The sequence below is a fragment of the Haliotis asinina genome, chromosome 16 (genome assembly GCF_037392515.1).
Source record: "Haliotis asinina isolate JCU_RB_2024 chromosome 16, JCU_Hal_asi_v2, whole genome shotgun sequence".
In the NCBI taxonomy this organism is placed as follows: Eukaryota; Metazoa; Mollusca; class Gastropoda; order Lepetellida; family Haliotidae; genus Haliotis; species Haliotis asinina.
In genome coordinates this window covers 2,974,856-3,119,034 of record NC_090295.1, presented here as the reverse complement: position 1 = coordinate 3,119,034, position 144,179 = coordinate 2,974,856, and the positions used below count along the sequence as shown (strand labels likewise).

At 41.0% G+C, this 144,179-nt stretch overlaps 3 protein-coding genes and 1 pseudogene across 4 annotated transcripts in view; all 4 read left to right on the top strand.

Moving 5' to 3' along the window:
- LOC137268416 (uncharacterized) overlaps positions 1–24,776 on the top strand; it is a 71,606-nt gene extending 46,830 nt beyond the window's left edge. The window contains exons 4-12 of the mRNA XM_067802983.1: positions 3,010–3,144; positions 5,308–5,433; positions 6,104–6,203; positions 8,515–8,603; positions 9,191–9,233; positions 9,461–9,573; positions 18,895–19,059; positions 21,276–21,320; positions 22,667–24,776. Of these exons, the coding sequence (XP_067659084.1) occupies positions 3,010–3,144; positions 5,308–5,433; positions 6,104–6,203; positions 8,515–8,603; positions 9,191–9,233; positions 9,461–9,573; positions 18,895–19,059; positions 21,276–21,320; positions 22,667–23,040 (1,190 nt within the window). The 3' untranslated portion in view covers positions 23,041–24,776. The remainder of the gene's footprint in view (positions 1–3,009; positions 3,145–5,307; positions 5,434–6,103; positions 6,204–8,514; positions 8,604–9,190; positions 9,234–9,460; positions 9,574–18,894; positions 19,060–21,275; positions 21,321–22,666) is intronic.
- A 15,769-nt stretch (positions 24,777–40,545) lies between these two features.
- On the top strand, positions 40,546–64,871 carry LOC137268694 (uncharacterized). Of its 2 annotated transcripts, none has more exons than XM_067803296.1 (13): positions 40,546–40,606; positions 43,112–43,245; positions 46,971–47,019; positions 47,879–48,022; positions 49,044–49,190; positions 49,459–49,558; positions 50,624–50,706; positions 52,218–52,257; positions 53,776–53,909; positions 54,433–54,516; positions 58,373–58,876; positions 60,038–60,178; positions 61,710–64,871. In XM_067803296.1, exons 2-13 carry the CDS (start codon positions 43,165–43,167, stop codon positions 62,081–62,083), a joined length of 1,881 nt encoding a protein of 626 aa, XP_067659397.1. In that variant the 5' UTR covers positions 40,546–40,606; positions 43,112–43,164; the 3' UTR covers positions 62,084–64,871. The 2 variants fall into 2 exon arrangements, with proteins under 2 accessions (XP_067659397.1, XP_067659398.1); XM_067803297.1 differs by having other exon boundaries at positions 40,579–40,631.
- Positions 64,872–73,232: 8,361 nt separating this feature from the next.
- On the top strand, positions 73,233–119,357 carry LOC137268757 (collagen alpha-2(I) chain-like). Its single transcript, XM_067803337.1, has 11 exons — positions 73,233–73,445; positions 107,620–107,739; positions 109,751–109,814; positions 110,323–110,466; positions 110,891–111,034; positions 112,008–112,098; positions 113,658–113,743; positions 114,978–115,046; positions 115,180–115,221; positions 117,759–118,364; positions 119,092–119,357. Exons 2-11 carry the CDS (start codon positions 107,677–107,679, stop codon positions 119,355–119,357), a joined length of 1,575 nt encoding a protein of 524 aa, XP_067659438.1. The 5' UTR covers positions 73,233–73,445; positions 107,620–107,676.
- A 9,700-nt stretch (positions 119,358–129,057) lies between these two features.
- On the top strand, positions 129,058–134,734 carry LOC137268755 (uncharacterized; annotated as a pseudogene).
- The last annotated feature ends 9,445 nt before the right edge of the window (positions 134,735–144,179 follow it).

Genomic DNA, 144,179 nt, shown 5'->3' with positions numbered 1-144,179 from the left:
TCGCTAAATAGCATTCAGAATCGTTCGGGTACGAACCTTTTCGAGATAAAAAGTTCATAAGGGATGTGGGAATGTGCACTTTCGCGATTTGGTAAGATGTGTTCTGACTGGTCAATCTCAAAGGTTACCTGACGCGACCTCCCATAAGGTTTTGTTAGACTCTGGTGGATTGTAACGAAACGTACTGAGGATAAGTTTACTTAGACTGCACGCACGTCCTAGTGCATGTTGTCTATCTGTGTCATTACATTTCTCGACGAAAACAATGATTCTGTTGAATGCCACCACAACTTAATAAAAACAAAATGCAAATATTAAAATTAAAACAAATTAAAGTTATAGGAGCAATGTCAGACTATTACCTTTTTCGAGGAATGCATCCATCAATATCCTCAAAACCAAGTGATATACCATTCATCTGAAGATTTCCCAAGTGATGTGTCTTTTAATAGTCGAATATACGAAAAAGTGATGTATCGTTTCAGGTTATTCATATCGGTGTATAGTCTCATTGGTCCCCCAGGATAGCACACCTGGCAACTAATTGCAAAATGTCCATCATTCTTTGACAATGTAATTTAGTTAGCCAGTAATGAGCAATCAATCAATGTATTGGTGGTTAATCCTTTGAAAGAAATGTGTTGTTTTTACACAGACACAACAGAGTATTCAGTATAGATTAGTAAATTTACATACATAAACACTACCTTTTGACAAATCCCCCATTCAAATCAGCATAAAAGTAATTAATCAATCAGCATGTCATTGGTTAATCCTTTGATGGATCCAGACACAAGAAATGCCAAATGGGGACCTTTGTCGGGTAATCTAAGTGGCGTTACCACTAATTATACCTGTTATAAATTCATTAACTGAGCATCAAATGCATGATAACAAATAATGTGTAGGTTTATACCACCTAACACGGATTACACCCTAGCAGCACCAAGTAATTTTGACAGAATCATCTATGAAAACAAGGGTTGTAACTCGAAACCTAGGCAAAGCAGGAGACAAAACTAAATGATAGTAGATTGTGAGAACATACACCTTTCATATTTCAGAACAGCTGTCGCGATTTCATGTTTGTACAAACCTGTAAATGAAATAGTTCACCCCCTGAAATGTAGATGAATTCTGATAGGCACTCATATCCATATCTCATTACGTCACGGAGATGCACCGCTCTGTTTGGTTGAGATTTCGTTCGTGGCTGAGAATTGTGCACTGTTGTCAAAAAGGTTGGTCAGTTTATGGTAATTAAAGATCGAAAGGAGAAATTTAATGACAGGACTTCATTTATGACGATCCCAATGAGTGATTTATCTATTTTGACCTCCTAGAGCATGCGTGATCTTTAATACTTTCCTTTTTTCATCAACAGCTTTGAGTTTGAGTAGCGGTGTTGTACAAATTCTGAGAACGAAGAAAGAAACACTTCCATGAGGTGGTGTTCCCTTATTTGTTTCCTTCAGTATAAACATCTCAAACAATGTTACACATCCAAACTTACTCACCATACACTTTATGACTCTGAGTGATCATACTCCACACAGGGCCAAGTTATCTAAACCGTGGAGATCTTGGTTAGAATTGGTCTTGAGCAACTTATGTTTGACGTAAGAGGCCACTAAGGTATCAGGTGATCAGTAGGGCTGCACTAATTTGGATTGATTCATTTGATGTCGATAACCGTTATCATTATTTTGAGTCACAATTTTTTATTTGAATGGAATACCAATTCAAATTTTGACTCCAATTCAAGCAGTTTTGAGCGCTGAAATAATGTGAAATGTGATTAGTTCATGCCAGGTTAATTATCTAATTTGAATTGTTGTTCGTCGACATTGCCAGTTTGACAGTTGATTTCATGCTGAAAAATGTCGGAATGTGATGTTTTTCCTTGTGTAGTAAAACTTAAGTAGAAGTCCCTTGCAGGTTCTTTAGCAAGATACTGGACATTTTCATGCACCTTTTGTTTTTATTGCGGTGCATTACATTTACTGCAGAATCCAGTCAAAGTGGTTTAGCATCAGTTTTAGCACTGTTTGCAGCATTTGTGAGATGTCCCTCATTGTTTTGTAGCAGTGAAATACATTTACTGGAGAATCTCATTGAGATGGCATCAGATGTGACTCAGTATCTTGCATATGTGAGATGTTGCCCCACACTGTAGCAGTGCTTTACATTTACTGCAGAACCAAGTCAATTTGGCACCAAATGTGAGAAGTTCATATTAACTCTTTACACTGTGACCTTTTTGTGCTCGCTGTGAACGTACGTTAGTACTCAAACAATCAAAACTCTGTCTTTCCAGAATGGTATGATTGTGTGAAGCATTATTTTGTCACACATGCGTTTAATTTATGTTTTGTTATCAGAATAAATATTCTTTGTTAAACTATATTGTCATTTATCCCACAGCAAAAGGAACCTGGGCCAGTAGGAGGAGTGTAGCCATTAAAGATTCATTATAACATCTTCTAAAAATGCATAACACGAAAATCTAATGTAATTGAGGTCTGAGTCAATTGTTGCAGCTATAGTGGTCAGACTCGCTGAGTGTGGTGACATATGTCATTGTATTCTGCTGCCTAGAAGGATGCTGATACTAATATTTACATGATTGTCTGGTACTAACTTGACTATTTACAGACCGCTGTGATATCGCTCGAACATTGCTGAGTGTGACACTAAACGACAAATAAAAACCAAGTTGTCTAACGTACTACAGTCTGATGTAGAAGTTGCTTTGCTTGAACATGTCATAAACGTATGAAAGAAGGTTCAGTTCCAAGATTTTGTCGAATATATTTGTAGGATTGTGAACACTATGTTTGTAAGTCTCAACCTGGCAGTAAATGTCGGAAAATGTTTCCGGCTTTCGTGCCTCATGAAACTGAGAGGCAGTGATATTATTGGAATACCCTTCATCAATTCTTCAAAATCAAGTCTGTTGCTTACTCTCATACTCCATACTTTTTTTGTGTATACTTTGGTGAATTTTAGATTTTAGAGTTCAGAGATGTATAAAAGATGGTGAACCTGATACCTGTGTTAAGTGTAAACATGGACTGGTGAAGTTCTCCAACTCTACCTCCGAATCCGAAGAGGATCGCTGCTACCGTCAAGTTTGTCCTGAAGGTAGGATCCTAGTGGTACCACTATCTCAGTAAACTCAGCGCTATGTGGCTCAGTAGGTAAGTGTTTTTAAGACTCATGTTCAATTCCTGTGTTTTCTATTTCGCTTTCTATCATCACATCCACTATTTTTAAAGCTGTATGACATCATCAATGCAGGGATAAACCTAGGATGTGTCAAAATATGGATGGCCACTAACAGACATTTTGGTTGCCTCCTGAAACCACAGAAATGGAACAGCTAGCCATGTTTGGGGAACATCTCAAAATCTATTCCAGGAGACCTGTTGGTTCCTCGTCTCTCATAGTGTCATAGTCACGACTTAAAGGGATGTCAAGTGGTGCCATAGTTGCCATAGTTGCCATAGTTACAAGAGTATTAAGTGAACCAGTTTTTATCCGCATGCAGTAATATTATTGACTGGTTGTTGTAGTAAGCTCAGCCAACAAAAGTGTGTTTCTAAAAATCTTTCATTTGGTATTTTTCGGTTTTGGTTTTCGTTCATGATCATGAGTGATCAAGCCTCAGAAAAAAATTATGAGCTTATGAACACAATTTATTTACTGACAAATTAAGAATAAACATTTGGCTGAAAACTTTAAACACCCACCTAAACTTAACCTGGTGGGGCACTTTGACCCACCTATCAAGAATTGGTCCACCCAAATTTAACCAGGTGGGGCACTTTGACCCACCTATCAAGAATTGGTCCACCCAAATTTAACCTGGTGGGGCACTTTGACCCACCTATCAAGAATTGGTCCACCCAAATTTAACCTGGTGGGGCACTTTGACCCACCTATCAAGAATTGGTCCACCCAAATTTAACCTGGTGGGGCACTTTGACCCACCTATCAAGAATTGGTCCACCCAAATTTAACCAGGTGTGGCATTGGCCCACCTATCAAGAATTGGTCCACCCAAATTTAACCAGGTGGGGCACTTTGACCCACCTATCAAGAATTGGTCCACCCAAATTTAACCTGGTGGGGCACTTTGACCCACCTATCAAGAATTGGTCCACCCAAATTTAACCTGGTGGGGCACTTTGACCCACCTATCAAGAATTGGTCCACCCAAATTTAACCTGGTGGGGCACTTTGACCCACCTATCAAGAATTGGTCCACCCAAATTTAACCAGGTGTGGCATTGGCCCACCTATCAAGAATTGGTCCACCCAAATTTAACCTGGTGGGGCACTTTGACCCACCTATCAAGAATTGGTCCACCCAAATTTAACCAGGTGTGGCATTGGCCCACCTATCAAGAATTGGTCCACCCAAATTTAACCAGGTGGGGCACTTTGACCCACCTATCAAGAATTGGTCCACCCAAATTTAACCTGGTGGGGCACTTTGACCCACCTATCAAGAATTGGTCCACCCAAATTTAACCTGGTGGGGCACTTTGACCCACCTATCAAGAATTGGTCCACCCAAATTTAACCAGGTGGGGCACTTTGACCCACCTATCAAGAATTGGTCCACCCAAATTTAACCTGGTGGGGCATTGGCCCACAAAAACATTTACTTATCCCTGTGAATGTAGTACAAACATTGGGTAAAAAAGTGCAAAATTTGATTGTTTTATGTACTAGGCCTGCCTGACAAGATCATTGAGATCATACAGATCAGTAGCGATGGATGATTGTTTATTGGCTATCAATGTTATGAATAAATATCAGAAAAGTAACTTTGATGTAACCAGTGCCGAAACATAGTGTAAGAATAAATATATTTCACCTCAACGGTGAGTGATGATATGTCTTTGCATGGATTATTAACAAAGCATGTGTCCTGAACATAACTGAGAGGCAGACCATGAATATAGACCTAAATTTGTATACTGTGTGGGGAAAAATGAAAAGTTTTTATGTCACAAGAGCTAATGAATGATACCAATGACACAATTTTCATATCAATAATCATAATACTTTCCTATCAATGATGCTTTTACATATCAATCATTATCTTAGCCTTTACACTCCTGGATAGTGATGAAGTTAGTAGTGTCAGATTTTAATGTTGGGTCCTAAAGATGTTAAAAAATTATTGGAGGAGGTACACATTTACTCACATTTCTTTGCATCAGTTGTAAAAGGAAAAGCTTCAATGAACTGGGTCTTTTTTCAAAAAGCTCATGGAAGCCACCTGTGACATTTCAGAAGCAATTCCATCGTTGTCCAAGATTGGTCAGTGTGAATGTGATCAGTCACGCTGTTACTATGGAGACCAATACGCCTGTACGCTTTTCCCTTCAAAATGCGAAGAAAACACATATCACAAGAACGGTGAGTTATTAATAGTGGTGACTATTGAGGAGGAACGCCTATTGTGATGGCGATAGTGTAGTGCAACATACTGTTGCCATAGTGCGTGCTTGAATGTGTTGTATTCTCCATCAGAAAGGATAAATATTTCAGTGTAAGGACAGTGAAGGATCTATTTACAAATGTTAATCTTCATTTAATTATTGTTTTTATGGACTGTTTGGAGGCGTCTAGACCTGGTGTACCCATGTGGTCCTGAATCACCATTCTCTATACTACTAGTGAGTAGACAAGTGAGAGAAGTGAGTGTGAAGAGCGTGTGAATTGACCGAGCGAGGTGTGGGTGAGTGAGAGTGAAGGAGCAAATAAAGGTAATGGAATTCATTCAGAAAATATACGTGTTTTATAGGGTAAATGTGTGCATCTCATGTTTTGATTTTGAATTTCTACAATGAATTTTAACCTTTACTATTTCAGGAATATTTTTGTAAGGAAAGTTACTATCTTACATTTATGTCTGTCTGCTCTCAATCATTTTTCGGATACTTTTCACATGCAGAAATTAGACTACTGTGTTCAGGAGAGGGTTGAGTGAAAGGATTGAAAAAACAAAAACATATTTGAGTTTTTCATGTATTACTGCTTTGGTAAATTACAACAAAGTGTTACTAATCATTTTTTATGGTGATAGGTGCCTGTGTTCCTTGTCCAGAGGGTACCCACCGTCCAGGTATTGGATGTGGGCCATGTAAGGCAATGTCCTCACTTACAAGTTTAGTCAACAATATCAGGTAAGTCCTCACTCAATTCACAACCACCCATTCGCTTTGAACTCACATCACCCACTCACTCACTTTGAACCCACCAATTCGCTTATGCTCCCTCAATTCAAACTCACGCTCTTAAAGCTTATTCACTTCAAACTTAAAAATGGCAATAGATAACAGAGATGCTGGCTGCTGACTTGCATTCTGAGTTTGCCAGAAGCCAGTAAAAATATGTAAATTGAAATAAAGGGAGGTAATTTGCGAGTGTATGGGAATGCCAAGGATGGTAACTGTTGCAAGTGCTTCCTTTGTCATACAAGGGGTGGTCTTGGGGTTGGGGTTCAAGGTCGTTTCCTTTTCGTGACATGTACAGTATTTTGTTCAATACCAGGCATAGCAATCGACACAGACCTTGAAGCAAATGTATCAATGCAGCCCATGCAAGTCTGCAAAATGATGCAAGTCTAGATTACTTTTCTAAAAAATGATAAAGATAGTTTTGGACCCCTTCATATTTATTTTATGAAGATAGTTTAGGAACTGCTTGTATATGTAAAATATGTTTATTTCAGAGACTGGATGTTAGCCAACAGTCAAAGATATTGGTGTTTGATTTTACATGTCATTTCCAACTATTTATTCCCGTCTTTTTTGTAGTTAAATCATTCACAAGCCATGCCGATTTCGATTCCCCACATGGGCACAAACCGTGGAGCTTATTTCTAGTATCTGCCAATAAATATATATATATTGCTATATTGAACTACAAAAAAGACGGGAATAAATAGTTGGAAATGACATGTAAAATCAAACACCAATATCTTTGACTGTTGGCTAACATCCAGTCTCTGAAATAAACATATTATATATATTGCTATATATATATTTATTGGCAGACACTAGAAATAAGCTCCACGGTTTGTGCCCATGTGGGGAATCGAAATCGGCATGGCTTGTGAATGATTTAACTACAAAAAAGATGGGAATAAATAGTTGGAAATGACATGTAAAATCAAACACCAATATCTTTGACTGTTGGCTAACATCCAGTCTCTGAAATATATATACATACAATATATATACATCTCAAGAACTATGGTCGCAGAGCATTCAGCTTCGCAGCTCCTTCACTTTGGAACAGTCTTCCCATAGTCATCAAAACAGCAACCTCCCTTCACGCTTTCAAATCCCTACTGAAGACCCATCTTTTCATGAAATATTATGAATAACAGCTACTGGATCAAACAAGCAAAACATGCATATAAAGTAAAAGCAATGAAATTTCATGTACGTATATCAATAAATCAACAGTCAGTAGTAATAACACTGAATCATCCTAACATATAAGTGTACTGATAATACATGGAAGGCGGAACACAGGTTACCATTTGCCTGGTTGTCTCGGACGTAATCATGTAGCGTGTGGAGCTTCAGGTGGTAAGTTAGATGAAAAACGTAAATCGATGCTCAGAAGTCTCTATTTTGCAATTGAATACTTTTTTTAAAATTTAATTGCCCTAAAAACATATGTCATTGCGTCGAACTTATGCTGTCTGCAGAAAGTAAATTTCCGGATGGGATCACATGACTTAGATCATGTGGCAAGCTATTTTTAACTTAGGGGTTGATTTATAAGTGTTATGTACAGTACAATTACCGTGTAGTTTACCGTAATCCTACTTAGCATGTGTTTTCGTTACTGATGAGATGTCCTCACAAATCCTAATTAACAACCCAAGTGACACACGTCCCTAGTGTTTTGATGGCTAATTAATCAATTCACATCAGATGCCTTCCCATAGATTAAGAATGAAATCACATAGTCATGCGGTAAATAGTATTGACATGACGCATACACATGCACATTGCACAGATCTTTCCATCTGGATAGCTGGATCATTTTTTCAATGGAAACGTATGGGAATGATTTGAAAATTTGTTGTCCTGGTCTGGAAGAGTGGGGTCCGGTTAAGCGAGTACATTTAATGAACGTAAATCGTCCGGAAGGCAGGGTTTCCGGATATTTGGGATCCGAGTAAACGGGGTTCGACTGTACTGAAGAACTGAACTTCAGTAACCTATACTTGTCATAACAGTCGACAAATGGGATCAGATGGTCAGGTTCACTGAGTCGGCCGACACATTGTGTAGGTCGATGCTCATGCTGTTGATCAATGGATTGTCTGATCCAGACCCAATTATTTGCAGACTGCCACCATATGGCTAGAATATTGCTGAAAGTGGCATAAAACCAAACTCAGTCAGTCATACCTGTCTCAGGTGTTAGGTCTCTGCCTTGGTTATTCTTGTGCTTAAACTGGTTTTACATTTTCAGTGTGCCCAATCCAAACTCAGCCACTTCTCCAACAAATGTGCCAACTGAAGTGCCAACAAAACCCCCCATGTCTGGTTCAACCATTAGGGGTAAGTGAGAAATGGTGAATTGTCCATGATGGTACATTGTACGTTTGTGAGTTGATGAGTGCTAGCATCATGTCACATGTAAACAATTTGGACCAGAACATCATGACATGACTCAATAGTTCATTTAATAGTCGCCTGTGTGTCTGGCAAATGATAACAATATTTATTGCATAGTATTTGCTTTTATTTCCCACATGGTCAACGTATGTGTAGGTGCATACTAATCTTGTACGTCACATGAGTGTCATATTGGATTGACCTCTGTCATTACGACTTAAGCTAAGATTCTAACGATTTGATTGCATAACCGATACATTTCTATTCATATCAAGCACGGTGGGGGCGGAAACCTGGGTCTGAAGACCTGGGTTCGATTCTCCACAGGGATGCAGTGTGTGAAACCCATTTCTCTTGTCCTGCCTTTGATATTGCTGGAATATTGCTAAAGCACCATAAAACCATACTCACTTACTATTTCCTTATTACCATTTTAACAAACTCCCAATCATTTAACTGGTCTGAAATAACGTGCAAGAAATAATGGCTGTTTCCACAACCTATTAACAAACATTGTTTGTAATTTACAGAAAAAGCTAATGTTCCCAACATAGATGAAGCAGTTGATCCAAGGTGAGCAAAAAACAATTGAATAAATCTCATATCGTCCTCCATGATCAAGTTTTATGATGTTTCAGTTCTGTTGCAATAAATAACGGGAGTTTCACTCCCTTTAACCTGACCATGATCAGAACAAGTATTGATTTCAGTGTTGATTGAAACTTTCTTGTTTGTGTTGCTGAATAGGAAACTCTGTGACAGTTTGATTATCTGTATGACTGGAATCTCATGTATTTCAGGACGCTATCTCAATTCCCAGTTTGGGCAAGCATCCTCATAGCGCTTGTTACCCTGATCTTGATTTTACTGATCATTTTCGTAATTGGATGGTTCAGAAAGAGGAACTGTGAAGGTAGGTAACAGATGAATAAACTTCGATAGCAGTGTCCTTTGGCAGTGTATGAAATAGTGTCTGCATGGCGGCCCAAGTGCTTGCTAGTTACATGGCGGGCTTACTATTTTATTTATTTTTCCTTATCCTGACTCATGCTTATTGCTTATCTCCTCCTCCCTGGTGAAGGTAGTGGAATACCTGAAATCCCTTGAGGTTCCCTTCTAAAAGAAGCGAACGTTAAATACACTCACCTACAAGTAGCCTCCCTTTTCCCTCGCAAATAGTCAGCTGACCGACCATGCTCTTTACTCTCTACCTATCGCCCGACGAGGGCGGCTGGAGGCACATAGGGTCCCGGTTACGGCGATAAGTCTTTCAATCATTTTGGTCCTTTAACTAACATTATGTTGTATGCGGTTTTTGGCTTATTTGTATGCATTGTAATTTGTCAATTTTGTGCTAATTGCCTGTTTATTTAGTACGTATTTCACGATTTGAAATCATGTCTACCGTGTAGATTACGGCTGTCAGTCTTTGAAGTGCATTTAGTTTGTCTGGCGTGGAAGTCCATATGTTCTGCTATTCGTTGTAAATATTGCAGAAATTTATCTGATTCAGAATTTACTTTGTAAATTCGGTCTGTTCACAGACATGTGAGGGACAGGCAACGTTGGCTTGCATTAGTCATGTCTGAATCAAGTGATATAAATTTGGGTAACCGTTTATCCGTTTCTTCTGAGATTCATTCCAGTGACAAGTCTGGCGTTTCTCCGGGGCTAGGTCTGGGGTCCAGCGAGTTGACCCCAAAACCGCAGAAGAGATCTTCTACAGAGACAGGGCCATCGCAGTCTAAGAAGTCTAAAGTCCTCTTCATCGAAGTCATCACAGAATCATCATGCTTCAACGAAGAAATCCTTTGGGGAAGAGATTGTCCCTCTACAGGAACGACACATCTTCGACGAGCCACCGTTGATTCTACGCAGTGAACAGAATATCAACCAACATAGTCCACGTGGTTCATCACCTACATCGACCCCCACTGCATCATCAGACAACACAGACTTCATCAGCAGCCTTGGTCATTGCAGCAGACAACTCTACAACTCGGCCGTCACTACACTCAACACAGCCATTTGACACAAACGCCTTCATATAGCAGTTCACCATGCATATGATGAGCTTGATGGAGCAGCGTTTTGAAGAAGAATGAAGACTGCAATCTTCCACAACATTGACTGTGGCTCAGTGTGAGCACTCAGCTAGATCTGCACTCACACCAGAAGATGAAGAGGAGGCATATGCACACAGCCGCTTGAGATCATCACCGTCGTCCCTGTCATCTCCAGAGAGAGATCCAGTTAAGTCGAGTGAGTGCACTCACATGAGTTATTACGCTCGCAAAAGTATCGATGCTGTCTCACATGAGTGCACTCACATGTCTAGTCGTCAATGCAGGCTCCCCAGCTCGTCAAAGGCGTTATCAGCACTTGTCGTCCCCTTCAGACCTTGACTCACATAAGCATGATCGTCGGCATCCATCGAATGCGTCGCACTCACGGAGAGGTGAAGATAAGATACTACCAAGCATTGTCGCCGGAAGGAGTCCTCTTCTCAGACTCTGAAGACATATCGTGGATCATGAATGGCCTGGACTTAGTCTCACCATCCAAGGACTCCAATGAAGTTAACACTTACAAGATGAAGAATGACAACATCGATACGCCGTGGGATTTTATTGCGAAGAATCAACTGCCAGGTCAGCCAGATAGACCATTCCACATGCCGGCTTTATCTTCTATCCTAGGACCTCATGATATTCAAGACCTATCATTATGTCCAGTCAGAGCACTGGAGATATATCTCACACTTACCAAGTCTAGAAGACAACGTTTCAAGCGCCTATTTATCCCTATATCTCCTTAGACACCTACGGAAGTATCCTGCAACACTGTCTCAGTATGGATCCGAGCTGTTATATTGAGAAGCATCAGGATTGGATCCTCCATGAGCCTCCAACCCACACGAAGTCAGAGCCTTGGCCTCTACACTAACACTACATGGAAATTGCTGGCTATCAACTATGATGGAGGGCTGCTCTTGGAAGGCAAACACGGTGTTTGCTAACCACTCTCTATGAGACATGGACGGAGGACGTCACTGGCATTCATCAGTTTGGGCCTCTTGTCACTGCGCACCAACTAACAGTTCCCCGAGTTCACTCACCCGTTTCATCAAGTGTGTAGCACGATGTGGAACAGTCCATTTCATGATAAGGGTGTTTTGTCTTCCACCCTTCTTATCGTTTTGTTGTTTTGATTTTTTACAGCTGTTGTGCATGAGATTTGTAGAGGTTTGAAGTCCCGCAAGGACCAGCACCCCTTGCTCCCTGCTACAACAGTGTGCAGCGTGCTCGGACCTGTCGATTCAAGACTTCAAGGCGCACTTGGAAGTAGTAAGGAAGAGAAAGACCCAGCAGCTATGTAAGATGTCACGATCTCCAGCTTTGTCATCGGCTTCCAGATTATCTCTTCCGTGTACTCAGGAGAATCAAAGTTCAACAGGGATTCCAGTAACGGCGGTGGTGACTACTACTCAGGTGGAGACGCCCTTGAGCCTATAGCACTCAGCACTTCAGAGAGCAGCGCCGACGCCAACGCCTATGCTGCTTCCGATGCCAGACGGGAGGATAGGTGGACTTGGCGAGGCCGGACGCCCTTACGCACCCGGAGGTGCAGCGGATTTTGAGAGTTCTTCTGATACCAGCCCCAGCGATGGCACCAGCGACGCCTCATGAGTATGTGACGCCTCTGACTGGAGCACCTCCGGATTTTGCAGAGACGTCACAAAGGAAGGAGCACGACCGTGCGCCAATGCTGACGCCTACCTGCGCACCCCAGACTATGTGTACGTTTGGTAGAGCAACGCCAGGATCGGACACACTAGCATTCGGAGTACCGGGAGGCGCCGGAACTGTGACTAGTGACAGAAGGAGAACTGGACATATGGGTGTTAGGAGATCACAATTGAGGAGCCCTCAGAGCAGCTCATCAAGTGCTTGCCGACGCTCACCATCTAGATCGCCAGTTCGCAGAGGCAGATCCCTCCACCGTAGACGTAGGGATAGGCGGTCCAGGTCTCGAGCTGTGTCCCCACAGGCCAGACAGTCGACGCGTAGAATACAGATGCCAGAGCGCAAGTCCACTGTTTCGTGGATGGCTGATCAGGAGCAAAGTTTTTCTCCAGATTATGAGGAAGACCCCACTCAGTTGGATGAAGATGAGGGGTCATACCTGCCATTATCAGCGATGTATGACTGGATTGCAGATAGGCTTCAGGATTGCCCCTCCCCGGCATCGGGAGTGGTTGCGACAGAACCATTAGAATTGAACCAGAGCTGATGATACCACCTCACCCTATAGTGGCAGATGCCATTTCCTCTCTGAACGAGGACTTTGCTAAACTATCTCTGAACGCTACTATCAGAGCACCCAAGGCCAAGAAGCAGGAATAAAGGTTCACAGTTTGGACTTCACAGATTGAGGGGCTGTGCTAGACGAAGCCATCAAGAGGCTGTCCTCTTCCACTTTGTAAAAGGTTCAGTATTCGAGACTGCAGGCAATTGATACAGTTACGGCACATTTTGAAACCGGTATCAGCATTGGTGTCAGCCATGTCCGCAGTGGCAGCGGATTTGACAGAGCATAATGAGTCAAGGCTGGAGCACTTGTCATCGCTTTTCATCTGGCAAGACAGGGTGTTGCATGACCTATTGGGACACATTAGGACAGCGCTGACAATGATGACGGTCGTCCACAGAATGAGTCTTCTGGATGCATGCTCTTGACAGGAGGAGTTTAAGCAGAAGTTGATCAGGACACCCTTCTCTTCACAAGCTCTCTTCGGGAATACCATCCCTGAGGTATACAAGGAGCATGCCGATCTGAGGAATACTGAGGTGTCTTTGTGGGCGTTTGAAGCACTATGATCTGCCTTTCGTGGCAAATCGGGGACACAAGATAGAGGCAAAAGATGCTACATTCCTAGGAGAGAATCCGTCAGGTCGGCATTCACCAGAGATTCGCATTGACTGAGCGGCGCAAGCCAGCAGATACAAGCAGGGACGCCTCCGCCACCCCTGGCAGAGGGAGGGGGAAGCGCCTCTACTCTAGACATTGAGGGTGTCACCTGTCACGACTGGGACCTCCTGCCTCCAGCCGTGCCAGTGTTCCCTACACCAATAGGTGGTAGACTATGTATCTTCTGGAAGAATTGGCTCATCCTTGAAGATCCTTATGTTACCGGAATTCTGAAAAGAGGCTACAGACTACCGATTATTCAACCTCCACCTTTAACGTCACATCCGGAAACACAGGCGAACTCGGAGTCAAAATGCCAGCTGTTGGAGGACAACATCACAGTGCTGCTGGGAAAACGTGCCACCGAGGAGGTACCCGACCCACTCCTCTCACCAGGGTTTCACTCCGGTCTTCCTTATTCCCAAGAAGGATTCAAACAAGCTTTGGATGATCCACAACAACGCAGCATTCAACGAGCGGTACCTGATTGAGCCTCCTCGTTTCAAGATGGTGTCCTTAGAACAGTTACGCCTCAAGTTGACGCCGGGTACATGGCTGTGCAGTCTCGACATTCATGATGCCTATCTACATGTCCCAATTTATGCAGGAAATTCCTGAGGTTTGCATTCGAGGGTCGGCATTACCAGTGGCAAGTCCTGCCGTTTGGCATTTCCACGGCCCCATGGCTATTCACCAGAATTACGACACCCATCACTCGTTTTCTTCTCCTCAGGCAGATAGAATTCGACTCTTATATAGACGATTGTCTACTCAACCAGTTCGAGCCTCAGTTGCTACGCAGACAGCTAGACTTCACCATCCATCTCCTGGAGCAGCTAGGGGGGTTGATCAACCAAGAGAAGTCACACTCACAGCCCACGCAGGAATTGGTGTTCATCAGAGGCATGTTCCAGACACAGTTTGATAGAGTGAGGATTCCGCTCGACTGGTGAGGGAAGATCTCCCAGTTTGTGGCAAGGGGATTGTCGGAACCATTACTCCTCAGAGAGTGGCAGGTGTTGGTCCTTTTGACATCAGCACAAGATTTAACACACAGGGGTCACCTGATGTTACGGGCGTTGCAGAGGTTCCTGCTCCCGTACATGCAGACAGACGATGTCAAGATGTGCTTGCTGCTTCCGATACATCTGCACAAATACCTGGACTGGTGGACGGTCGAATTGAACGTCTGCGAAGGAGTTTGTTTGAGCAAGTTCGTGCAGGACCATGAACTATTTGTCGACGCGTCACTCCAGGGATGGGGTGCGCAGCTCAATGATCGAACTACCTCAGGGCTTTGGTCCGACACAGGGGCAAGTTGGCACATGAACAGTCTGGAGCTGGAAGCTGTGATTTGGGCTGTAAGTCATTGGGCGTCGCTACTACGCCACTCCAACCTACTGATAGTGTCAGACAACGCAACAGTGGTGTGGTTGATGTTGAGACAAGAGACAACCAGATCCAAGTCCTTACTGGATCAGACGTTTCACCTAGCCAGCATTTTAGATGCAAACAACATCGAGGCAAGAGCTCGTCACGTTCCAGGGTGCAGAAATGTATTAGACAATGCACTCTTGCAACCAGGGAAGCCGTCTCCAACCGAGTGGATGCTCCACTCGGAGATATTTCGAATGTTATGCCAGGATCACGGATGTCTGCTGATAGACCTGTTCGCCACGAAGTTCAACACTCAACTTCCGGTTTACATGTCTCCAATACTAGACCCAGCAGCTTGGGCGACCAACGCTCTGTCAATATCTTGGGAAGGACTAGACGTGTAGACTTTGCACCTCCGGTGCTAGTTAGTTCCTGGCAAAACTCAGGCTCACAGGGAGGATCTGTTTGGTTCTGGTCGCGCCTTGGTGGCCAGCGAGAATGTGGTTCCCAGAGTTATGCCATCTTGCAGGAAGAAGTCCGCTCCAGCTTCCAGAGTGGGAGCAGCTGCTGCGCCATCCCCACAGTCAGACGTTGCACCTGGACCCGGCAAAACTGCATCTATGCACCTGGACCTTCTACAAAGGACTTTGCGGGCCAAAGGTTACTCGTCGCAAGTGGTGAAGATTATTGCCAGGGTGCACAGAGCTTCCACCCGATCACTCTACAATGACAAGTGGGCTACTTTCGAGAAATTCTGTGCCCAGAAGTCGCAAGACCCGTTATCAGTATCGCCCCAGTTCCTGGCGGAGTTTTTGCTTTATTTGCGCTGCTTAGAGGGAGTACTATTGGAGCCTATTTGTCAGCTTTGAATACAGTATTGGCTGTCAGGGGTGAGAGGAAGGTCTCTAAGATCCCCAAATTGATCGCTATGCTGAAGGCGTTTAAACTAGAGAACCAGAAGGTGAAGTTCTGGCCACCTGTGTGGGACCTGAATGTTGTGCTTCTGCACATGAGGGGTCGTCCTTACGAAACACTGGACAGGACTTCATTTGACCGTTTAACCAGATAAACAGTGTTTTTACTGGCATTAGCGACAGCAGCGAGAGCGAGCGATAATCACGCACTTGACCAGGATCTGCTCCGAACAGATCAGACATGGTGCGGCACATCTAGGCCTCCCTTGGGATTTCCTGGCAAAGAATCAGCTGCCAGGCCAACCAGATTATTTACCATCCCACCTCTTTCGACAGTCATCAGACCAGAGGATAGAGAGGAGCAGTTATTGTGTCCGGTTCAGGCTCCTAGGTTGTACATCAAGAAATCCGCTCCTTGTCGAGGAACCAGGAAGAGATTGTTCCTGCCCTTTTCCATGACAGCAAAAGGGGGAAGTCACTAGGAACACTATAGCTTTATGCCTGAAGCAGACCATCTTGGCGGCGAATGATGCACAGGATCTTCCTCATCCATCGGCTAACAACCGACATGAGATTCGGGCGTTAGCCTCAACGATGGCCTTACACAGGAATTGCTCTGTTCCAGACATTATGGTCCGGTGTTTCTGGAGGTCTTCAACAGTCTTTGCCAGTCACTATTTGCGGGACTTAGCAGTAGAGGATGTGGAGGGGCTGCAGTCTTTCGGACCATTAGTAGTTGCGCAGCAACTTACTCGTCCTGCCGCCCTTTAAGGCACGATGTTACCATGGTCTATAGGGGTCCTGTACTTATGTATTAAGATACCGTACCCCTCCGGTGGTTAGTACTTGACCTGCTATTCTGATTCTGGTTCCCCGAGGCACATGTGGGATTGGTTTTATACGCCGACGGTCCTGTGGAATCCTTCACCACCATCCAGTCTGTTATATCCATATCCTATAGACCTATGGTAAGGTTAGTAAAAAAATTGTTAAAATCCAAATATTTTAGATATTTAAATACTTACCTTACCATAGGGCGGTAACTCCCTCCCGAAGTAAAAGTGAAGTTTTTCTTGGAGTCTGCACGCATGCGCAGTGGTGAGTTCCAGATACTTCTGTATCCTGACAGTTGTAGATTATGAGGTAGCCATGCAAGATTAAATGCAATTCAACTCCGTCTGATCACCTACTAAGCGAAACTTGAGGTAATATGCTATAGACCTATGGTAAGATAAGTATTTAAATATCTAAAATATTTAGATTTTAACAATTCTCATTTTGAGTGATTTATAAGGAGAGAGTAACAAGCATGGTCGGTCACCAGACTATTTGCGTAGGAAAAGGGTAGCTACTCGTGGGTGAGTGTATTTTACATCTGCTTCTTTTGGAAGGGAACTCCGAGGGATTTCAGGTATTCAAATACCTTTGCCAGTCAAGAGGAGATAAGCAATTAAGCATGAGTGAGGATAAGTATAAAATAATAATTTTATTCAGAAAATTACATTATGAACCGGCCCTGTGCATCAACACATTTTCCAAGGGTATATATTTGACCATGTCATTAACTATGAGAAATATTTCGAAAAGAATTTACAATTATGGTAGCTAGGTGATGTCTGTATAGTTCATGATCAATCAAACTGTAACTTCCACAGATCAACCCACCCATTTATCTAACACTAAATGTGACTGACCCAGAGAATTTTTCAGCCATTGAAGAATGTCTTTTTTTTCTGATGGCAGCGACACTAAATGAAGTAACAGTGACCACCAAGTCAGAAATTTATCAACTTCACTTTTGCACATGTTAAAGTTTACCTCATTGCAAGTAATTCATTACTTACTTTCTTTTAACGCTATATCTCAGTTTCCTATATTTAATACAGGGCTGGTTACATGTTAACAGGGCCGGCAACATTTTTTAGTTATCAGCCCTGTGGGCTTCCTGTTTTTTTTGTAGGAGTTTCATACACTGCCTTTGGGTTTACGAACACCAGACCCTCTACCTGTGCTTGTGGGTTTCACCTGGTACTATACCTGTACTTGTGAGCTTCACCTGGCTATATCTCTGCCTGTGGGTTTCACCTGGTGCTATACCTGTGCTTATGGGTTCACCAGGCTTGTGGGTTTCACCAGTCCCTCTACCTGTGCTTATGGGTTTCACCTGGTGTTATACCTGTGCTTATTGGTTCACCAGGCTTGTGGGTTTCACCAGTCACTCTGCCTGTGCTTGTAAGTTTCACCAGTCACTCTACCTGTGCTTGTACGGTTTGTCAGGCACTACACCTGTGTCTGTGGGGTTCACCAGTCACTCTACCTGTGCTTGTACGGTTTGTCAGGCACTACACCTGTGCTTGTACGGTTTGTCAGGCACTACACCTGTGCTTGTACAGTTTGTCAGGCACTACACCTGTGTCTGTGGGGTTCACCTGGCATTCTACCTGTGCTTGTACGGTTTGTCAGGCACTACACCTGTGTTTGTACGGTTTGTCAGGCACTACACCTGTGTCTGTGGGGTTCACCAGTCACTCTGCCTGTGCTTGTACGGTTTGTCAGGCACTACACCTGTGCTTGTACGATTTGTCAGGCACTACACCTGTGCTTGTACAGTTTGTCAGGCACTACACCTGTGTCTGTGGGGTTCACCTGGCATTCTACCTGTCCTGGGTATATCCTGACAATATGTCTATGCCTGTTGGTTTCACATGACACTTTTGGGTGTCGCCAGTAGCATACTTGAAATCATTGCCGAACTGTTGAAATGTGAGTGACTTCTCAAGTTGAATCTTCTACTGTGAATATCCCAGTTTCAGGATCAACCTGACTCCTGCCTCTCAGACTGAAATTGAAATTCTGTGAAATTGATGGTTAGTTAGTCAAGTTCAGACTAGCAGCCTAAAGCTGTTATGGAAAAGGTTACATCCTCATGTTATGTTATTGTCTTAACTGAATAAAACTCTTTGCATAAACAGATCTTACACGGGTGCCCTCCAATTCCTCCACTGCTCATGACAGTACAGACAGTGGTGGTGACCATCCTCCTCATCTACCACCTTCCTACTCACAGTCAGAGATCAACCAAACCAATCAGACACATGGGGGTCAAGATCATCCCTGTCAGATCAACCAGAACTCAGGTAGGTCACCTCATCCCTGTCAGATCAACCAGAACTCAGGTAGGTCACCTCATCCGTGTCACATCAACCAGACATCCATGAAGGTCCCGGGGTAGAATAGGCCTTCAGCAACCCATGCTTGCCACAAACGGCGACTGTGCTTGTCGTAAGAGGCGACTAAAGGGATTAGGTGGTCAGGCTCGCTGACTTGGTTGACACATGTCATCGGTTCCCAATTACACAGATCGATGCTTATGTTGTCACTGGATTGTTTTTTCCAGACTTGATTATTTACAGACTGCCGCCATATAGCTGGAATATTGCTGAGTGTGGCGTAAAACTAAACTCACTCACTCACTCAGATCTACAAGAACTCAAGTCACATCATCCCTTTCAGATTAACCAGACCACAGATAGGCCACCTCATACCTGTCACATCAAAGAGAACTCACATAGGTCACATATCCCTGTCACATCAAACAGAACTACTCACGTAGGTCACATCATCCCTTTCACATCAACCAAAACTCATGTAGGTCGCATCATCCCTGTCAGATTAACCAGACCACAGGTAGGCCACCTCATCCCTGTCACATCAAACAGAACTCGCGTAGGTCACTTCATCCCTGTCAGATCAACCAGACCTCAGATAGGTCACCTCATCCGTGTCAGATCAACCAGAACTCATGTAGGTCGCATCATCCCTGTCAGATTAACCAGACCACAGGTAGGCCACCTCATCCCTGTCACATCAAACAGAACTCGCGTAGGTCACTTCATCCCTGTCAGATCAACCAGAACTCAGATGGGTCACCTCATCCGTGTCAGATCAACCAGAACTCATGTAGGTCGCATCATCCCTGTCAGATTAACCAGAACTCATGTAGGTCACATCATCCCTGTCAGATTAACCAGAACTCAGATGGGTCACCTCATCCGTGTCAGATCAACCAGAACTCATGTAGGTCGCATCATCCCTGTCAGATTAACCAGACCACAGGTAAGCCTCTTCATCTCCGTCACATCAACCAGAACTCAAGTAGGTCACATCATCCCTGTCAGATCAACCAGAACTCATGTAGGTCACATCATCCCTGTCAGATCAACCAGAACAGAGGTAGGTCACCTCATCCCTGTCAGACCAACCAGAACTGAGGTACGCCACCTCTATTTTGCCACCAGAAAAATTGCTCATGAGGGTGTACCTTATATGTGAGTCAACCTTTTCCTCCAGAATACTTTTTTTCTGATCCTCAAAATTAAGCTTATTTATAATTTAGTAATGGACATTTCACATTACCCGCTGTAGTATTTTGACACCTTGCTTGTCATTATGAGTTGTTGGTTGGTCAAGCTTGGTTGATGTCAGTGTATCATTATCACATCTTGTTAAATCCTTGCTTTTGTCACCCAGCAGAAAATGGGTACCTGGTGGGATGTCATGTGACTGTTAACCGTCTAGCACCTCACAGGCAGCTTGGGTTATATGGGGTGATAATAATAATCTCTCCTAGACATTGTGATGAGTGTTGAAAAGCTTCAAGATTGAGACCAAGCTAACTATTCTCGAATCTTTCGTAGCGCTACAAACTTCTTAAGCCCATTCTTAACACATTTGCTATGATCAAAGTTAGAAATTCTTAGGGCTACAAACTCTTCGAGAATAAGGTGCCACAGACATCCATTATCATCATTGTCCATGACTGGACGGGTGGCCTAGTGGTTAAAGCGTTTGCTTGTCACGCTGAAGACCCAGTTTGAATTTCCCTAATGGGTATAAAAATCCATCAATGGATAATCATAGTCATGGTCTTAATGAAACACTTCTTGGTTTTGTCAACATTTGAACTATTGCAAGGTTTCATCTAGTTTGGCTGCTTGTTTTCATAATAGATGTTGAACATTCCTCTTTTATAAGATGTGTAGTTGTGTCAGAATACTGACCTTTGAAATCAGTATCAGAATGATATGTTTCACACATAAACCCCAGCGATTGGGTCCTATTCAGGGTCACAAGGCCACTGTCAGTTGTCTGGTAACAGCATCCTCTAAACATTTTATTGACCCCTTATGTGGGAACCTGTATTTGTTTTCTCCTTTATATCATAACAATCACTTATGAACAAGAAGATGGTAATTTTACTCAAAGTTTTAGAAGTGAATGTGTATTTTAACTGCAGTGAAATCGTATGCCCCTCTGGAATTTTTGATTAAATGAAGACTTCCTCTGTCAACAGGGTATTGCAATGGTGGCACCCCTGATAGGTGCAACAATCAAACAGGTATGTATGTCAAGTGGAACAGGACTCTCGGGGAGTGCACACTTCATTTTGAAGAGAGATTCAATGGTCATTTAATTAACTTCCAGGACAAAAGCCAGAGATGGGCAGTATTAACGAACTAAAACCTTTGCACCCCCTCCTCTGGATCCGCCATGATGTTTCATTTTAAAACTAATTTTCAGTAGATGAGAAATGTGTCCCACTCCCAGTGTACCATGTTTGATACAGTCACTGTTGTTATTCAGGTCAAAGACCTAGGTTCGATTCTCCACATGGGTATGGTGTTTGAAGCCCATGTATCCCATGTCCCTCCTCCATGTCCCCCCTCCTCCATGTCCTCCCTCCATGATACTGTGTCAATATTGCTAAAAGTGGTACTTTCAGTGTCACTCACTCACTTACTATTTACAGATCGCAGCCATATAGCTAGAATATTGCTGAATAAGGTGTAAAACTATCACTCATTCACTCATCCATTGATCACTGGATTGTCTGGACCAGACTTGTTTATTTACATAGAACTGCCATATGGCTGGAGTATTGGTGTGTGTGGTGTAAAGCTAAACTCACTCACTCACTCATCCATTGATCACTGGATTGTCTGGACCAGACTTGTTTATTTACATAGAACTGCCATATGGCTGGAGTATTGGTGTGTGTGGTGTAAAGCTAAACTCACTCACTCACTCATCCATTGATCACTGGATTGTCTGGACCAGACTTGTTTATTTACATAGAACTGCCATATGGCTGGAGTATTGGTGTGTGTGGTGTAAAGCTAAACTCACTCACTCACTCATCCGTTGATCACTGGATTGTCTGGACCAGACTTGTTTATTTACATAGAACTGCCATATGGCTGGAGTATTGGTGTGTGTGGTGTAAAGCTAAACTCACTCACTCACTCATCCGTTGATCACTGGATTGTCTGGACCAGACATGTTTATTTACAGACAACTATCATATAGCTGGAATATTGCTGAGTGCATCAATAAGGAAACAATCGCCCAACCCTCTCTCAACAAGTGAGGACATGTTTCCATTTACCAATAACTCCCCAATATAATATGTCCGTGTACATGTAGAATTTAACCCTACTGGACCAAAGGAGTGATTATTTTGGATTGTACCTATGAATTGGTGTCAGTCCATTGAACTGCTAAGTATACTGCTCTATGAAACACTGTGATGTTCATAGTAAATATGGGAGATGAATAAACAAACTCAACAAATTTTTAAAATGCTGTTGAACTATAAAACTCTGTGATATCAAATATATAAATGCATATTTATTAAAGTTTCTTTTTGTTATGAGATTACTTTTTTCATTTTTTTCTTTTTCTCAGCGAAGCCATTTCAAAATAGTCGCTACGGCACTAATTCAGAACACCCCATCAATGATGCCAGTCAGTCACATCGAGCTGATCAACCATCATCGTCATCCCCTTCCTTTTATCTGTCACCTACCGGGTTCAGCTCCGGATCATCTGGACCATTGGACCGTGTCAGCACATCTGGAGAGACTCCTGATCAAACATACTTGAAAGTTGCAGCAGGTGTCCGAGAGACCATCGGAGAGCAGCAGAGAGTGTTGTTGAAGCCCCCATTGGGTGTTGTACCGGCTGATGATGATGATGATGATGATGATGATGGTGATGGTCCACTGTTGAGACCTGCACCCAGCCTTGACCCTGACAGCATCCAGCAGGACAGTCAATAGAGACTGCAGAGTGTATTGATGTGAGGTGTACTGTGATGTGTATTGAGATGTGTCAGTTCAGAAGTGAAATACAAATGTCTCAGTTTTAAACAATGTAACAGTCACAAGTGATTTTAAAAGTATGATTTCAACACAGTCTAGGTAAGCATAGACTCCATATTATTCGTTACACTGTTTATGCAGATTCTCACAAACCCTATAAGGTTGTGTCAGCAAACCTTTTCAATTGACCAATCAGAACACAGCTTACCAAATTACAAAGTTGATATTCAAACATACGGTTTGAACTTTTAGCTCGAAAAGGTTTGTACCTGATTCCCAATGGTATTTTGCATAAGATCGCTTCTGTGTGATGCACATGGAGGATGCTGTAACTGGCAGTAAACAGTTGCTGAAAATAGTGTTTTTGTCAGTATTCAAGGGTGTCAGCTAGCCAAATTCTCAGCTAATGGCATCTCATCAAAATATGCTAAGTGTATATACTGCAGGTTCAATATCCGTGTTTTATGTGGAGTTTCATTTGTTGAGAGATCAGTGTCAGTGAGTGGGGTATTTTGTAGGTCCTGCCAAACCCTAAACTGTTGCCTTTGTCTTGGTTAAATCTGTTCGTCTGTCTTGCATTTGACTGGACAGTCATAGGATGTTCAAAGATTAGCTGATGTAACCTTCTACTAGGGTTTATCAAACTCAGTATAGCAGGGTAAGCCTTTATATAGACTGTTTTAAAGCACACCTGGACAGATGTTTCATGTTGTTGTTGATTCTCAAAACTGATTGTTTTTTCGCAAGTTGTGTTTATGAAGTCATATCCAATTCTAAGTCAACTGTTTTTTTTGTTTATGTTTGGGAGATTGTTGTTGATGGTTGTTGGAAATTTCACTATGTATCTGCTGTCTCTGTACAATAGTCCTGTGTAGTTGCAGGATGCCAGCTATTTGTACTTACTTGGTGCACCTATATTGGTGCAAATTTATAATGTGACACATGTTTGTACATATTTGGCAATAATTAATTACAAAATTTTACTATTTTCATTGAAAGTGATGTCAAACATTCTCAAATCAAAGTATTGAAACTTCCAGAATTCAAAAAGAGGCTTCCTTGGCTCTGCACATTGCATTGTATCTTTGCATATGGAACTGTAATATGAATTGCTGCAAGGAGCTCGTTTAGCTCTACGAAGAGAGACTTGATGTATGAAATTTATCTTCAGATGTTTTCCCTGTCAAAATATCAAAGATGGATATCAGAATTTTTACGGCTGGCAATGGGCCCACATTTTCTGAAGCTATGGTCAACTGGGCCCCGTCCAAGGAAATCCTGGTTGCTGCATGTCTACAGATGCAGAGCTTCGGGCAGCCCTAGGGGCATGTCAGAACGACCTTTTGTGAAGTTTGCCCATCTAATGGAATCACTGACAAGTTCAGAACTGGTGACTTCTAATCTAGATTACACTTGACAAAATGTAGATTGAAATTCTCGAAACTGAATTGAAGAATATTATGTATATGTGGCTGAGATTCTGTAGCAAAACTTCTCAAGGACTATTCACGTTGACAATGATGGAATCGGTCATACAGCCCTAATCTGTCACTCACAATACCAGTTTTATCTTTCTGAGACTGCATGATTAGAAGCATCACTCTGACTGTCACTTTGTGATCTGGTGTATGATGCTCTTGTTGGCTGGATTAAAGGTTGTTTGGTAAGAGTTCTTCCTGTTCCCCCATCCCAAATAATATATAAAAGTTGATATAGTATAGAGTCATTAACAAAACTTAACAATTACTAGAGGTCTCACAAAAATAACTTAAAGTCCCCAAGTTGAGTCCTATATATAGGATTGAACTAATTAGTATTACCTCTGTTAATCAGTGGAAGAAAGAATATGAGGTAAATGGAAGGAACTCTGCCCAGTCGTTTTGACTTATTGAGAGATGTCCTCAGGTCTTCGTTTAGTAGAATCTAGGAGTGGGAGGGAGCTTTAATGAGATTTATCTATCTGCATCTTTCATCAACTACTGTTCCAGTAAGGAGCTTTGTACCAAAGTGACTTCCAAACTCTTTTCAATGCTATTTAGCATTTGACATTACACATGAGGTCAGTGACCTCCTGATCATGTAGTGAGAGAAACAAGTAAAGGATCAGAGGAAAATTCAAGCGTTATTTTGATTTTTTCCAGTTTTCATCACCAGCTTTGAGTAGCGCTTTGGTGATGAAAACTGGAAAATAATAAAGGAACGCTTGAATTTTTCTGTGATACTCTTTGGGTTCTCTTAGTGTGTATATATTTTTGCATAATCATGTCATTTCATTTATTATTTGTACGGACACTGTTGAATGTGATGTATGTGTGTTGAATCTGTACTGATAGGTGCTTCCCTAATTGTTCCTTCCAGTAATATTTCATTGATCATGATACACTTGAAATTAGACCTGGCCTTCAGGATTGATACTCAGAAATATTGTCAATAGGAAAAGTTATTAATCATTATCAGTATGTAAACTGTGTCATTGAAGTATCATTTATTGTCCCTTGTGACAATGCATAGCAGGGGACTATGTATTCAGCGGCGTCCGAACGTACCGATTCTTGTTAGTGCGATATCCCATAAACTATTGTACCCAATATCTTCAAATTTGGTGGCAACCTACATTAGGAGATCACGCAGACACCAGTCAGTTTTGGTGACCTCGACCTTATTTTCAAGGTCGCCATGATTTTTTTTACCACTTTCAGATTCTCGTAACGTTTGCACCAAATCCGTGGGGAAGTATGTATTCATCAGCGTCTGTATGTACATATGCACGTCTGATTCGTGTTAACGGGATATCTCATGAACTGTTGTTCCCAAGATCTTCAAAATTGATAACAACCTACATTAGGAGATTACACAAACACCTCTCAGTTTTGGTGACCTTGACCTTATTTCCAAGGTCAATGTTGTCAGCATTTCATTGTTCTTTACGGGCAGAGGACATTGCCATATTTGTGGCAGACACTTGTTAACTTTTGTGATAGAAAAACCTTATATTTCTCTCACACAATGTACAAATTTAGGTCTTTGTTCATGGTCTGCCTCAATATTATGTTCAGGAGCCTGTTTTGCAAATAATCCATGCAAAAACAGGTCACCACTCTCCAATGATGTGAAATATATTCATTTATTCCAGACATTTTTGGCATTGACAAGACTCTTTTATGAATAAATCGTCTTTCATTTCTTTGACACACAATGTTTCAGGGTCATTTCGGACCCAGTCATCAGATGAACTGACAGTTAATGCCATGATGTCCAATGTCATAACTGTCCAATGATGTCACAATGCATGTGACATCACAGTCACCGGGAAGGGTATACCATAAGTGTAGTTTACAAACTTGATCTGTTACTTACATGATGATGATGAATTTATGCTACAGTAGAAAGTTAATACAAGGTGATGATGAATTTATGCTACAGTAGAAAGTTAATACAGGGTGATGATGAATTTATGCTACAGTAGAAAGTTAATACAGGGTGATGATGAATTTATGCTACAGTAGAAAGATAATACAGGGTGATGATGAATTTATGCTACAGTAGAAAGTTAATACAGGGTGATGATGAATTTATGCTACAGTAGAAAGTTAATACAGGGTGATGATGAATTTATGCTACAGTAGAAAGTTAATACAGGGTGATGATGAATTTATGCTACAGTAGAAAGTTAATACAGGGTGATGATGAATTTATGCTACAGTAGAAAGATAATACAGGGTGATGATGAATTTATGCTACAGTAGAAAGTTAATACAGGGTGATGATGAATTTATGCTACAGTAGAAAGTTAATACAGGGTGATGATGAATTTATGCTACAGTAGAAAGTTAATACAGGGTGATGATGAATTTATGCTACAGTAGAAAGTTAATACAGGGTGATGATGAATTAATGCTACAGTAGAAAGTTAATACAGGGTGATGATGAATTTATGCTACAGTAGAAAGTTAATACAGGGTGATGATGAATTTATGCTACAGTAGAAAGTTAATACAGGGTGATGATGAATTTATGCTACAGTAGAAAGTTAATACACGGTGATGATGAATTTATGCTACAGTAGAAAGTTAATACACGGTGATGATGAATTTATGCTACAGTAGAAAGTTAATACAAGGTGATGATGAATTTATACCAGATTTTAACTCGAAAATTAATACATTGTGATTGCTAATTATGAAATGATTGTTAGTTACTTCTCTGAATGAATAGATAAGTGACTTCACGCATATCAAACATCCATGAGGAGATAATTTATTAATTAATAGGTCTGGCAGGCTTGACTTGATGTACTCATTCTTCACTCATTCAAATTGTCTTCCTATTTATTTCGGATGTAAACTTGTACTTCTGAGAGTGCTTGATACTACTATCATGTTGTTGGTTATGTTAAAAGAAGTTTGGACCAGGCCTAAACATTGACTGTAGAAGTAATACATTGTACATAGTACATACTTATGGCTGGTCACACACCTCATACATGCACCTTATGCAACTTTCAAGTTCTTGAAAGGTATTTAGAAGTTGATGAAGAAGAAAGAATTGGCGCCGAAAGAATATATAGAAGTCCATTAAAAGTGTTGTGTATTAAAATTATATGCTCGTTACCATGGTTACTGATGATATTGTTTAGTCAGCATTGTGGAAGTCGGTTAGTCAATGCTGAAACATACGACTTTATGGATAACAACGTCTTGTTTAGAGCAACAATTTGGTGTGGATTCTTACACTGCTTTAGCTTGATGTCACTCTGTGCAATAAACATGATATTGTTGCCCATTAAGACATATTCTTCAGTACTCTTGATGTGTTTAAGTTTCTTGAATATTGCCATTAGTGAAATGCCTTGTACATGTTAGAAGTCGGTTATTATTCTGCGTGGATTTGGCTGTAAGATAGCTCAATATATGCCAGTGCAACTTGTGAAAAACAAAACGTGATGTTCACATTTACTTGCCCCAAGCACATGACAAGAAATCAAAAGTGTCTGATGAAATGTCACATTCACAACACATCATTCTTAGAACATCGTGAATAGACTGATAGCTTTTTGTGTCATTATCTGCACTTTAAGTGCAGTATCCATGTATGGGGGAAAAGCAATTCAGATCCTTTATCATAGTCGACGCCTCATCCGTCCACCGTCCGTAATCATTTTGTTTAACTCAGAAACCGTTCAATATTTTGAGACCAAACTTGATAGACATAGTAATCTCAGCCTATGGTTGTGCCTTTTGCTATTTACAGAGTTTAGGCATTTATATTTTTTTTGTTTTTCCATGGAACAGTTTGGTGTTAGCTTTATGGTGGGGTGGGCTCCGTTTCTGGAACAAAACTCAAAAACCATTCAATATTTTCCTGCAAAACTTGGTAGATATATCAGTCTGAACCTATAGTGGTGCCTTTTGGTATTTACAGGTTTTTGTGATGTATTATTTTCTCGGTTTCCATGGAAATGTTTCAGACATAGTCTCAAAAGTGAGAGATGTGTTTTGTTTCCAGAGCAGAACTCCAGAAACGTTCAGTATTTTTCTGCTAAATTAGGTAGATATATCAGTCAGAACCTGAAGTGGTTCCTTTTGGTATTTACAGGTTTTTGTGATTTATTATTTTCTCAGGTTCTGTGGAAATGTTTTTGACTTAATCTCAAAAGTGAGAGGTGTGTTTCGTTTCCGGAGCAGAAACTTCTTACTATCTGTTGGTAAAACTTGGCAGATATGTGTGGCAGACCCCAAAATGGTGCCTTTTTGGTATTTAAAGGTTTTTGTGAAGTATTATTTTCTTGGTTTCCATGGAAACATTTCGGACTTAGTCTCAAAATGGAGGGATGGGCTTCGTTCTCAGAGCACAACTCGAAAACCATTTCACATCTTTCAACAGATCTTGGCAGATATATGAGACAGATCTTGAAATTGTGACTTTGCTGATTACAGATATATGGCGTTTATAATTTTCATGAATTCCATGGAAACAATTCAAACTTAGTCTAAAAAAACAATGAGTAACTGTGAGATGACTTGTCCTTTCAAACATGTTGGGGCCGGGGGGATATGTCATCTTCTGATGACTCTTGTTGTTATTTGTTAAGTGCAACTTATTACGGTTTTAGGGTATTTGTATATGCAAATGTTACTTCTGTGTTTTAAAGTAAATGTGTTGTTCCTATGTCATGTCACTTCCAAGGATTTAAGATGACTTTTGTATTTTCTGCATGTGCAAATGTTACTTCTGTGTTTTAAAGTAAATGTGTTGTTCCTATGTCATGTCACTTCCAAGGATTTAAGATGACTTTTGTATTTTCTGCATGTGCAAATGTTACTTCTGTGTTTTAAAGTAAATGTGTTGTTCCTATGTCATGTCACTTCCAAGGATTTAAGATGACTTTTGTATTTTCTACATGTGCTGGTGATGAACATGTCAGCTTGCTTGTAACTTTTTTATCAATATAATGTTTTGGAATTGTATTTCTGTAAATCAAATAGTTCATTTTACAATTTCGGAGCCAAGAGTTTCAAACTGTACTTGTGCCTTGAACATATTCGGCAGTTTGTATATGTAGCATGAAGGGATTGTCTACTTTGTATTTGTTTTAAAAGGATTTTCCAGTTCAGATGTTTGTTTTGAAAGAAATGTCTAGTTTGTGAAAGGATTGTCCAGTTTGTACATAATTCTTGACAGGCATTTAGAAGGTGGACAAACATGAATTCATCAGACATTTTATGGATAGCAGCTTCATGTCATTCTTTGCACAGTGTTTCAGAGCAAATTCTTCCTCCTTCATCAGGTGAATGAGCAAGAAATATCCCTGAAATACCACATAATATATAGAAAGAAGTCGTTACCTATGAAACATTTCATGTTTTCAGTTTGTACATGTGTCTTGACATGAGTGGCCAGTTGACCTTGGTGGCATTTCATTTAATGATTGTCAGTGTTGTACATGCTGTGTTTGTAAGTGAATGGACCAATATCGGTGAGGACGTAAGGGGAGTTCAGTCAGCAACCAGATGTTATATAATATAGTGCTTGTAGCTTAAAACAAATGGCTAGCCAGTATCTTCAGTATCTCCCAGCATCCACCCTCCCTAATGCCCCGTTGTTTTGGTTGAAGAAATTTTGCCAAGGCCTAATCCATGAGGGAGCAGATACCGACCAGCTCGAATGCATTTTGGTTTCATATTTCAACTTTTGGTGAGAAAGATCAATCTCTCTGGATCAGTGCCTCTTTGACAACATTCAGTGTACACAAAGCCTTTTAATGCATGGAAGTACCCAAAATAGCTTGAGAAACAACTGAACGTTCAGTATGTGCAGTTTTTAGTGATAGGTTTGAAGACCATTAATTCATGACAGACTAAATATATTTTTTTCTGTGAAAGCAAATCTTGTTTCTTCAGCAACTATAGTACGCTGGATTAAGAGCAACAAACTGCTGATGGGGAACTGCTACTGACTCAGCTGAAACGGCTGTGAAAATAACAGTTATAGCTTGTGAAGTTCTTGAATTGTTGGCTAGGTTCTGTAAACTCCCTGGATTATGAACTCCGGAATCTTCTACATATCTTGAACCTTTCAGATCCAGTGAGTTTACTGTACTTGTATGAACATTTTTGCATTGCTGTAGAAGTTAGAAGGCATGTGTATGAGCTTATGCACATGTGACAGGATATCCATTGCAAATAATATTCAAGCCTACAAATCTGACAAGTGTTGTTTGTAACAAATGTCCATTTTTCTGACTTAAAGCAGCTTCAAGGCAACAAGATACTGTAATTAGGCTGAAGAAATTTGCTTGCATTTTAAAGTAGGTTAACAAATAAATGGAAAACTATTATGACTGTGAAAAATGAATTACGATTCAGTCATAAATCAAAGGTATATAGTCCCATGTAACATATTTTTGTACCTGAGGTGTATTCAGAGATGCCAGCCTCTACGATTTTGTCGTCACTACGAATTTTAACTTCAAACTACGCCAATACGATTTCACTAGAAATCCTATGAAATTTGAATAAAATTCATTAAAATGTGGATATATAGACAAAAACATATATTTTCAACGATGAAATACATTTTTGGAGTTCACATACCTTCCATTCATCAAATTTAATGAAATATTTGAACTGCAATGATTGCAAGTAACAAATATCATTTCAGTGAAGCTGATTTCAGTACCTTTGTGATTTGGCACATTAGTTCTGGCTCAAATAATTGATTCACATGACCGTAATATCATTATTTTTTTCTCAGAATCCAACATGATTTTGTTTATTTAGTTGACTACTAATTTTATGGTCAAACTACTAATTTTTAACGTCGAAACTACTATTTGCAACACTTTGGGGTTGGCATCTCTGTATATTTTCTCCTATTGTAGGGTTTTATAATGAAATTACAATTCACAGTTATAAATTAAAGGTATATAGCCCCATGTACCTGAAATGTATTTTCTTCTATGGTAGTTTTGAAAAATGAAATTACAATTCATAGTCACAAATTAAAGGTATATAGTCCCATGTAACATACTTTTGTACCTGAAATGTATTTTCTTCTATTGTAGGGTTGAAAAGTGAAATTACAATTCATAGTCACAAATTAAAGGTATATAGTCCCATGTAACATACTTTTGTACCTGAAATGTATTTTCTTCTATTGTAGGGTTGAAAAGTGAAATTACAATTCACAGTCATAAATAAAGGTATATAGTCCCATGTAACATATTTTTGTACCTGAAGTGTATTTTCTTCTATTGTTAGTTGAAAAGTGAAATTACAGTTCACAGTCATAAATCAAAGGTATATAGTCCCATGTAACATACTTTTGTACCAGAAATGTATTTTCTTCTGTTGTAGGGTTGAAAAATGAAATTACAATTCACAGAAATAAATTAAAGATATATGGTCCCAAGTAACATATTTTTGTACCTGAGGTGTATTTTTTTCTATTGTTAGTTGAAAATGAAATTACAATTCACAGTCATAAATTAAAGGTATATAGTCCCATGTAACATATCTATGTACCTGAGGTGTATTTTCTATTGTAGGGGTGAAAAATGAAATTACAATGCACAGTCATAAATAACAGATATGTAGTCCAAAGTAATATATTTATGTGCCTGAAGTGTTGGATGGAGGCTATTTGGTGTAGTGTCAGAGACAGTAGGTGTTTGTAATACAATCTCGTGGAAATACATCTTGGTACTTTCTACAACACAATTTGTTTAATGGTAGGGAAAAAAAGATTTCATTTGAATGTGATTGTGTTTATATAATCTGTGTACTTTTTGTACCCTCTGGGCTGTGCCAATTTTCTGTCATCTGAGAGCTACACAAAGTGTGGATCTGGTCTACCAGTCTTCAGTATTTGTGAATACCATGATGGATGAGTAGGTTAAATCTCTGGCTTTTTTTCGGAGATTTGCCTGTGGGTTTGAATTCCATATGGGAGTCAACCCAAAAATGTATTAGACTCTGAACCATGCTGAGAAACTGTAATCCAAAATATAACAGGTGATTGAATGAGATATCACTTTGAACGTCTTTTAAGTATAATCTTTTATACAATACACAAGCAGTTCTATCATTTAAATGCGCAATATTTGTATCATATTTTGTGCAAGTTTCAAATGAACAGAGGAATTAAGTCCATTATATTGCTTCAGTGTTTCAGTTGTGGTAGAATTGGTCGTCTTTTGTGCAGTAATTTTTATATACCATTTAATGTTATATATGTACTGTGTAAATCATGACACCTTAGTTCAACATTTCTATGGAACATAGATGATTTGCTTTGGCTTTCAATATACATGTTTTGTGGAAAATAGTATTCATATATAATTTTATCCAGGTTTTTTAACCCATGATGCAATATGATGAGGTTGCTCCTCTCTAAAGTAGCTTTTACTCAGTCATGGACGTTTGTGTATTTGTGCAAACGTGTCTGGTCAAACTGCTTTCTATTTATATAATTTCTATGCAAGCAGTGTGTATAATCTTATCTATTTTGTTGATGTTTGATGTACAGCTGTAAAGATGTATGTCACTTTCGTATATGTCCTGACTCAAGACCTTTGAAGATCCTGATTAGAATTGATCTTCAGCATGCCGTGATATTCATTAGAGGCGACTAATGGAATTGGATGACTTGGTTGATGCATGTCATCGTTTCCCAAATGTGTTGATTGATGCTCATGCTGTCAATCACTGGATTGTCTAGCGGAGACTTGACTATTCACTGACTGCAGTCATATGACTGGAAATTTACTGGCTGATGTGTTAAGCAAACACGTATATACAAAACATCTTATCACTTGCTTGTTTTAAGAGGCTTCTAAATTGGATCACACTCATGATTGAATTAAATTGAATGTTGTCATAATATTAATCACTGCTTTTTTGGAACCAAAATTTAATCATTTGCTGTGGCCATGAGCACACAAATAGTCAGTATCATATCAACTAGTCATATTTTCATATTCCTGGTAAATCATGACACTGTCTTTTTCCAAATTGTTTTTATTCATTTCACTTCAGTAGGTGTACAGAGGGTTCCATTTTTATGTAATAGCATTCAGCGTGTTTCATATAAAAAGACACGCTCCTAGAATGGACACGACAAATGTATGTATACGTCATAATATGTTGCAAGGGTTTCCATTTTCAATGAAATATAGGCATGGCATTGTTTTTAGATGCAATAATTCTTTCAACTTTGTACACATCCTTGGCGATATTACCAAAACAATGGACAGTTCATTCTATTTTATGCTTGAAGTATGAAAATATTTTGTGGCCAGCAGGATGATGTGTGTTTGTACCTTTGATGCAGAAAATCTTTTTTATATCATTAAAAGACAGAAAACCATTTTCACCCTATATATCTCTTATTGGTATGGATACCTTTGTTGAACAAACCTTCCATCAACAGATCACTATTTGTAAACTAGTGATTCAACCACAAATGTTCAGCCAAGATTTATTCTGGTTGACAAATATTTATTTTATGCTGTAGTTTATAGTATTTACTCCAGATATCTAAAATATCACACCAAAATGGGTTATCAATCATTACCTGATGCTGAAAACGTGCACCCAGAAGAAATATTTTGGTGAATGGGTGAGTGAGTTTAGTTTGATGCCGCACTCAGCAATATTCCAGCTATATGGAGTTGGTCTGTAAATAATCGCATTCATATCTACCACATTCGGTTGCCCAAGTGTCTCCAACCAAATATGGTACATAATAAAGTGAGGCAATACAGATGAACAGGATAATATGTCATTATGTAAACATGGAAGATTGGATAGTCTGACAAAGGGAGATGATACAGTTATGTGAAGTGTACATGAGTATTTACATATGTGAAAACACAGCACCTTACAGTAAAGCTGACATTATACATTATACACACCAACCATCCTTAGTTCAGCAATTATATGAGATATGACCAGTGTGGAACTGAAGTATGCAATAGCCGCACGGTCAGTAAGAACATCACAGTTGTCTCTGATGTAAACAAAGGAGGAAACAGATGGTTAATGTGTGTAGTGTAAGTCATGGCATAGAAAATGTATCAGCAGTTCACATATACTGAAATTAGTTCTCGAATCTCAAAGCAAAGTAGATACTTGACAAAGAGAGATATTACAGTTGTATTGTGAAGGATGTACATAATATTTTTTTTTTTTTTTTTTAAATCATGACTGTCTATCAGATTGTGAGAATAAAAAGTGAATAGATTTTTTTGGTGTTGGTTTGTTTTTTCTTCTCCAACCACAACAAAGTGTTAACACAATTTCATGCACCAAAAATTAGAATGTAGGAACTGGAAAAGTATTCGCATTCTTGCTTGAGGCATTACAATGATACTATCTGAGACACAGTCTACAACACAGAAGGTGTGTGGAACACTGGATGTAATATAATTATGGCCAGTCTAGCCATTGATAGTCATGTGTCCTTGACCTTGACATGACCAGGTACATCCATGCCAGAAGTTATTGATCAGGAGGATTTCAAGTTAAGCCTGATAATGTAGGTTATTTATAAGAGTACTTTTATGGCGCCTCATCCACATCACTAAGGGACATGCAGTAAGAGCATAATATACTGAACTTCATTATTATTACCCAGGATAACCCAAGCTACCTGTTAGGCGCACATGACTTTATCTCAGCGGGTACCCATTTTCTGCTGGGTGAACAGAGGCAATTTTGAACAAACTCACTTGCCTAAGGTGAGACCACATGTTTCACATGTGCTTCGTTCCCGGGCAGGACCGATGTCCTAGAAACTCTCAGGAGTCAAACTGCCGAACACGGCCACCCATCCAAGGACTGTCCGAGTTTGAGGGTGCTTAACTTCAACTGATTTGTGACCTGAACACTACGCACAGGACCACTCGCCACCACTCGTGATTATTCCTCAATCACATTTAATCACTGGATTGTCTGGTGCATAGCTGGAATGTGGCTGACATTAACAAAAATTGAAGACACTAATTCCCATGACTGAAATTCAGTCAAACACTTCTGTATTCATATTCACTTGTGTTGTGAAGGCACTTACATAAATACTTTGAGTTTATACAAGGAATGACACTACAAACAGATGAAAAAGGAAGATGCAGTGACAAGCTTCAACTTTGAGACTGCTGTCAATTTAAATCTTTGGGGGGCATTTAGAAGTGGAACGCGTATGAAAAGCCAGATTTATGAGTGTCAGCTTCTTTATTGTGGAAAACAATGTTTCAGAGCATGTGCTTGCTCCTTCATCAGGTACAAAGTTGTTGTCTTGGCAGCGAAGAAGGTAGGTGATATAGCTGTTGTTCTTGATGCTCTTGTTAAACAGCTACTTTCACTAAATCTATCTGATACAATTAATCACACAAAAGATTCTCACCTGAGTTAGTGAGAGTTCAGTTTGGGTGCAAATATCAGTGTGCCATTATTCCGAAACACCATTCTTTATCCACTCTCTTCTGCAACTGATGCTGGGGTACATGCATCCCCCCGAGACACATGGATCCAACGACAGTGCCTGACTTCATCTGAGGCACGTGGATCCAACTGTAGTGCATGAATTCCTCTGAGGCAATGGATCCAACTGCCGTGCCTGACTATATCTGATGCACATGGATCAAACTGGAGTGCATCCATCCCTTCTGAGGCATATGGATCCCCTAAGAGTGCCCGACTTTGTCTGAAACACATGGATCCCACTGAAATGCATGCATCCCTGCAAGACACATGGATCCCTCTGAGACGCATGGATCCCAAAAGAGTGCATGCATCCCTCTGAGGCTCATGGATCCCAACAGAGTGCATGCATCCCTCTGAGGCTCATGGATCCCAACAGAATGCACACATCCCTCTGAGGCACATGGATCCCAACAGAGTGCATGCATCTCTCTGAGGCTCATGGATCCCACTGGAGTGCATGCATCACTCTGAGGCACATGGATCCCAACAGAGTCCCTGACTTTGTCTGAAACACATGGATCCCACCGGAGTGCATGCATCCCTCTGAGACACATGGATCCCAACAGAGTGCATGCATCCCTCTGAGGCACATGGATCCCAACAGAGTGCATGCATCCCTCTGAGACATGGATCCCACCGGAGTGCATGCATCCCTCTGAGACACATGGATCCCAACAGAGTGCATGCATCCCTTTACATACAGGTATGATCGAAATCATGTAGTCACTTGATCTTACAGATGAATTTCACTTTGAACAATTAAAATCTAGCATCTATTTGTCGCTTTCATAAAATACCTTATTCGTTCAGAGAAAAACATATGTTTTGGTGTAGGTTTCGCCCGCCCACTATCCTGCTGGTTGAGTGAGTGGAGTGTGTTAAGATTTTAAGTCGCATCGGCAATAGTTAAGCCTTTATCGGGACTTATCCCGCTGGATAAGGGGAGATGAGAAACTCATTATGCGAATGCTAAACGACGTAAAACCTGACTGTGACACATGGATCACAGGATTTTTCAGGATTGTTTATCATAATAGGATATTCATATAGCACACATATCCACGCAACACCAGCCCCGTACATGAGCAAGCCGCAGGAGTGTTCCTTTGATCAACGGATGTCTTTTCTTGGCATTCTTTTAACCTACTTAACTCACCGGGGAGTATTCAGTTTGGGCGCAGCGAGTTAGCACACAGTCTCATCCTCACAAGGCACCCATTAGCAGCTGGGTGGAATAGAACACATCGTCACTGTATTTTGCCCAGTGATACTGCACCTTACTATACCCGAAACTACAGTGGGTGGGTGGGTGGGGGGGGGGGGGGTGTGGAGGGTGGTGGTGGTGTCTGCACGTGTTCGTGTGTCCACCATCTGGTCACCTACCATCGGATGAGTGGGTTTTCTTAAATGCACAGGGTTGTGGTCTGACTCTAGGTGTTATTACAGAGGTACAGACAAGATGTGTATCTGTGACAAGTACGCAAATGTTTATGAGAAAACTCAGTTCCCATTAAGTCTGTTGTGTATAAGTACGCTTGAATAAATACTCAATACTTGTGTAAATACTCAATACATGTGATCACACGTGGGTTCACTTGAAAATGTCACCTCTTAGCTTCCGTACCGGTGAATAAATAGAAGAACTGCGGTAGACTGAGAGGCTGCATTTCAACAGATGGACTTTTATTGTTTCTCATGTTACAGACCAACAACAAACCAACGTTTAAACCTTTCATAGCAATTATTGGCAAAATGATCAGCTGAGTCACAGTGAACCCTGTTGGTATGTATTTGGTTACTCAAGGGAAGATTAAGAGGTGAACACAAGCGAGTACATAACTCAATGACCCAAAACGATACCTGTAGCTCCGTAATGTATTTACATTATTGGCCCGGTATTTGAGTCCAATTATTGGGTAAAGTAAATCTAATGATATAGCAGTTACATGATACGTTATAATACGATATATTGCCCTGGGTGGAGAATAACCCACGCTGCTATATAAGGGATCCGCCATAATGTCACTGACCGTGAAACAAACATATCCAAGAAAGCCCACGCAAGCCTAGATAAGGTGTCAAATCTAGATTTCCACAGCTTCGGTGAGGAAAGTCTCGAGGTTCCTTTACAATATATTTTATCTTTTTTTTTTGTTATGAACTGTTTCAAATCGTCACGTCTAGTACACAGTAGATTCGACATCTTTCGCCTTGTATATGAACTGCAGTGACGTATCTCCAGAAATATGCCGGACAGTATGTAACACTGCTATAGTTTTCGCTATTAGTTTAGCTGACTTGGATGACACGTCATTGTATCCCAGTTGCGTTGATCGATGGTCATTGTGTTGATCACTGGATTGTCTGGTCCAGACTCGATAATTTACTGGCCGCGGTCATACAGCTGGAATATTTTGTCTCCATATTTGTGACGGGCACTACGTAAAGCATGCAATACTCTGTCTATTCGCAATGGCTGTATCCTCGAAGTAGGTTACAATAATGTAAAATCATCGGCCTGTTGAGAGGGTACGCAAGACCCAAAGCTTTCAAAGTAAATTCAGACCTACCAAACTCTTAATAGCAGTATATTTGCTGTTTTAAATTATGGCTAAAGCTCACTAGAATTGCAAATGGCTGAAGTGATGTGGAAATCCAGCTAGGGTCCAGACAGTTAGCAACAGTAATGTACGCCCCCACGTTCCGTAGTGTGGTGATCTACCTTCAGTTACTGTTTAAAGTTGTACTATTTTGTTCATGAATTTATTACTAGTTTTAGTCATGATGTGTCTGAAGTATTGTCGATGTGACTGTAAACTTTAACTCACTGAATAAACGCGTCATTTTACAAACACGTGAACACAAGATGCCGTCACGTGCAAATAATATCATTTGGCATTGGTGTATTATCACACAAGGTTCTGATATTTTTACTATCCATGGTGCTAACTGGTCAGCTGAAGCCGCAATACATCACAGTGTTCACTGTTCAAGAATACAGACCATATGACGTCATCACTTTTTCAGGGCGTCACAAGTACAATACTTGACGTTATATGGACACAAGGCTACATTAATTTTAGTGAAGTTGCTGTTTTGTGTTTCCTTTCCACATGCTTTTCTTCACTTTCTCACTAACCCGTGGACGTCCGGTGTAGATTAGTGTAGCAGGGTAGGGGTGGTGCTCAGAGATGACCAACGCCTGCTGGGGTGTGAGTGGTGACTTGCAGCCACAATTTATTAAGACAGTCTTTTGGTTTCGATTTCCACCCTGTAACATGATAATTAATAAAACAATTTTAGCACACACGTACAAATACAACAGATTACACAATCACAATATACTAATACAAATTACCCGAACTGCATAAACTCCAAATAGACATAGTTAATATACACATGCAATTCACAAAAAAAACATATTGATTAATTGCTGTCTCAAACCATTACAATTATAATCAGACAGAAAATACGCGCATTTCCACACATATTAGCGGCAATAATAACATGACATACAAACACATTAAAATAACAAAATACATACCAAATATATGGTACTTAAGTGATGGTGGGGAGTCTACCTTAAAAGATCCTCACAGCATGTGCCATCTATAAATAACATAACACCACTAAGTAACCAACTCTAATAAACAAACCTACATAATTAACATATATCCTACAGTTTTATGTACTGTGATATACATAGAAATGTATACAATAAACAGTTATGAAATGATATGACATCTCAAATGGTACACTCATTTCATTTACCAGCAACAGATATAAAACATGGCTGACAAAGATGGCTGCTGTGTAGGCACTCATGCCTGTGTGTCACCTGAATCTTATAAAACATTTAAATTGTTACTAGTAAACTTGGAATAATAATCTTGATGCAATAAACATGAAAATAATGCCTATAAACACACATTATTTGAGTTAGACTTATACTATTTATAAAACACATTCATATCTTCACATCACATCACAACATCAGCATCTATCTGCACAACTGCGAACCGATGACATGTGTCAACCAAGTCAGCTAGTCTGACCACCCGATCCCGTTAGTCGCCTCTTATGACAAGCATAGTCGCCTTTTATGGCAAGCATTGGGTTGTTGAAGGCCTATTCTACCCCTGACCTTCACGGGTACATAAATAAAGTTTATAGTAACAAATAAACCCACTGAAATAAAAAAGGAGACCATCTGAGAATGGAGATTCAGAATAAATCTAGACTTGCTTCATTTAGGACATTTAGGGATCGCTAAACAATGGGTATCAACGACAGACAGTCTTGGGGGATTCCCCTTCAAACTATGTATCCTTCAGCTGTGGTCATCAGGTCAGTTTGTTGGGTGTCTGAAGCTAATTGGCAGCTGGTGATGACGTGGAATAATTAAAATCACCAGCTAGATAACTGGGTGTAATAATTTTTGCTCTAGTTTGTATGTGTTGTCAGCTTGCCTACCTGTGTTGTCATATATCAGTTGAACATCCGGGTCTCGTCACCCGGCTATAAGGAGCTCGATTGAACAGGTAGGATTCTCAGACTTCTACCTAAGTTAGTACAGGTATTTTTATGTGACATTTTTATTTCTGTACGACAAATTGACGTTAACGTCAGGCTAATGCAGCCACCATTTCCTGCCACTGACAGTCACTGCACAGCGTTACGTAATTGCGTAGTTGTCACCTGTTGATACTCGCTTCAATATTAGAAAATAACATGGCGTCTATAATACCTTGTGTACATCACTCAGTTACTAAATTGACTTACGTATGATTCATAGCGGCACCCAAATTGTACAACAGATAACCTAATGGCAGGCGATGCCTATATAACATGTATTATTATAACCGTAGCCACTTTCCGGGGTTTGCTCTAATAGTCACGACTCCCATGTTGAGTACAGGCTGTATTTAGAAATGGCTGCTAAATATTTGGCAATTTGACATTTACTGAAAACATTTAGTCTATTGAGATGCACTTATATTTATATATTTAGAAGAGTTAATTACTCAATAAGGATAAGAACTCTGCATAAAAGTACTCAAAATGCTAGTTATTCCTAAAAAGGTATAATTATTCATACATAAACAGACATGTGAGTAAATACCCAGTTGCTTGAAAAATTATCTGGAGCTCTGAACATATGTCATATTTGGCATTACACTTACTTAGAAAAGTACAAATTCAAGAACTTTTTTAAGTTGATCCTATTTGGGACACGAACCCACACCCATGAGTCCTGAATGTACTAGAGAGTCTGGAATGTACTAGAGAGTCTGGAATGTACTAGAGAGTTTGGAATGTACTAGAAGTCGTACTTTACTAAGTAAGTGTAATCCCAAATATAACACGTTACATTTGACCACTTTCTACATGACATTTCCATGAGTATTCATGTGGCAGTCTTGGCTTTCAACATGTTCACAGTGGCCACTTTACATATCCAATATTGCTGATAATTCCAAATATAATTGTTGTTGATGTTATGACACATTGACACACACACACACACACACTGTCTGTCTCTCTCTCTCTGAGAGAGAGTGATTCATTACATAGTGAGATTTATTACACAATCACTTCTACTTCTCCCTGAAGATACAATTGAACCATGTAGGAGAAGATCTGTGTCCTGTAATTCTTTCAGATACTAGTACTACTAGTTATATATACATGTATCAAACTTAATGTGTATCCATGCAGATGGAACATTTCTAAAGGAATGAAATAAACTGTCAACTTTTCTTTCAATTTCTATTAATCAGACCTGTGAAGATCTGAGCTAAAATAGGCGTTTAGCAACCCATGCTTGCCACAAAAGGCCACTTGTTGTAATGGGCGACCAACAGAATCGGATGTTCAGGCTTGCATACTTGGTTGACACATGTCATTGTTTCCCATTTGTGTAGATCAATGGTCATGCTGTTGATCACTGGACTGTCTGGTCCAGACTTGATTAATTAAAAGTAATCTGCATAGAAAATCTGTATCATTCCTTTTTCATCATATGTGAAAAGTTTTTCAGCTTTTGACAAATTGATAGCCATTACCCAGGTGACTGGATTGCACTTGATTTTTTTTTTTAAAGCAACGTTTAACCACAAAGAAGGATTTCCTTAGTATAATCCAACATTGTTTAAGTTCTGTCAGATTTTGTTACCTTTCTTGGAAACGTGCTGTAATGTCCAGAAATATATGGGACACCCAAAATCTGAACCAACTTTCATTTATAGATTCTCCTTCAATCTGTGTTTGCCATAAGAGCTGTGGCTCAGAGATGGTCAGACTCGGTGTTGTGGCTGACTGCATGTTGTGGCCACTTTGTCATATAGAGGGAGTGAGTGAATTCAGTATTACGCCGCACTCAGCAATATTCCGTCTATATGGCGGCGGTCTGTAATTAATCGAGTCTGGACCAGATAATCCAGTGATCAACAGCATGAGCATCGATCTTCGCAATTGACATGTTTCAACCAAGTCATCAAGCCTGAACACCTGATGCTGTTAGTCGCCTCTTACGACAAGCATAAGGTCATGGTTTAACTTATTAAAGGCCCATTATCCACACATTTCTGACAATATTTTGGCCTACATGTATGTATTGGGGGCATATGCACTCACTTGTCATATTGGTGCAATAAGAGACTTATTATTCCTGGTTTCAAAATTTGAAACTTTAAGGTGAATGGCTTCAAACAGATAACACTTGCCATACATGGAGTGTAAATGACTGCTCAGAACATCGAATGTTTTGTTGTCAATATATACCAAACTGGCCTCAATCGCAAGTTTCATTGTAGTATGTTCACTATAAGCACCTTAAACGAATGTTGAAGGACATAACTCCAGGAGGTTCGCTTGAAATAATTCTCAGCCAGTAGAGGGCTTGAGAGTCGATTTAATACAATGCTTAATTCATTCCAACTTTTAATTTAATGCTGTAAACTAAAAACCTAGTATCTTGGCTTTTTCTATGTGTCATTTGATTTTAACGTGGCTTTTTGTAGTTGACGGGATCGTTTCTGTTGCAGAATACTGGCAAAGGATGAATTAATGCTCTGAGACATGATTCCTGTCCAAGAGGATGGGGGAACTGAGTGCCAAAATGCCAGAAATACAGTTGCTTATAGTGATATATGGAATATTCAGTCATGTAGTTGACAGTGTAAGTATACTACATCATGTTCTTAATGTACACTGTGAACAGGAAATATTCTGCGTCTGTTTATATTTTGCGAATTTTGTGTTTCTCTTCCCCACGCAAAAAGTTCTCTACATAGTAATATTAAGAAACGTAAATTTACTTCAACAAATATTTAGACATTCCTACAATATTTATCATTACACACACCTGAAAACAAATATTTCTGATGACGTATATACTTTATTCTTGAAATACACGGAAAAATTCTACACACAACAATAACAAATTGGATGTAGCACTCCCAGACAGTTTAATCAGTGTCACATAACAAATACTTTAATTTTGACAAATAAACTTACTGGTGGATTTTGGCATCAAGAAGAACAGACGCCTTCCATCCATGAATGATTGAGTCTTTGTTTTTCTTCACACTGTCCAAGCTGGTCAGGATCCACCTGGCATGCAGAGGTTTCAATATGCTAATGTGTAGATCAACACGTTGATCACCCCCAGCCTTTAGATTCTTGGCAACACAATCAGCATACCAGTCTGTGAACTGTGTTTTCACAACTGACTTAAACTCCAAATTAACAGACAGGTCCATTGGCTGCTGTTCGCCAATGCCACCGGCCAGAACAAATTTGACAATGAAGTTCCGTTGCTTCAGCTTGCTCATGAATGATTCACAACAATGTGCTGCAAAAACATCAAAGATCAGCAGAGATTTTTGTTTCAATGGCAACTTGAGTTCTTTTTTCACAGTTTTGATGTAAGGTACAAGCAAACGGTCATTATACTCGAGCATGGTCGATTCGTTGCTCCACTGGTTTGCAGAGTGAGTCACGTGCCAGGTTTTGGGGAATTTGAAGTGGGCGTGGCATCTATCAGTAAGTCCTTGGTAAATCAGCTGATGGGGGAGAAGGTCACCTCTTGCACTACTTCCTAATACCATTGTCACTTCATGCTTATCTTCCAGGCCTACAATGCCCACTTGTTTTGATCCTTGAGTAGCTAATGTCCAGTTCGGGACAGGTACAATTTTGACATTAGTTTGGTCAAAATTAATAACCAAATCCGATGGGATGTCACGTTTGGAAACCCTACACCACTAATGAACTGTTTCTTCTGTTCAGCAAAGCTGTCAGGCAATTTTCTAGCTGCTTTCGTACCTTTACGTTTGACAAAACCTGCTCTCATTAAGAAAGATTCTGCCCATGTTTTACTTAAGGAAATGGGTCCTCCATTTTCGGCAGAAGTGACCTATTTTCAAAAGAAAATAGCAGTACCCTTAGCAGTAGCCAAAACAATATTGTAATTTACAATACCCCTATAGTCACGAATGGCAGTCACATGTTCTTTCACAAGTTTGTCTAATTCTCCCAACATGAGGGGGCGGCTGCATTGTTTGGGTACTAATTCTTCGATATCAGCAGTCTTGTCTTCTTTCTTCTTAGCAAGGTAAGCCTCCTTCATGAATCTGTTGGAGCTTTCGCCAATGTTCGTGTTAAGAACAGAACTGAAGAGTCTGGTGGCCTTAGTATTTCTGTTGTCAATCACATACTTTGCAATCTTCCTGGCTCTTGTGATTGGAGAGGAAATATTATTTTCTCGTTTTCGCTTGACACCATGTTTAGTAATGGTTGTGTCATAGCTACTGCTACTTAAACTTTGTTCAATGGTCTCGTTAACAGCAGCCATCCTCTTGACCTTCTCTGGTGTCGAGGCCTTCAAGGGATCTGGTAGGCCTATCTCTTCACGCTTCCGTACAGTTACAATCGGACCAATCTGACATTTATAGTCACATGCCGATTGACACTGAGCTAGCAATCTCAGTGCCCACTGACACTGAGTTGATACTGTTACGATCAAAGGGACTAACAAGAAGCAATGTAGTTTAAGTTAACAATGTTGGTTTTGCAAAGCCTCCTACTCTCGCAAAAATAATACGTCGGAGAACAGGCTGGGGGTTTTGCTGAGGCAAAATTTTCAAGATACAGAATATTTCCTGTTTACAGTGTTGTGCTAAAGACACTTAAAACTGTGGAAAATTTGAATGGATATTTTTATAACATTGAGTGCAAGGTGCTCTAATACAACTATTCCTGAACTTAATTATTGAGACTTAAGAACATTTTTGGTTCAATAGATATCTAGATATATAGAACTGATTTCAAGTGTGAGTTCTCTTGTTGCATTAGCATGAAAATATCTAGAAGAACATAGGCGCTCGACTCTGATATATATTTGGAAGTGTGACCTAAATGTATATGATGTAGAATGGTGTGACAGTAAATGGCGACCCGGCTCCCCTCGGCTCATTTTGGGTCTGACAAACGATTCTGTTGCTTTGATCATTGAAAGAACTACACAATTTATACTCCATTGACCATTGTAAAGGTTGAGCCGTCATTTTACTGTCATACCTTTCTATATCTTATATATTTAGGTCTGTATCAGAGTCGAGCGAATATGAAAAAAACTGCCTACATTTTTGCCACTCAACACCTCAGGTATAATGAAAACTTAAGCCTATTCATATGTGGTGTATAATTACACTGTGTGTGTTTTGATGATACCTTTGTCCTATGACCCGTGAAGGTCCCGGGGTAGAATAGGCCTTCAGCAACCCATGCTTGCCATAAAAGGCGACTCAGCTTGTCGTAGGAGGCGACTAACGGGATCGGGTGGTCAGGCTTGCTGACTTGGTTGACGCATGTCATCGGTTCCCAATTGCGCAGATCGATGCTCATGTTGTTAATCACTGGATTGTCTGGTCCAGACTCGATTATTTACAGACCGCCGCCATATAGCTGGAATATTGCTGAGTGCGGCGTAAAACTAAACTCACTCACTCACTCACCTTTGTCCTATCAGTTTAGTGACAATGGTGTGAGACATAACACATAGTAACAGGCAACAGCCAATTTTACGTTTTTAATTGTCATAATGGTATTGATAAATATATCATGGTTTATACTATATAATGTCATAGTGCCATGTTTTACTGATGAGTGAGTTTGGTCTTACGCCGCTATAAGCGATATTCCCGCAATATGGCAGGGAACACGAGAAATGGGTTTCACACATTGTATCAATGCCAATCCTTTAACCACTGGGTTATCTCACCGCCCTGCTTTGTTGATGTGCTCTTTGGTCAGATGGCTAGAGCATGTACTCCAGGTGTTTTCATTCCCTGGCAATGTGAAAGCAAAATATGTAGAATGCTGATGCTTGAGACTGAGTGACCAACAACATGAGCATCAGTCTGTGCAAATGGGAACTGATGACACGTGTCAACCAAGTCAGCAAGCCTGACCACCCGATCCGGTTAGTCGCCTCATCCGACAAGTATGGTCGCCTTTTATGGCAAGCATGGGTTGCTGAAGGCCTATTCTACCCCGACATTTTCACGGGTCGACTGAGCTTGGAGCTCAGTGTTAAGGAAAAGAGCAATGACCAGTGGGTGTTTTGCTGGTTTCTTAATGCCACACACAGCCATATTCAAGCTACATGTCAGCAGTCTGTAAATAGTCGAGTCTGGACCAGATAATCCAATGATCAACATCATGGGCATCGATCTGTGCAATTAGCATACAATGACATGTGTCAGCCAAGTCAAATCTAACCACCTGATCCCATTAGTCTCCCAAATGACAAGCATGGGTTGCTGAAGACCAGCTCTCACCAGGATCTTCATGGGTTATCAATATATGAACTACACTGGACAATTGTTTTGTGTCTTTCAGGCCCCATTCCACTGTTTACCAAGAAGGCATGAGGACCTATGCCCTCCAGGTTAGATATGGTTCTTTTAAATTTCATCTGATGGTTAGATTGATTTGTGCGTGCATGCGTGCGTGCGTGCGTGCGTGCGTGCGTGCGTGCGTGCGTGCGTGCGTGCGTGCGTGCGTGCGTGCGTGCGTGCGTGCGTGCGTGTTTTTTTCATTAATATACTCAACACTAATACAAATACAAGTACTGTGTGTCATGATTCAATTTAAGAATGAAATTAAATGCAATAAACATAAGTGTTCCTTACTCACATAGTTAAATGACACATTTTTGTCAGGAATGTTTAGGGCACAGTCACCCATTTGTTCTGTGTGAACAGTGGCATGTTTAGAACAATACAGACACTGCCTTGTTTTGTGAGTGAGTTTGTTTAGTTTTAAGCTGCATTCAGCAATATTCCTGTGAAATATCATGGTGGGGCACTCCAGAAATGGGCTACCATCGTGTGGAACCCTTGTTTGATATCTGTGGCTATTGCACCTCATTGTTGATTATTACATCCATTGTTATGTCACTCCACAGAGACTACTTCAAAGCTTTATGATGTCATACTTTGTTGATACAATGGTGATAGGTGACAGTGTTTGTATAGTAATCTTTTAGCAATAATCCAGCAGCATCAGAAATGGACTTCACACATTGTATCCACGTGAGGAACCCACAACAATGGAACAATATAGCCACTAGACGGCCCCACTGGCCCCCAGTTTCCTACTTGAGTACACAGTAACCATCTTCTCTACCATTGCTTTACCTTCAACAAAAGCTTGTAGCAGCTTACCCCACATACTAGCCAACATTAGTTTGACTCAGATATTACCTCTCTTTCCACCACCCTTAATCTTTGTTGTATTTATTTTAGATCATGAACCAGCTCCATGCGATACAAGTAGGACCATATTCACGTGCATACCTTGTGCTCCTGGACTCCGCATGTGTGATGCCACCCCATCGGAGCTGCTTTCAAAATGTTATGATCCAAAAGAATTTTGCTCAGCGGATGGAGGTGAGTGAGTGAGTTGTGATCAAGATGTTACGATCCAAGAGAATTTTGCTCTGCGGATGGAGGTGAGTGAGTTGTGATCAAGATGTTACGATCCAAGAGAATTTTGCTCTGCGGATGGAGGTGAGTGAGTGAGTTGTGATCAAAATGTTACGATCCAAGAGAAACTTGCTCTGCCGACTGAGGTTAGTTCTTGTCAAGATGTTATGATCCAAGAGAAACTTGTTGTGGAGGTGAGTGAGTTGACGTCAAGATGTTACAATCCATAAGAAACTTGCTCTGCCGACTGAGGTTAGTTCTTGTCAAGATGTTATGATCCAAGAGAAACTTGTTGTGGAGGTGAGTGAGTTGACGTCAAGATGTTACAATCCATAAGAAATTTGCTCTGCCGATGAAGATGATTGAGTTGCCATTAAGATGTTACAGCCTCAGAGAAACTTGCTCTGCTGAGGCAGGTGAGTGAGTGAGTGAGTGAGTTGTTGATGAGATTTTAGAACGTGGCATACACAAAGATGGACAGAAGCGCACTTCTATAATAGGAAAACTAATTCAAGCAACACAAAGTTATATGGTCTATTCTTACTCCTTCATCAGGAGAAATGAAGACTCCATGAAGATCGGTTGCCATGATATTACCGTGAAAATACTACTGACAGCAGGTTTACCATCATTACTTTGACTGACTTTAATCTCTTACTTTTTGTGATGTAGTGAGTCTCATTTGATGATCTTTAAGTTTTTGTCAGAAATATCAGCAATCAATTACAACCTTTCAATGACAAATCTTAGAAATTTACATCTGAAAGTGCAAATGATGCAAAATAGTTCTTGTTTCAATGTATTCATCTGATATCTGAGATTTTTTATGATTGATGTTCATAATAGCAATCACTGGATTGTGTGTCCGAGGTTTGATTGTTTACAAATCATCGCCAAGATATAGTCAGAATATTTCATTTGCAGGAAGTTTGTGTAAAGCAATTCACAAACAAAGAAACACTCACCCAGGTTTCGCGTGTTCCAGATAACATTGTCCTGGTGACTGACCTGCCTGAAGGAGGATGCACAATAAGGTGTATCTGTAATGAGAGCGCAGGATTCTCAGGACCTGACCCTCTGCAGTGTCAATCACATGACCAGGCATGTGACGAGAGCAGTTCTCACGAGTTCGGTAAGACTTTCAAATAGCAGAATATACTAAAAACTTCTTATGTGTATCACTTCAAAATGCGGTTCTAAGACCAGAGTGAGTGAGTTTACTGCTCGCCAGCCCCACAGGCCCAAAAGATCTCCATGTATGCTGTGTGGTCCTTTGTCTCAGCAGAGTATATCTGTTGTCCTTCAGTGAGCCTTGAAATTAATTTGGCATACTTAAAATGACAAGCCTGTTTTGTATATTGTGGAATAAAATTGTTGATTAATAAGTCCTTTGTAAACAGATTCCCGCCTGTGTCTGCCTTGTCCTGAGAACCAGCACAACCCCCATGACGACGGACTAGACAAGTGTGTTCCACGCTCGCCACGGTCTTCCACTGCAGTGTAAGCAGGGGATTCTTCATTAGAGCTGGGGTCTGGGAGACGGTGTTAATGCCTGATTTTACTGATTGGGGGCTTCAGGCTTGGTCGATGTACATCTCTTCTCCCTCCCCAAAAGCATGGATCATTCCTCATTATCACTTGATTGTCTGGTCCAGACTCTATTATGTCCTAGCTGCTATTACATAACAATAATATTCAGATTTAATGTAATGTGTCTGTTGTATCACAGCCCTAGCTGGTCCTGTTGCCTACTGTGCTAATTCCACTGGGTTCAAATCCTGGTGTAGGTGGATCCTGCTTCAGATTTTGCATGCAGTATACAAGCGGTTGTGGGATTCTCTGATGTGGTGCATGTCAGATCAGTATCAGTTTGAGTATTAGGTTCAGATCCAGAATTTTGGAAAAAGGGTGTGCACAAGTCATGAGGTTGGGCAAGTCCAATGGTTGGGTGAAAATGCTCCTCAGGGAAAAATGTTTCAAGGGAGAGGGCAGGGGGAGGTGCAACTCCCACCTCTGGATGCACCACTGAGTATTACATTACTCCCACGATCTGGCTTTCCTTCAAACAAGCTCTTCAAAGCCATGCTTGACATCATAAGAGCTGACTAACGGGATTGGATGATCAGGCTTGCTGCCTTGGTTGATAAATGTTGTCGTGTCCTAAATGCATAGATTGAAGCTCATAATGTTAATCACTGGTTTATCTGGTCCAGACACAAATATTTACAACAAAGTCTGGGGTTAAACTACAAACAAAAATTAAAACTCATGTCACTTCCTGTCGCCATATTGCTGGAATATTGCTCAGTGCAGCTCAAAACTAAACTCATTCACTGAGGGATGGTGGGGTAGCCTAGTGGGTAAAGCATTTGCCCATCACGCTGAAGACCTGGTTCCCATTGGGTATTTTGTGTGAAGCCCGTTTCTGTGTTTCCTGCCGTGCTATTGCTGGAATATTGCTAAAAGTGGTTTGAAACTAATCTCACTCACTCACTCCAACAAACCCACACCTTTGTTGTAGAAAATTGCTGAAACTGATGATATGGCTTTTTCTCTTCATTTCAGTAAACCTCAACATACCCGTCTTGTTCCTCCTACAACAACTCACACAGCAGCATTACCAAAGACAACAGCTGCACCTGCTGCAGGTATATAAAGCCGAAGCAACAGTAACTCATCCATACATGTAATTAATAAAATATCATGAAGATGCGGGTTGAATTGATCTTTAGTAACCCATGCGTGTTGTAAGAGGTGACTAACGGGATCAGGTGGTCATGCTCGCTGACTTTGTTGACACATTATCACATCCCAAGTGTGTAGATGTATGGTCATGCTGTTGTCTGGTCCAGGCTTGATTATTTACAGACCGCAGCCACATTGCTGAAATATTGCTAGAATATTGCTGAGTGTGCTGTAAGACTAAACTCATTCACTCACTATTTGATAAAAAAAGTTATTTCATTACTTTTACAATAGATTTTTGTGTCCTGATTGAAAATGAAATCAGAAACACCACTAATTACCAGTGTAATGTTTTGAATATTTATATGCAAATTTGTGTGTCAGTGAAGAACATTGTTGCAGTTTAACTTATTAGGTGGGACCCGTGAAGGTCGCGGGGTAGAAGAGAACTTCAGCAACCCAAGCTTGCCATAAAAGGCGACTACGTGTGTCTTAAAGGGGGAACAATGGGAATAGGTGGTCAGGCTCGCTGGCTTAGTTGACACATGTAGGTTCCCATTTGCATAGATTGATGCTCATGTTGTTGATCACTGGATTGTCTGATCCAGACTCGATTATTTACAGACCGTCGCCATATAACTGAAATATTGCTGAGTCCAGCATAAAACGTAACTCGCTCACTTGCTGACTTAATAGCTGGATAAGAGACTGATATATACCAGATTATGTGTAACAAGGTTAAACAAGATTGTAACTGCCTTGTTTGTTCTCTGATTTGTATATTGAATGTGTAGAGCTGCCAAAATTCATTTATGGGTACATTCGTTTCAAGGGTCATATCCGACTCTTAATCTGACCAATCAGAGCTTTGCTAAGGGACCAGTTCAAAGGTTTCATGTCTGATAAAAGTACTGACATGTTTTTGAAGATGAAGAGCGATTATTGGCCATGCAAGTTTTCCATCATTCAAAATCAGCTAATTTCTCATTGATATGTCAGCTAATATCAGTGAGAAACACAATCTGAATTCAGCAATCTATTTTAACAACATGTAAATAGAGTCCAAAAAGAAATTTGGCTTTCACATAACATATGTCCAAAATAATAAAGAATTTTACATCCATATATTTTCCTTTTTGTGGTCTTCTTGATAGTCTATGGTAGTGGGGTAGCCTAGACATTAAGGTGTTCGCTCACAGCACTGAAGACCTGGGTTCAATTTCCCATAAGGCACATTGTGTGAAGATCATTTCTGTTGTTAACGGCTGTGATATTGCGCAGTGTTACTAAATGCGGGGTAAAACAAAACTCAAAAGCTGGAATTTGATTGGTCTGTCATAGTATGCAAGAGGTTTCACCAATGTGACCTTTAATTGGATGTACCAACATTGATAGCAAGAACTGATTTAAATGACACTTTTATGTTTGCTGCAGGAGTGCATTTGTTTTGTGCATGAGTTTTGTGATATTTCAGACAATGACGATGATAGTGAAGCTGATATGAGAAAAATAAAGTAGGTGTATATGAACCTGTATATAAGCCAGCTTATATCTCGTATATGCCTTAACACCTGTATCTGCTTGTACGTATTATAACAAAGTAGGTGTCTATAAACCGACTTACACCTCATACATGCACTAACACCTCTATCTGCTTGTACACTTGTATTATAACAAAGTAGGTGTCTATAAACCGACTTATACCTCATATATGCACTAACACCTCTATCTGCTTGTATAATTGTATAACAGTACTTTTAGATCACAAGTGATGAATTGAAATAACAAAATATTGATTCTAAGAAACTCCATTTGCTGTTATCAATCACAAACCTATAAGTCCTCAACTGTTCTAAGTTTCTAATTCTTAAAGAAAAATTGTCAAAGAGAGATATCTTTAATTTTTTCATTTAAATTTCTAACAACACGATCAGATAGTTTTGCTTCACTGCTGAATTCACTGCTGAATTCTTCCTCGTGAAAACAATGAGAATGGGTAATGCCATTGCTCACACGATGCTATCTAGGAAGTGGTCAGATGCAACATGTGTTATACTTGGGATTTCACTTCCTCAGTAAAGTACAATTCTAGTACCTTTTTGGTTGACTACCAGTTGTCCAACTTTCATTTTTGTGGAAGTCACTGTGGCTAAGCGGGTTAGGCAGCTGACTTTGTGTGCTGGCGATTAGGTACCTGACTCTGAGAGTGCTGGTTCGAATCCCGAATGGGACTCAACCAAAAAGGTACTAGAATTTGTACTTTACTGAGGAAGTGAAATCCCAAATATAACATATGTTGCATTTTACCACTTCCTACATGGCATCGTGTAATCATAGCTTTCGGCCGTGGGAGCCATGCCAATTCACACTTATCAGAGGGGTACACAAAGTACGCAGTCTAGACTACCAGTTGGCCGACTTTCATTTTTGTGGAAGTCGCGGTGGCTAAGCAGGTTAGGTGGCTGACTTTGTGTGCTGGCGATTAGGTGCCAGACTCTGAGGGTGCAGGTTCGAATCCCGAATGGGACTCAACCAAAAAGGTACTAGAATTTGTACTATACTGAGGAAGTGAAATCCCAAATATAACATATGGTAATGCCATTGTTTTGATCTACAATAATATACAGAGGTGTTTGGTTTTGTTGGTGGCAGTCTCATCGAAGTGACCTTAGCCGATTAATTTTGATGATCAGTTCATAATGTCCGTTGTATATTATCCATATATATCCATTATTAGCCACAGGCAAACTGTGGCACAAATGGGGTTGTGCAGAGTAGAGAAAATGACCAGTCTTCTTATATGCGAGTGAAGCGTGCAAAGGTTGGCAACACACTTCCCTTGCTCTGATTTGAAAAGTATTTTTCATGTCAAAATAGAATGGGTTGTGCTCTTGTGCTCTCAGATTTCCAACCCCGTATTTAATCATTACCTGGTACTCATGTAACCCAAGGTTAGTGAGGGTAAACAGCAGGACGTCCATGGTGAAGACTGTAAGTGAATACTGATTTATGTTGGCATAATATCATTCCAGCTCACTCACAGACTCCCAGGAAGACATCGGCACCAGATGGCACCTATGGATTCCCATCAGCATTATTCTTGTTGGCATCATTGTTGTGGTTGTTGCCTTGGTAACTGTCTTGTGTTGCTGGAAAAGGAAAAATGGTAATGCCATGTTATGTTTCTGAAAAGACACAGATGATACCAAAACAATACAATCTCAAACTTATCTGCCCATGATTTTCAATAATAACATTTTCTTGACCAATCTATCTGTGAAGATCTGAGTTAGAATTGCTCTTGAGTAACCCATGCTTGTCGTAAGAGGCAGCTGACGGTGTCAGGTATTAGACTTGCTGACTAGGCTGACAAATGTGATCCTGTCCCAGTTGTGTAGATCAATGCTGATCACTGGATTGTCTGGTCCAGATTCCATTATTTACACACTGCTGCCATATCACTGACGTGACAACCAAAGAAATGTTGAATAAGGACCCAGGACACCATTATGTACAGCTGGTGCATTGATCGATGCTCATTCTGTTGATCACTGGATTGTCTGGTCCAGACTTGATCATTTACAGACCACTGCCATGCAGCTTGAGTGTAGCATTTGAAAACATGATATAATACAGTGTTTATGTCGTGAATGGCCTAGGTAACAGCAGAACTATTTCCTGTGTTTCAGGCGAAACAAATGCTGAAAATCACAATTGGTTTTGCTGTGTGTTTGGAGCTGTTTCCAACAGGAATAGGGCAGTGGTTAACCGAGGTAAGATGTCACCAGGAACTCTAACAGTGTTTTTATCCCCCAGCATGTAATGCGTGGGCATATAGTCGATGCCTCGTCTGCCTGCCCGTCCGTCTGTCCTTAATCATTTTATTTCTGGAGCATAACTCAGAAACCGTTCAATATTTTAGACCAAAGTTGATATATACAATAATCTCAACCTATAGTTGTGCCTTTTGCTATTTCCAGATTTTTGGCATTTTTATTTTTTTTGTTTATCCATGAAACATTTTGGTGTTAGTCTAATGGTAAGGTGGGCTTCATTTCCGGAGCAGAACTCAAAACCCGTTAATTATTTTTCTGCAGAACTTGGTAGATATGTGTGACAGACCCCAAAGTGGTGCCTCTTGCTATTTACAGGTTTTTGTGATTTCTCGGTTTCCATGGAAATGTTTCGGGCTTGGTCTCAAATTGGAGGGATGGGCTTCGTTTCCGGAGCAGAACTCAAAAGCCATTAAATATTTTTCTGCAAAACTTGGTAGATATAACAATCAGAACGTAAAGTGGTGCCTTTTGCTATTTACAGGTTTTTGTGATTTCTTATTTTCTCGGTTTCCATGGAAACGTTTCGGACTTGTTCGGAAAAGTGCGGTGTGTTTTGTTTTCGGAGCAGAACTCAAAAACTTCTTAATATCTGTCAGTAAAACATGGTAGATATGTGTGGCAGACCCCAAAGTGGTGCCTTTTGGTATTTACAGGTTTATTGTGATTTATTATTTTCTCAGTTTGCATGGACATGTTGCTGACTTTGTTTCCGGAGCACAACTCGAAAACCATTTCATATCTTTCAAAAGATCTTGGCAGATATATGAGACAGATCTTGAAAGGGTGACTTTTTCTGATTACAGATATGTGACATTTATATTTTTCAAGAATTCAATATGTAGGGGCCAGGGGGATATGAAATCTTCTGAAATGAATGACTCTTGTGTTAAAAAATCTGAGGGAATTAGATACAAAATGACCATGTTTTTACTTCAAGATATCTGTTCTTTCACAACTATTTGACTGTACATAATGCTGACAGAAATAAACAACTACAGTCAAATTCCGATAAGTCAGCGTCACTCGAAGTACAAGTCGGTCCTGACATTTTCTTCTACCATCATGAACATACCCATGTCTCGAATACATCGATAAGTTGAATTTATTGCTTCATCCCCAGCAATTCGACTCATTGGGATTTGATTGTATATAATATTTTTAAAAGGGGCCAGTGTGAGCTTTGAACCAGGGAAAATCTAGACTTGCTTCATATCAGACATAACATCATGAGTGATCCTCCCCCATAGCCAAATCTGGGGCGGTGTGCTAGCCCAGTGGTTAAAGCGTTTGCTCATCATGATGAAGACCCAGGTTTGGTTCCCACATGGGTACAGCATGAGAAGCCCATTTCAGCCGTCCCGTGCCATGATATTGATGGAATGTTGCAAGAAGTGATGTAAAACCATATTCACAAACTCAGTCACTCATGGCTAGATCCCACTTCATCCTGAAAATATTTTAATTAATTAATTGAAATGCTTGTGAAAACAGGTGAAACTGAACTGTGCATCCCCATTTCCAAAAAAGCTGTATCCCCCGCGTACCCGACTCTCGTATCTTGAGCATCTTTGTTAGCTTCCTTGGACTCCTTTCTTGTCATACGATTCAGTTAATGGCATTGAATTGTTAAAAGTGCTGCAACCATTCCTCATTGAGGCAAATGTGATGCATATTGTAAATATTGGGTAACGAATACACTAACAAAGCAGCAATTGGTGAGTGGCGATAGTTTTGTTTTGTTGAATGGGGGCACAGCGGGCGAGCTGTCTAAGGCGCCAGGCTAGAGATTCAGCAAGCTTGAGGTGTAGGGATCGAACCCACCTGTGACTGAGTGTAAAAACCTTAGACTCAACTTGATGCATTGTCACAACCTTGTACCGTTGCTATATGACCAGCTGGTGGCCACATGAATGCGTGCAAAATACCTGATTGCTGGTACAGCAACATGCAGTAAACCTTGGACAAGGTACTGTGATTACTTGTCCCAGTCCACCCAGCTGTGAATGGGTACCTCGTAAGGATGAGAAGGCTGTGGCTGCAAGACTTGTATACTCCACAGGATGTTGAGATTGATAATACAATGTACCGCTGAGATTGACATCCAGTGATCGAGGGGAAAGATATACCTTTGCCTTGAGCATGTACTATGTGTGCTATATAAATATTCTATATTTGACATATGTTTCGTAAAGCAATGACAAAATAATAACTATTTGACAGCATTTGTCACGACGGTGACCACATTATCGTCATGTTATCTATAAATGTACAAGACTGCAGGAAATGACATTGTTCACATTGAATATGGAAGAATAATGCTCCAATTCAATTTTAAAAATTCTTGAATAAGAAATCTGAAATATTTGATTAATGATTGCAATTAATTTTCTGAATATGACAGCTAATCATGCCAGTGGTCAAGCTTGCTGACTTGCTTGTTTCATGTCATCAGGTCCAAAAATATTGTTAAGTACTTCTTATGTTTATCTCTGGATTGTCTGGTCCAAGATGGATTATTGCAGACCTTTGTGATATCAAGAATACTGAAGGGTGTAGCTTAAACAATAAACACATACTCTCCCTCTCTGAATTGGGGTGGTATGCTAGCCTTGTTGTTAAAGCGGCTGCTTGTCATACCAAAAACTTGGGTTTGATTCCCCACATGGTTGCACTTAGTGAACCCTGTTTCTGGTGTTTCTTGCTGTGACATTGCTGGAATGCTGCTAATAGCAGCGTAAAACTAAACTCACTCACTCACTCACTCACTCACTCACTCACTCACTCACTCACTCACTCACTCACTCACTCACTCACTCACTCACTCACTCACTCACTCACTCACTGTGAAGTTGGGCCTAGACAATAACACTCTAAATGATGACCATATGTTGGCCAGTATTGAATGATTGATTTCAGGGTACAACAATATTAACTGATGGGACCCGTGAAGGTCGCAGGGTAGAATAGACCTTCAACAACCCATGCTTGCCAGAAAAGGCGACAATGCTTATCGTAAGAGGTGACTAACGGGATTGGGTGATCAGGCTCGTTGACTTGGTTGACACGTCATTGGTTCCCAACTGCACAGATTGATGTTCATGTTGTTGATCACTTGATTGTCTGGTCCACACTCAAATTATTTACAGACCACCCCCATATAGCTGGAATATTGCTGAGTGTGGCAAAAAAGTAAAATCACTCACTCACTCATTACTGTTAATATGCTCTGTTAACATGTAAACTAATGTATAGTTAAACAAATTCGTAATGTTGAAAAGATTATTGTCATGAGTTCAGTATGTGAAAATTGACAAATTCTTAACAAAACTTTACACCCAAATGTAGATGTGGTATTTGCACATGGTTTTCTTCAATTTGATGCATGACTGAAGTCCGTAAGTTCATGGACAAACTCATCTTTGATGTAACCATGTATATCTATAACTTATACTGAGCTCTTAAGCGAGCCTAAACTTTGATGGGTAGTATGTTGATTCATCTTTGTAAATACTATGCAGTCAGCACCATACTCAAAGCTGACAAGACCTGCACCAACTTGGGCCTGCCTCACTGACATGCACTGATACAAGTAAAATATTGTTCAAAGCCTGTAGACTCACCCTCACATCAACTGATGTCATGTTATGTAAATACCATGCAGTCAGCACCATACTCACAGGTCACAAGACTTGGGCCTGCCTCACTGACATGCACTGATACAAGTAAAATATTGTTCAAAGCCTGCAGACTCGCCCTCACATCAACTGATTTCATGCCTTTCTTATGCTTTTAGGTTTTCCTGCTGACCCAGAACTAGAGCATCTTCAAGGATCAAACACTGAGATAGATGAACCAGCAGAACAGGCAGATGACCCTCCAGGGGAGCCTGGTGTTCCTCCAGGGCAGCCTGTTAACACTCCAGAGCAGCCTGGTGATACCCTAGAGCAGCCTGTTATACCACCAGGGCAGCCTGTTAACACTCCAGAGCAGCCTGGTGATACCCTAGAGCAGCCTGTTATACCACCAGGGCAGCCTGTTAACACTCCAGAGCAGCTGGGTGATACCCTAGAGCAGCCTGGTGTTCCTCCACAGCAGCCCGGTGATACCCTAGAGCAGCGTGTTATACCTCCAGGGCAGCCTGGTGTTCCTCCAGGGCAGCCTGGTGTCCCTCCAGGGCAGCCTGTTATTCCTCCAGGACAGCCTGGTGACCTTCCAGAACAGTCTGGTTATACCCGAGAGTTTTTTGGTTACAATGATGGACTCAACCCACCCTCAGACCCTCCGCCATATTCATCAGGTACATAGTCAGTAATGCCATTTCGCCTGTCATTTAGGAGATTTGGTAACTTGCACACAGTGGAATATTTACAATGTGTCCTCATTAACCCAGACAAGCAGAATATTATATCCATGACTGTTTGCGTAGGGACTAATGATCTGCCTGTTGTACTACTGTCACTAACACATCAGTTTCTATGCTGGCCAAAAGGACCTCGGCTAAAGGTAGTCATGGAGTGCTCCTTCCAGCTGCGTAAAATAAGGTTATGTTATATATAGCATCACTCGTCTTTTCTACATTAAAGTAGTCCTGATGGCTATAAAATACTGTAAAATCATTTATTTTCGTGCGGTTAAATTTTCGCGGAAACAGAAAAATTGACTAATTCACGCGGTTTAATTTTTGCGCATCATCACGAGAGTATAACACAGGTAACTGTAATGTTCCACAATTTATCATAATTATTTGCTGAGGTTTTATTTTCGCGGATAATTTCTTTGCGCGAAAAGCGCGAAAATTAAACCCCCACGAATAATAATGATTTTACAGTAGATGCTTCCATAAAATCCATTTATTCGTATGCGTTCAGAATCAATGCTATTTACATACTCCAATCTATAAAGCAGCCCAGGGCCCCGTTCTTCAAGGTGATTGAAGTACTATGATATTTGTAAGTCAATGTTAAAGTATGGGTTTTTCGACTGTTGTAGCGCTATGATCGCCGTCAGGAACGGGGCACTGAAGAGAGCACATCATCAGTGCATTCACAATCTCTAAATTTGCAAGAAAAGTATTTGTCTTGATCACATAGAACTCCAGCAACTAAGGTCATGTGCTACTTGAGGTCTGTCTTTTGGCATTGTAACTAAATCATTGAGGAGATATATATTATGTTACTCCTTGGCGTCAGTAATGTCAAGACTGCTTGAAAATAGCAGTCAAAGATGTGTCACAGTGATGTTGTCTACAATGCCTGTTAGTCACTTACAGGTCCAGTTTTTTAACCATCTGATGGGGATGATAGATGTCTTATGGCCAGGTTCATATTTATTTCACCTTTGATGAAAACAAGACTGTCATTTTTTTTTCGTCAAGCATCCTTTTCACATTCCCAGAATTAATAAAGGTTCGCTTTATAAGCTGAAAATTTGCAAAGGTTTGATTCTTTGTGTTTCACAGGTCAGTATAATCCTTGGCACATGGGACCAACCGTGAACTTTGAAGACATGACCATGAGTGATTCCGGTCACATGACAGAAAGGTCACCTGCAGCTGGACCCGACACAACTGATAGAAAGACAGAACCTGCACTCAGTGCAGGTATGATATTGCGCTGGATGCATTTTTTAAGATATATCCATGGAAAAAAGTAATGCACAACCTGTGATTGCAACCTGTTTTAAGCCAGTTATGTTCCTATCATCATTATGTGTGTATGATCATTTTGACCTTCAAGGTGTATTGAGACATTCATTTTTAGATATGCGCATACAGGGGTGGATACAGCTTTTTGACAAAGTGTGTGTGTGTGGGGGGGGGTTCACCTGAGTTTCGATGGTCATGTAACAAAATTTCTGGACAAAAGGTGGGGGTGGGGGTGCGCACCCCTGTACCCCTCCTCTAGGTCTGACTATGACATACTTTGATCAGACATCATGCATATATGAGCAATAGCCCACGTGATAATGCATTGTACGATTTTCAATCCAACTGTCTTGCTCTTCGACTAACTAGAGCACATTATTCTGTTCCCCAGTACCTGTCTACTTTACTTGATGAAACTTCCCTATACCTTGACCTCCAATATAATCATAATGCACATGAAAAAGAAAGAATCTCATTTTAAATTCAGCGTAGGGGATGGTGTGAATATATGCTATTATATTTGAGGCTGTTTGGCAGGGAACAACCCACATGTGCAAATATTATCATGACTTTGAGGACTATATGAAAATTGATACTCATACCAACGACAATAGTAACCTATGACCGGAACATAGTTCTCTATTGCAAGACAATCCTACTACTGAGGGTGAACTAGTAGTTGAAATCTGAGAGAGTGAGCAAATGCTGGAAGGTGATCTTCAGTGGGCAACTGATGGCCGACTTCTGTTACATGTTCAGACTGTTGGAATCTTTCATTCTGAAGACGCATGACCAATCCTCAGCTAGCCCTGATACATCTGACTCACAGTTTTTATAACCCAAGAGAAAATCCTTGCTATTTATAGTGTATTATATGCTGGAAACATTTTCATGAACATCCCCAACATTTTCAAGTCAGCTCTGAAGAACCTGATTCTGTTAACCAGCATAGGCTACTTTAATAAAGCGTGCTGTCCTGGTTTACACGTCATCAGACGCGTGAACGTCCTGGGGTAGAATAGGCCTTCAGCAACCCATGCTTGCCATAAAAGGCAACTATGCTTGTCGTAAGAGGCGACTAATGGGATCGGGTGGTCAGGCTTGCAGACTTGGTTGACACATGTCATCGGTTCCCAATTGCGCAGATCGATGCTCATGTTGTTGGTCACTGGATTGTCTTACAGACCGCCGACTTATAGCTGGAATCATTGCTGAGTGCGGCGTAAAACTTAACCCATTCTCTCTCTCCCTACATGTCATCTTATCCCAAATGCATGATCAATGCTCGTGATGTTGATCACTGGATTGTCTGGTCCATACTCAATTATTTACAGACTTCTGCCATATAGCTAGTGTATTGCTGAGTGTGAGGTTAAACAACAATAAAACAAAACAGTATATAACATCCTTTGTAGTACCTCTGTATTTTTTCCTACAAGGAATATACTTCTGTATTGGCTTATCATGTGACAATCTTCATTTAAAGGTGAACTTCCTGTCCAGACAAGTCAATATGGGCCATGTGCTATGACTGCTGGAACAATAGGTGCACCATCACTCCAGCGGTCATCACTCCAAGGTCAGCTGGAGACCCGTCCAAAGGAAGTAGTGCAAGGACATGTAGCTGAAGTGTCAGAGACTGAGGAAAAAATGGCAGTTTTAGGTATAGGTCTGGTTGTATCACAAAAGATCTCAAGTGAAAAACCAGACTTGCCTCAGCCTCAGGCCAAAGCCCGAGCTCAGACCCAAAGACAGACACAACCTGAAGTCCAATCTCAACGGCAGGGCCAGCCCCAGGACAGTGACGTGGACTATGAGAGTCACAATCCAACATCAATCACATCCACCATCTTTATGTGACGAGTCACTCCATATGAACACCTTCAACTAAGATTATAAACCTCTTGAGATGATTTTTCTTTATCTTGTGGGTTCCTTCAAACATGATGAAAACCTCGATTGCATCTTAGTTCGAGGAAGTCCCAGGTTCCAAGTGAAAACCCGGGTACTTGGTAATTACCTCTGTTACTTATGTATAATTTTTTAACAAGTACCTGGGTCTTCATGTGGAAGTCCCTGTGTCTTCCTTGACGTAAAAACTACAGGTATACACTCTTAACGAATGCAATCAAAAACAAAACCAACAGTATTTCTTTTATTTCTCGTTGACCATGTACAATCAGAAATTGAAATTGAAAGTAATGTTTCATCTGGTCAGTTTTCCTTCTTCCTGTGGAGAGACAGTGTCCGGTGTTTCCTCCTCTGTGCATCTCGCTGTGTCTTCTCTGGCCTTTTTAGTTGTCAGGATATTCGAGAGACCGTACTTCTGTTCATCAGAAGAACACTTGTAGGTACGGACAGCGGCACTTCTGTGTCCTGAAAGAAATACTTAACTGTTAAGTATTTTGAAAATGTTCTTACTACTTGAATTATGTAAACCTAGCGATAACAGTTTTGAGTGAGTGAATTATTGTTTAACGCCACTTGGGCAATATTTCACCCATGAGCATTGATGAGACAATTGAAATGAAACATTAAATGATCTCTAAATGTAATACTGTAATATGTACTAAATTTGCACTAAACTTATCCTTCCAATTAGCCAATAACATTGTCATAGTTAAAGGGAACTTGCCTGTAATTTAGCAGACCTGCTGTTCTTCAACGTTTGTTTGGTAGAGCCTCGTCGTCGTCATCATCATTTTCTATTTCAGCAACCGACAGTGTTTCTGTTTGAGTTAGGAAATTTCGTCTCCCTCCTTTCTCAATGACATCTTGCCACTGAATGATAGCTGAGTGCTCGACTAGGCCACGTGGTTGACGACTCCTGCATGTGCACTCCGTGACTGCATGACCCTGTTTACCTTCTGTCAATTCTCTATAGCGCCAATACGAAATCGATTCTCTATAACGCTGATTTTCCCGAGTTGTGTTATTTTGCTTATTCACTTATTCATTTTTCACCAGATCGGTTTTGTAAAATGGATCAAACCCTTCTCAGTTTTGGTAGCGTACGTAAACCCTTGGAGTTGGGGGGGGAAATACCTCGGGTCTTCAGTCCTAGCTATTTTCCCTCCTCCGAGGGTTTACATGAGCTACCAAAACCTCGGAGGCGTGTTTCATCCTACACATAACCTCCTTAAGATGTATGAACAACCACACTTCCATGTCCAGGGTGTAAGGCCAAGGAGTAAAGAGACTTTCAGCGTGATAGCTGGGTACACAACAGAATACATTGTGTTTTGGGCAAGTCCCCAACCTGTTACCTTAGTGAGATAGCATTTAATGTTTGAAAACATCAGCAATGATTGAGTATGTACACATTGCTTACCAATACAACAACAGGTATCTAGTCACCTGTGTTCTTGCCTATGAATAGTCGAGTACATTGTTGCAATGACGTTTCGGTGAAGGTACTGACACTGTTATCATGCATGTGTTTGTACCTACACTGAAATGTCGCACTCATTGCAGTAAAGAAGTTGATTAGCCATAGAACTTGGTTCACCTTATCTTCCCAACCTTTAAAATGCTTTCTTTGAGTGGCATTTTAGGAGCTAGCAAGTGCAAGGATATGGATACTTTGTGGATAATATCTTTATGACAAGGGAGCCCGCCCACCCTTTTGTGTTAATTACCTTGTTTTCTTTGTTACACTCAGTATATATACTATGCCACCACTGTATGTTACATTCCTGCTTGACAACAGTACAAGAATCTGTACTGAAATGTCGCACTGTTGTAATAAAGAAGTTGTTATCCATAAAATTCTCTAAAATGCCACTCAGAAAAGATGCTTACTAGGTTGGTTATGAGTTTGAATAATGGAAAATATCATCTGTAAGGAATGAAATTAGTTTTATACTGAACAGCAAAAGCAAGGCAAGTGTGTTTTTTTCTCAAGTTTTGGAATCGAAAGCAACTCAAGTTATGTGTAATCCTATAGAAGACAATGTCAATTTAAGAGCTGAAATTTTCTTTTGCAGTATATATTAGCTGTTACAATATTGCAACATGCAGTGACCATTATCGCTTTATCATGTAATGACAGCCTTAAATTAATTATATTTATGTTTTGAAACTGTGTGTAAATGCATTGTTTGAGACAACCGTCCATTTCATCCCATACTGTATGGTTATTGCAAAGAACTGTAAATTTGTTTGTTATAACCAAAGTTCACCATACACATTTTGAGAGCAGGTGGCCTGGACTAAGACTGAGAAATTGGTTTCCTATATCCGTTAGTTAGTTATGTTTATAGTTTATTGTAGTGCCAAATGTACTGAGACATGACAACATAGGAAATCCCCTCTCCAAGTTTGGTTTATTTTGAATGTTACTTGATAGTTGACAGTATATTCAAATTGCAAAGGAATTTCGCAGACTGTTTGCAGTGAAAGCAAACACATGAATTTCACTTTAAACAAAAAAAAAAATAAATCGAAGAAAGTGAAATTGAGATTGTGAATCCTCAGAGTTTCAGTCGACGTAGGATAAAAGTTGTTTAACAACAGATCATGCTTTCAAACTGCTGTGTTTGTTTGACGGGTTACACACATAAACTGAAACACTGACAAGAAGTCGGGTTGGTCTGTTAACGCTCATCATATATGTAGGTTCAAATTTTCAATTGGCAAGGTAAAATTGTGAGTACTTTTGCTGTATAGATGTTTATATTCATGTATATTATATATATATATATATATATATATATATATATATATATATATATATATATATATATATATATATATATATATATATATATATATATATATATATATATTGTATGCTTAGTGTAATTTATGATGTCATGTACTTTTGTAATCATGTTATGAAGTCGCATTATCTTGTCTGGAGAGACATTACTACAAGCTTTTTCCGTGTTTGTCGAGCACCTCTCCCCTAGTCATTGTGCAATGTTGTTATTGTGCAATGTTGTTTTACCAACACCTTTTTGGTTAGACTCTGACTAAGAGAGAGTGAACCCATTTCACGATGTTACTCTGTGACTGTCATTATGCCCAAGCCTCCAGAGTTTCAGCATTGTTAGTCCTGAGTTAGTATTGCTTCCTGCATATCATTCCACAGTGTTTCTCATGTTGGGGCATACCATAAAAACTTTGATATTCTTGTTACAAAAGTTTCTTGGATATGTTGGGCGTTCTCAGGGTTAAAATATCAAAGTTTGTGAACATTTAAGACCTATTTGAGCAGACCCTAACATATATCTGCACAGCCACTAAGCTGCTGTTTTCAAAATGTTGATGTCTTCCTATCACACATAGAATTGTACTTATATTATCAATGAATTAAGTTGCTTGTATCTTTCATTGTTTCACTAACCACATTCATCCTGTTCATTTTCAGAGGCTAAGTGTGATTAGAGCTGTTACAGATTGGCTTTTTCAGTACAGAATCTGAAAAGAGATTTTGTCAAGCACCTGTTGGTCTCCTTGTAATGTAAGTGTTCTCCCAAGTAGTGAAAAATTTGTTTCCACAATGCTAGTTTGTCATGTTCTGTATATTCACCACTGAAGTCTTGTGTTAATTTCTTCATGCACACCCTCACGTGACAGGGAGGGTGTTGTTCTGAATTTGCAACAAAATATATGTGCAAACATCGTTTTAACACTTTATTGAGCATTTGTTATGGCAGTAGATTTAGGCTTAAAAACGCTTTCCTCTATGCATAATGTTCTTGCCATTCAGTCCCAGAGTTTATGTTGATTTATTCAGTTTTTCATTATATTCCAGGGTACCAAAGGTAGTGTGAAGTTTACTGATGGTCTTTCAGAATGGCAGTATATGCTATAAAGTTATATAAAGTACATCCGCTTGTTACTGAACTGTTCAAATTGGCATTATTTCTGCATTCTCCTGTTCTGTTTTCTGGGTAGTCCTGATCAGTTGCATGAAATAATATTTTGTTGTCCACACTTAAGATTGCAAATGGTGGAATAATGTCATTGTGTTCTTTCCAATATTTAAAATCTTGATATACGGTAGGTAGAGGAAGTAAATGTGGAATTATGTTGCATTTACCAATATTCCAACAATGCGAGTGATGACATCAGAAATGGGCTTCACACATTGTATTCATGTAGGGAATCAATTTGTGGGTTTTCTTGTTAAAGCAAACACTTTAACCACTAGGCTATCCCACTCCTTTGTTGTGTTGAGATGCTGCATGTGACTGAGCAGCTGCAGAAAGCAGTGATCATGCATTTGAATCCTGGTCATCCATAATTCTTGGTTTATCTGCACCAAAGACCTGCATTGGCTGTGGTTTTGTTCAAGCTGACATTTTGCGACACTCTTACTACCATTTACATCAGCTGCAGACCTCAGTCTCATTTGTGTAGGGTCAGTGGAATTTCTATTTCAGCTTTATGCAGATATGACTGTTATGTTGTTTGACGCTGCACTCCGCAATTTTCCAACTATATGGGAGGCAGTCTGTAAATAATCATGTCATGATCAGACATTTGAGTGATCAAATGCATGAGCATTGATCTACGCAGTTCGGATACAATGACGTTTCAACCAAATCAGTAATTTACATACATCACATCCTTTCATTTGTTGTGAGCAAAGCTCAATTCGTATTGTATTCATAGTTTGCATACATCAAATAAAAGTATAGTAAAAAAAAATATATAGTCGTTACTTTTTCTATGTGTGACAAAACGAATTCCAATGATCACACTTTGGTCTGGATGGTTGGAGTGAATGAGTGAGTTCAGTTTTACACCACACTCAGCAATATTCTAGCTTTGTGGCAGCGGTCTGTAAATAATCGAGTCTGGACATGACAATACAGTTACCAACAACATGAGCATCGATCTACACAACAGGGAACCGATGACGTGTCAACCAAGTCAGCGAGTCTGACCACCCGATCCTGTTAGTCACCTCTTATGACAAGCATAGTTGCCTTTTATGGCAAGCATGGGTTGCTGAAGGCCTATTCTGCCCTGGGACCTTCAGGGGTCTTGATGGTTGGAACTGTCATGAAAGTGTCCCTTTGTCTACAGGACCAGTGTTTAAGGGGACCTCCAGTTCCTCAATACTGCTTCTCAGATAAACCTAACTGGGGACAGACTCTCAGGAACCTCTGTTCAGTTCGAGGTGACTTTCTGACTTACTGCCAACAGCATACGCTGGACGATTCAAACGTGCAGTGAGTGAGTTTAGTTGTATGCTGCACTCAGCAATAATCCAGCTATATGACGGCAGGCTGTAAATAACCGAGTCTGGACCAGACAATCCAGTGATCAACAACATGTCCATGGATGTGCGCAATTGGGAACTGAGACAGGCATTAAGAAATTGCAGTACCATAGTAAGAAGGAAATAATGTACTTTGATGGACACCTTTATTAGAAGGAGTGAGGTTTGGGCTTATGATGTAGTTTGGTTATCAAGATATTCAAATACAGGGATTGTGTGACAGGCATATACTAGGTGTGTCAAACTGTCTGATGTCCGGAAGTAAAGGAATTGACCTTAAAGTAATCATTTCATGTTTTATTGAACATCTGTAAGTACCTACATAGGTCCCTTTATCAGCACTTGACTATATCATTTTACATGTATGTGATGGTGTTGATACAGTGAAACACAAATTTTGTGATGGTCGAATGTTTTGCAAAACATTAAGAGTCTTGATCAGTGCTTGAATCTATTGAGTGAGTGAGTGAGTGAGTTTAGTTTTACGTCACACTTAGCAATTATGGCGACGGTCTGTAAATAATCGAGTCTGGACCAGACAATCCAGTGATCAACAACATGAGCATCGACCTACGCAACTGGGAACCGATGACATGTGTCAACCAACTCAGCTAGTCTGACCACCCGATCCCGTTAGTCGCCTCTTACGACAAGCATAGTCACCTTGTATGGCAAGCATGGGTTGGTGAAGGCCTATTCTACCGTGGGACCTTCACGGGTCTTGAATCTATTGAAATGCTATTGAAATGGTATTTTCAGTAACTATTTACTCGCTGTTGAGATTGTTGTAGCATGCTGCATGTGCATCACCTGGCTGCAATCATAGGGAAGATAACATTTGGAATTGTTAGGGTACAAATCTTTTCGAGAAAGTTCAAAAGGTATGTTCGAAGTTCCACATTTGCAATTCGGTAAGCTGACTGGTCAGTCTCAAAAGTTACCTGATGCAACCTCTTACTAGGGTTTGCTAGACGCAGTAGAGGAGTGCTTAATGTTAGGAATAATACTGAAACTAATAGACTGTAAAAACCAGCACAAACATTGCTTCAGAAAAATGTTGCTTTATCTTTTTTAGGTAATATCTTATTTTTTATTGTGCCTCATTCAACATATGCTGTGCATGTTATATACAATGGTATATGGGGTTACATAAGACATATGTTCTTCATAGTCACCATATCCATAATAGCAGGCTACATACAGTGTTATGTCTGATATATCATAAAATAACAAGCTACGCATCTTAACATCAGATGAGTGATGTTGTACATGACATCATGTACACCATTATAAGTTGTTCACTGGTCATGAGGGGTCCATGGTACCTCATGTACCCTTGAGGTTTGTTTATGTTCCCCGAGCCTGCAGTATGATATGAAATCATGATATGACATTCATGTGTGAGGTAAGATAAACCATATTGTCTATATCCACCTATATCTGAAGCACGGAAATTACTGATGCAGGCTTAGGGAACATGAACAAACCTCAAGTGTACATGAGCCCATGGACCCAACCTGACCAGTGAACAACTTTTAATGTCTGTATCTCCATATTTGACCTATCTTATTGCATATTGCATCACATCTGACCTGTCATGTTCTATATATTATAAAGCATCACAGCCAGCATATGTTATATATTGCAAATACATCTGACACATTATGTTGTTAATAGTGCCACCTGTAACAGCACAAACATCCCTGGTCCAGTCACTTCAGAAAAGAGTTCCCCTTGACTTCAGCTTACCAAAACAAATGATAACCTGTGAGACACTTTATTTTTCAGCTCCCGCGCATGCCTATTTGCATGTTTAGTGGAGAATGAGACTGAAGTGCTCCGAGTCATGTTGTGGTCAAGTTAGATTCATTGTTAAAATTAGATGGAAATGCCACGAGCTTGTCACAGAAAGACAATAAGAGGAAATGTACTGGGGTTACTATTTATCACAAAACAAGTACTGCACGTGAAAATGTAGATCTATGATTAAGCAGTTATCGATTGTTTTACTGATTGATTTAACAAGACGATGCATATAAGGAGACTGGTCATATTCTCGACGTTGGGCAACCCCAATAGTCCGATCCAGTCTGTCAATCAAAGCTGGCGCATGCGTCAATTTCGGCCAATCAGCAGGCCGGGCTCGCATTGTGGATTTGTCAGACTTATTTCCAGGGTCAAACCAAGCCTCCAAAGTGATGAGCTTCGAATTATGCCGTTCACACTCGCAATATCTATTATACATTGCTGCGATTTGATGAGTACCTTCAACAAACCTTTTCGGTGAAGACAAAAAAACCTGAGATTGATCAAGGAATGCGATAGGCCTCACGATCAGTTAATTGTCGGCACCATCGTTCTGGAAACCTACGTCTGCAGAAGAGTGTCACAAGTCATGCCCCTGGAGGTTGTTTACATCTGAACCTCCAGGGGCATGACTTGTGACACTCTTCTGCAGTGACAGTCTTTTTCTAAAAAAATAAGCTATAGCCCCAACAACACCATATACCTAAACGCATTCAACAAGGGTGGTCAAAGATGGATAAGTATAAAAACATAGTAGTAGGAACTAAAAACAAAACTCACCGAGACGGGTGCTTCTTCGAGCGACGCCATGTTTTGCTGCGTGAGTTTCCGTTCGCGACCAACAAATCACAGATGTGAGCCGAAAAATCTCCGAAGACGGCCGAGTGTGTTTCAAGTATTACCGACATTGCTTCCGATATGGCCGATGTGTTTCAGTTATTACCGCTAAATTGCCGATATGGCTGCAATTGTTTCGCAAGTGGGCTGCGTTTGTTTACATTTGAGATGCAATTCCTTCAAATTTGCTGTAATTCCTTCAATTACTAAGGGGGGCCTGGTCTGCTCGAAGTTGAGAATTTGCATGAATTTCCACACTTTCGCACATGTGCAAAACCATTACCAATTAGATGACAACAGCTAGCAGTTTAAGGATTCGCAAGTGTCATAAACACGGATGTTTTTTGTAGCTACAAAATTGTTTTAGCTTATCGTTTTAGTCAATACTGGGCATTGGTTTGGTTAGACAATAAAGCTGAAACGAGACGGGCAAGAATGCCGTGACACAATGTAAACAAAACTGATAGCGATCTGATTTCGATTAGGGACGAGCAGCATGGCAAAACTTGTTACATTAAAAAACAATGTGATAATATGTTTGCCTTCAATCTTAGATATTCTTAAATTTGTGACACATTTTATGATGTCAAGTTTCAAAAGCACAATCTGAAGGGCTACTGTGCAGTACACTATCTGTTAAAAGTGCAAACTATTTGAAGAGTAATATTTTTTATTCAAAGGAACAGTGTAAGCAGACGTTTATCACGCAATATCCAAAATATGAAAAGCATTTCAAATGAGTGTCTACAAAACACTGCCTTAAATATTTCGGAATTTCCATAAAGAGATGTGGATCGAGACAAAAACTATGCGAGAAGAATAGTCTAGTGACTTTCTGGAATATTGGAGGGAATTAAACCAAATCGTATTTCTTAACTAAGAGAATATTATTTGTTTCTAATTTTTGTTACAATATATTTTTTTCATGTAGGAGTGGTACATTGGTACACTTTAGGAATAATACAGTCAGTAAAACTGTCATTTTAATTACCTCAATGGAAATGATAGCAAGATATCTTTTAAGAATCTTGCATCCTTTAGTAAACCTAGAAAGGTAATAAAATAAATAGTAATATAGTCAATTATAATTATACCTAACTGAGTGACATATTCTAGTCATGTGGTTTGAAAGCAGAATCAGGGATACTTAGACAAGACTACAGACAGACATGTCATGGCAGAGCAGTAACTTGGCACTAGTTTCTTGGCTCCTTAGTAACTTAGTTTCTGCTTTAAGATGTTTTTTTAAAAAATAATATATTTGCTAATATGATTAGTCTGAAAGTGATTACTCGTATTGTCACTCATATAAAAGTTACTTCAACATCCAGAGAGTTTGAAACTATTCATGTATATTGAAACACACATTTAACACAGATTTGATGTGATGCTTTTTAGAAATCACCAGCTTTTGAGGAGGTTACCAATGTTTTATGACTGAGCCAAAATGGCGTTTATCCAGATGGACAAATTGTTCAAGGTGTGTTGATGAATGGTTATTTGGAAAATTAGCTTCATTTTAAATTGCACACTTCTTTGCAGGATGTGAATGCTTTAGGGTGTTTTCCTAAGTTTTGTTATGACTTTTACTACTTTTTCAAACAACTTTAATATGTTTTGATGACATTAGTAAGTATTCCAGAAAAGGAAATAGATCATTAACTGTTTTGGTAACTGTGGATCCTCTGTTCAGGGATTATTTTATTTCTGAAAGATGGGTCAGTGTACAGGTGCAGAGTGTATCTTGGATGTTCAGTGTTATGGTGGTGTTATGTACCTGAACATAAATGCTAGCAGTTTATGGAGTCCAGTATTGTGAAAGTTCGTAAATTAGGATTCCACAACAAAGTACACACAGAAAAATAAATTGAATAGGATGATTAAAACAATATATTTCCATATATTAAGTGTCATTTTAGATTTGAAGAGGGAAATTTTATTGAGATTTACTGAAGATTAGCTGCTGAATATTTGCTTCTGAGTATGTTTCTACTAGTATGGAGATTTATTTTTCTGGTTTGTTACTCAAAGGTATAAACCCTTGATTTCACATAAGTGATTGAACTAAATTTGAACATCGGATAAGAGATCGAACTGAAGGGGTGCCAGTCAAATCGCCCCAGCGACAAAACGCCCCAGCAAATTTGGTCAAATCGCCCCAGATATTTGGTCAAATCGCCCCAGGTGGGTAGTCAAAACGCCCCAGTTTATTCAAAATGGTCTGATATATGCCATAAATGCATGGTTTTGTCAACTTCCATACTATATTCTTCACATAATATTATGTGTTATATTATTAGTAATATCCCATGCCTAGGTAACACCGTAATACCAATTATTTGGTAAAGAATTACAATCTGTATGAAACTTCCATGTTACAGCCTTCACATAATACTATGTAGTTATGTTTCTGATAAATATTTAACTAGTAACTAGTTTTGACTACCCCCCTGGGGCGGTTTGACCAAACCTGGGGCGATTTGACCAAATATCTGGGGCGATTTGACCAAATTTGCTGGGGCGTTTTGTCACTGGGGCGATTTGACTGGCACCCAACTGAAGGCTCCTGGCGCAGTGTTGACAATCTATTTATAGATACCGAAACGATCTGCAACTTGAACATGTGGTTGTGAACTCGGTTATTATAGAATTACGATGGGAGTCTAGAGGTAAAAAAACAAATAACATACTTCAGTTTCACTTCCCTGTTAGTATCTTAGACGGACGTGAAATGCCAGACAGATTAATTATTTCACTAGCTAATTACTGTCTGTCTGTAATTACAGATGTATTAAAAATAAAATACGTAAAACTTTCCCCTTTAAATATCATTCACAAACGACGGATACCAAAATACCACAAAGAGAATTCGTTTGTGAATAATATCATGAATATTTAAAGGGGAAAGTCACAGATCTACGTACGTTTCGCCGGAGGTGTCGCCATTGTCAGAGGTTGTCCCCCCAACGTCAAAAAACGAAGTGGGCGGGGCTTATTGGCCCGGACTGGATCGGTCTACTCGGGTCATTCCGGAAAGCCGGTTACGGAAAGAGGCGAGTAGTTACGAATGAGTTTGCATGATTACGGGGCAAATTGGAAAACCCCAATCTAAAAGTAGACATGATCGCGTTCGGCATAATCACTAATATGTACCATGCATGTGAAATATATGAATACACTATGTATACTGAGTTCACACCACGGACAACAACGAAAGTATGAACACAACATTAACCTGAACATCGTTCTTGTACATTGTTAAATGTTACGTCATTGCTATAAAAAGAAGCAAGGTGCGGCATAGTGCGAAGACATTTGCCAGCTTCCACCGGTCGCATTTGTTTGGTGAGTAGACCTACCTCAAATTTTATATCAGATGATTGCACTTCTTGAAGCAAATGTGTACTTTCAGAAGTCACTCAACAATACCTGTTGTAGTGTTCTTGGTAGCGAGGTGAGTGTATGTCGCAAATGAATATATATAAATATATAGATTCTATGCTACGCGGTCTTCTGTGAGACGCCAATTTTGTGGCAGCATGAGATGCGCGTGGGTTGCCGGTTACTAGCATCTAACTCATTTGTCTTGGCCACCCCGGGAGTTTATATCTGGTTTATATCTGGGAATATACGGTCTCCCTGGGACTAGAAACTGGACAGAACGCAGTTTACACAGCGAATGAAGCTTGACCGCTGCTTGAAGAGCAATGATATCGCTCTATAGCGCTCCCGCTGCCTCACTATATCGCCGTTTGCCAGACTTTTAGTGGCACGTCGTCAGAGGCAAACAACACGGCCAAAGTGGGATCCAGGAGCTTTCAGGGGTGGTTGAAAGTGTCCACTGGGTACTTACCAACTTCTGAAACATATTTTAAATACATGTAGTGTGTTCATTTTAATTACCAGTATATGCACAGTTGGATAGCCATTACTGGGTTTGTCGTGTTAAGTGTTAGTGTTACCAGTCACTAGAATATTGTTCCAGTCATAGATAGAAGCACAACCCCACTGACATATTAAATAATATTGTGTAATTATATTGTTGGTAACTGATGGAATTTGGTTTGAGAAAGAAGACTGGTTAAAAAGTCCTCATTAAACAGCATTATATCAGGGTGCATGTGTTTGATGTTGCAGGAAAGACCAAACTGATGTCAGGGTATCTATGTTGTACTCTATCTGTTTTTTTTTAAAATGCATGACAGGAGAATGGTTCAATAACTTTGAGGTTGTGAGTCAGTCTAGTGGTCAGAGTATTTTCATGCCACACAAAAGGCCTGGATTCAAGATTGCCTACTTGATGAACGGCTACTGTTAAAGGGGCACTGATGCAGAGCGAATAACTTTTTCTCGCAGATGGTCTAATTACGAAACCAGGCAGCAAATTGGTCAGCACCCGTTCCCTCGACCATGATGGACAAAGGGACTGGGCTCATGACCACATTAGCAGAATTTCTTCACCCTAAAAAGTGAGGAGGCCGTATGCCCATCACATGCCCTTATTTAAAAATATCCATGGTATTCCTTATCTAATTGTAACAAAATATCCCAGTAGTGTGTTTTTTTTTTCTGATGCCTGGATGGTATAGTGACTGATGTCTACATACACGTAGCAAGCCATTTGTGTCATATAAGTCCGAAAGCTTTATATTTAGATAGTTATGAGGGTTGGCCCAGCTGTCATAGCAAACATCATACGTAATTTTTGGTAGCTATGACCCTTGTTTATTATCTATGATAATAAAAAAACACACAGCTGATTTGTCTGAATTCATTTGTAAACTAATAACAACGACCTTGCCATTGGTAGAGAATTTTCTTACATAAAAAACCCTGATTATACCCATTTACCCAAGTACACAGCAAATACCTATGTGCATTTCTTATGTAACAACGAAGTTCCGTTGGTATCCTCAAAACAGTTTCAGGACAAAAGTGTTTTCAGGCTGCATGCAACACAGAGATTAGATCTTCCTTGCTGTATCTCACGTTTGATGGTATAAACCTACACGTGTTATTTGTCATCATTCACTTGATGGTCAGTTAATGAATTTATAACGCGCCAGTTTAGGTAAAGGGATACTGTGCCACATGTGAATCAACAGGACACGTAAGTACCCTTCGTTATGATTTAATTCCAACTCAAGCAGAACATGCGCTCATCCGCGCAACCCGGCCTCAGCCACCGAGAGTTGTCCAAGGGGAATAACTCTCTTGCCTCATTACACTGCCAAGCAAACCTGCATTGGCGTGACAGTCTTTTTCTTTTCCTCTTTGAGGCTTAAGTCGCATAAACTATAAAAGTAATACAGCGCGAAGTGTGTATGGCATATGATGAGCTTGTAACTATCATGATATGAACACAGAAAACATACATGAAAATTAGTACACCACCGATGATTCTCAGACCATAGTGAACAATGGGTATGACTGCGCCCCTTGAATGTCATGTGGGACAAAACACAGAAGTATAACATTCAAAAGTCCAGAACATAGTCATTAAAACGACATGGCCGTCTGTGTTCACAGGGGGGCCTTGTTCGTTGGCTGGGAACTACCTCTGATGTGTCAGAGTCACCAGAAGGCACATTTTCCTCTGATATATGAGTGAAGCCAGGTTGCTGAACACTGTTGGGCTCCTGATATCCTGGCTGTTGTATAGGTGGAGTAAGGATTTCAAGAGGAATCTGTTTGGTACAAGGTAGGTGAAGAGGTTGATCAGGTTGGTCTTCACTGTCTGATGCGTCATCAGATGTGAGTTTGTCCTGAGAAGTCTTCACACAAGATAGCACCTTGTAGCACTCTGACAGCTTAACTCTGTATGAACTGTTGCATAGCTGAGATCCTGTAAACTTGTGAATGTTGCACCATATGCCATCCTTGGCAACTACTAGATAACGAGATCTTGCACATGCATTCAAGTATTGCTTGACATCTTTGATATCTTTTTCGAGGGTCTTGTACCTCGGAGAAGATGAGCATGAGTTCGTCTAAGATCTGAGCACTCCTCCTGAAGGGAGCGCCAAGCTGGCCTGCTGGTAAAGGGAAGTCGACTAGTGCCATTCAAGACGTCAGAAATGGAGACATGTCTGACAACTGAGTCCTCGGTGCGCTCAATAAAGGAGCAAATCTGGCAAGACGGATCGATACAACCTGGTGCATTTCTGATGGGGCATTGTCCAAGCCGGCAAGGTGTTGATCTGTAGCCTGGTACCGACTGACTGTTGACAAGAAGGTGGATACACATGGACTAGCAGAAAACTCTCCTCTACATAATATCTCAAAAGCCAACACATAGGGTCTGCTGTCAGTCAGGATACATGCTTTCAGTTTAGATTGGATGATGAAAGGACTGAAGTGCATGGTGGCAACGGCAATGGACAGTGCTTCTATCTCACAGGGTAGCCAGGCAACCTGTTGCCTGCGAAGCTTGGCACTAAAGAAACCGGCTATGTGCAGTGACTGATCACAAGTAATGTACAGAGTAGCGCCAATTCCTGGCTTCCTGACAGCACCATCAGTGACTATCCATAACTGATCCTCAGGACATGGGAGAACTATTGACCTGTTTGAGGATAAGCCTTCCTGTGCCATCTTAAAAGCTGCAAGTAGCTGGTCAGTCCATAGTAACCTATCCTTTGATTGGTGTCCGGCAGCTGCATTATCAAGTGGGGCAAGAAGGGTGGAACAACCAGGTATCACATGAGACAGGACCTTGTAGGCACCAATAAACGATCGTAGTCCATGCACTGTTACTGGAGGTGGACATGAAGCCAGAGTGGAAATGCGGTGAGGGCATGCTCTGATGGAACCCTGGTGCCAGTGCCAACCTAAGATGGTAACTGATGTGGGCGAAATGACCGTCTTGTGAGGGGTCAGTCATATGTTTTTGAGCTTGAGTACCTCTAGCATGCGGCACCACTTGAACAGAAGGTCCTCAGGTGCATCACCTCCACAATAAAGATCGTCAGCAAGTTGGGCAACAGTCCCTTCTTCCAGTAGATCTCCTAACACATGGCACATAAGCTCTTCTAAAGCTGTCTCTGATCCTGGCATTCCCATGGCTGATCTAGCATACACCCTAACACCCCGAAATGGAGTTACTACGCCACAGTACTTCATGGATTCCTTGGCTAGTGGAATCTGGTAAAAGGCATTCGTTAAGTCAGTGGATATCAGATACTGGTATTTGGCGATTTGTCGGAGAGTTGAGTCCACATCCGGCATGAGTGTGGGTTGTGGCTTACTGTATCGGCCAACATCGGAGAATGCAGTCACCAGTGTGTAACCACCACTTGACTTCTTGACCAAGAAGGAGGGATTGACATATTCCACATGAATGCTGACATCCTCTGGTCAAACGAACACCCCCATGTCCTCCAGTTCATTAAACTTCTGTTGAAGCTCAGAGAGTTTGTCTCTTGAATACTGTGGAACTCTGTTGAGGAGGTTGTACCGGTCCCATGTTAATGAAGGCTTCAAATGGTCCTGATGCTCCATTATACCCCTCAATGTGTTGGTCAAAAACCTTGTCGAATTCTGTGAGAAGTGATGCAAATTGTGATCTAGTGGCCACTGGTAGGATGTTGTCTGGGTCTATACAGACTGGACCGGAGAAATTCTTTCCCTTAGTTTGAGTGGGTGCACTGGGTGTCTATTCAGATACCTCTGCAAGGTCGGTAGCAGGAACTTCTGGAATGAATACTGGACGTATCTGACAAAATTGCTCATGCTTCTTGAGTGTTTGTGGCGTATCTGTCAGATTAGGAATCCGTAGTTTGCCTGAGACACTAGAAAGGACATCTGGCTCTGGCCATGTTGGTGACACAGTAGATGCTCCAGAGTGGGTATCATGGCAAACATCTCATCTGATGAGGAATAACTGTCTGGAAAAGGTATCTCGATAAACTCCCCAGGCCATATGGTAGCAAATTTGTTCGGGGCTCTGAGCACACAGGCTCTTCTAACACTATGCTTGTCTGATGGTTTTCCTGAGCCATATGTGTAAATCGTGCCATCACCAAGTATGATCTGCCTCTTTGCAGAATGTATAGCTATATCGTTGGCCTCCATAAATGGTATTTTCTGCAAGAATATCCACATCAAGGTTCTCCACCACAAGACCATTGAAACTGAATTCCTTGTTGTCACAGCATAGAAGTATGCTTGTCTCTCCAACAACCTTAAGGGGAGATGAACCATCTGCCTGATGAGCTGACTGAGAGCTCTTTTTGATAACGGCACCAAGATATGTCGCCATGGAGAGGCGGATCAGGTTTCCGGTGGCGCCACTATCTATTATCAGACGAGCAGTCATGTGATCACAGAAGGTGCCCATGTGTGGAGATTGTCGAACCTGAACCTGAAGTGTTGAAAATCAGAGAATCTGCAGGGGGTTCTTCAGCATCCACACTGTCCAGTGTGTAACCAGGATCGATACAAGCCTCTTCTGAGTCACCAAGGATATTCACTATTTGCCTGGCCTTAAGCATGTATCTGCGATCATGATCTGGAAGGAACTTGCATTCGCTGAGAAAGTGACCATGGTCCCCATGACCAGCAGCTTTGCATAATGGACACGATTTGCTGACCTTTCGCATTGGTCGTGTAGTTGGTTTAGGAACTGAGTAATGTGAAGAGCGCTTTTGGTTTGTGGTTACTCTCATTACCTTAGCATCCTCTGCAGTGCGAATTTCATCCAGTAGTGAGTCAAGAGCCTGAGAGATTTCTGGTTTCAGTGAGGCAACAGTACGTGAGTGCAGGTCTGTACCATAATGTTGTTTAACCAACTTTGGCAGGTCAACGTGGATTAGTCTAAGCCAAGTAAGCACCACAAAGTTTTCCAATGATGGTGAGAGCTTCTCATCTTCGTCCAGTGCAGTGCCGTGGTGGGTGATACCACCGTCACGACGAAGTGAATTGTCCTCCACAAAGGCCATGAGTCTCTGATATAAATCTTCAGGTCTCTCGTTGGGCTCGAGCTTAATGTCTGTGAAATCGAGGAAAAGGCCACCAGTGGCCTGAAAACCAAAGTGAAGGCGTATGGCGTGCCTTATACAGCCTATGGACGTAGAGTTCTTGATAATAGTATTTCTCGAGATGATAGGGCAGAAATTGGCAATTTGTCCAAGCATTATTTCTAAACTGCTTACCTTTTGTTGTGCAGTTCGCCTTTGGGCTTGCTGGACATCATCACCATCGTTTGTCATGCTTCTGAGCGGAGTTGTCCGCGTCTTTTCCAGCCATGTAGCTCCGTCGATGAGAAATGGAGCAAAGTGCGCATCAAGTGATAAAGTATACAAGAGGTTTTGCACCCAACTTTCAAACAAAGTCACTGTCTCTGCCTTGGTAAGACACCACTGTTTCGGTGCCCGCTGAGCATTTGCCATAATGGAAGAGTAGTTTCATGCGTTATCCAGGCGCGCTACCGCCTGACCTGTCAACCACATTCAGTGACACACAAGTAACACAGACCAATGAGACACCTGCTTCGTTAGATGTGAGTCGTATCTTGCTGCCACCACGCCAGTTTAGGTAAAGGGATACTGTACCACTTGTGAATCAACAGGACACGTAAGTACCCTTCGTTATGATTTCAAATTCCAACTCAAGCAGAACATGCGCTCGTCCGCGCAACCCGGCCTCAGCCACCGAGAGTTGTCCAAGGGGAATAACTCTCTTGCCTCATTACACTGCCAAGCAAACCTTCATTGGCGACGGGTATAAATAGTGGTAACACCACTAAAATTACTTGACATATGTTCCCATTTGGCATTTCTCCTGTCTGGAGTAAATACTCAACATGATAAATTAAGGTCTGTAGTGGCAAATGTATTGTATGTTATGTAACATGTGCATGTAAGTGATGCAAGAGAGTTTATCAGCTGAGTTACAAAAACAAACACTGATCAAAGGATTAACCTATAACACACTGATTGATTAATTACTTCCACAGTGGATTTGTCAAAAAGGCAGTGTTTATGAGATTTTAGATTTTCGCAATCTATACTGAATACACCCTGTCGTAAAGTATGAGTGTAAAAAGAACATCCTTCCTACAAAGAATTAACCGCCTTGATTGATTGATTGTTGCTCATTATTGGCTAACTAATGGCGGACATCCTACAGTTAGTTGCCAGGTATGCTGTCCAAGGGTGACCAGTGAGATTATGTATACACCAGTGTGAAAATTTCTCGAACGATGTGTCACAATGGCATATTAGACTGTTGAAAGACACAAGACATAGAGCAGGATTGTTCATCCTGCAATCTATACAATGTTTAGTTATTAAAATCATGTTAGAAATTCCCTGTAAGTATAAGCAGATCGTGTTGGTTTTTATTAACTTTCAAATACATACAAATGTGACAAGGAACTAATTAGGTTTACAACACAAAATATAAAGACCTACACAGACTTCATTATTTTTTTCAGTCCTAACAGGTTTTTTTTGTACATGTATATATATCACTGGCAGATGAGTTAACTTCAAGGTGTTTGATTTGATTTGATAATGTAATGCAATCCGTTCCAGATTGGCGCATGCTCCGTTTGTTTGTGGAAGATTCCCACTTTCATGGAGTTCCGGAATAAATATTTTCAATGACAAGACATGTCTGTTGTTCCGGGGCACTTTCAGAGTCCTGCTGAATATATAGCTGATGCCAAGTTAGTAGCAGGCATCACATTGGTGTCAGAAGTGACTCCGAACTGTTTGCTGTCATTCGAGCGACGAGGAAACTTGTAGAAGTGACCTAAATCGGCCTTCTGGTGAAATCGTCTGCTTCGTTGACCCAGTGAGATTGATGCCATATCGTTTGGGAATTTTACTCTCAATCTGATCGTTAATTTAGCAAAATCAATTCATAATTCACTTCATTACTGTTTGAAATCTAGATTAGTGGTATTTCTTCATTGTATTTTGAATATTGACTTCAAGTCAGTGTGCTAGCGAGCGTCACAGTGTGAATGTTGTCTGCTTCTGAAATGGCTCCATGCGTTTTGCGCTCAGTGTGTTGATTTTGCTGTTGTCCGGTTGTGTGACAGTGTGAATTGCGGTGTGTTTGCATTCATATATCACTTTGACCATTTTTGTTGTTGCTAAAATTACATAAATAATAATTGTGTGAGTGTTATGATAATTTGCTTCACTATAGGTTTGTTAGTTTTCTTATGAAATATTGCCACTATTTCTCGCAGTTTTCAAGTTACTCTTTCTCAAGTTTTTCAGTGTGTGCACAGTACCTCACTGAGTGTTATTTTCCCCAAGTTTTATTGACAATGTGTGTGTGCTTAAATGAGTAAAAAATCTCTACAAAATTTTCAAGAGAGGAATCCATTGTGCATTCCACTTGATGATTCAGCTTAAGTGCCAGTACTTCTTTCGGACAGTAAGGGACATTATCTTCGCCAAATTAATAAAGATAGTGGTTTGAATATTGAATTTATCTGTTCCTCTGGACTGAACACATGTGCGACCCTAGAATTGCTCAGACGTAAATTACCTGAAATTCTCTCGCCATGGAAAACCAGCATTTGTGTATATCTGGACCGGCACCTGTGATTTAACTTACAAAAGAAACAAGTTCATCCATCTGCACGAATCTTGGCAACGTAGCTTGGAAAGCATTTTGGGGAATTATCATGACATCAAGAACTTTGTCAGTGCACATGGCTCCATTGTAAAGGTAATCACCACGCCAAATTATTCAATCCAGAGCTACAATGCCTAGAAACACCATCAAAACCCGAAATCTTTCTTTGAAGATGACAAGGAACTTCAGAGGAGAGTATCACGACTAAATTCGGAGATTATTAATTTCAACAACACTCTTTGATGCAACACTCTCCAGCTTGAGAGTGCAAGGTGAGAAGAGGCAGGCGTAGCATAAATCTTCTCTTACTGCACCAGGACAGTGTGCATTCCGGTCCACTTTTAGCCAAAAAGTGGCTACACAGGTTGCAACTGGACATTATAGAGGACTGTTGAAGGGATCCAGAATCATTGTCTGTCTGTCTTGATCCACAGGAAATTGTAGCTTTTTAACCTCATCATGGATGATAGATGAGAAGAGAGTAATTTCTATGCAACTTCCCCTAAGGATAATTCAGAAACCTTTGCTCAACTATTGCAAGTGCAACACCAGACATTGGAAACACTCCAACAACTCAATGTTTCTGTTAATACACTTCCTATGAAAATGGGACAGACTGAGGAGAAATATTCACATTTATTTCATGAAACCCAAGGGTTGATAAAAGACTCTCTAAATCAGTCTGCTCCCTGAAGTTCCTACTTCGCATCAACTCCAAAACCTGAGGAGACAAATGTACCAAATTATTTTGGTCCAGAAATGGATGTTATTAATAGTTGGAATTCAAGGAGTTTCTCACAAAGTGAGAGTCGATTCTCATGCAAGCCTGACAAGCAAAGCTACCTCCCAAGACACACGTTGACTTCGTATGACGGCACAGATGAGTGGTGTGTTTTCTTTTTCCCATTCGACCGGGCTGCAGCTAGGTTTGAATGGTCGGGCGCCGAGAAGTTGGATAGATTACTAGAGTGTATGAAGGGTGATGCACTTCGATATATTTGCAGATTGCCAACACAAATCCGAGACGATTATGCAGCCCTATTACAGCAAATGGAGAGCATGTTCTGATCAAAACAAATTCCAACAGCAGCCCGCAAATGCCTTTTTGAGGTGAGACAACAAGGAGAATCGGCCGATGAATTCGCAGGAGAGGTCCGAAGGCTGACATTAAGGGCATATCCAAAAGTTGACCTCGAATTTCAGGATGAACTAGCAGCGGAAGCATTCCTAAAGGGATATAGGAACTCCAGAGTGGCTTACGAGGCAATGAATCGTCAACCAAGAAACCTGGAAGCTGCCCTCGACATAGTGATTCAACTGGAACACAACTACAAGGCCATCTTGGGGTGTGATCGAACAACACCGCATTTAGGTTCAAGACGTATCAGTTTTGCCGAGACTGATGAAGTTCTAGGGAATGAAGAGAGCTTTGCTGCAAAATATACTAGTTCCAGTGAATCCTCTAGCACAGAGCCTCTAACATCTGAAATAGAGAAACTCCGAAAAGTGTTGGAGGGGATAATGAAACAGCAGGACAAACAGGACAAACACGAGCAACCAACTAAACGAGGCTGTTTTTCCTGTGGAGAAGAGGGCCACTTTAAATCTCAATGCCCTTAGAGAAGCAGATCTCCAAGTCCTGGAGGGTACAAAACTCCAAGTCCGAAAAAGCAAATACTTAAAGTGGGAAGACCCTCATCCAGGAGAGCTCTGATAGTGCCACTTGAAATTGAAGGTACAACAATAGATGCTATAGTTGACACAGGTGCAGAAGTTATAGTGCTGTCAAAAAAAGCAGCGGATGATCTGGGCATTGACTACAAGGACAACAAGATTATGGAAGTTTGGAATGCTGAGGAGGACAAGCCAATGATAGTACATGACAACATCTGGTGGTAAGAGTGTCACCTGGCCGCTCATTGTAGCACCAATACATGATAACGTCCTCCTAGGACTGCACTTCCTCACCGAGATCAGTGGCATGGTTTTGGCCAGACAGGGTGACATTCTTGTTGACGGCACCCTGGTATGTGGAAGAGACATGCAGAGTGCTAAAGTGAATGTGTCAAGAGTGGTATTGGACCAAGGTATTGGAAAAGTTGTAGTCCTGGATCCGTCCTCATTGAAATCAGGAGTGCAATCTGGTTCAGTCTTTGTAGAAATGAAGGAAAAGATACCAGTCCTTGTGAGAAAAAAAGATGGATCAGCACGCTAGTGTATTGATTATCGCAAGTAAATGCGGTTTCATCCAAAAATCTGCGTCCTTTGCCAAATATAGAAGACTGTCTGGATGCATTATCGGGGCCCAAATGGCTTAGCACATTGGACCTGCAAAGTGGATATCACAAGATAGGGATTGCCAAGGAGGACCAAAATAGAACAGCTTTCATTACCAAATTTGGTCTCTTTGAATACACAAGAATGCCTTTTGGGTTATCAGGTGCTCCAGGAACGTTCCAATGAGCAATGGACTTGGTTCTTCAAGGCTTACAGTGGGACATCCTTCTCATATATCAAGATGATATTATCATCGCCAGCAATTCAACTGACGAGCATCTCAAACACCTCCGATTTCATCAGCATGGCCTGGAACTCAAGTCAAGGAAATGCAGTTTGTTTCAAACAAGAGTTCTCTTCTTGGGGTATATTGTGAGCCAGAAGGGTATTGAAACAAACCCGGATCTGACAGAAACAGTTCAATCCTGGCCAGTGCCAAAGAATGTGAAAGAGATTCAATTGTTTTTAGGAATCACAAATTATTATCGGCGGTTCACAGTATGCTGATATACCTGCCCCCCTGTATCATCTTCTCAAGAAGGGCGAAAGTTTTGTCTGGAACCAGAGCCATGAAGACAGTTTCCAAGAGCTGAAAAAAGTGCTGATATCACCACCAGTTCTTGGTTTCCCAGTGAGAGAAGGTCTCATGATCCTTGACACAGATGCTTCAAACACAGCAATTGGAGCAGTTCTGTCCCAGCTCCAGAATGGTCAGGAGAGAGTACTGAGCTATGCAAGTCAACACCTTGACCCAGCCCAGCAGCGTTACTGTGTAACTCGGAGGGAACTGTTGGCCGTGGTTACTTTTATCAGCACCTTTTAGGAAAGCAGTTCGTGTTGCAGACTGATCAAGGATCACTGGCATGGCTGTTAAATTCAAAGAGCCACAAGGACAACTAGCAAGATGGCTAGAAGAACTTGCCTAGTAACAGTTTGTGATCCAACATCGGAAGGGTACACTGCCCCTGCGAAACTCAGTTCATGAGTTCATGAAGTCTTCATGAAGAGTTCATGAAGTGTTCATCAACTTTCGCTTAAATCTTCATGAACTTATTTCATGAAGACACACTTCATGAAGACTTCGTCAACTTCATGAAGTAATTTCACACTTCATGAAGTTTTGTTACTTCATGAAGACATATTTCATGAAGAGTTCTTCAACTTCATGAAGTTATTTCACACTTAATGAAGTTTTGTTACTTCATGAATACATATTACATGAAGACTTCTTCAACTTCATGAAGTTATTTCACACTTCATGAAGTTTTGTTACTTCATGAATACATATTACATGAAGACTTCTTCAAGTTCATGAAGTTATTTCACACTTCATGAAGTTATATGTTACTTCATGAATTTTTTGTTCATGAAGTAAGTCTAGTCTTATTCACTACAAATTTCCAGAGTAAACTACATTAAAAAGAAAATACAGAATAAATATTACAAGCTACAATACTTTTATTCATGTTACATAAGTTGTTATGTAAATGATTACAGATGAGGCATAAACATACTTTCCACATGTTTAATTAAGTTTAAATTATCTGTAAATCATATCTCTCGTGGCATTACTAGTGTTTGTCTAGTAATTTTTGTTGTTGTTTCATAATTTATACAACAATGCATGAAAGAACGCTAAACGATTCTGTGCCTAACAGGAGTTGTTTTAGTAACATAGGGACAGTTCAAGTTAAAACTTACCTTCCTAAAATAGCTGTGTAACCAGTTGGTACTGTGGAAGTTTTTCTACTTGTCTTCCTTATTCATATTTACTCCATAAAGTAAAGTTTTCCTGTCAAAATCGTCTCATTTCTTTGAATTTCTCCCGTGATTGCTCACGATCGGACATGCATGCAGATACTTTACTATCGCAAGAACGTCTTCCGCAAAGTTCATAACGAAACATAGCAAAAACATAAAACTGTCAAAAACATTAACAGTCGACTCGGTACTAGAAATAAAAGAAATGTGGAAAAATAGTTTGATATCGCCATGCTTCTGACAGCTGTCATATCCCGGAAGTTGATCTTTTCGTTGAAAACATTCAATGCTCTCGATTTTAGAACACATTCCACTGTCACTCCCTGTCCAGCACGATATGACCCTAAAACTACGTCAGTTTAGACTAATGAAATAAAATTTATGACCAGGGACATGTGCATTATAAACTATTCTTCCAAGTTATGATCGACAACGGAACGTGAACTCAGAACGTGTTTTTACGGGATCCCCGCCGTTGACAATAATACATGTATATTGACAAGTTCTAATTTCGATATTGATACCTAAATATTGTAATTCTGGCCATTATTTGTTCATAAGATGAGAAATTATACACTGTCGGTATGATGGAGTAACTTTCGCACCAAAACTGCCCCGCCCTTCGTTCTTCCGAAATCTATTGCGACTTTAAGAACAGATAACAATAATCATATGTCTTATTTTATTTATAGACACGATTTATTCCTGATCTAAGCTTTATATTTACACTTAATTTTTCTTTTCTATCAAAAAATGTCTTTACTTCAAACTTGCAACATTCGATACGGAAAGACGCGACCGTTTCCTGGCGTGACGCCATTGCTGCTGTCTTCGAGCGCGAGCGCGAGAGCGAGGCAGAAGGCGCCAAATGCAACAGCCAACAGACAACGATTCAGGCGATGAATATCACTAATGAATTTGCGATTCGCGCATTTCGTCGATAATGCAACGATGGATATGTCAAGAACTGACTCAAGATAAAGGAATCGACTAGAATAACTGCCTATGGATGCATCCCAAGGTGATTTCCATGAGCGGTACGTAAATAACAACAATTTTGAAATTATTTTGAGTGCCAGAATATGCATAAACAAACATTGGTGAAGGGATAAGCAACTCTCTTTGAGGAGAATGACAGAAACATTTTTTAAACATATAGCAGTGTATCAAGTGTTGTTTTTACACAGTGTATGTCTCTTAGTCTCAGAAGGAAAATCAGTAATGTGTACGGAATGATAATGTGAACTTTGTGTACGATGGGACTTACACAGGGGCATGTAACGCTGGTGACATCAATCTGAGCACATGCAGATGGTGTCAGAGTTCAAGGTGCTAGTTTGGTGCTAAGTTTTTTTGGCTTAGATTATAAACAACAAAATAAATTCAAATAAAAAGGGAGATAATCGCTATAGGCACTTTCAGGGATGTTTCAATTTCTCTCTGTCGTTTTTATATTCAGTTTTGGAATAATTACCGATTGTAAATTAAAAGTGAATGTGCCACAATGCTTAGTCATCTATTTGAGTTGGAAATAGGCTCAGTTACATGAAGATACGTTTTTCTATTTTGTGATGTGCTGATTATTTTAAGTGTTGGGAAATGCAGATATTTCAGAATATATTTGATTATGAATGTAGACTAGTGATTTAGAAGCCAGTTTTGTTACTTGATATGCACTCTTTGTATTAAAAAAATAATTTAAGGTCATCAGTGTAAAATTAAATTATTAAATTATTTAAAATAGTTTAATTAATCAGGTGAAAAATTATCTGAAACAAGTTCTATATACTTAACATTTTGAGCAATTTTTTTTTTTTAAAACAACAAAGTTTCAGTATTTGCTTTAGACTCTTTGAAATGGAAAGACTATGATTAAATGTTGTTGGTTGCAATGTTTTTCAGATTTCCACTGGGCGATTCTGAGGAAATGGGGGCGATTCTGCAAATGTTGGAACACAAAGATGAAGTTCTCCTCGATGATTATATTCCTGAGCCAAAGTGTTCACTCTTCGCACTGAAGACTTGGGTTTGATTCGTAACATGAGTACAATGTATGTAGCCCTTCTCTTGGGTTCCTTGTCGTGATATTGCTGGAACTCAACTCACTCAGTCACTAACCATTCTTAAAACAATGTGGGCATCTTCAGTGATGTTACCACTGCTCTTCCTGAAGGTTCTTCCATCCTGTGTCTTCTGAGATTAATTGTGATGCCCCATGTACAACTTTCAGGTAGATGATTAAAGGCCCTGTTGTAAATTCTCTGTTGGTTGTGACTCTCATTGTCTACTTAAAAAACATATAGTCTGAAGGGATTACACTTTCTGAAATTGTATATTACAATCTACTGCATGAAATGGTGTTCCTAATGAGTTCATTTTCCTGGATACAGACTGATTGACCTCCGAGCTGTAGTAAAGATAGAACAAGTATATATAGATGACAGCTTCTTTAATTCTAGAGCACAATGTTTGGATACAGGTTCTTGTGTTGTTTTTAAATAATTAATCAGAATTTTCTGCTGAAGATTTGAATAAAAAGGAAATCCCATCAAAATCTAGTTTTCTGTTTGTGTCCTCTATGCTGCTTGATATTTAATTTATGTTACATCTATTGGTGATGAATTTATATGTTGCCTGCCAGCTTGCATAGCATGGTCAGATTATGTGACTTGTGTTGCAGAAAAAGGCAGAAAAAGCTCTTCAGGAAGTCTTCATGAACAGTTCAGGGGGTCTTCATGAACTCTTCAGGAAGTATCTTCATGAACTCTTCATGAAGTATCTTCATGAATTCTTCATGAACTCTTCAGGAAGTATATTCATGAATTCTTCATGAACTCTTCATGAAGTATCTTCATGAACTCTTCATGAAGTATCTTCATGAACTCTTCATGAAGTAGATGTCTCATTTAATGTTCATGAATTCTTCATGAAGTTTTCATGAACTCTTCATGAAGAATTCATGATCTTTTCGCAAGGGAGCACACTCCAATGCAAATGCAATGTCCAGAATTCCTGAGGAAAAGGAATGTGACTGCTACCAAGCTGGAGCAGATCCACAGATGTTGCCATGCGGAGGATGTATGCATTGTACTCGACTCAGCCAAGAATGGAAAATGTTTGAAGAAGATGTGGATGACTTGCTACCTCTGACAATCAGGCAATTTAGAACTCAAACCAGCGACGAAGCAACAAGCCCCCCAAGTTTACCATGGCTTAGTGGATACACTGCTGACGAGCTCTTGAACAAGCAACAAGAGGACAAAGTAATCGCAGAACTTTGCAGCTGGGTCACAAACTCTGCCCCAGCCGACAGGGAAAGTGTGTTTGGTAAAGCACCAGTATTGAGGCATTACTGGAATTGTCAACGTCAACTAGTCATCAAAGACAATCTCCTCTTCTACAAATGGGAGGAAGATGTAGAACCAAAACTCCTTTTCATCGTGCCAGACTCTCTAAAAGGGGACCTACTCAAACTCTGTCATGAAAGCCCCTTTGCTGGACACCCAGGTGTCAGAAGAACAAAAGACATCCTTTGTCAAAAGTTCTACTGGCACGAGATGAGTAAGGACATAGCAACATTCGTCACAAAATGTTCGCAGTGTGCCCGAATGAAGAAGTCCACACATTCCAATAAAGTGGGACTGCAGAGATATGTTGCTGGTTTTCCCCTTGATAGATTGCAAATGGATGTCACTGGACCATTTCCTCTTTCTGCAAGAGGAAATAAATACATCCTGGTCATTGTTGACCAATTCTCAAAGTGGACTGAAGCTTTTCGTATGCCAGATCAAACTGTGGAGACAACAGCACGCATCTTCGTAAATGACTTTGTGACAAGATTCGGCGTTCCACTGGAATTCCATACCGATCAAGGAAGGAATTTTGATAGTCACTTAATGCAAGGACTTAGCAACATCCTCAGGCTGACAAAAATACAGAACAACTCCTTACCATCCGGCTTCTAACGGGTTAGTAAAGAGATTCAACCGTACACTCTTACAGATGATAAGGTGCTATGTGAACAAATCACAGGACAACTGGGACGAACATCTAAGTCTGCTGACAGGTGCCTATAGGGTAACACCTCATTCAAGCACGGGACTATCGCCAAACCACTTGATATTTGGCAGAGAAGTCAGACAACCAGCAGAGGCATTTCTGGGTATCAGCCATACTGAAAACATTGGCCAAGTGGAACCATTACAGTATGTGGAAAAGTTGAGACTCTCCATGGACAAGTGCCACACTGAAGCCAGGGAGCACCTAGGGACTTCAGCTTTGACAATGAAGAAACTACATGATCTTCATTGTAACTTCAAATCATATGGAGTTGGAGACCTTGTGTACATCCAGTGATCCGTTTGAAAGCCTGCCATTCGGACTGCATCTCCATGGCATTGGCTAGGAAGCGGCACCAAATTATTGGAAATGAAGGTCAGCGTTTGACAACACTTGAGGAAGAAGATTCGAAGAATGGAGAGAACCTACAAGGCGAAGACATGGCCACCTCACCGAGGATACAGAGTCCAGGTGCAGGAAGACAACCCAACACTACACGGAAGCCAACATCAAGGACACAGAGTCCTGTTGTTCAGTATTCACCAGGCCAATCGCATACAGGGGTCACAACCAGAACAGGGCGCACGACGTGCCCACCACGTCGTCTCGACTTATGAAGTGACTAGTGAACATGGACTTGAGACATTCAGTACATTCTAACTGATGAATTGCTTAAAGGCACTTTTCTTTATTTTTTTTAAAAGGGGGGGTGATGTAATATGTATAGGTGAAACTTCTCACACGCCCAAACCAAGGCAAGAGCCTCTTTTTCAGTTTGTGAGTACCTGTGTTCCACATCACTGAGCGAACGACTTGCATATGAGATGATCTGCCATATTGGCAACCCATGGAATTCCTTGCTAGATTTTCTGGATTTCATGCTGATATATTTCAGGCACAGCATTTATCCCAAATAGCAGCTGCTTGTACCTATACAGGCCACAATGAGTCACAAAAGTAGTAATGTCCCGGGATGTCAGGATGCAACTCCAGCTGATGGAAGCCCCACTTCAGATCTAACTTTGAGAAGACCCTACTTTCACTCATGTCCTGTAACACTTCATCTATTGTGGGTATAGGATGCCTTTCTTGCAAGATAGCTTCGTTAGCATAGCCTTGTAAAAGTTATATCACCTGAGGCTTTTGGTATGATGACAACAGGATTTACCTATGAAATTTTATAGTTTGCCAAGTCAGAGGAATACCTCAGGATATTTGTTGAGGCACTCAGGAAACGCTGATGAAGAACACACTGAATTGATATTAAGTCCAATCTTCAGAGTGCCAAGCTTCATAGCTGTTTCTTTGCTGAGGAGCGGTTCTGCTGAACCATCAATCACAGTGAACGTGGCATCTGTCCTGTCATCCCTAGCTACCGCCTCTGTAGTGAAAGTGCCTAGTGTTTTTAATGGAGTTCTGAAGGCATATGAAAACAGTTTCTTGCCCCCCTTCTGAGACACACACTTGATGTTCAAATAGTTCCACAAATCACCGTCAATCATATTACTATCACTTCCTCAGTCAACAGTATTGCCAATGTCAACACCAGCCAGAGACACTGGAATGACTTCACTGCTATCTCCAGTCTTCTTCATGCTGTGCACATACTTCTCATACGTAAAGCATAACATTGGCCTTCATTATCACTGGATACGTCTGAATAGTATTTAGAAGCAAAATGGTCAAACCCTTTACACCTTTGACACTGTTCACCTCTTTCTGGGCAAGTAGAATCTCTGCTGTAGTGAACAACTTGTCCACAGTGATGCAGGAGTTGTCAGCTCTAGTAGTATAGGGAATGACAGTCCGAAAACACTTTTCAAAAACCCCTCTAAAAAGCCTCATTTACTAAATGAGGCTTTGGTGGGACCATTAGCTCTTGCTATTATTGCCCCTACTACAAAGCCACGCCATCACGTTTACCGTGACTTGGCAGGCGGTAACACTGTGCCGTACGGTACGATCAATAATTCTTCTCTTACAAACCCCCTACCCGGCCCATCCCTCAAGTAGTACAAGTTAGGTTCGTCGGCTTTCATATCCACTTTATCTATGTTGTAAGTTTTGATCGACCATATAGGATCGGTGGCTCGCTTACGGCTATCGCCCTCGTGTTCCCCCGGTTGGTATAGATACCTAACTAAGGCCCTATCTGGTATCTGTTTCTCCTTTCCACGCAATGGAGCAGACGACTCTGCTAACACTGATTTTAGTTTGATAGCGTCTGCCGGTTTCTTACCAGTGAGCCGGGTTACTTCATGGTTGATTGCCGACACCACCTCGGGTAACCTCGCTACCCATTCGGTCGATCGTTTTCCAGTGGTTGTCATTTCCCTAGCATATTGATGACCGAACAAGCGCTCAGCCAAAGTCCTATTAAATCTCTCAACTATAGCTTGGCTGCGATGGGCTCCGGCCGTGCCACGTCTGACCTTCGTATCGTGTTTGGCTAGCAGTTGTGAAACGGCACCCATGAACTCCCGTCCGGGATCAACTTGCAGCTCTGTTGGCCAAGTCAGCGGGCTGCGTTTGTATATGCGTTCTAATCCTTTGGCTACTTTGGCCGAATCTTTCGTGGTCAAGGGTTCGGCTTCCTTGTAACGACTGGCTACGTCCACTACGGTTAAGGCATACTTGTACCTCTTATCATGAGGTAGGAACAGTAGGTCTGCCTGGTGAATGCTATTAGGTATGTTAATTCCGAAACTCCTTCTAGGTACGTAGCGTGGCGCCGGCAAATAGATCTGCCACAGGGCTTGTTTTTCAAGCCACGCTTTGGCTTTCTCTGGTGATACTCGTGCCATTTTAGATAGCTTATCTACTGCGCTAGCTCCTTTCCAATATCCACGCGGGCTGTAATAAATAGCCTCAAATTTTTTCATGTCCATACGCGTATGTGTTTATACCATCAATAGCTATCCAACGTTTCGTGTCCATAGGCGATAGGGACGTCTTGTTTATAGTCAGTCCGTATATCTTATGTCCATCACTTCTAAGCGTGTTCATCTTATGCCTAAAGGTACGGGTCTTGAACAGGGCCTCCTTGAATCTGGCGTGTTTGATGTGTTGTTTCACCACATACTTCTTAACCCCTTTAGCTTTTCGGATCTCACTATTGTCGGCTTTCAATATGGAGTACATCTTAGGTCTCAAACCTATATACTCAGCTATTGGCGTGCCAGCACACTCGTCCTTCATCTTACCTAGGACCTTTTTATTTACCGTGCTGTGCATGGTATGGGTCTTAGGATAGTCGCTGGTGTCGTATAAATCGATGTGTTTTTTCATATCCTCGTATACATCCTCGGTTCGAATCTCCATCAGCAGGGAATCCGTGTCAGTGTACAGCACTTCGCACCTGTCGCCGTACTGTTTCTTAAGCTCGTTGTAGTAAAAGTCGTACATCAGGTGTTTGGATAAATCGAGGATACTCATCCCAACGTAAACAGGTCGGTTGAATTTTATGTGGCTTTTCTTCATGTGTATGGCAACTAGGTCGTCTGTGAATATTTTATTACGGTTGAATGCCGGACTGGCTATCAATTTCCTGAGCTTGTCTTCCTCATTAGATCTAACCAGTTTCACGGTTACGCGTTTCCTCAGGTTTTCCATAGTCTTACCAAACACCGAGTTGTTCATGAGCTTGTAGAGATTTTTCTCAAAATCACTGGTGGCTTTTTTTCGTAGGTCTGTGTTCATTCTGATGTAGGGCTCCATCCATGGGCTCTGGTCGAACATGAGCACCCTGTGTATTTTGGTCAACCTCATACCCAATGACAGGTACAGCTGTAGGTTGCGATAGTGAACTATGTACTTGGTCTTATTCATTAAGTTAGGCACGAGTTTCTCAACGTCCGCCACACGACCACCTGACAAGTTATGTTGGTACTCAGACATCCAGTCTGGGTTAACCCTCATACGTTCGGGTGCAAGGGGATAGCTGTTGTGTGATGCGTGTAATGCCTTGGGATACTCTAAGTCAACTTCGAGGATATAACCTTTGTTCGAATCTGGTGCAATGCTCATAACATCAACGTGGGGTACCCATTCGAATCCCCCTGTAGGTAGATACTGGCTCATGGCCCAGCCGTACAGGTTATTTGCGTCGAGGTAGAGAATGTGATTGGTTGGTTTGTTAGGATCGTAACCTTTCACGTATTGATTATTTGCTTTCGCATATCGTTTGGATGCCATGGAAATCCCACCTCGCAAGCCTTTCTCAATGAATAGGTGCATGTCGTAATCTGTGAGTAATTCCAAATTAACTCCGGTCTTTCTAAGCAAGGCGTCCCACGACAGACCTGGGCTGGTGTAATACCATGCGGGGTCGAGTTTATACTGCTTTAAACATGTTTGCCGAAACGTCTCGAACACGTCGGCTAACAGCAGTACATCTGTCCTCAAGTACAGGTCATGATAATCGCCAAGGTTCTTACAACCTAGTTTATTCCATACGTTAATCGCGTGCGAGTAATCGTCTCGTGAGACTGACGCCTCATTCAGCTTGCTATAAAAGCAGTCGATAGGAGGTAGTCTGGTCTCTGTGAACTTAGCCCAGCTATCCATGTACTCATATGGGTATACGCCCTTCCTCATGAGCAGGTGTCTAGTCTCGGCGTCTGTGTATCGATCGGTGATAGGGAAGGTATTGTTGGCCTTGACCAGACTGTCGAGTGACGACAGGAGGAATTGAAACGAGTCAATGAATCTAAGTCCGTTTAAGCTGAAGGAGATGTATCTCTCCATGTTGTTTGGGATGCACGATATATTACCATCGATTTTCGCGATGGCCTGCATGATCAAGTGAGAGTCGTATCCTCTCAAGTTGTGAAAGACAACGGGGATGTTTATTGTCTTAGGATTGATTTTAAGCTTGAGGTTGCACGCGTTGTGAGCGGCGCCTCTATACTTACCAGTTATGTGGCAGTGATCTCTCACCGAATCACCGTTAAGTGGCGAGTCGCACACGTGACAGTTAGTGCTACTGGCGTGAGCTATCTTGTCGGCTCTGGTCATACGCATGGGAGCGATTCTATACAATGCATTCCTAATAATTTTTTCTTCCTCCTGCAAGCACTTTAGAAACCTTTCAGCCGCGTCAGGACCCCTATACACTACCGGAGCTTTCGTTTCCCCGTCACAACGGACGACAATGTATCCAAACGAACAGGCTTTATGCTCTTGTGTTTTTTGTGTGAAACTCCCACTAGTGGATGATTCCCCAACCACTAAGGCTTCGAAGTCGGCGTATATTATATAAGGCACAGACATTTGGTTCTTGTGATTGTCGAATTTTAGGATATTTTCACCTTCCTTAGGCATGTCGACTCGTATGGCCGTCTGCCCAACACCTTGGCAATCCTCCAGGTGGGATTCTAATAAATCAGCCCGACTGAAACAGTGTAGGCATCGTACACAAAAGTGTTTTTCCCCATCGTGTTTCGACTGGTCGTGTAACAACCGGCTGAGATGTTTTATCCACGTGTAGTGATACTTTTCACCTTTTTGAATCATGAATAAATTAATAACTTGACAATCCTTCACCGGGCTGACCCTGTGTATTATTGTTGTATTACCTTCGTGGCCAAAAACATTTATAGCCAGATTATTCTGTTTTTCTACTTTAGTAATCTGGGTTATTGGGGTTGGTTCATCTATACCATCCCAGTTGAGCCCATCATCCTGTGGATAATTAGAAGGCCTGTTCGGATTAGTGACAGCTGGAAATATGGCTGACCTGAGAGATAACCTCAGGCAATCGTTTCCTCTATTCTTAACGTTTACTATGGCTTGTTTGTTCTTATAGTAGGGAGGCAAGTCTAGGTATGACCCACCTCTGAACGGCACGTATTTAGCTATGTCTAGATAGACGTTATCGATTTTATCTACAACCCACCCGGACCCCATGTGCGTGTAGCGTTCTAGGTATTCTCGTATCTGCTGAAAACTTGTATCGATTGATGCGTCAATGGTCTCTGCATGTGTGACGACCTCTTGTTTACCTCGGAAGTAAGGTTGAAAATACTCAGTGGTACTCCCAACCTGCTTATCGAGCGACATTTTCACTGTGATCTGAAACTTGATACTTCCTAGATTATTTAGTTCCTGGTTGACCTTATCAGCTATCAGAGGCTTGATATCTGTAATATCTATGTTTCTATCAACACGCATGCGCCAACCTCTCAAATAATTGCCTACGGCGTGCTCAGTGCGCACGAACTGTAGGTCAATAGCTCTATTCTGTCGTAATAATTCTAAAAGCTGTGGTTTTCTCATACGAGAATACCCGCCTAAACCCAAATCGTGTGCCTCGGTTTTCAGTTGTTTTATAGTGGGACGTGCTACGGGGGTATGTGATAACAATGCGGTTAACCCGGCTTTCCCCAATTTTGAATAACCCGTGTATCCAAGCTGTTTCGCTTGAGCTTTTAACTGTTTTACCGTAGGAGGGACTTCTAAACCTAGTAATCTCAACAATGCTGGCTTCCGCATTCTAGAATACCCGATAACACCTCTCTGTTTTGCGACCCTCTTGAGCTCGCGCACAGTAGTCATTGTGTTTACACCTAAGAGAACTAATGTCTAATTGGTTCACAGTAAGGGGAGGTAACTCCTCCACTCTTGATAAAAAATATTTTAATCACTTATTAACCAAACTCGGTTTGTTGGCCACAATTCTCGTAAGTCTTCCAACAGCTTGTGTGAATCTATGTAGGCATCGATCAGTGTTTGGTTATTTGATAACAATTCGATTAACCCGGCTCTCCCCAGGTTTGAATAACGCCGGCATCCAAGCTGTTTTGCTATAGCTTTTAATTGTTTTACCGTAAGATAGGCTTCCATATTCAAGACATGTTTACACCTAAGAGAACCAATCTCTAATTGGATTTTATCTTGAGCAGTCGCCTACGTTCTTTTATGTAGTCTTTTTTATTCTCATATATAAGTTGATGTCTGACTACGTTCGCTCCGTGAGCTTTACATAAACAGTAGTGTCCTTTAACCCCGATACCACACACAGAACACGTGTAGTTAGGACTTCCCATATGGAAACAACAGAACCCCTGATTCCTGCATTTCCTACCACAGGCCTCGGTCTTCCCCATAAGTATATATTCACATCGGTATGGAGCGGGTCTCATGTTTACTTATATAAGTATTTTAGTTTAATTGCTTAGCAACCAACGCAGTAGCTGCTATACCCAACACTATGAAGCCCAGTTCACGATTCATTTGTCCCTTGGATGGTGTGTAGTACTGAGCGAGTGTGGGTTTATTGAGCGGTTCCAATTGTTTACCAGTTAGTAGATAGTATTCTTTCATTGCTTCATCAACATCGTTGAATGTTTGAACGGCATGGTTTTCACGCGTGAGTTGTTCGTTAATAAAATCAATCCTCTGGAGGCGTTTTTTAGCGTACTCGGCCTGTGCTCTTTGTAATTTCTCAGTAGCGAGATCGTGTCGCTTCCTTTCTTCCTGTATTTCAGCCGCGTGATCATCTCGTAGTTTCGAGAAGAGGAAATTACTCCCGGAAAATGCCAGGGCATTCACTAACGCCCCACCAACCATCATAGCTATCGTGGCCATCCCTATATTTATTTCATTATATTATCAGGTATTATTCCTTGTTTTACTAGGATGTCTTTTGTGGCCATCGCCATACCAAGGTTCATTATGAGCATACCCATATCCTGCAGGTTGAAATCTAGCTTGATAGTTGGTTGTTTAAGTACCATTTTAGTCAACCGAGCGTACCCTACTGCTAAACTGGCTACCACTGTGGCGTGGTATGCGTCGTTGACGAACGTTTTCCCCTCAGACATTATGTATATGATATAAAATATTTTAAATTATAACATGATATGCGGGTCTACCATGGGGGATACCCCCATACCCCCACTGTTCTCACTGTTGGGTTGTGGCTCACTGTGGGAGGTGTATAACCATGTTATAACCACGGCAGCAGTTACACCTACAGCCAACAACAGTCGGGTTGGGTTGGTCACTTTATGTTGGTTACACCACCGTTTTTTACCGGCAGCTACTCTCTTAGGATTCTTCTGTCTGGTTACTGTTGGAGGTACCTCCACTGAAGGGGTCTCCTCCACTGGGGTTTCCACCGTCACTGGTTCCGTCACCTCGGACATCTATACTATTATTATTATTCTTTCTCTCAAATTGACAATGTTTTGCCGTGATAATAGCCGCCGTCACTGGAGCCAACAACATACCATATTTGTGGTACAGCCCGCAGCTGATAGAGCTCACGGCGTGTTCGATAAAAGGGTCTTTATCTAGGTCTTCCCATAGGTAAAGTCGGCGCTCTGGTGGAATGGGAAGGAAGTGTGATACAATACCGGTGTATATCTGGGTCATAGCCGATCCTATTGTCTTTGTCATTTCTGCTCCGAGCCGGGCCTCGTATCTAGCGTACAGCTTATCGATTTCTTCGGCTGACATTTTGTTAATTTTATCTGGAGTGTAGTCTCCAAAGTAATGTTTGGCTTTGCCGCCAACAGCCAACGCCACCAGTTTCTCTCGCTTGGGGGAATCCCCAGTTGGGGAACCCTCCACAGACAATTGTTCGAGCAATTCCTCACACTCCATCTTATAATATAACAAGTAAGATTTAGTTTTAACTATATAATACCCGATGCAGACAAAACACAGAGAAATGAAAGTTAAGTTGCACACGACAAATACTTCAAATATCATAGCTATGCTTAGCATTTGCTTAGCTTTGCTTAGCTTTGCTTAGCTTTGCTTAGCAAACTATATATGCTACTGGTTGGTCGGTCTTTAGAACGAGCTTAGCGTGTTTAGTTTCAGCGAGCTGTTTCTTTACCCGTTCCCGTTCTAATTTACTCATCACATCGTTCTCTCTCAAACACTCCTCGAACGAATCCCTGTCCTTGCAGTGAAATAAGGCCACCCATCGCGTCTGCTCCCTGAGGTCTTTCAACACCGAGTTGAACTTCTGCGTTAGCACCCAGACGCTGTGATTTGCATGCCGGCCGGAGAAGGCCAGGTACGATAGCATGTCTCTCTTTTTTGTTATCTCGCGATTAGCGCTGCAGTCGTCCAGTATAAACAGCGTCGGTTCCCCTTTAAATTTCTCGTGAAGAGCTTTCAACCAGTCCTTCAGGCGTGTTCCAGGGTCGATTTTGTGTACGCCCGGGTCCGTCATCACCCAAGGTCGCGCGTATGTTTTATTCATGCCCAGAGTAGGGCACATGATAACGATGTTATCGAACACATCCTTGTAGTAACCCTCCAACATATCCAACACGAAAACGGTCTTCCCACAGCCAGTCTGCCCGCATATGATAGCGCAGTGTGGGTCAGTGGGTAGGTGGGGGAGACCCCCACTAGTAGATGGCTTGCACGAATCTCCCATTGTCTATATTAAGTTGCGCGTCCATAATAACGTACAGATATAATTTCAACTTACCAGCGGTTTGAGCCTTCTTAGTAATCTGGATAGTTATCCCTTCGCTACCGTTATCTATACGGCGCCCGCTGCCATGCAGTTTATCATCATCCGTGGATCGCATGTCCAACCATAGGGCATACTTGGTGGTCAGGTATTCACCGATCTGCACGGAGCCGAGGTCCAGGTCCTTTGTTATGTAGTCCCCCACTGGTAGCTTTTTTATCTCATCCCACTGCTGGTGTGGTCTCATACCATGACTGAACAGCTGGTTGGGCACGCCCTCGATGGTCACTTCCACCTTTTCAATCTCGGGGTTGAAAAACTTCTCGCTGTCCCTCCGGAATGGATCGTAATCCTCCACGGGGACGACCAGGATACCTTTCATCGATCGCGCCGGCACGTTCAGGTTGATATTCCACACAGTGTCGCTCTTATCTCGCATGACTGATCTATGCCTCAGTACGCGATCGTACAGGATAGCCATCTTCCCAGAGTACTGGCTTCGAACCTGCCTGGCCAGCTCCGGGCTAGTGACCATGTCGAACTCCAGAGAGATGTTGTCTATGGTATAACTGGCCTCATCACCGTTCGGCGTACGCACTACTTTGCTATAGTCGTTAAACGTGAGCTCGTATTCGAGCCTATCACCCAGCGCGGCCTGGTAAAACGGCGCGTGTCCCGTGAGCAACTCGAAGTCGAGCGGCACGCAGAATCGATTCCCGTATGCTAGAGCGATAGCCTTTTCACCGTCCGATAGCTTGTCTTGCTGGTCTGTCGTGAAGACGTACCCTATACGCGCTCGGGTTGATTTACTGATACCCTGGTACACATCATTGACTCGTTCTCTCTCGCTTTTCCAGAGATCCTTGTAGCAGTGAAACACGTCGCTGTCGTCGATGCTCAGTACCTCGTTACCGCTGATCTTGACGGTCGTTTTCTTGATGATAGCTCGACCCACGTTCCGCACTAGCTCGCGTTTGTCGTTGTCGGAGGTCAACGTGATATTGAACGCCAGTCGAACAGTGCCTGGTACAATGAGGTCATTCTCACCAAGGTTTGGAAATCTAACCAGCAGAGTTTGATTCTGGTCTATCTTGCTGGGGTTGTTGGTGATGGTCACCGACTGTCGCACGGCTCTGGCACCTAATGGCTCTCTCAATTTTCTGAAAGGATCTAATTTTCTACCGTACATTGTTATATAAATGAAATATATTTTTAATACTAATGGATGAAGACATACCTATGGATGATATGTGGGACGATAGTGCCCAGGCATTCGATGATGAGCAGGAGACCTCATTTACTAGTTTGCCATTGAGCCAACAACTTTTAGAAACAACGGTAAATGATTATTACGAAAGTTTAAAAAACGATAAAAACTACGTTGAACCCCAGGGTCGATACCATAAGGATTTTTTTATTGATACAAAGGGTGTTCTACGTCTTAAGTCTGCCCCAAAGGTTGACCTCTTTAACAAGATCACTAAAAAACCACTGGCCTTGTCAACTCTAGCCAGCCGCAATGGTGGTGCTGAATTTATCCGTGAACATCTAAACATGCGTGATTACGGTGGTGCAATACCTAAGACCGTTAAAGAAGATCTGCAAGCTACCAGATCCCACCTCACCACTATAGATGAAATGACGCCAGAGCGTGCTACAGAAGCCTCGGACAGCATAGAAAAACTGTTGAGCACCTACTGGGACAAACCGTTACCGGGATTTGACTTTCCGGTAAGGGAACTGCGCGGCTTAGATGAAGCCGTGAAACGCGTGCGTGGAGAACTCGTGAACAACATGGGGAAACTGAACGAAATCGACGAGCACATCGCTAGGGAAAAAACCAAACTCACCGAAACTGACGACGATGATATGAAGCGTCGCATCAATGAACGAATACGTGATTTAGAAGACGAGAAACGTACACGATTGGAAGCCGCTTCCTCGAATCGTGAACATCTTCGATCCCAGATCAGTCGTATTCGGGAAACAATCGATAGAATACTGAATGAAGATACAACTTTAGCCAACAGGATTCGGATATTGTTCCGGGAGCAAGGGATCACCATCGCCAGCATTCTGACTGCATTGGGTTTCATCATATCAACCTTGGTGGTGTCACTGGTGGGGGGTGCCCCTGTTGGGTCTACAGGAGGCGGTGGAACTCCAGGCGGTGGTGGTGGTGTTAAAGACTGGATCAAAAAACTCGGGGAAGGCCTAGCTAAACTGGCTGGTAAAGCCGCCGAAGCCCTTCCCGGCATACTGGGTAGCATCGTCTCGTGGTTGTTGAGCGCTCTGTCTAAAACTACCATGTGGCTCAGTCAAAACCTGTGGGCAGCCATCGTCGCCGTGGCGGGTCTGGTGTACGTAGCGGCTAAGAAATCTTTAACCAAATAAGTCCCAAAGTTACCCCACCAACCACTAGGGCCGTTTTATTATCAATATGCTGCTGAGCCTGAATATGAGAGTGTGTGGGGGGTACCCCCACATGAACTTTAGGCTCCGGTGGTGGCGCCACTATACCCTTTTCACGTGGTTGGATGTGTGGGATATAGGTGGTGTTAATATCGGGGTTGATACCCAACTTTTGATCCTTCGTGGCTATGACTATTTCGTTGTTATAACCCACCACTTTTTTTACTCTCAGTTGCATATCACTCGGAGCCATGTACAACCCCACGCCGAACACGTAGTCGACTTTCGACCTGGCGTATTCTAACACGTTTTGGTAGCGTTCGATAGCCCGCGGGAGATCAACTGGAGAATTGATAGCATCCTCAACGTTGGCAACGAATTGTGTCTGAGCGTCGTAAGCAGTTCCCTTACCGATGATGTTGGAACGCGTCATCGACTGCGCACCCAACAGCGCCCACACGTACGTTCGAATCGAGTCGTTCAACCTGACTACCCCGGCACGAGTGAATCCTTTCGACGTGTCCAGCATGAACATTTTCCACCCGTCTGTGTTTGACTGCTCCACTTTCTGGATTGTGAAACCAACACCACCTTTTTTAAAGTCCATACGATCATCCCTCCATTCATTACTCGACAAAGCAAAGTCCTGCCTAAGTATACCTAGTGCCAGTAAATCATCACTGGCATCTTTCACTGGTTTTGGTCCAGATTTGTTAGGTTTAGGAACAAGATCAGCTAATGCATGGGAAAAACGTTCCGTACTAAACATTTTTCGTTGCATAAATTTTATTAGTATATGTTTGTCAAATGCCTTTGGCGAGAGCCCATGAGCGTAAGGAATACCCAACCCGTGGTTCAGCCCCGGCAAACGCCAATCCGTCTTCGGGTTTATTTCGAATTCGTTACAAATACGTTCGTAGGCCCGTCTATCGTACGGGTTGTTTGTTGCGTCCCACGCTTTGTCCTGTGGGAGGGGGGCGCTGATCTCTTTAAGGATACGTCTGACCTGGTAGTACACGTGGAACTTGAACACAGACTGACTCAGCGGCCCACGCCGAGTGTCGGTCAATGTCACACCACACCCCGTTGTAGCGCACCACACGGCAAAGTTGAATTGGTTCTGCCAGAACTGCATAGGGTTGTTGAACCAAGCGTGGACTACCTCAATGTTAGTCACCGAAAGCTTATACTTATCAGGCATATCTATAAACTTGGCATTGAAATACAACCCAGGAGCAACCACGATCTTCATGGTGGAGAAATCTACGTCCAGTTTAGGGTACAACACACCAGGGGAATACATTTTAAAACTATTATATAATAAATATATATGTAATATGTACATAACACTTCCTGGAATAACGAGCGGTGAGGCCGTTCAGCTGACGCACGCGATCGATAACACGTCAGGTCAACTCGAAGTCGCACTCTGCGATATCACCTACCTACCGCAATGGACTAACATTAATATCAGCAACAATAAGCTGTTCGTCAGTGGAACTCGCAGCCAGATAACTGACGGCTACTACAGCGTGTGCTCTCTAAACGACGAGGTCTTCAAACCCCTGGGAGCCGAACTCAAGATGAACGACTCAAACGGCACAGTGGTGTTAATCAACAACGGAAGAACCTCATTGAGGCTAGGCCGACCATTAGCGAGGATACTCGGTATGTCTCCTGACGAGATAAAACCAACAACAACCGTCACAGGCACGAAGTTACCCGACCTAGTACCGTACCGAGAGCTATACATTCATCTCGGTCAGGTGAGCACAACGTATAACATTCAAGGAGGCCACCCTTCCACTATACTGAGAGCAGTGCCGGTGAAAACTGAGAAATTCAACGACGGTAGAACCGAGTCATTTTCACCACGGCAGTATAAGAGATTAACCCAGGGCAACATACCTGAACTGACAATATCGGTGTTAGATATAAATCATAATCCTGTAAATATAGGATACCTCAGCTTAACGCTTCACGTAACATGACCAGCGCACAAGGGCCTGGAGTGAAAAAATGCGCCAATATCGGGATCTCCGACCTCGGAGACACGCGCGGTTTCGACGCTCCCGGAGTAGATGGTAAATCGTACGCCTTGCAACTGAAAAACAACATTTACAAACGCGTTGAAATCCCCTCCGGTGGAGCCCTAAGTGATATGATAGATACCACAGGAGCAACAGCCAACACTAAGTACGCCCTCGTCAACACCGGTGATGACAACTGGAGAATATACCCATCATTCGGAGGTAAACTGTTCGACTTAGACGATGTTGAGAGCACTACCGTCGTCAAAAACAAACCATATATGCTCGTCTTCACCGAAGATGACAAGTGGGTGTTGTTACCCGATAACAAATGGTTTCTCAATATTAGACTCGTCTCCCCTTACGTGTTCACGGATAACAAAGACAACCACCTAAACAAAGTCGTGAACAATGGAACCCTGCTCGTGGCTTACGTCCCAACTCAGAGGCGTAGCATAGTCGTCAGCCCAGTCAACACTATAGCAGCCCACATGCTATCGAGTAAACCAGCCATACAAAACGTGAAATTGCAGTTGGTGTCTGAATTCGAAGGCGTGGTCAAGATACTAGAGAGTCTACCGGCAAACTCAACACTGTTCATCAAAGTCTACCTAGGGGAACCATCGGGGAATGATGTTGAGATCGTGAAGGGGATCAAACTCGGGTGGGTGAAACGACACCAGTTTCAAGTTTGCAACGTTTACGTGCGGGTGGGTGTCGACTCCAAGACCAGTCTGCAGGGGGTCAACGTGATCGTAGAAAATAAGATATCACTAATTAATATCTTCCTGCCTTACAATATACACTTCATGGGTATAAAGTTAACCCCTGAATTATTATCAGAAAACCAGTTGGAAATTATATCATAATAGTATAATAATGACTAATCATCATCCCAACACTACACTTAACGACCTGGGAGATACAGAGGGATTCGATCAGCCTGGTGAGGAAGATGAATTATACATCCTACACTTCAAAGACAACATGTACAGACCGGTGCCGTTACCAGATTTTAAAAAACCTAAATGGCTGATCAACTTAACACCCACCTCACCTTATATCACAATAGACGAAAATAATTGGATCACTAAGATTAGGAACAACGGTATCTGGGCTGGGGATTTCATTCCGGAGAGGGGATTAGCACCCAGACAATCTGATGGTTACGACAAAAATGGGTTATCAACTTACTACGAAAATGAATTAACATTTAGTAATCCTGAAATAATAACCCCCCCTTTCACACTCATCATAGAAGTCTTCCTTAAGTATTCATTCGATAGAGACCCCCGAATAGCACACCAAATTTTACCCGGGGTGTCAATACGCTGGGATTACAGAGACAAATATTGTCGTATTATTATACAACAGGATACCACGGGTCCTATAAACCACTTAATAAACCCCAGTGAGGTTTTTATTAGCATAGGATATTTTATTAGCCTCTCACCTATTGCCCTGACTAGTAGTATAGAACTTATAGGCTTCAAATACATTGATAGATTTTTAACTGAACCCCAATTAAAATATCTTTCAAAATATATATTATAGGATGGGTCTGTACCCAGTCGTAGAGGAAGTAGCTAAAACGTTAGAAACCGTAGATGGGTTCCGCTTGAGGCAGTTATGTGATGTGAAACGTCAACTAGAACAAGACCGTGACACGCGGAAAGCACTATGTAAAAAATATAATAGAGCTTTCAATATCGTGGATGGGGCTGACACTACCCTTATGGCAACCAGCATGGGACTAGGGGCGGCAGGCGTTGGGTTGTTAACCACCATCGTGGCTGCACCTATAGTGCTAGGTATTGAAATAACGGCTGGGGTGGCAGGGTTGGTAGGGTTGGCGCTTAAGTTAGTATCACGCAGGCTTAATCGTAAGGCATTGAAACACGACGAGATCAGGGTTCTGGCCGAAGCAAAACTCAACACAGTGAGTGAGCGAATTTCCACGGCACTCTCTGACAGTAAGATCTCAGAAGAGGAGTTTAGTTCAATCCTCTCTGAACTCAAAAAATATAACGGAATGAAACAAGATATTCGATCCAAGTCTCGTAAGTCTGCTATCAGCGAGGACGAGAAAAAAAAGTACATAGCACAGGGAATACAAAAAGCCCAGCAAGCCTTTATTATGAACACCAAAGAGATCGTAGGCGGTTCACATTAAACTGTTTCATTGATATAAACATAACATAACCGTAAGCGAGCCACCGATCCTATATGGTCAGTCAAAACTTACAACAAATTATTGATCGTACCGTACGGCACAGTGTTACCGCCTGCCAAGTCACGGTAAACGTGATGGCGTAGCTTTGTAGTAGGGGCAATAATAGCAAGAGCTAAGGGTCCCACCAAAGCCTCATTTAGTAAATGAGGCTTTTTAGAGGGGTTTTTTGAAAAGTGTTTTCGGACTGTCATTCCCTATACTACTGCTCTTCTTGTCTGAGGGTTATTCCTGTTGAATGTTTTCTGCTCTCTTATTCTATGGACTCTATCTGACTGACCCCCTATAAAGTTCATATCTTCCATCTGTTCCTCAACAGCTTCAAATGTTGCAGCTATTTTCAAAATTGATTTCAATGAAAGTTCATCTCTTTTTTCCAGAAACTTGTGTCTCAAATGGTCTGACTTGCAATTTTCAACCACCTGATCACGAATCTGGTTTTCAACATCAATGTATTCACAGCCTTCAGATGCCACGAGTAACCTTGTTACACATTGTGACAGTTTCAACGCTCTACTTCATCTTCCTGAAAACATGTTGCTGGTGCATCACATTAGGTTTGACAGTTAAATGATCCTACAAAGCCTTTATTGCTTTGAAATATTCATGAGACGACCCCCGATCTCGCAAAGTCTTAATAACACCTCTAAGTCCAGCTGCACCAACATACCACAGTAGTGCCTGATTATTTGCTTTTCCTTCCTCTACAAATAATGCTTTACTGTCAGCTTATGACTCAAACTCTTCTGTCCAAGCTTTCCAATGGATACTCACTGTGCTCCCATCACCAGAGAGGTTAAATGGCAGCATCGCACAAACATTGCTAAATTCAGCCATTTCCAAGATTTGTCACTGAACAAAGTTGCTATTTACCCTTTTTCGGCTTCCTTATGAGTTTGCTATCCTCGTCGCCAATGTTATTTTGCAGTATAACATTTCAGTTACTACTGCCGACTTGAAATCAGACGACACAACAGTTTTTGTGCCACATGCTCCAATTATTACATCCCAGCATTATTACAAAACATCTATTTGGATACGGAACGAAATATTCGCATCTCACAATGCACGACACGACACTTACGGAAGGGTACACTGTTCCTTTCAGTGGTGTGTTTACAAAGGTATGCAACTGTGGCTGGTTTAGTCTCTGATTGCCTACATCTTGATTGTTGTTATAAGAATGTTTAGTGGAGAAGGAAGATAAGTATATCCAATATGAATACCATTATCTATTTAGATGAAAAGCATTGGCAAATGAACATTCTTCTTTTAGTAGAGATTATTTTTATGAATGACCTAACATGTCAGAATTTATGTCCAGTTTAGCATTATCTTTTGGAAACTGATGCATGTTATGATAGGCAACTGATTACTTGGCTGACATATCCATATTGTGTAGATCGATACTCATGATGTTAATCACTTGATTCTCTGGTCCAGACTCAATTATTTACAGATCGCCATCATATAGCTGGAATATTGCTAAATATGCATACATTTTATGACTTTCTGTTTTGTTTGTTTAATGCTCCCCACCACACTCAGCAATATTCCAGCTATATTGCAGCAGTCTGTAAATAATCGAGTGGAGACCAGACAGTCCAGTGATTTACAATGTGAAGATTGAGCTACATAGTTGGGATGCAATAAGGTGTCAACGAAGAATCAGACTCCTTATCCCATCAGTCTCCTCATTACTTTCTTTTTATGTTTCAGCCCAAATTTTATATTCCAGTTCAACCTCTGAGATATGCCTCACCCTGGAACAAAAACATGATCTTGCTTAGTTTCTTCATCTGTATCTCCATTCCTCTTGGTGCAACCCTACCCACTGGCGTAAGTATTGAGCTGCTGGTATTTTTGTCACCCAACAACACAGAGAGAGTCATCACAGTTTTATCAGTCACCAGTACTTACAGCTGTACTTTACTACACTTATGTCTTATTCCACATGCATTAATGTGACAGTAAGATTTTGGTCTAAGGATCTGATATTAAAGTCTGAAGCAGGACTGAAACATCAACATTGATAGGTTAATTATTGGAGAGGTTAACTTAAGCCACTAAAGGTCCAAAAGAAGTTATTCCATGTCACTGTGATGACTTCGCTGGTGCATGTTGACATGTATTTAGGGATTACTAAAGACACATTTACATTGTTAATGTAGGTGTCATGAAAAAGATGTATTGTGTTGTGTGTAAAACAAAACTCTCATAATAGCTTATGTATGAGAAAGATATTATCAATGACAATTTGGCATGTTCATATTATTTGCATGGTTGAAGCAGTCTGGGTTTGTCTCCCATAGGGGATTCTGGGTCAGAGTAGGCCCCAACAACCTGGGTTTGTCTCCTATAGGGGATTCTGGGTCAGAGTAGGCCCCCAACAACCTGGGTTTGTCTCCCATAGGGGATTCTGGGTCAGAGTAGGCCCCAACAACCTGGGTTTGTCTCCCCTAGGGGATTCTGGGTCAGAGTAGGCCCCAACAACCTGGGTTTGTCTCCCCTAGGGGATTCTGGGTCAGAGTAGGCCCCCAACAACCTGGGTTTGTCTCCCATAGGGGATTCTGGGTCAGAGTAGGCCCCAACAACCTGGGTTTGTCTCCCCTAGGGGATTCTGGGTCAGAGTAGGCCCCAACAACCTGGGTTTGTCTCCAATAGGGGATTCTGGATCAGAGTAGGCCCCAACAACCTGGGTTTGTCTCCCCTAGGGGATTCTGGGTCAGAGTAGGTCCCAACAACCTGGGTTTGTCTCCCATAGGGGATTCTGGGTCAGAGTACGTCCCAACAACCTGGGTTTGTCTCCCATAGGGGATTCTGGGTCAGAGTACGTCCCAACAACCTGGGTTTCTCTCCTATAGGGGATTCTGGGTCAGAGTACGTCCCAACAACCTGGGTTTGTCTCCCATAGGGGATTCTGCATCAGAGTAGGCCCCCAAGAACCTGGGTTTGTCTCCCATAGGGGATTCTGGATCAGAGTACGTCCCAACAACCTGGGTTTGTCTCCCATAGGGGATTCTGGGTCAGAGTACGTCCCAACAACCTGGGTTTGTCTCCCATAGGGGATTCTGGGTCAGAGTACGTCCCAACAACCTGGGTTTGTCTCCCACAGGGGATTCTGGGTCAGAGTACGTCCCAACAACCTGGGTTTGTCACCCATAGGGGATTCTGGTTCAGAGTAGGCCCCCAACAACCTGGGTTTGTCTCCCCTAGGGGATTCTGGGTCAGAGTAGGCCCCAACAACCTGGGTTTGTCTCCAATAGGGGATTCTGGGTCAGAGTAGGCCCCAACAACCTGGGTTTGTCTCCCCTATGGGATTCTGGGTCAGAGTAGGCCCCAACAACCTGGGTTTGTCTCCCATAGGGGATTCTGGGTCAGAGTACGTCCCAACAACCTGGGTTTGTCTCCCATAGGGGATTCTGGGTCAGAGTACGTCCCAACAACCTGGGTTTGTCTCCCATTGGGGATTCTGGATCAGAGTACGTCCCAACAACCTGGGTTTGTCACCCATAGGGGATTCTGGATCAGAGTACGTCCCAACAACCTGGGTTTGTCTCCCTAGGGGATTCTGGATCAGAGTACGTCCCAACAACCTGGGTTTGTCTCCCATAGGGGATTCTGGATCAGAGTACGTCCCAACAACCTGGGTTTCTCTCCTATAGGGGATTCCGGGTCAGACTAGGCCCCAAGAACCTGGGTTTGTCACCTGTTGGGGAATCTGGGTCAGACGGCTGGAATATTGCTGGGCATCACAGTAAACAAGCAAACAAACAAACAAACGAAAGCTGAATTTATAGTTGCATGGTTGAAGTAGTTGTTTCAATTGATGTCACATCTTCATCTACAGGACCCTTCACAGTTCACTGGCTCCGAGTGCCGAGTCTATGATGAGGACAACAAATGCCCCCCAGGTAAGATATAAGGTTCTTCTATTAAATACTGACGAAAAATTAATAAGGAAGAATTTGATAGTATTTTATCTCCTCAAACTTTGTTAGGCCACAGTTAAGGCTATTGCCAGTAACTAGTGGTATGCATGGCATTGTAGATACGTTCCTTGGGAATTACAGGCATGTGTAGGTCTTTTCATCCATTAAAGCGTTGTCTTATAGAACCATACTGTGTTTGATCTTGGACTCTTTTCTCAGCCCTTCTTTCATTAACTGTAGTTTTGCCAGTGTATGAGTGAGTGGATGAGCATGGTGTTCCTCTTCATGCAATATTCTTGTAACATCATGGTGGTGCATGGCAATCAAACAATCAGCATGATGGTGGGAAACACTAAGCGGCTTCATGTAGAGAACTGAACCCGGACCTATTGTCAATCCAAGAACAAAAATAACGTTCATGAGATTAACAGCCTTTTAAGGCATTTAGTCACAAGACACAGCTTGATTTATTGCAAAACGTTTTCTTCAGGTCATGAGCTGATTGAGTGTGGTGACAAGTATGCTGGTCTAATGAGATGCAGCCCATGTAAGGAGAACATGTATCAGTGCGACTTCACCACGCCAGAATTTAGCGTCACGTGTCAGCCTCCAACATGTCCAGACTTAGGGACAGGTATGATCAACTTTTAACCAGACAACCAGTTCAGGGTTTTATGCCACACAAAACCGAAATGGTGCCATCAGTTTTGTTCCAAGGCACTTCCAGGGGACAGACTACTAAAACTTATTGGAAATGGGAATTTGTACAAAGTTGTTCCCCTTTTGCAAGGTCAACTCTTGCTTTATAACCTCACTGAAATAATTAACCAGTGTTTGGTCGTTGAAGACTAAAACAAACTTACTATACTAAAACAGACCAGCTGATGCCGTAAATCGCCCCTTACAATTATCATGGAAGGCATATAACCAATTTTACCCCGCATCTGCATTAGTCTAAAGCAAGGGACTGTTTGTAATTATTTTAAGCCCCAATGAGTTCTTGAGAGTATTTATTTGAAATTCATGGTTCACTCTTATGATACTTACCTTCATTTCAGAAACCACCTATAATGTGACATATTTTGAGAACAAGACCTGTCATATATATTGTCTCTGCAATGAAAGAAATGGCTACACTGGTATATCAGGGTCCAGATGCACGAAACACCCTCCCTGTGGCTTGAACAAGGAATTGAAAAATGGCAAGTAAAGTTGTTGTTTATGAACTGAGTGAAGGTTTCAGAGTAATGTTTTGTGCATTTCATTATGAACGGAAACAATCCCTATACCATCTTTCCCTGTGGACTTTGTAGGCGGACATTGTGTATGCACTTTGTACATGTAGATGGTAAGGCCTGTATGCACATGGTAGCTGTGCATGTGAATGTGAGTACTGTTGGTTGTGCTGTATGGGTTGCAAGTGTCAGTGTAGTTTGTGTTCCTACTTACGTTTATGTTTAGGAAGCCAAAGTGGCAAGCAGTTGATCAGGTAATGAGACATATCACACACTGAAGTCAAATGACTACTAAAACATTGTTGCTACTTGGGCAGCTGGCTTAACAATCTGTGACACCCTGTAGTGGTGGTTCGATTAATTGAAATAATCAGATATTGGTTGCTGTCCCTAAACGACCAAGCAATTGATCAGGTTTTCTCAAATTCGAACACAAACAATTTTTTATCACTTGGTTGTGTTAACAATATTTTACCCAATGTTTGTTTTTTCTGTTAATTTCATAAGGACTACAAGCTCGTTCCAAGTCATGATTGAATTAATCTTAAAGAAATTTATGCTCCCTATATACTAGACATCTCTTAAAGATGTGCAATTGCAAATGCATTTTGTGCAATTTGAAAAAAACCCGAAAGACCTACATGTTTTTTATTTATTCTTTGTTCATTAACAAACATAACCAAGGATATTTGATAAATGAGTCTAACCAATTATATTTGATGACTGATCGGTTGTATTGACCCAATCAACAATTATGATATTGTAACCAGTTAACACAAATGTCCTGCCATCCATCTATCAGCCAATTTCATGGTCATGATCAGTGTTCATTAATGAAGATATATCATGAACTCTACATACATGCCCTCCACTGTAGTCTGCTGTTCAGTTTTCGTCAGTTAACCTCACACCAAGTTTTCTTAATTTTTCTATTCTCCAGGCACGTGTGTTGACTGTAGACCAGGGTTCCACAATCCTAACACAGACTATGGACCTTGTGTTGCATATGAGACCATGACTTTATTAGCAAGGTCAGTGTGACATGGATTCTCCAAAAAATGAATAAGCCATTTAGAACTTAAACCTACTGTGATATTTAAGATCCCACCTTTACTACTAGTATACGTAGATACTTCTCATAGCAATTTGGAATAGAATGCTTCTGCTTTTAAAATCAAGCCTTCTTCAATGTAATGATAGAACACTGTCTTAATGATGAAACTCACAGATTTCATACTTGGTAGAATTTTACTTTTTTTGTCTTTTAGCTCACCTATCACTGAATCTACACCTGGGGGAAGTTCTGTCCCCAGTGATCAGGGGTAGGTTCGCAATCATTAGGGACCGTTCATAATATATGACTGGGATGGTGGTGATGATTTTAAGGAGGGGGGTAAACCCATGTTGTGTTGGGGAAGGGGGTTCATTGATTTTCTACATGACAAGCAGGGGTGGGGTGGGTTTTGTGAGTGTCATTTACTTTGCTCATTAATTTAAGGGGGGTTATTCACACTGTACATACAACTTCAATAGAATCATCACCACTCCCCCTAGCCATAAATTATGGACTGTCCCTGATGATGCATGTTCTTTATCAAAATTTCAAAGCTGGATCTGTAAAATATATATTCTGAGGTGTTGGGTGTTGTTTTCCTTTAACTCCTCCTGTATAAGTATTTCTGTATTAAATGTAATATCTTGTACCTTTAGTCTGTATTCACCTGTGAAGGTCCCAGGGTAGAGTAGGCCTTCAGCAACCCAATGCTTGCCATAAAAGGTGACTATGCTTGTCGTAAGAGGCGACTAACGGGATGGAGTGGTCAGGCTCGCTGACTTGGTTGACACATGTCATCGGTTCCCAATTGTGCAGGTCAGTGCTCATGTTGTTGATCACTGGATTGTCTGGTCCAGGCTCAATTATTTACAGACTGCCGCCATATAACTGGAATATTGCGGAGTGCAGCATAAAACTAACCTCACTCACTCACTCATTAGTTTGTACTAGCAGCTCCATCTTTACAGTGTACCATTTTCTACCATTTTTTGGCCTCAGGGAGTCGTTTAGCCTCATGGTTAAGGTGTTTGCTCATCATACTGAGGCTGGGTTCTATTCCCCACATAGGAACAATTTCATATTTTTTATGCGTTTTTTGATGGTTTTAGCAAGATTCAAGCTTCTTCATAGTGCGGGACACCAGAAAGAGGTTCACACATTATATCCATATGGAGAAATGAACCTGGGTTTCCAGTGTAATGGCCATCCCTCAACCTCCTTGTTGTGATATTGCTGAATATTGGTGAAAGACTTACGTCCTAAAACAAAACTAAGCGAGGCATAAACAGGCATAAGCGAGGGGATTATGTTTTGTCTATTATAGTTCTAAGGCCTTAAGGCTAGTCAGGGTTGTAAACTCCTCATGGAGCTCAACATGACATGCAGTATCACACTTCGATTATTCCATACTAGTGCTAGATATTGCTGAATTTACAAACAAACAAAGTTGTTTGCATGTGTCTGAAGTCTGATTCATTACTAAGGCTATAATTCAATCAGAAATTTTAAAAATGGAAAATGTTTTGTTCTTTTCAGGTCAGGGCAAAGTCACATATTTTGGATTTTAGGATTCATCATACTTTTCATTGTTGCGTCAATCATTGCCTGTTGGTGCTGGAGAGGTAAATTTTGATAATGTTATTCTCACTTGCATTACTCACAGCTTAACTCTCAAACATCAGGATTCTGTGGGTTTTCATTAACATCATTCTCTTTCAGGGACCCGTGAAGGTCCCGGGGTAGAATAGGCGTTCAGCAACCCATGCTTGCCATAAAAGGCGACTCAGCTTGTCGTAAGAGGCGACTAACGGGATTGGGTGGTCAGGCTCGCTGACTTGGTTGACACGTGTCATCGGTTCCCAATTGCGCAGATCGATGCTCATGTTGTTGATCACTGGATTGTCTGGTACAGACTCGATTATTTACAGACCGCTGCCATATAGCTGTAATATTGCTGAGTGCGGCGTAAAACTAAACTCACTCACTCTTTCAGGTGAGTGTTTTAAGTATCCATGAAAACTAGCATAATATCTAACAGCAGTGCATTAAAATCACTGCAGATGAAATGTAATTGGTTTACTTTTTTCTATTCAGTCTTTTTAAATTACATAATCATTACAACCATAGCAGTATCTCACACTATGATAACAAATGACATTGTAGGAGAGGGGACGGTTGTACATTTATTTTAATCAAACAATTGATGGCATCTAGACTGTGATGACTGCATTTAATCAGCAGAGATTTTTAGAGACAGGCTACCTTGTTAAACAGGCTACCTTGGGTACTTCCACTCTGTGTTCACGTGACTTGGTGTAAAAACCTTGGAGTCAACTTTTGTGCAGATTTATTCAGTGTTGTCACAACCCCTTGTGTACAGTACACTACCCTGTGCACTTAAAAGAACCCACAAATCCGTTGGTATATGACCAGATGGTGGCCTCATGAATATGTGCAAACACCTGGTTGAGGGCACAGCAGTGTGTATTAAACTGTCCCAGTCTGCCCAACTGTGAATGGTTCCTTGTTAGGATGAGAAAGCCACATGAAGTCAGTGCACCTTGTGGCAATCCTCAGGGGTTGACATTGATAATATTATGTGCCATTGATATTGACATCCTGTGATCGAGGGAAAAACAAAGTGTCCTTGAGCAGCTGAGCTAGATGTTGGCACTATACCAGTGTTCCCCTGCATGTGTGTGTGGTTAAAGTGGTTTGCTTGTGATGTCAAAACCCTGGATTCAATTCCCACATAGGCACAGCTTGAGCAGCCTAGTGTTCCAAGAAATGTGATATTACTGGAATATTACTAAAAGTGGCATCAAATCACTATATCATGTCTATCTATTGTTTCAGGTAGAAGCCAAGCATGCAATATTGCTTGCTGCCACAGTTTGGCCATTCAAAATGGGCAACAGAAGCAAGGTACATGTCTGCATCATGATCCATACTTCCAGGCTCATATTTCAGTAAACCTTGATAAAATTGCTTCAATCTCTAAATATCCCCCCCCCCCCCAGAAAGAGATATTTCATAATTAATATTTTGTTAACTGCAGATGCTGAAGCCCCTGAAAATCCACCTCCCTACACGCCAAATGGTAAGAAAATAACTTATATAGACTTAGACAAGACAAACGTTATTGCTTGAGGATCAACACAATTACTGTTAAGGTTCAAAATTTGCTTTGACAAAAGGTGTACGAAATCCCCTCAGAACCAGCAAAATATAACACTGACAAGTGTGAAACATTTAATATTTTGTATTGAGCAGAGAGCAGGATACAAAGATTCACAATAGAGGTTTCATGTACAATGCAATGAAGTGAAATCTAAAGTAATGAGATTGAGAAACAGTTATTCTGAATATATCACCGTGCACAGTCAGACAACGGTTATGTAGGTCAAGAGTTGATTGAGAGGCAGGCAGACTTATGTACTCTAGTTAATCTCTGTGTGTCCACAGTAACCAGCCTTATATATTTACAGTCACTGATTCCTGAATATTCAAGCACATGTGCCACCATGGCCATAGACGTAGAATTTTAGCGAATCCCGGAAGTAAACACATCACATACTCACGGGATGTAACTCTGAAGCACTACCTTAAAGTCTGCTGCCAAAGTACATATACTATTAGTACTGAACATTTATAATGATCCATAATAACTATCACTCAAAACATGTGACCCAGTTATCACTTACTCAATAATAGAATTTACAGAAAATACATTCTCCTAACAATGTAGGGTCACCTTCCATGTCAGTCTGTCTGTATGAAACGTGAATGTACTCTATCCTCTTCTCCAAAGAAAATGTTCTGTGGAATCCAATAAACTTATACATGGCCTTTCTTAGGACTTTCTTAGGAATAGTGTGCATCTCACATTTAGTTTTTGTATTTTATTGGATTTTTTTTGTAAGTTTAGAGACTTTCTAACTAAGGTACATTTTGCTGAATTTCTCAGTGATGATAGTGAAGTAGGGGATGAAGGGGGTTATGTTATCTACTTCTCCTCAAAAAATACCTGATGGAATTCATTTAGATTACACATGTGCTTTATAGGGACTCTTAAGGTGTGCATCTCATATTTTGATTTTGTTCATCTAGTTTCTTAACTTTGTCACTTCTACACATAGATGTTTGAACTTACTGTAATTGTCTTTGGCTCTATTCATCCTGTTCATCCCATACAACAGGGAGTGTACTTTACCCACTTCGCAAAAAACACTGCACAGAACTCATTTAGCTTACATATGTATTGAGACATGTTTAGAGACATTTAAACATTTGTGGGGTTTCTCTCTGATGGTAGCAAAATAGGGGATTAAGTCTATCCACTTCTCCACAAAAACTGCATAAGAGAATCGATTAAGCTTATACACGTGTTTCACTGGGACTCTCTATTAAGTTTACATCTCATAGTTGCATAGATGTTTATTGAACTTGTTTAGTAGAAATTAATCACCGGAGCACACTCAGTGTAGGGAACACTTCCTACAGCAGCGGGGGCATCTGTGTGTCTGGACAAAATTTGTCATGTCTAAGTATATTTTTTGTATGTATGAAGTTTTAAACTTATCCGAACAAACGTTATACACTTTCCTATCTACTTTTGACACTGGAGGGGGAACTACCTGAAACAATGTTTTTGGTCTATTTGAAGTATTATCCTGTACACACCTTCGCACATTACTGATATAGGACATCAGTGGAAGCTCATGTAGTTCATTAAACCTTCATGCGATTATAAATACAAGACCACAGACAATACATTAATATTACATGGTGGTTACATATAGGATTGCAGTGAAACTGAGTTTAGTTTTACGCCGCACTCAGTAATATTCCAGTTATGTGGTGGCAGTCTGTAAATAATCGAGTATGGACCAGACAATCCAGTGATCAACAGCACGAGCATTGATCCTAGCAATTAGGATACAATAACACATGTCAACCAAGTCAGCAAGTCAGACCTCCATGAGTCCCCAGTTATGACAAGCATGGTTTATACTGAAGATCAATTCTGATCTGGATCTTCACAGGTAGTTTGGGTAACAAAAACAAAGTTGACAGTGTCACTTTATCCTGAAAATGACTAGTGACATATTCCATTTCTGTTATCCCACATTGTAGACAATACACATATTCAGGTACAAGCAGCAGATTTTGGTTTGGTTTGGTGTGCTGTAATGCAGTGTAAGAATCTGGTATACATGTGTCTGGTTTTTGTACCAATCTTCTAAATCATCCTAAAACAGTTTTGTTCATTCAAAATAACAAATTTCATGGGTATTTTTTACCATGTTATTGAATGATGTAAGGTTTGGCCCTTGTCAGTTTCCTATATTATTATCATATCACATATCAAACCGAAATGGACTGAACTGAAGGTAATGTACCGCAATACATACTGTACTGTGGTATGAGGAGACCATTTCAAAGAATATTCAATTCCAGTGATCTCAAGTAAGGAACTGAATTCATGAAGGACAATGATTCAATTCACCAAATACATGAGTGAATGGTAACAACCTTAGCAGATATTTCTGGGAGTGAACCTACTCAGTAACAATTCAGATTCATGCCATCATCTTGTTTGACAGAGTATTATATTAATTCTGTTTATTTTTACAGACAGTCTGTCCTCAGGGACTGGTAGCCATCAGCCAAATGGAATTCCTCCTGCTCCTAGAAATGGCATTCCAGGTGCCGGATCAAATGGAATCAGAGGTGCCAGAACCAATGGAATCCCTGGTGCCAGAACAAATGGAATCCCGGGTGCCAGGACCAATGGAACAAATGGAATCCCGGATGCCAGAACAAATGGAATCCCCGGTGCCAGGACCAATGGAACAAATGGAATCCCGGGTGCCAGAACAAATGGAATCCCGGGTGCCAGAACAAATGGAATCTCGGGTGCCAGAACAAATGGAATCCCGGGTGCCAGAACAAATGGAATCCCGGGTGCCAGAACAAATGGAATCTCGGGTGCCAGAACAAATGGAATCCCGGGTGCCAGAACAAATGGAATCTCGGGTGCCAGAACAAATGGAATCCCAGGTGGCAGAACAAATGGAATCCCAGGTGCCAGAATAAATGGAATCCCTGATGTTCCTGGAAATCAAGTTCCTCATGATAGTGGCTCACATAGTTCTATCTCAGAGAGACCAACTCCTACTGGTACTGGTCATCCGTCCACCAAATCCTTGGCCAGCAGTCCTGGACCACTGACCAGTCAAGGTGACGTGAGTGAGTACTGGTGAATGAGTGGTTTGGTGAATGTTTGGGTGGATGGGTGAGTGTTGGTTGAGATTGTGGGTTGGCAAGTGAATGAGTGGATGAGTGTGGGCGGGCAGGTGTGAGACCAAAATCCTTTTGGCTGGATGAGTGAGACAGTAACTGGTGTTGGGCAACTGAGTGAGTTTGGATGTTAAGTACGTATAATTTGGACAGCCTCTTTGTCACTCTTAGTTATGTAACCGTGTGGTGTTGGCACATCTCCTGGATATCATCTCTTGGATATCATCTCAGGTATCATCTCTTGGATATCATCTCATGGATATCATCTCTTGGATATCATCTCATGGATATCATCTCATGGATATCATCTCAGATATCATCTCCTGGATATCATCTCAGATATCATTTCTCGTTTATCAACCTGTGTATTGCCAGGAAATCGACAAACTGCAAAGGTCATCGTCAAGGTGACCATATTACATACTGCCCAGAAAAGTTTACTTTAGGCAAATGAAAGTAGTGTCGTCTACTGAGAGGGGCAAAAATGTATGATACATCATTATCATGAGTTACCTACAATAAACATTAAGTCTCACTGAATGTTATTTGTTTGTTTGCCTTTTACATTTAATACCTCTTCTATTACGGAACATGCAGATTTATTGTTTGGTTAGCCAGTGAAATGTCACAGGCACAAGCTATTTATCAACTACTTGCAATGTTTCAGATAACTTTCTTCTGTCAGAACCATTGACTTCGGAAGGCGCGAGTTTGAATCTGCAAACACAAGAACTCACATCTACAGACCCTGAACAAACAGGACGTAAGATGCCAATCCCAGCTCAGGATATTGGCACTGGTTCTGGTGACATGAATGATGAGACGGGTGAAGATGGTGACGATGAGAACCAGGGACTGCTGGGAGGGGCTGAATGTGGTCTAGTAGAACTAGACAAGGACAGAGACTTATCACATGTTCCACTTGTACAGTGAATTGTTGCGGAGCTGCATCAGTATGTTGTAGTCAAGGGAGGACACACCCCTGTTAAGTATGGATGATTGTTATCGCTCTGTGGTCAGTATTAATGTTTTCATAACCACATACAGACTTTTTGGTCTTTTATAGGGTATTAATTTTGTTTTGTGAAATGTTCAAATGTTCAAAACAGCACACTAAGTTGAGAAAATTCATGGAACCAATTTCTCCACTATACTATCAAATTATTGTGTTGCTTGTGTTGCTAAAAGAGATAAATATGAGTTTATATGTCAACTTCAGTCACAGTATCTTTGAAGAAATCCGTCTTCAGATTAATGGATTGCCAAAGAAGTTTCACTTCTCAACGTCTAAAAAATTCCTTGCATAGGTTTGTGAATCGCCTAACCTTGGCTCACATGTATATCACTGGAATATTATCAAGGTGACAATCTGTCAGCCATTTTAAGGGGTGTGTCACTGATTTCAATCTGTCTGGAACTGCCCTTTTGGTGGGTCAGGCTTCAGTATGTTGTGTACATGATGCAAACAGATGTTTGGGATTGAGATAGTTGTGCCTTAGGTCATGAACCATTAGTTTCCAATATTTTTAGAAAAACTGTGCAATCTGCTGTATTGTCCTTTTAAATATTTCGAACTTTTCATGTATTTTATGAAACTACTGCTGCAGCGTTATTTTCAAAGTAATCTTTGAAAAGTAATCTTTGAAAATGAAAGCATCAAAAAAGGAAAGTTCTCCGGCAAGAAATATTCAAACCAGGTCGTGAAACATGGTGACAGGATTGTTGACCAACATGATCATTTATTCCATTCTGACAGGAGTCAAGATTTAGTCACTTCAGCAATATTTCAGCAGTGATTCATCAACATCATGACCTTGAGAAAAAAATGAGGGTTACAGAGGTGATACAGTTGATGACCATCTCATTGCCGTTAGCTTCGTAACGATGATAAGTGTATTCATTATTCAAGCCATGATGATATCCCCATGATAATGGATCTTAAGTTGTAATCAATGCTGGAATCTAACAGAGATCTACTGCAGAGTACAAGTCTGTAAATATTATACTTACATTGCTTTGCAATCCCAAGGTCAAAGGTCATGTTGGCGTTTAACAAAAAGGTGAGATGATGGGGTCATATGTGGCCATGGAAGACGTAATTGTCAGAAGTACAGGCAGTTGTGGTGGACACAAGTTTTGTTCCGAGTTCTGGACGAAGTCTCTTTATCAGCAGTAATCATGCTTGAAACTGACTTATGAAGTCATTTTAAAGACAACAAAGTCTTTAAAGTGTATAATATTTTGTAGAACCCTCCCTGTCTCCTCTTTCTCTCCACCCTCCCTGGGGGCAGTGGGGAATATTCCTAGAAGCAGCATAAAACTCACTCACTCACTCACTGTACCCTCCAACAGATACATATCTTTGAATATTGTTGAATTTCTATTTGCAGCTTTGAAATGATTAAGTTTGGAGTATTTATGTCTGTTAGAAATCTTGTTGTATACAGTATAAAGGAAATCCTTTCATATTTTCCATGCTGATGTTAAAGATGCATAATATATTTTTAAATTCAAATCTATTAACAAATTGTACATAATGCTTTAAGAAATTCCAACTTTTATACATTCAGGGAATGAACTTGTCATTTATTGATCTGGATAGTGGGGACTAGGCATTTGTGACTGTATTGTTTCTTCTGGCTAGGATTGTGTTTACTGCTTGACAAGTATTAGAGGAGCCATGCCCGGACAAATGACCCCAATTTGCATATATGGGAAGGCCCTCCAGAACATTCCAAAAATTATCGAAACAGGCTGTTGCCTACAACTTGATAAATTCAGTTTCCTCATGCAAATCGTGTGTGCGGGACATGTGTTGAACAGAAGTGGCAGCGTGTATTGTACATCCTTAATCCCCATTCTACCTCATGCACCTGTATCACCCAAATGTATTCGTCTACATTCCCTGCCCCGCCTACTTGTCGCAAACGTGTTTACTGCACATGCTCACCTAGTACGTGTCAAGCAGTAGTACATGTGGAAACATTGAAAAAGGCTGTTTGAAAGAACTGAACAGACTGTATTTGGTGACATCACCTCTTTACCCATGTTACGTTTCCATGACAACATTTGTCACAAGATAAATTACCATGAATACTTCATTGAATTTAGTCATTTTCAAATACTTACCTTGTCATATGTGTCGAAGTCATGAGCAGAGTGAATCATGGTAATCGTCTGGGTCACGGTCAAGAGAGTGATTGTAACGCGAAGGTGATCACAATCCCCATCATTTAACATAGACGACTGTCATAGCATCAGGTTGTAATTTGCAATTTCTGCTCATGATGATATTTTTTAGATATTTACTTGTGATATTAAACAGTCACAGTGCCTTGTAATATACTCCAAAGAATATTTCAAAGTGTGAAATAAGCAGCTCATATCTGTCTTTCTGCTCGACACTCTCAAAGATAAAATGTCAGACTCACTTCACAGGGACCTAGAAATCCTGTATTTTAAGAATTGAATTAAAATTAGCAGTAATTCCATGGGTTGGGCCGAATCCCTTGCTGTTTGTCCTGTTGGAGCAGAAGATACATGAAGATTTGATGAAATTCATTCATTCCTTTCATTCAGGTTTCACCTGTTGTATTATTACCAGACAGCACATTCTGACTCTCTGACTGCCTAACTGTCTGACATCACTCATCTGACTCTGATTGGTCACATGTTGATCACTCTGACATATGAAGGTTTGGGGTAGAATAGGCCTTCAGCAACCCATGCTTGCCACAAATGGCGACTATGCTTGTTGTAAGAGGCAGTTAATGGGATCGGGTGGTCAGACAAACTGACTTGGTTGACACATGTCATCGTTTCCCAATTGCACCAATCGATGCTCATGCTGCTGATCACTGGATTGTCTGGTCCAGACTTGATTATTTACAGACCGCCACCATATAGCTGGAATATTGCTGTGTGCGGTGTAAACCGAAACTGACTCACTCACTCACTCTGACATATAATTAGATATCCTAAATATTCAGTGTGTACTGAAAACAAATATTTAGATCTGATTTTAATAAACTTTAATCCAGCACCAAAAAGTAACTACAAGTGATTGTGAAGGCAACTTTTGTTCAGGCATTTTTTCGTATAATTTCTAAACACACATTTTTTTCATGTCTCAAATCTAACCTCATTTTGTAGAAAGAAAGAAACAACACATACATGCATGGTGTTGATGCATGAATTTCTTTTGACTGAATAATGTCCAAAGGTGCATAAATACATTAGAAATCATACAATAGATGCTGAATAGACATATTTTGATGCCCCCCCCTCCTAAACATTTCATGTCATTAGGATTGGGTGAATTGATCGCTAATCGGAAATAGGAAATATTATTGATTATTGATATGAAATGTGAGTTATTGAGAATTTTGTAAATTATATGATAGAAAACGTTATCTCACACAATTAACAAATTTAGGAACAAATTTTGAAATTACATTCAGATTGCTGTTTTGTTAATAAGCCAAACAAAAACATGTCACAACTCACCAATGATATGAAATATATTCATTTCTTTCAAACATTTTTTTGAGTTTTGTTCAAATTTCATCTGATGTTTCTTGATAATCAATCAATATTATACGATTACCGGTATTGATCTATATGCTCTAGATCGATAGCCAGCAATTGATGTCATTGCACTGATTTCTTTAAGGTGTTGCTTTGTGGATCTTCCTAAAGTTTCTCAAGGCAGCTCTTTGTGTTGACATCTCTCTACAAACAACCAACTGGCTTGAACAGGTATAAAACTGTGTCATTGTACTTGTATTGGAAGTAAAACATTTTACACAAATCTTATAAAGATCAACGTGAATGGTATTACATCTTTTGGTTTTAAGCTTTGTTAATGTTTTAAGCTTTAAAATTTTCTGGTTCTACAGCATATGTTTTCTATGCAAATACCTCAGAAGATAGAGTTTTAGAAAGGCTTTCATCATTATGCAGTATGAAACAAATTTTTAGTTCAGTTTAGACAGAATTTGGGGTTAATAAGGTTACCTTTACACAGAACAGATAGTACAGGTAACACACAGAACAGGTACTACAGGTAACACACAGAACAGGTAGTACAGGTAAGGGTAAACCAAAGAAATTTCATAATGTTACTGTCTCTATCCAGGTATATGAATGTGGTCAATTGTTTGTAAATTCAGATTAATTAGGTTCTGAGAATGAAGATTTTTATGGATATCAACTTCTTTATTGTGAGCAAACAGCGTTTTCTCACAATAAAGAAGTTGATATCCATAAAAATCTTCTTTCTTATGTATTTCACTTCTAAATGCCTTTCAAAGACTTGAATTAGGTTCTGGGTCGGCAGATTCCACTGTACATGAGTATGTATTTTTCAATACCCTTGATGGTACATCTACACATCAATGGATGCATTTTTTACCACAGATTTGTGTGATGCTATGAACTATGTTTGATACTAGTTGTGTAATGATTGCATTGTATTTCAGTACAAGGGTCACGATGCAATAATTTACAACTGCTTTGTTGTAATGCATACCGGTAACATTATGTACAAATATTGACATAAAAGCATGAATAATAACAGAATCAGTTCAAGAACCAGCTTATGCCGATTCTCTAGAATTTTCTGGTTGGCTATAAACAGCAGAATCTGCAGTTTACCACAAGATTATATGTGTTTCCCATGCGGTGTCATATCTCTGTTGTGTGCAATTTGAAATAAGTGAGTCAAAGTTCAGCTTTACCTGCACAAGGGGAGTCATCATGAACTTTTGAAATCAGTGTAATGTACTGGAATACTAATTTTATTATTTGGATATATACTGGATCGTGACCTCAAAGTATTGTAACATATCTACATACAAACATTGTCATTTTGATGTGTTGCATTTCACATGAGGATGTTTTAAAGTACATATCGTGACCTTAAAGTATTTTGACAATGATGCAATTTTGTGGTTTTAGATTCCTGAGATTTGCTCATGTTTGTTTACTGAGAATCATTATCCATTTATGACAAGAACACATTGTCTTTTATGCATAAGTTTGAAGACTGTCTTGATATCGAAACTCGACATTGCTTGATGTAAACTCATGATTTCGTTGGTCACGTTTATGAAAAATTAAAGTCATAACGGACATTCTGAAGTGTGTGCATATCAGTTTAATGTGACATGAACTTATCGTCATTATGCAACAGATGTGTGGTGTCCATTGGCCTTTATTGGTTTGTAGAGAAACCAAAACACATCAGTGCTTTGTATATATTATCAGTGCTTTGTATATATTAATGAACTTTTTACTTTTTTAGCTTTTACTTACACTTGTACTTTATTTGTGCTTAGAAAGTTTTAGTTAAAAGTAGAAGAATGTGTTGGACGTTAACTGTAAAAGAAATGTCACTTCAGAAAAATAACTCATCAATGTTTCTCAAAAATATTGATGCATATTTCGCGTCTTGTTTTTGACATAAGTCTGTGGCTAAGGTTTTTTTCAGTGGGCAAATTTTCACACAAATGAGGATTTAAGTGGTTCTCCCAAACAATTCAGCCAACAGTACAGACGCTATGAATTCAGATGTTTTTGTTCTAAGTAAGAAATTTGTTCCAGCAAGAGTTTTGTTGTTATGATGACTAGCAACATCGATCAAGTCACCTGCACTCACAACACTGTCAGTTTCAATGTCATGGTAACCATGTCTGTCTGCATGACAACACATGTGCCTTTGCTGATATGGCAACAAGGGACGTTCTGTTTGGTCAGTATCATGCCATGGCCAGCCTTGTCCAAGATTTAAGCCAACTAGACATTTGTGAGGTTCGCTGACTACTAGATGATATGCAACCAGAACCAACAACTGATGATTCATTCACATACTTTACAGGTAAAGCTTTCATCAGCCAACTAGTTCTCTTCTAGAAAAGAATATAACCGACAGCTATGGTGCTCACACAGAAAACCGACTTTAAGTTCTTATCTGTTGTGGTGATACTTGTCCAAACCAAACTTGTCATGATGTTTGTAATGTATGGAAGTCAGAAGTGTAAATTTCAAACACATTTTTAGCGAAGTTGATTTCAATACCTTTGTGATTCGACAAATTTAGTTATGGCGGAAATATTTTGACCATAATATCAATCATTTTTTCTCAGAATCCATCATGATTTTGGTTATTTGATTTTATGGTCAAACTAATATATTTTGAACGCTGAAACTACTACATGCATTTGCAACACTTAGGGGTTGGCATCTCTGGCATTCTACCATACAGTAAAATACTCAAATCTAAGTGGTCAGTCAGAGGTTTCAAATCACAATAACACGGATAGATCAATATTATTACTTAGAATATATACCATTAAGAAAAGTAGGGGATGCTAGTATTCAGTATTGCGATCATGCCACAAGCAATTGCTAATGTTTATGAGAAACTGTAACATATATCCATACAGATGAAACATTTCCAAATTAATGGAAGAAACTGTTACATTTTCCCTTAATACCTCTTCATCATCTGTTTTTTCCTTGGCTTCATCACTGGCATTTGATCAGTCATGTAAATCCAATATCCCTATTTTTTTTCAAATGGTATATATTGCAGTCGAACCTAATTGTGTCAAACTCAACAAGACCAAGGGATGAAATGTTAGACTTATCTGAGTGTTAAAAATGAAAAAGTACCAATACGACCATAAGACAATTTGTTGATAACTTCTGACAGCATTTCATTGAACATTTGCTTTGCACAAATTCATAACGGAGCAATGATGCTATGAAGGTAAATGAATTGTGCGTAAGCTTCCTTTGAAATTTGTAAGTTTAGCTGAGCTACAGATATTTTTATCAAATTCCTAATAAAGAAAATGAAATGTAAGTGTTTGTTATCATTTGTTGGATAGACTTTGTAAACATTTAAATTACTCAAAATAGTAGTGTTGTTATTTACAAGAATCAAAGCCTCTGTGTCTGTAATCACATGTTGAGTTATAGTGTTTGAAGCCCATTTCTGATGTACCCAGCTGTAATTGCTGGAACTTTCCTACAAGCGGTGCGAAAACAAACTCACCCACTCACTCACTCGTTTTTAGAGTGAGTACGTGAGTGTAGTTTTACACAGCAGTACCATGGTGTTAACACCAGAAATGTGTTTTTCACATTGTATTCATGTGGGTAGTCAAACCTGGTCTTCAGTGTGACAAGCAAATGCTTTAACCACAAGGCTACCCCTCTGCCCAGTTTTTAGGGTGAGTTAGGTTCAGCAATAGTATGGATTCCATGTTACCTCATCTTACCAGTTCCACATCAGTGTACCCTGTTTCTGGTTATAATATGATATGTGAAGTGAGAGACCTGTCAACACTGTGGATCTCATGGTTAGGTCTTATTACATAGGCCAGAAAATAATCAATTTGGGACCAGACAAACCAGTGATTGACATTGTAAGCACACACCACACTGGGAACACTGCCACACTATCAACCACAGTGGGAACATCGTTATACATCACAACTGGAAGACTGGGTAGAGGATGTGTGCAAGGCAATACTGTAATCAGTTAATTGATGTGACGTACATGTGAGAGTAAGACTGGGTAGAGGATGTGTGCAAGGCAATACTGTAATCAGTTAACTGATTTGACGTAGACGTGATAGCAAGACTGGGTATAGGATGTGTCCAAGGCAATACTGTAATCAGTTAATTGATGTGACGTACATGTGAGAGTAAGACTGGGTAGAGGATGTGTGCAAGACAATACTGTAATCAGATAACTGATGTGACGTACATGTGAGAGTAAGACTGGGTACAAGATGTGTGCAAGGCAATACTGTAATCAGTTAACTGATTTGAAGTAGATGTGATAGCAAGACTGGGCATAGGATGTGTGCAAGGCCAGACTGTAATCAGGTAACTGATGTGACGTACATGTGAGAGTAAGACTGGGTGTAAGATGTGTGCAAGGCAATACTGTAATCAGTTAACTGATTTGAGGTGTGGGGCGGCCATCTTCACAACTGGAAGACTGGGCATAGGATGTCTGCAAGGCTACAGTGTTACAGTCTGTTAGGGAGGTGTGTGGCAGATGTGATAAGTTGGGGTGTCGGGGTGGTGTGTAGATGTCAGCGAAGATAGCAGTCTAGGGGAGGGGGAGTTGGATGCAAAGACCACGAGCATTGGTGTCAGATTAGTTGATGTGTGCGAATGTGAGAAAGGTGAGTGGACTTTGGGCTTTTGATGTTCACTAAACAGTGAGTCAGGAGGTGAGGTGGGCGTCAATGTCAGGATATTCGGCTGGCACAGTAACATCAAGATGAAAATCTTAATCCCAGTTATTTAGTTTTACTCCACAGTAAGCATCATCCCGCATGTCACGGTGGGAGACACTAGAAATGGACTTCACACACGGTACCCATGTAAGGAACATAGAATCTGGATACTAGACTACTGTACCACCCAACCCGACAACGACGGGTAGCATTCATGTAGTTGGTGCTGCACTGAAAAATAAACAAAAACAAAAAAAAATATAAAGTGGATAAATACCCTGATTACAGCGCTTTTGAGATATTGTAGAGTCTCTAGTGAATGAATGAATGAATGAATGAATGAATTTATTGCAGTGGATGGGCCACAGGTCCATTATACAGTGCATTGTACAACAGGATACAAATACTGATGGAGCGTCACACAGTCGGCAGGTGATGGTCAAGTTAGCCACAGAAACAGACTTCCCTTAACATTCAATAGTACGTGCATTGGCTGGTGGTAAAAGTAGATATACCTTATGTTCTGATGGATATTTCCAACCATATGTTGGTAGTAATGATTGCCCTAATACGTCATAAAATGGGATCTGTAGGACAAGACGTAATTCTGTTTCTACAGCTGCAACAATACATAACGGACATAGGTGTTCCTCTCTTTAACCCCAGTTTCCATCCCATGTCAATCATTAAGCAGCGATTAGAACATCTTAGAAAATGTGCAGAGCGATAGATTTTCACTGATGTACAGATAACTTTCAAAAGCCACCGCCGTTACAACTGACCGATATAAGGATAATTTAGAGCACTGATTTAAACTTTCGAACCACCTATGGTTAACTTATCAACACACCTCTGCTTGAACGATTGAATGAAAGAAGGGATGTTCTTGATCCCTTGATTGGTCCACGCCGACCTAAATCCATATTCAAAGAGCAGAGTCCAACAATCAATACCCTTGGTCGCTATACACTTTTCGTATTGATAAACATGATGTAATATAACATCAATATCTTAATACAGTAATGTAACCCAATACTTAATAATCTGTACATAGTGATGGAATATCGCCCAAGCTCTCCAAGAGCTACGTATGCACTATTAGGAGTTGATCGACTGAGATGTAGCAGGTGTTTACAAAATCTGTTATGGAGAGCCTCAATGTCTGGTGCCGGGTGGAATCCCCAGATTTCACCGCCATATGTAAGCACGGGTAAGATTTCAACATAAAAAATATGAAATAAAACATCAAATGGTACTTTATCAAAATGGATGATCTTAGACTTGAAATACTGCAAGACTTTGAGACCTTGTTGAGCAAGGGTTTCCTGAGTCATTTGTATGTAGTAACCACTTCTAGGGATTTACCATTAATAGCATTTAGCGTTAACCGCTAAATTGTGTTATTGATGGCGTGGCTATACCACGTGCCTTTGTTTATAAATATTACCTTGGCTCGCGCAGCTGCAAACATTACGTCAAATCATGACGTCATCAGTTGTTACGTCATCACAACACGCGACAGATAACGGTGCTTCACTTCTCGCGTCTCCGCCGAACACTACTTACCGTCGCTCACTACCATATTAACATCGATAAGCAGGTTAACGTCGCCAATCTGTAATGGGACCAAAAAGAAGAGCAGCATTACAGCACAGGCTAGTCCCGGCACCTGCAGCTGGAAAGAAACGCAGATCAACAAGGGGTAGCAGTACCATCAGCACATCAAGTCCGCCGGTGGATATTCAAGGGACGACCTTGGGGACGACCTTCGATCCTCCTAGGAACGCTCCAATGCAAGGTAGGTTTAGCTTAGCTTCAGAATTGCATCAGGGAATGAACAATCCCATTCAGATAGACCCAAACTTATTATTAGCTACACCGTCCCTAACACCCGCGCCGGTTACCCAATCCACGGCAGCGCAGCCGGCGGCAGACGCGCACCCCAGTAGTCAGCAGGCGGTAGATGCACGCACAGGGTTTAATCCGGATTTAGATGCATGCACAGTTCCTTCTGCATCAAGCATTCAGGCCACGATACAATGGCTTTCTAATCTAGCTTCGGGTGGGGGATCTTCACAGCGAAGCCTCCCCACGTACAGGCAGGTACCCGATGCCACTGCGGTTAATGCGGGTTTGCCTCAGCTTTCCTACAAAACGAACCACATCGGTGCTCATGTGAAAGATTCGGTCAGGCAAAAAATATGGAACGGCGAGTTCGTAGACTTCCAAACACTCCTCCCTTCTCAAAACGTTGCGCAGGATGGCGATGTACCGTTACAAATGGTTTTTAACCAGGCAGGTCAGGTCATGTTTAAACCGGCAAGTAAACAATCTTCTAAACCCCTCAGTATTGCCTCCTGGACTACGGCCTTCCATATTTTTATGAGTATTTACCTGCAAAAACACCCAGGTGCAGTTCAAGAACTGTTAGGATACGTTGACGCAGTTCGGGGCGCCGCACACAAGTACGGTAATGACTCGTGGTACACCTATGATTATTATTTCCGCCATAAAATGGCTAGAGATCCCACGCATTCCTGGGGAGCCATCGACGGCGATCTGTGGCTCCGTTACATGGTTCACGGTAGGCAGTCCTACAATCTCACAGACACTAAGTCCAGCACTGCTGGTTCCGTCACTGCTGTCACTGATAAGCAAGTCTGCTGGGATTTCAATTTTTCCCAATGTTCAAGATTATCTTGCAAGTACCCCCACAAATGTTCCAAATGCAAAAGTTCAAACCATAGTGCCCGTCAGTGCAATTCTTTTCGTAGCAAACCAACAAACAATGCACAAGTGCAACTCCGAAACAGGGCCAGCTTACCCCCATCTCCCGATGTCGTTAGCTCCGGTACCCATAAAATATAACACACTGATTCCATGGATCGATGCGTACTATGCAGTGTGCTCAAAAGATGCCGATCTATTACGGGTAGGTTTTACCTCAGGTTTTAATTTACAGTTCACTGGTTCGTTCACTCCTAACAACGCTCCCAACCTTAGATCAGCAAGGCAGTTTCCTCAAATTGTCAACACCAAGCTACAAAAAGAAATCTCTCTTGGTCGTATCGCCGGGCCTTTCCCCTCATGCCCGATTCAAAACCTCAAGGTTTCTCCCGTTGGTTTAGTCAAAAAGAAATCAGACACATCAAGTGTCACCACAATCGCGGATAACTACCGTCTTATACACCACCTCTCCCATCCCCGGGGATCGTCCGTAAACGATGGAATTTCCGCGGAATTTTGCTCCGTTCAGTACTCACGATTCGATGAGGCGGTTAGTTTAGTGCAGCAATTAGGCAAGGGAGCTCAGTTAGCAAAATTTGATGTTAAGTCAGCCTTCCGTTTACTACCAGTCCGTCCGGAAGATTTCCACCTGTTAGGTATGTATTTTGAAGGAAATTACTATTTTGACAAATGTCTCCCTTTCGGTTGTTCGATATCATGCGCTCTTTTTGAAACATTTAGCCGTTTCTTGCAGTGGTGCATAACCAAACACACACACAGTGCATCCATCATGCATTACCTAGACGATTTCCTGGTGGGAGGTCGCGCCCAATCAGGCAAATGTAAATACCTGTTAGATTCAAGCATTCAGCTTTTTCGACATTTCGGTATTCCCATAGCCCAGGAAAAAACAGTTCAACCAACCACGACCATCAAATTCCTAGGCATAACCATAGACACTATCTCTATGGAGATTAGGATACCACCTGAAAAAATCAATCACTTGTGTCAAGAAATTGTCGCCTTACTGCAGTCACAAAAGCGCAAACTAAAAGTTCACCAGTTACAATCTTTGTTAGGCAAGCTGTATTTTGTGTGTCGCGCAGTTAGGTGCGGGAGGGCTTTTTGTAGACGCTTGACTGATGCCCTTTGCGGAAACGTCTACCCCTATCATAGAATAAGACTCACTAACGGTATGAAACAGGACCTGCAAGTATGGTTACAGTTCCTGCAGCATTACAATGGCGTATCCGTTTTTCATGATTCTATTTGGCTGTCTGGTCAGCATTTACGTCTTTTCACGGATGCATCTAGCACACACGGCTTCGGGGCGTATTTCCAGGGCAGCTGGACATGTGCGTCCTGGCCCCAAGCGTGGATACAAAAAGGCTACACCAAGGATATGACACTCCTTGAATTATTTCCTATTGTGGTAGCGTTAAAACTGTGGGGAAATTGTTTGAGCAACAAAAAGGTTATGTTCACATGTGACAACCAAGCAGTCGTACATATTATCAACAAGCAGTCATCCAAGAACAAGAGGGTCATGGCACTAGTAAGGTGCTTAGTATTACTCTCCTTGCAGCACAACATAATATTTCACGCCAAGTACATTAGCACGCATGAAAATGCTATAGCTGACGCTCTTTCGCGCTTTCAGTGGCACCGATTTCACCAAATGGCTCCAGACGCGGACCCGACACAGACCAGCTTACCAAGAGACATTTGGGAGATTGTATGACAGAATCTCATATACTTATCGTGTCTTCTTTATCACGCAACACTAGACGCACTTATTACACGGCGCTGCAATGTCTCGAAACGTTTAGGCGCGCGTTTAGTCTACCATTAGGAGGACCCATTTGCCTAGACCAACTTCTGCAATTCATAGGCTACATGTCAATTCAAGGTAAATCCCCTCGTACTGTAAGAGCTTACATTTCAGCCTTATCCACCTGGAATAGACTAAATAACCTTATCAATCACTGTGAACATTTTTTGGTTAGAAAAGCCATCATTGGGATGCACAAGATTAAAGTTAGGAGGGACATACGAAAGCCCATCACATTTCCAGTTCTTCAGCGCATCGTAGGTGTTTTGCCTGCTATCTGCAGATCTTCTTACGAGGCTCAGGTTTTTAAGTCAGCATTTACCTTAGCCTTTTTTGGTTTCCTCAGGGTCAGCGAGTTGGTTTGCAGTTCACAAGCCGACGATTCAAAAAACTTCACTACAAATTAATGATGTTTCATTTTCAGGCGAGGGATTAACCTTGCGCATAAGATTTTCTAAAACCGACCAGTTCGGTAGAGGAACTCTGCTTTCAATTTCTCCTACTGCCTCAGAGCTATGCCCCGTTAGAGCTCTCTCTCTGTATCTCGCGTCCAGACCACGCACTAGCTCACAGCTGTTTGTCCATTTTGACGGCTCACCATTAACGCGCTATCAATTTCAGGCGATTCTCAATAAGTCGCTATCACATGTCGGTTATGACGCGACCCAGTATACATCACATTCTTTCAGAATAGGCGCTGCTACAACTGCGGCGATTAATGGTTTGGATGAAAGTATAATTCAGCAGTATGGTAGATGGACATCTTGTGCATACCAGGGTTATATTAGGATCTAATAAAGTAATCACGCATAATTAACTGATTCTACTTAATATTTACTAGCTTTGCTCTTACCAATTACATTGTAGCAATTTTTTCTGCTGTCCGATCTCTATGTTACAGATCTGGCCTGGGTGATTGGTGACAGCTACATGGCCAGGGCAAAGGGGAGCTTGGAACAACGCTTGCAACGTCTCGGCCGTACACGGTGGCAGGTCCGAGGCGGGAGGCGATGGAGCCACTTCCGAGCTTCGCTTAACAGTCTTTTGGCTTCCGCGTCTAACACCAGTCCCAAATGGCTCGTGATCCACTTAGGCTCGAATGACTTGTCCCAAACGTCCGCCAGGTCCATATATGAAGACATTATGTGTGATTTGCTGTATGCCAAGCTACGTATGCCTGATACGACGCTGGTGTGGTCTTTCATGTTGCCACGGGTTGCGTGGCCGGCTGCTATGGACATCAAAAAGCTTGAACTTTCTCGTAAAAAGCTAAATCGAAGACTCTCAAACAGAATCTATGAGCTTCATGGGATCAGCGTCCGCCACGACCAGTTTGATCCGGTCAAATGTGGCCCGGAACATTACTTGGCGGACGGGGTGCACCTGTCAACCACTGCAATGGACATTTTTGTGCACAATATTGTTAGTGCTTTAACTGCTAATTAACTCGGATAAATAGAAATAACGGCAGTAAGTGAGCACGCGCTTCCATTATTTCCCAGCACAGTGTAAGTCGTTCATGCTGTTCGCGTATCCACTATTTTCTAATATCTATATGTTGCTGTGTGGATGGCCGGCGATTTATATCGCGGTGGCCTGCTTGGGGTGAGAAGCTATCAATCGCTATGCTGCTGGTTGTCCGCTTTCACAGCAGAAACCAAAAAATCGTAATTCCAGCCTGCTTCACAGTAGGTGGAACTCATCGCTCGCTACGCTCACCTCGTCTGCTTGTCACAGCGGAAAGGTGATTATGCATTAATACCATGCTCTCGCTCGCTGCTGCTGCTCCTTCTCACCCCCGTAGCCATCCACACATATTGGCCATTACTCCCAAGATAATATCTTCCTTTTCATTTAAAACGCAAGTCCAGCAATAATAGCATTTAGCGTTAACCGCTAAATTGTGTTATTGATGGCGTGGCTATACCACGTGCCTTTGTTTATAAATATTACCTTGGCTCGCGCAGCTGCAAACATTACGTCAAATCATGACGTCATCAGTTGTTACGTCATCACAACACGCGACAGATAACGGTGCTTCACTTCTCGCGTCTCCGCCGAACACTACTTACCGTCGCTCACTACCATATTAACCCTCCCTCCCTTCCCGTGCTCACTTATTTCCGTTATTTGATTGGGTGTACATTAAATCTAGAAGTATTAACATTGATATTCATTGTACCTTTATTCACTTTGCTGAATTAAAACGTCATAGTGTGTATGGCCTGCTTGGGGTGAGAAGCTATCAATCGCTATGCTGCTGGTTGTCCGCTTTCACAGCAGAAACCAAAAAATCGTAATTCCAGCCTGCTTCACAGTAGGTGGAACTCATCGCTCGCTACGCTCACCTCGTCTGCTTGTCACAGCGGAAAGGTGATTATGCATTAATACCATGCTCTCGCTCGCTGCTGCTGCTCCTTCTCACCCCCGTAGCCATCCACACATATTGGCCATTACTCCCAAGATAATATCTTCCTTTTCATTTAAAACGCAAGTCCAGCAATAAATCTGAACCTCTCATACGGTCTTAAACGGCCCCCTTTCCTGAAGACGATTACATTACTTTTATCATTATTGACAAGGAGTTGCCAGTTATTACAGTACAGGCACAACTTGTCTAGTCTCCTTTACAGTCCTTTAACAGTGCTGTCAATAATAGCAATGTCATCTGTACAAAGTAAGACAAATAACTGAACAACGCCTATTGAGATGCACCACTGACCGTCTTCACTCAAGGATTTGAGAATTATACATGTATATCACACGTTTTTGTGGATATTGATGGGTACATTCCTCGAAGAAGGTATTAGCCTGACATTGCTCCTATAAACTTTAATTTTAATATTTGCATTTTCATTTTTTATTAAGTTGTAGTCTTCAACAGAATTATTGTTTTCGTCGTTAAGTGTAATGATGCAGACGACATACACTAAGGCGTGCGTGCAAATTATGATTCATATAGGCAAACTATGAAATGTTTACATATTACATTCCTGTTATACATCCGCAGATCGCTTCTTTTTATCAAGTTTCAAAATGAATACAAGTATGATTATAAAGTAATTAGGATTATGATACAAAGTATAAAGACGTTTATCGACAAGTGTCTACATACTGGTGAATGAACGTTACAAACCGAGTAAATTTAGCAAATTGAGGAAATGTATCGCGCAGTATTTTCACTTCGACCCCGACCTCGCATAGGTTATGTTACAGGTTGCGTCATGCAAACTCCTTTTGGTAATGATTAAATATATTTAATGATTCAAATACATATTTATGTAGTTTTGATTTTCTAATCAAATGAAAACAAACCATAATCTCATTAATTCAAATGGATTTGACCTCACGACTTTCAAAAATGGCAGCGCCCTGTCTTGGGATGAATGCTATTTAAATTTGTTTTCACCGACTTACAAAATCAACGTTACTTTCTACTGGTAGTAAAATATGTATTTTATTGATGGACAATAGGATTGTGCGTGACATCGCTTATAACATAACAATTTGACTCTTGGAAGCGGTCAATATAAGGGGACAATATAATATTACTTATGATAATATTGTCACTTCAACCACAACCTCGTTTCCGAGGAAAAAGCCTTATATCCATGCAAAATCCTTTTGGTCAGCAATGTGTAGTAAACAGTCTTGATATTATAAACTCGATGGAACTTGAACTCCATTTTCTATCCTGGAAGCGTGGTAGGGGGCGAACCATCCGATTTAGTATATACCACAGACTTCCACAACGCTCACTTCGCACACACTAACAACCGATTTAATCACAAACTACTGAGTCTGCTGGAAATCTGTGCAGAGTGACACCATCACCCGACTCCAAGGAACAAATGACGGCAACACAACAATTCGGAATGTCTTTGGTGACGTCGAGAAATCAGCAAAATAACGAGCTTCCTACACATTTTCTATACATTTAACTGAAAATCGTTCCTTCTATGACGTCACTTTAGGGCTCTGGCGACAGAGTTACGTAACCTGTCTGCGGCTTCGTTTGCGGGCGAGAGAGAAGCAGGCGGCTTTTTAGCAACTTTTGAGCGCTTGGTATTAATTAACCACAAGTTTTTGTTTTTTTTTAAAAAATGGTGTTCCGTTTATGACTAACCAGAATTCTTTCATATGCAGTGATAAAAAGAGTACCCACAAATTGAGTCTAGTTGCTCTTTAACATTTGTGTACATATTGCTTATTAACCTGTACATTCGACCTTTGATTTTGCTAGTCCAAAGCTTGTATAGCAGACCTGAGTCAAAAGCAGCTTATGATCAATGAAGGCACAATATAGTCTACCCCGATGTAACGACAAATACTTTGTTATGAAAGCATTATGTAATATTATGTAATATTGAAAATATTATCGACAGTTTGGAAGCCGTTCCTAAACCCAACCGTTTCTGGCATAATGATATTTCCATGTCTCGCCCATTCGGTCAATCGAGAACAAATGATTTTAGAAAATATTTTCCCTGAACCTTCTAACAGTGTTACAGGTCTGTAATTTGCATTTGCATTACGTTTCTCAACATCGTGTATTGGGATATTAACAACACCCAGCGTCCAGAGGGATATATCTGTTGCAAGAATCAGATTAAATAATAAATGTAACAAGGAAATACATCTAGGAGGTGTATCTTTACAGAATTCAATCGTGGCTCCACTGAAACCAGGGCCCACTTGCACAAAGCAATCTTAGCGCTACGACTGTCTTAAGCCTATGTTGAAGAATAGGAGTTACAATCATTGTAGCGCTAAGATCGCTTTGTGCAAGTCTGCCCAGGTGCTTTGTCACAATGCATTTCTGTTATTGCTATGTTGATTTCATCAAGTGAGATAACACGATCGTGAAATTCACCATCAACAGGAGCGTCTATCATATCATCCGATCTAGACTACACAAAGTCGGACACAGAAATGTAGAATTCCTTTCCTGTACACGGTTCGTTAACTGGAATAATTCACCGAAATCCCGAGTCCATTGGTATTTTGTAATACAGAGTTCATTGTTGAGTTTCGCCTGTTTACAAGACCAAAACACAACGTTATTGTGCTCTTAAAGTGCTATTCCAAGTTTATCACATAAACAATTAAATAACATGACAAATTTTTGTTTACATATCTCTCTATAATATATCCATGCAGCCGAATAATCCAGTCTGTTTTCTTCCCTGTTTGAGTCATGATAAACACAGAGTAGCCGTAACCATCTCGCAGCGGCACGTGCATGTCTACATTCACTGTCATACCAGTTATCTACCTTGCTGGAGCCACGTTTATTTATCGGAGATTTAAAAATGTTGGCAAATGATTTCATGAACTTATTAAAACAACCGTATGCTTCAGATACATTACACCTTGATATACAGTCGTTGAATTGATCTTCTAGTTCTGATGAGCTGGCCCATTTCTCTTCGTACCCACACTTGCACTTGCATCCCACACGTATCTAGGTCGAGTTGGAATGTCACCTGCCTCCTCCACTCGACTGACCCCGCAATCTCTCAACTGTAGTGATTGGGTCACTGGAACATGGGTGCTCTCAACTGCATTACTCAACTGCTGCCATTATTTGCGAAACTTGTAGCCTAGATTCTTGTCATCCCCAACAGCCCCATTACAGATACGGAGACACGTTTGTTTAGACATTTCTAGCAGGTCGTAAGTAAGTTTATTGATATATTTGTTCATTGAAACACGAGGGGTATACTGGTCCAGTTCAGCTCTCGATCTGTTGAGATTCTTGAGAGGCATTTGATCTATTGGTAAGAAGTAGGAATGTTTATCCGTTATATAGTCACAGCAATTACCCCCACCAGCACGTGCACTTAGATCCCCCTAGACTATAATATCGCAATCCGGAGTTTCTGATCTGAATTTGAATATATCTTTTAGCAGTCGCCATGCAAGTAGAAGAAAAGTGTACAACTGCTTGATAGATGACTGATTTTGTTGGTTGTGTGTTCTTAAACCACATATTTTCAGATGTGTAAGAGATAAGAACTTTTATTATCCTTAACCAATAGTCGCCTGGGTTCCTTAAGGCATGGTTATGCTTGGTGCGCAATGTAATGAAGTGTGAGTAGTTTGAAAGCACAAAACAATCGCTGTCACGCCACATTTCTATCAAGGTAACGACATAATACTGTTCAATAAAGTTAAGAAAATCGTTGTGTCTGAAGTGTTTCTTTAATCCTTCGATATTCCAGACAATGAATTTCTAGAGACATTTCGTAGTTGTCACGAGAGAGACATGGTACGGTTTCTACATATTGTAGATTACCATCAAGTTCATTTGGTCTATACAGCTTATTGTCAATGATCAGTTTATCGTGAGAGCAGAAACATTTCCCTCTCGGCGAGCTATCAGTTTCCTGCGGATTGCTCTGATGCGTTCGGTCATGACTTCAGTTTACCTACATAAAGGTCATTTCATCAGAAAAGCAGCAGACATTTAGATACAAAGGAGAAAACAAACAAAACGTATTTTATACAGATGTGTAGTTGTGATGTAAGGACAAACTTTATGGTGATGCGATGTTTCGATACAGATTCTTGTATCGTCAAGCAAGTATAGAGAGATAAGACTGGGTGATACCTGTAGCTATAGGTGTGTGTGTGCACATGTGTGTGTGTGTGTGTGCGTGCGTGCGTGCGTGTAAGTAAAATTAAAAATAAGAAGTACTTAATTGGGAAGTACAGTAAAACCGTGATGACAAGGGGTTACATGTACAAGCCTGGATGTTTCACCAGTGTATGATGGTCCACGATTACAGTCACTTTTGTAAATCACACCCTTGGGATTGAGCATCAGGCGTCAACAATCATATACTGAACATCATTGAAAACGCACCACCCCTAAAATTGTGGATTTCTAAGAGCAGAAGTGAGCAATCTATGTAAATTTTACATATTTGTGTAGACCAATGTTTGATAAAGAAAAGAAGCAAAAAACAATCAAGCAAAACAGTGAAGATTTAATGCAGCTGACAATGAAATAAAGATGGGGTCAAAATGGAAAGTCAGTAGCGTGTATGACCCCCGTTAGCAGCAACACAAGCTGTGCAACGTCTCCTCATTGAACGGATAAGTCTCTGAATAAAGTCCTGAGGCACTGCATTCCACTCTTGCTGCAAGGCATTGTCGAGTTCCCCAAGGTTGTTGATCTGCGGACGACGTGCGAGGCGTTGGCCGATGTAATCCCACAAGTGTTCGATGGGTGACAAATCTGGTGACAATGCAGGCCAATGAAGTAGAGGAATGTTGTTGTTAGCCAGATACTGTATCGAAACACGTGCAGTGTGGGCTCGTGCATTGTCATGTTGAAATGTGTGCAGATCTTGATGCTGGTGAAAGAAGGGAACGACGTTGTTCTGAAGAATGTTGTCACGGTAGTAAACGGCATTCACTCTGCCACGACAAACAATCAGAGCGGTTCTGTGGTGATAACTTATCCCTCCCCACACCATAATGCTGTCTTCACCCCACCGATCGGTTTGCACAACACAATCCTGATGATAACGTTCACCCCGTCGACGCCATACCCGTAGACGCCCGTCAGCATTTCGCAAGTGAAAACGCGACTCGTCGGAGAACACCACACCATGCCAACGTCGTAACAACCACACACGATGCTGTTCAGCCCATTGTCGGCGTTCACGGCGATGCCTGTCAGTCAGGATGGGTCCAACGTAAGGGCGTCGACAACGTAACCCTGCCGCACGGAGACGGCGTCGGACGGTGGAAGCGCTGATCAAACCACGTCGACCCTGGACAGCGTTGGCGGTTCTGGCAGCGGGCAAGGTTCGATCCCGAATATGGCGCCGTACAATGTCTCGATCTTGACGAGGGGTGGTAACACGTGCCTGACCTGGGCGTTGCCGGTCCCTGCTGGTTCCTGTTTGTTGGTATCTGTTAGCAAGCCTCAGAATGGTCGAATGATGACACCCAAATCGTCGTGCAATGTTTCTGCTTGAAGCGCCGACCTGCAACATACCCAAGGCCTGTTCTCGTTCCTCTGGTGACAATCTTGGCATGGCGAAAAAACTTTACTTACGAAAGTACTGCGAAAATGAGAACGGTTTTGTGCCGAAGGTCATTTATACCCCTGAACAGCATGCTTTCTGCATGCAATTTGTGCCCTTCGTGTGTGATGTGCATGAATTTTGTTGTTTTCATGTGATGTGTTCGATGATGTGTTCGAACGATCCGTTTTTTACTGTAGAGCGTTATTTACGATCTAGTGTGTTATTATCAAAATTCCCACCATTAATTTTCCATTTCCAAAAGATTCTATTGCCTTATTTCAAAATTTACAGGTGGTGCGTTTTCAATGATGTTCAGTATATATTGGTGAAACATCCAGGTCAGTCAACCACAGACGGAAAGAGCACCAGGCATCAACAAACAAATCCGACAATAGATCAGCTATATCAGAACACATTCAGTCTAACCCCAATCACCAAATCAAGTGGACAGAATACGCAGTAAAGTTTGTCCTTACCTGGCTCACCAACTTGTAAACAAGAAGTACACTTGTTATGTCAAAATGAAACGATTCACTTAAAATGAAATAACTGAAAAGTAAACTACCGGGCAAAAGAAACTTATCACTTTGAAATGAACGTTTGTGCAAATACACTTACTGCCAAAAGGTGAAATGTTTTCAGAAAGCATTCGTCAAAACACATGTGGTCGAGTAGCAAGGCGTGCGTCCTTGGTTAAGAGAATTTCATGCTGACATGAGAAAATCCAAGAACAGAATGAATGAACTTTTGCTGTCAATATCCGTACACAATTGCTGCATAAATACAGATGTGGACCAGTGCAAACCATGCAGTATCAAAAATGACATCACAGAAATGACGAGACTTTAACAAGCCGAATGTGGCAGAAAGAGTCAACATTCTCAGCTCTGCTGTTGGGATGTGTAACGAATAATACTGTGCCTAAGTTTAACTTGACTGCAGAATTTGTATGGCTGAAATGGGGACCCGTAAACTTCAACTTGCAAGAGTCTTCAATTGTAACCAAGCAACCATCAGCAATTTGCAATTGTTGGGTTGCTACCAAGAGACACGTCAGATACAAGACCGTACAATGACGAGTAGACCAAGAGTTGTCAAACCAGCTGGAGACCGCTACATCCGAACAATAAACGTTTGTCAGTGTCGATCAAGTGTTTCGTCGCACTCTATCCAGGGCCAAGCTAGATACATTCATCATGAAATATGTTAGGATCAATAAAACTGTATATTTAAAAAAATTGAAAGGATTACTAACTACCAGTCATGACACGAGGTGCTCGAGAAACAGGCCATCATGCCCTACCCACCCACTGCATACAACACCCACCATTGAAAATGTGTGCTTAAAAATGGCAGCATTTTTGCCCGAATCTACACAGCAGAACTTCTGCCATACGACACCAGACAAAGTTAGTTCTGTTTAAAGCTGACCCAGAAAGGTTCTTGAAACAACCTGTCACTACACCCGTTACAGGAAAACGTAATATTAATTTAACGTGAATGAATAAAACTTGATCAATCTGTATTCGCAGAGATACTTGAGTTCCGTTTTAATACTCACAATTATAACATGCCATTTACATACATGATCGAAAACTTGATGGAATGAATGTCCACATAACGATCACAATGTAGAATTATATGGCAGTCATAGACATTACAGTGTCTTTCACTGCGTTCACAATGTTTTGAACATTTTCCTCAAGAATTGATTTGTACACAAAATTGTAAGATGTCTCTGTGTTGTGGACAGACACATCATGCAGTATAGTCTGTGTACAAGAAAGGCGCAGTGGGTTAGGCGGTATCCAGACATATCCTATCTCAGACAGACTTGAGCAGCCTTTGGTTCGGTTTCATTTTTTATTAACACTGTTTATGCATTGCACTCTGTCCAACTTGGACTCTGTCGTTCTCGGATTGCTGCATACCAGTATGCCGTACTGAACTTACGGTCCGAACCTTCAGGCATCAATATAAGAAACTTCTGTGTAACTCGGACTGCTGTCTAATTCGGATTGTTACATTCTCTCCGATTCGGACCGACTGGACTGTTTTACGCCACGGGGATTTACATGGAAACTTCCCAGTTTCAAGATAATCTCCGACATACGTGTATTTAGAAAGATTGTATTTTCTAGTGGTTTGAAGAAGCGTGTCATGCACTTATACTATGTGACGCTATTCTACTTTGAAATGTGACTAACAGGGCACAGAATAGATCCTTACAATAGGAGTGGCAAGGGCTGTTGCATAATGTGTGAAGAAACAGAAGCCTACGTTATACTATTTAGCCGTCCGTACTCAACATACCAAGATTTCCTATCACCGAGGCAGATGAGACGTTTGTTGACGTTAGCCAATGCCCTGACTACATCTGGAAAAGAAATTCGACCAATTCGTAGACTTTATCATGCAGACTCGGTGGCCCAAATCAGCCACCATATGTTACTGTTACTGTCATTACTGCCGAGATTACTTTAGGCAGTTTTCAGATTTTTGCGCTTATTGACAATTTGCGTGTAGTCTAGATTTGGAGGATAAATCAGAATATAGCATGGTACCTCCACATTTGACACTATCACTTATTGCAATGTCTATTTCGCTAAATTTGAAGGAATAATCGCACTGGCCTTTCTTACATTTACGGATTATAATGCAAGTACATTTTGAAGCGTTATATGTAAGCCGCCATTTATACGAGTATAGCTATAGACAGTCTCATGTGACGACTGGCGACCTAGGGAGAAGTAGAAGGCAGTGTAGTGTTATCAGCCAGTAAAGTGCAAGGAATAGCAATACCGTATTTGTGAATAGCATTGTCTAAGGTTCTAAGTTGACTTACTAATTCATTGATAAAGAGTAGGAAAAAACCCAAACAGGAGGACAAGACCCTTCCTTGCCCGACACCTTGTTGTATAGAAATGTTCATTTGATTTTAAGCCGCAATATTGGACAAGAGCAGAACTTGATGTGCAGCTAGGTTAGGGAGCTGCCACATTTTGCCTTTTATACCCGTATCATATAGCTTTAGAAAGGAGTCCATTGTGCCATATACGATCGAACGCCTTTTAGTTATCCATAAAGGCAGTATATACCTGTGAATCTCTGCTTAAGTGGTAGGATAAGCTTTCATTTATTGTATACACTTAAGTGGCTGCTCCGTGTTCCTTCCTCAAGCCAAACTGGAGCTTCTCTGGAAATGGTGTATACTTTCACCCAGGGCTCTAATCAAGCGAGGAGTACTTTCTCGGAGAGTTTTCCGATACCAGATGTTAAATTTAAAGTTATTACTCTATATTTTTAGGGTCATGTTTTGCCTTTCTGTCTCTATATATTGGAATAACTACACCTTTTCTAATGTGCTAGGGACATATACTGGCTAGCGACCAGTTATCGCCGTGTACCAATTATCGCCAACACCTGGCTGTAGCGCTTGCGCAGACAGCTTTACTTGTACGTCCGTGGTATTTCACATACTGACACGTCCAAAAAAGACCCCGATAGGTTACAAGAGATAATATAAATCCATCGGAAGACGAGACCCAAACATCGCGGGTAGGGTGGTGGGGGTGGTGGTTGATGTCACGTGACCATTAGTGTGTTGACATGAAATTTCAGAAATGAGAGTTGAATGAAAACCATTCTGGCTGTGTTGTGAATCTATAATCTCGACTTGACAATTCAGTCCACAAAAAGTGCAGATTTTAATGTGTCTGAACATACCCATAATGCCAACAGTCAATCAAATAACTTTGCATTGACACAAATTTCCATCTCCAGTTAATAGACTCGATACCATGCAGACGATACTGACAAATTATAACTGTCAATTGTCGCCTTTATCTTTACGTTTTCCCCGAGAAAACAAACATTGCCATAATTGCAAACAACTACT

Coding starts and splice junctions, on each gene's coding strand:
- LOC137268694 (XM_067803296.1), top strand. CDS start 43,165: ATGGGGGAACTGAGTGCCAAAATGCCAGAAATACAGTTGCTTATAGTG. Junction 49,559..50,623: donor CCACGGTCTTCCACTGCAGT/GTAAGCAGGGGA, acceptor TCTTCATTTCAG/TAAACCTCAACATACCCGTC. Junction 54,517..58,372: donor TAGGGCAGTGGTTAACCGAG/GTAAGATGTCAC, acceptor TTATGCTTTTAG/GTTTTCCTGCTGACCCAGAA.
- LOC137268757 (XM_067803337.1), top strand. CDS start 107,677: ATGATCTTGCTTAGTTTCTTCATCTGTATCTCCATTCCTCTTGGTGCA. Junction 107,740..109,750: donor GTGCAACCCTACCCACTGGC/GTAAGTATTGAG, acceptor CTTCATCTACAG/GACCCTTCACAGTTCACTGG. Junction 113,744..114,977: donor TGCCTGTTGGTGCTGGAGAG/GTAAATTTTGAT, acceptor CTATTGTTTCAG/GTAGAAGCCAAGCATGCAAT.